Source organism: Ranitomeya variabilis, chromosome 2, assembly GCF_051348905.1.
Source record: "Ranitomeya variabilis isolate aRanVar5 chromosome 2, aRanVar5.hap1, whole genome shotgun sequence".
NCBI classification, from domain to species: domain Eukaryota; kingdom Metazoa; phylum Chordata; class Amphibia; order Anura; family Dendrobatidae; genus Ranitomeya; species Ranitomeya variabilis.
Genome location: NC_135233.1, coordinates 439,440,609 through 439,584,787, shown reverse-complemented (window position 1 = coordinate 439,584,787; position 144,179 = coordinate 439,440,609). Strand labels below are relative to the sequence as shown.

General features: G+C 44.3%; 1 protein-coding gene across 1 annotated transcript; it reads left to right on the top strand.

The window, feature by feature from the left end:
* The first annotated feature begins 26,558 nt into the window (after positions 1-26,558).
* On the top strand, positions 26,559-136,271 carry TSPAN18 (tetraspanin 18). The gene is made up of 8 exons (XM_077287070.1): positions 26,559-26,997; positions 121,864-121,939; positions 122,782-122,976; positions 126,464-126,538; positions 130,251-130,349; positions 130,724-130,894; positions 131,057-131,140; positions 134,389-136,271. The coding sequence occupies exons 2-8, from the start codon at positions 121,877-121,879 to the stop codon at positions 134,434-134,436; spliced, it is 735 nt and encodes a 244-aa protein (XP_077143185.1). The 5' UTR covers positions 26,559-26,997; positions 121,864-121,876; the 3' UTR covers positions 134,437-136,271.
* The last annotated feature ends 7,908 nt before the right edge of the window (positions 136,272-144,179 follow it).

Sequence of the window (144,179 nt, the reverse complement as noted above, 5' to 3'; positions counted from 1 at the left end):
CTCCGTACTGCATCTCTGGAGCTCAGCCACAGTGATCTTGGGGTTCTTCTTTACCTCTCTCACCAAGGCTCTTCTCCAACAATTGCTCAGTTTGGCTGGACTGCCAGGTCTAGGAACAATTGTGGTGGTCCCAAACTTCTTCCATTTAAGGATTATGGAGGCCACTGTGCTCTTAAGAACCTTGAGTACTGCAGAAATTCTGTTGTAACCTTGGCCAGATCTGTGCCTTGCCACAATTCTGTCTCTGAGCTCTTTGGCCAGTTCCTTTGACCTCATGATTCTCATTTGGTCTGACATGCACTGTGAGCTGTGAGATCTTATATAAACAGGTGTGTGTGTCTTTCCAAACCAAGTCCTATCATAAACACAGCTGGACTCCAATGATGGAGTAGAACCATCTCTAGGAGGATCACAAGGAAATGGACAGCATGTAACTTAAATATGACTGTCTGAGCAAAGGGTCTGAATACTTATGACCATGTGATATTTCAGTTTTTCCTTTTTAATAAATTTGTAAATATTTCTACATTTCTGTTTTTTTACAGTCAAGATGGGGTGCGGAGTGTACATTAATGAGAAAAAAATGAACTTTATTGAATTTAACAAATGGCTGCAATGAAACAAAGAGTGAAAATTTTAAAGGGGTCTGAATACTTTCCGTACCCACTGTAGTTCTGGCCCTAAGACAAGATCATGGGGAATGCCCATTTCTAGTATCCCCTGCTGCATCCATCTTTCCCATAGACCTGAATGGCGGTGTTATTTGTGGAAAGTATCTACTCAAGATTTGTTTGTAAAAACACCTGACAACTGAGAGCTTAAGTGGTTGTCACCCAGCTTTCCCAGAATCAGATAACAAGCAGTGATCAGAGTTTTTCCACATCTGATTTTCTTAGGCTTTTTTCGGAGACGGCATTACATAGCAATATAAACACTATGACCCCCATCATCTGCCCAGAGGGGTTATTATTATCCATCTTTCCACAGATCCTGAATGTATCGAAAACTATATAGTAAAAAAAAACCCTCTTCAGTTTTTTTTTTACATTTAATTCCCAACCAGTAAATAGTTACAGGAGCCCCCATATAAGGCCGGCGTCACACTAGGCATATGAAAATACGGTCCGTTATTTACGGCCGTAATACGCAGAAATGTTCCCAAAATAGTGATCCGTATGTCATCCGTAGGCAGGGTGTGGCAGCGTATTTTGCGCATGGCATCCTCCGTATGTAATCCGTATGGCATCCGTACTGCGATATTTTCTCGCAGGCTTGCAAAACCGACGTACAATGGATCCATGGGCTCAAATATTTGTTAAAACATATATACAGTATACATATATATGTCAGTGAGACACACACACACATATATATATATATATATATATATATATATATATATATATTGTAGCATGGCTAAAGGGTGTCTAATCGACGGGAGGTATGTATCACAGAGAAGGCTTGTCGCTGTGATGTGACCCGGAGTGTTTTCTGTAATGCTCATAAAGTAATAAGGAATTGTGTAGTATATTTGGGTCCGGGTTACGGGTAGCTATGAGAGATGGGAAGGTCTGGCTACCCATATACCTCACCCCTGGGTAAGGGGCATAACCATGCCTATCTATGTTTGTGTCAGGACCTGTGGTGATGTCAGAACCACATGTCTAATCACGGGATGGGTTCTGGGTGTGGTTTCAGGCTACTTAAAGGGCCACTGTCACCCCCCTCCAGCCGTTATAAACTAATAGAGCCACCGTGTGCAGCAGTAATGCTGCAGTCTAACAAGGTGGCTCTTTCAGTTTTTGATTCAGTTATTCCCTCAATAAAGCGTTTTAAAATTTGTACAAAATAACCTGTCCTTAGACCTGGAGGCGGTCCGAAGCTTCCTCGGTGAATCTCCCAACGGCCGTCACTCTTCTCTTCTGGGGATGTGGTCGCCACCCCCTGAGCGCTGTTTCTTCTTAAATCCGGCGCCTGCGCTGTGCGTGCCTGCCTGGGGCAGGCGCAGTCTTCATTGTCCGTCATAGGTCAGATGCAGGGTGCCTGACTGCGCCTGTGCGGGCAGTTCGGAAACCCTGTTGCTGAATCCCCGCCCCGCACTGTGTTATTCATTATGCACAGTGCGGGACTGGGGTTCCTGGGCATGCGCACTGTGCTGTTCAGACGCTCCCCCAGCTCAGACGCTCCCCCAGCTCCCTCGCCTTCCAGCGTTGTTATTAGGGGCGGAGCCGACTATTCATGATTGTAAATGAGCGGCCCCATGTGACCGCATACAGTAGAAGGCGCGGGGCAGAGAGGAAGCAGCGACAGCCAATGTGGGAGCGGGTGAGTATTTTCTGAACAGCGAGGGGGGCGCACAGGGGGTGGGGGGGCGGCGGACAGATAGATCTTGGGGTCAGATGTTTTTAGCCAGGGGGGGTCCTATAACCATGGTCCCTTTCTCGGCTATTAATATCTGCCCTCAGTCACTGGCTTTCCCACTCTGGCGGAGAAAATTGCGCGGGAGCCCACGCCAGTTTTTTCGGCGATTTAACCCTTTCATTTAATAGCTAGAGACCCCAAATTTTACACAGAGGCACTTCTTACATTAGTAAAGAGGAATATGTAATAAAAGAAGGGATATGAGATGGTTTACTGTATGTAAACCATGTCTCATATCCTGTCGGATTTGTGAAGGAGAGAGGAAAAGCCGGCAATTGAATTACCGGCTTTTCTGCTATCTAGCACTGAATTAAATATATATATATATATATATATATATATATATATATGTATAGATGAAAAAAAGAAAGACAGCTCAAAAAAATAGAAAAAAGGGGCTTTAATGCCTGAACGGCGTGGCGACGTTTCGGATATCTTTATCCTTTTTCAAGCAGTGTACAGACAAGGTGAGTATATATAAAAAACATTCATTGTATACAATTGAACATATTAAGTCATTTTGGACATCAGATCAGCAATAGTCATCTGACCAAAAAAGTGCAACAGTGCCACTGTGATAAATCTGTACCATATACATTATATATAAAAAAGTGCCATATAGTGCACAGTGGTAAACTTTAAAAATATATTAATAAGCAATTTAATATCCTCAGGTGTCCCATGTTTGTGAAAACAGAAAAAACGCGCACTTACAAAGATAATACAGCAGGTGCTGGAGATTCCGGCGTCCTCCTGTTGTAACTGCACATGTCTATAGCAGCTGCAGTCTGGACCTAGAGCATTATGGTCCGCACCTGTGCAATAGTACTTTGAAGTCATAAGCGCCATCTTGGAAAAGGTATATGGCCATACAGACTTCAGGCAGGCAGAAAAAAAATCTGACACCTTGTATCTGCGCAGCATTATAATATAAGCAATAGCAATATGTAGGAGAGAGTGCATAGTATAACAAACTAAAAAATGATTGAGTTTTTTTGTCACTTATTAAAGGACAAATATCGCTATAAAGCCATGAATGGAGGGTTATACTCATTTATTTCATAGTATTTATAGTGGACATAATTGGTTCAGGCATAAGCTCTATGTATGGTGTGTTAAAGTCCCAAAAACTCCCCATGGGTAAATGAGGGGTCAGGAACCAAGACAGGGAAAGAGAGACACATAGGAGCAGCGTCGGACTGGGGTGTCTGGGGCCCACCAGAGGAATGGACTCTAGGGGCCCACCCTACAGCTATATGTAAATATCTGTCATTATAGTGGAGCATCGGCTGTAAAACACCGGCGGCTGCTGCACATCTACCGTGTGCCCCAATAACTGGGATGTATAATTACGGTAGTTTACATTAATGGGGTTCTTGGTTAAAACAAGTTATCACTGATCCATGGGCTCCACAGGATAGGTGATCGCTTAGATCCGACCATTAGAAATTGCACCGATCGGAAGAATGGGGACGTTTTATCCCTGACAGGACACTTTTATCACTATTTTAAAATGCAGCGGCCGGTGGGATTTCTGACCGCAGCTCCATTCATTCTCTTTGGGGCTTCCAGAAAAAAACAAGTGCAGCCACTGAGTGAATGAATGGATCAGTGATCTAGTCGGACATGCCACTCCAGTCTAATGGGGATAAAAAGTTCCACATTTTGCGGAGTGGGTCCAAGCAGTCAGACCTCCACCAATCAATACGTTATCACTTATCCTGTGGAGAGGTGATTACTTTTTTCCACAGGAAACCCCTGTAAGTGCATCTCCGCCGCTGTGTACAAAGCATTACAACTCTAATGTAAATAAAGAATCTTCTCCTAATTAATATCAGAGAGAACAAATGACCGCCATACACAACACAATCCTCTATACCAAGACCAATAATACCACATACAGGAAGAAATACCACCACACCATGACCAGACCACATAGTGACCGAATAATACTACATACAAGGGACAAATACCACCGCACCATGTCAAGACCACATATTATCACCACTTGGTGACCAAATAGCACATACAAGGGACAAATACCACAACACCATTTCCAGACCACATATTACCACCACTTGGTGACCAAATAGCACATACAAGGGACAAATACCACAACACCATTTCCAGACCACATATTACCACCACATAGTGACTGAATACTACAATACTGATCAGAAATAAAAAAAAACAAACAAAACACAATACTATCATCATAAGGCTGCCGTCACACTAGCAGTATTTGGTCAGTATTTTACATCAGTATTTGTAAGCCAAAACCAGGAGTGGAACAATCAGAGGCAAAGTATAATAGAAACATATGCACCACTTCTGTATTTATCACCCACTCCTGGTTTTGGCTTACAAATACTGATGTAAATTACAGACCAAATACTGAATGTGTGACGGCAGCCTAAGTGACATTATACACAGGAGATCTGTACTTAGTATGCAGTGTCTGTGTAGAGGTAATACAGAGATCACTGGTGACATTATACACAGGAGCTCTGTATATAATGTATAGGTAATACAGTGATCACTGGTGACATTATATACAGGAGCTCTGTATATAGTATACAGTGTATAGTGTCAGTCTATAGGTAACACACTGACTCACCAGTGACGTCTCTAGGTGAAGTCCTTCATCTTTCATCCAGCACAGACCGCCGTCACTTCATCCAGCCAGGACTCGTTTCTGCAGGAAATAACACAGTTATCTCGAGCTCCGCTTGCAGAACACATTACTTAATTTTTCACAACTTCTACATTACACCACATGAAGAAAAAAAGGCGATATACACTCACCGGCCACTTTATTAGGTACACCTGTCCAACTTCTTGTTAACACTTAATTTCTAATCAGCCAATCACATGGCGGCAACTCAGTGCATTTAGGCATGTAGACATGGTCAAGACAATCTCCTGCAGTTCAAACCGAGCATCAGTATGGGGAAGAAAGGTGATTTGAGTGCCTTTGAACGTGGCATGGTTGTTGGTGCCAGAAGGGCTGGTCTGAGTATTTCAGAAACTGCTGATCTACTGGGATTTTCACGCACAACCATCTCTAGGGTTTACAGAGAATGGTCCGAAAAAGAAAAAAAACCCAGTGAGCGGCAGTTCTGTGGGCGGAAATGCCTTGTTGATGCCAGAGGTCAGAGGAGAATGGGCAGACTGGTTCGAGCTGATAGAAAGGCAACAGTGACTCAAATCGCCACCCGTTACAACCAAGGTAGGCCTAAGAGCATCTCTGAACGCACAGTGCGTCGAACTTTGAGGCAGATGGGCTACAGCAGCAGAAGACCACACCGGGTACCACTCCTTTCAGCTAAGAACAGGAAACTGAGGCTACAATTTGTACAAGCTCATCGAAATTGGACAGTAGAAGATTGGAAAAACGTTGCTTGGTCTGATGAGTCTCGATTTCTGCTGCGACATTCGGATGGTAGGGTCAGAATTTGGCGTAAACAACATGAAAGCATGGATCCATCCTGCCTTGTATGGAGCATCTTTGGGATGTGCAGCCGACAAATCTGCGGCAACTGTGTGATGCCATCATGTCAATATGGACCAAAATCTCTGAGGAATGCTTCCAGCACCTTGTTGAATCTATGCCACGAAGAATTGAGGCAGTTCTGAAGGCAAAAGGGGGTCCAACCCGTTACTAGCATGGTGTACCTAATAAAGTGGCCGGTGAGTGTAGTGTCACTGCACACTAACAGGACCGCCCCCCCATTTAAAACAGTGTCCTCAAAAAATAAAATAAATACATCACTGCAGTAATAATATCCCTTAATTAGCCCCTATGGTAATAATATTCCCCACCCTGGCCCCGTTTATCTCATTCCTGGCTCCAGCCATATGTTCTCGCATCCTGCCCTCATGAGTATCCATTCTACCCCATATGATCTCCCCATCCTGCCCCATTCTGTCTCCTTCGTATCCATCCTGCCCCATGATCCAATCCTGCCCCATGTCTTTCATTCTGCCCATGCCTCCAGTCCTGTCCCCAGTGTGTCCAGCAATCTGCCCCAGTATGTCCAGCATTGCCCCCAGACAGTTTCCAGCAATCTTCCCCAGTGTGTCCAGCATATTACCCCAGAATGTCCAGCATTGCCCCCAGACAGTGTGTCCAGCAATCTGCCCCAGTGTGTCCAGCATATTACCCCCAGTGTGTCCAGCAATCTGCCCCAGTGTCCAGCATTGCCCCCAGACAGTGTGTCCTGCAATCTTCCCCAGTATGTCAAGCATATTACCCCCAGGTTGTCCAGCAATCTGCCCCAGTATGTCCAGCAATCTGCCCCAGTGTCCAGCACTGCCCCCAGTGTGTCCAGCAATCTGCCCCAGTGTCCAGCACTGCCCCCAGTGTGTCCAGCAATCTGCCCCAGTGTCCAGCATTGCCCCCAGTGTGTCCAGCAATCTGCCCCAGTGTCCAGCATTGCCCCCAGACAGTGTGTCCAGCAATCTTCCCCAGTATGTCAAGCATATTACCCCCAGGTTGTCCAGCAATCTGCCCCAGTATGTCCAGCAATCTGCCCCAGTGTCCAGCACTGCCCCCAGTGTGTCCAGCAATCTGCCCCAGTGTCCAGCACTGCCCCCAGTGTGTCCAGCAATCTGCCCCAGTGTCCAGCATTGCCCCCAGTGTGACCAGCAATCTGCCCCAGTGTCCAGCAATCTGCCCCAGTGTCCAGCATTGCCCCCAGTGTGAAAAGCAATCTGCCCCAGTGTCCAGCATTGCCCCCAGTGTGAAAAGCAATCTGCCCCAGTGTCCAGCATTGCCCCCAGTGTGTCCAGAAATCTATCTGCCCCATTGTCCAGCAATCTGCGCCAGTGTCCAGCATTGCCCCAGTGTACAGCACTGCCCCCAGTGTGACCAGCAATCTTCCCCAGACTTACCCACACCCACCCCCCCCGCCACCGCCACCGCCACCGCCACCGCCGCCGCACCCGCACCGCGCGCCGGCTTATGTCCTCCTTCAGCCCCCAGTACCCCCGTCCTCATACTCACCTGTCCCACACACTGCACGGCCGTGCCGACATCCCTCGCGCTCTGTCCCGACTCCCGGCGGCGGCGCAGCATCGCATCTGCTTCCTGCTTGTGCGGTCATGTGATACTGTCATTAAGGTCATGAATATGCGCATATTCATGGCCTTAATGAGCGGTACCACGTGACCGCACAAGCAGGACGAGCTGCAGTGCAGACGCCGAGACCATCGCTGGAGCAGGGTCCTGGTGAGTATCGTCTTCAAGGGGGGGCGGGCGGGGGGGGCCCTGGAGCAGTGGGGGCCCTACCAGCAGGTGTCTGTGCCTGGGCCCACCGGAGGATCCTCCGGTTCTCCGGTGGGCCAGTCCGAGCCTGCATAGGAGGCGGAAATCCCCCCATATGTCAATCACATCCTGCATACACACCAAGAAACCAATTGTATACGCCCACAGTTTTTTTAAATATAACAAACAACGAACGATGAGTGTAATCTCAAATATTATTTAATGCATCTCTTCACACAGTATATCAAGTTCTATTAATCAACATCATAAACTTCAAAAAAATATTAATTTCACAAACTGGGACATCTGAAAAGAGAAAAAAAGAGAAAAAGAAGTTAAAATCCATGTAAGATCTCCAGCACCTGCTGTATTATCTTTGTAAGTGCGCGTTTTTTTCTGTTTTCACAAACATGGGACACCTGAGGATATTAAATTGCTTATTAATATATTTTTAAAGTTTACCACTGTGCACTATATGGCACTTTTTTATATATAATGTATATGGTACAGATTTATCACAGTGGCACTGTTGCACTTTTTTGGTCAGATGACTATTGCTGATCTGATGTCCAAAATAACTTAATATGTTTAATTGTATACAATGAATGTTTTTTATATATACCCACCTTGTCTGTACAAACACTGCTTGAAAAAGGATAAAGATATCCGAAACGTCGCCACGCCGTTCAGGCATTAAAGCCCCTTTTTTCTATTTTTTTGTGCTGTCTTTCTTTTTTTCATCTATTACCAAAGACCATTTCAACAGTGGTTGGGAAGACGCTGCACTACAATTTGGTAATATAAGATGCTGTTCCGATTTTGAACTATATATATATATATATATATATATATATATATATATATATATGTGTGTGTGTGTGTCTCACTGACGTACAAGACCGCATAATACGGCAGATAGGCGCTGGGCCATAGAGAATCATTGTAACGTATGCAATCAGAATTTTCTGCGGCTCTCATACGTCCGTAAAACACTCCAGTGTGACGCCAGCCTAAGGCCGGCGTCACACTTGGCGTAAGACAATACGCCACGTATTATACGTCCGTACTACGGCCGTAATACGGAGAAATATTCCCAAAATATTGATCCGTAGTCAGGGTGTGTCAGCGTATTTTGCGCATGGCATCCTCCGTATGTAATCCGTATGGCATCCGTACTGCGAGATTTTCGCGCAGGCTTGCAAAACCGACATCTAATGGATTTATGTGCTCAAATGTTCGGGAAAACATATATACAGTATGTATATATATACAGGTCCTTCTCAAAAAATTAGCATATAGTGTTAAATTTCATTATTTACCATAATGTAATGATTACAATTAAACTTTCATATATTACTAGATGGCAGCCCGATTCTAAAGAATCGGGAGTCTAGAATCCATATATACTTTATTTATTCAAATGTAAGAATAATACAATTAATAAATAATAGTAAGAAAGAACAAAAAATGGCTGCACTCACCAGCTCTTGACAATTCGTGACAGTACCTCACATTTCTGATTGGTCGCTCGCGGCAGGCGGCAACCAATCAGAAAAGTGCCGCGCACCACGAAGGCATATATCTTTGTCCACCCTGAGCGGGTGTAGGACGCTGGTGACGTCACTTATCTCCGGACATTATCTCCGGACAAAGCCACCGAAGTTGGCACAAATTGCCGGAAGTAGTATTCTAGGCAATTATATATTAGATTTTAATGTTATCATGTTTACCTTTGAACGTTTATATTGTATTGTCCTGTCACCAGCTATGTGTACGATTATCGGCCGAAAGCCTCTCTGGAACCAATAATCACCCCATGTAAAGGTATCTTTATAAGTTAAAGATTCAGAATACTATGACTTTTATCATATCCTGAACAGTCAAGTTTTTTATGAACCGTTAAGGTTTTCTGGTTGAAGTAAAAAAAACTCTGAGTGTTTACAGTTTGAAACCATAAAATGTTGAAAAATTATGTCACTCTTGAGTATATCACTCAATGGTGCTCATAAACGTGTCAAATTTGATCTATAATATACTTTAATATACGTTACTTTAATCTTTAATATACTTAAGAACAGGGCCCCAGACATCACACAGGGGGTCTGAAACACCGCACAGTGGTCCAAAATATCGCTGTGCTCTGCCTGGGGCCCCATATGCTGCCTGGGGCCCCTGTGCTCTGCCTGGGGCCCCATATGCTGCCTGGGGCCCCTGTGCTCTGCCTGGGGCCCCTGTGCTCTGCCTGAGGCCCCATGTTCTGCCTGGGGCCCCTGTGCTCTGCCTGGGGCCACTGTGCTCTGCCTGGGGCCCCATATGCTGCCTGGGGCCCCTGTGCTCTGCCTGGGGCCCCATATGCTGCCTGGGGCCCCTGTGCTCTGCCTGGGGCCCCATAGGCTGCCTGGGGCCCCTGTGCTCTACCTGGGACCACTGTGCTCTGCCTGGGGCCCCATATGCTGCCTGGGGCCCCTGTGCTCTGCCTGGGGCCCCTGTGCTCTGCCTGGGGCCCCATGTTCTGCCTGGGGCCACTGTGCTCTGCCTGGGGCCCCATAGGCTGCCTGGGGCCCCTGTGCTCTGCCTGGGACCACTGTGCTCTGCCTGGGGCCCCATATGCTGCCTGGGGCCCCTGTGCTCTGCCTGGGGCCACTGTGCTCTGCCTGGGGCCCCATATGCTGCCTGGGGCCCCTGTGCTCTGCCTGGGGCCCCATATGCTGCCTGGGGCCCCTGTGTTCTGCCTGGGGCCCCATGTTCTGCCTGGGGCCCCTGTGCTCTGCCTGGGGCCACTGTGCTCTGCCTGGGGCCCCATGTTCTGCCTGGGGCCCCTGTGCTCTGCCTGGGACCACTGTGCTCTGCCTGGGGCCCCATATGCTGCCTGGGGCCCCTGTGCTCTGCCTGGGGCCACTGTGCTCTGCCTGGGGCCCCATATGCTGCCTGGGGCCCCTGTGCTCTGCCTGGGGCCCCTGTGCTCTGCCTGGGGCCCCATGTTCTGCCTGGGGCCCCTGTGCTCTGCCTGGGGCCACTGTGCTCTGCCTGGGGCCCCATATGCTGCCTGGGGCCCCTGTGCTTTGCCTGGGGCCCCATATGCTGCCTGGGTCCCCTGTGCTCTGCCTGGGGCCCCTGTGGTCTGCCTGGGGCCCCATATGCTGCCTGGGGCCCCTGTGCTCTGCCTGGGGCCCCTGTGCTCTGCCTGGGGCCCCATGTTCTGCCTGGGGCCCCTGTGCTCTGCCTGGGGCCACTGTGCTCTGCCTGGGGCCCCATATGCTGCCTGGGGCCCCTGTGCTCTGCCTGGGGCCCCATATGCTGCCTGGGGCCCCTGTGCTCTGCCTGGGGCCACTGTGCTCTGCCTGGGGCCCCATAGGCTGCCTGGGGCCCCTGTGCTCTGCCTGGGACCACTGTGCTCTGCCTGGGGCCCCATATGCTGCCTGGGGCCCCTGTGCTCTGCCTGGGGCCACTGTGCTCTGCCTGGGGCCCCATATGCTGCCTGGGGCCCCTGTGCTCTGCCTGGGTGTAGGACACTGGTGACGTCACTTATCTCCGGACATTAGCTCCGGACATTATCTCCGGACATTAGCTCCGGACAAAGCCACGGAAGTTGGCACAAATTGCAGGAAGTAGTATTCTAGGCAATTATATATTAGATAGATTCATTATCCACCAACTGAAATTTGTCAGGTCTTTTATTGTTTTAATACTGATGATTTTGGCATACAACTCCTGAAAACCCAAAAAACCTGTCTCAATAAATTAGCATATCAAGAAAAGGTTCTCTAAACGACCTATTACCCTAATCTTCTGAATCAACTAATTAACTCTAAACACATGCAAAAGATACCTGAGGCTTTTAAAAACTCCCTGCCTGGTTCATTACTCAAAACCCCCATCATGGGTAAGACTAGCGACCTGACAGATGTCAAGAAGGCCATCATTGACACCCTCAAGCAAGAGGGTAAGACCCAGAAAGAAATTTATCAACAAATAGGCTGTTCCCAGAGTGCTGTATCAAGGCACCTCAATGGTAAGTCTGTTGGAAGGAAACAATGTGGCAGAAAACGCTGTACAACGAGAAGAGGTGACCGGACCCTGAGGAAGATTGTGTAGAAGGACCGATTCCAGACCTTGGGGACCCTGAGGAAGATTGTGGACTGAGTCTGGTGTGGAAACATCCAGAGCCACCGTTCACAGGCGTGTGCAGGAAATGGGCTACAGGTGCCGCATTCCCCAGGTAAAGCCACTTTTGAACCATAAACAGCGGCAGAAGCGCCTGACCTGGGCTACAGAGAAGCAGCACTGGACTGTTGCTAAGTGGTCCCAAGTACTTTTTTCTGATGAAAGCAAATTTTGCATGTCATTCGGAAATCAAGGTGCCAGAGTCTGGAGGAAGACTGGGGAGAAGGAAATGCCAAAATGCCTGAAGTCCAGTGTCAAGTACCCACAGTCAGTGATGGTGTGGGGTGCCATGTCAGCTGCTGGTGTTGGTCCACTGTGTTTCATCAAGGGCAGGGTCAATGCAGCTAGCTATCAGGAGATTTTGGAGCACTTCATGCTTCTATCGGCTGAAATGCTTTATGGAGATGAAGATTTCATTTTTCAGCACGACCTGGCACCTACTCACAGTGCCAAAACCACTGGTAAATGGTTTACTGACCATGGTATTACTGTGCTCAATTGGCCTGCCAACTCTCCTGACCTGAACCCCATAGAGAATCTGTGGGATATTGTGAAGAGAAAGTTGAGAGACGCAAGACCCAACACTCTGGATGAGCTTAAGGCCGCTATTGAAGCATCCTGGGCCTCCATAACATCTCAGCAGTGTCACAGGCTGATTGCCTCCATGCCACGCCGCATTGAAGCAGTCATTTCTGCCAAAGGATTCCCGACCAAGTATTGAGTGCATAACTGAACATTATTATTGGATGGTTTTTTTGTTTGTTATTAAAAAACACTTTTATTTGATTGGACGGGTGAAATATGCTAATTTATTGAGACAGGTTTTTTGGGTTTTCAGAAGTTGTATGCCAAAATCATCAGTATTAAAACAATAAAAGACCTGACAAATTTCAGTTGGTGGATAATGAATCTATAATATATGAAAGTTTAATTGTAATCATTACATTATGGTAAATAATGAAATTTAACACTATATGCTAATTTTTGGAGAAGGACCTGTATATATATATATATATATATATATATATATATGTAATTGAGACACATATATATATATTCTGTATTTAGATTTCATTCAGCGCGATATCTGTGAACAGCCGGTAATTCAATTGCCGGCTTTTCATTTCTCCTGCACAAACCCGACAGGATATGAGACATGGATTACATACAGTAAACCATCTCATATCCCATTTTTTTTGCATATTCCACACTACTAATGTTAGTAGTGTGTATGTGCAAAATTTCAGCGCTGTAGCTGCTGAAATAAAGGGTTAAATGGCGGAAAAAATTGGCGTGGGCTCCCGCGCAATTTTCTCCGCCAGAATGGTAAAGCCAGTGACTGACGGCAGATATTAATAGCCAGGAGAGGGTCCATGGTTATTGCCCCCCCCCGTGGCTAAAAACATCTGCCCCCAGCCACCCCAGAAAAGGCACATCTGGAAGATGCGCCTATTCTGGCACTTGGCCACTCTCTTCCCACTCCCTGTAGCGGTGGGATATGGGGTAATGAAGGGTTAATGCCACCTTGCTATTGTAAGGTGACATTAAGCCAGATTAATAATGGAGAGGCGTCAATTATGACACCTATCCATTATTAATCCAATTGTTTGAAAGGGTTAAAAAACACACACACACATGATTTAAAAGTATTTTAATGAAATAACCACAGCGGTTGTTTTAATAATTTATTGCTCTCTCAATCCATCAGGAACACCCTCGCTTGGCAAAATAATAAACGCACAAGATACATACCTTCTGCTGACCCGTCACGTCCAACGAGGTAATCCATCTGAAGGGGTTAACTAATATTACAGGCACAGCTGCGATAAACCACTCGCTCGTGCCTGTAATCCCCGGGTGCTGAAAGGAAAGCAGAGTGATCTGTACTTACATTGAGTCGCGGTGATGCGCCCCTGCTGGATGTTCTCATGAACTGCAGCCTGGGAACTTTTTCCCACGCTCCAGGTCATATGAGGACATCCACCAGGGGGCGCATCACCGCGACTGAAGGAAATGTAGGTCAATGACCTACATTTCATTCATTCGCCGGGGAATTACAAGCACGAGCACAGCTGCATTATAGCAGGGCTCCTGCTTGTAAAATGATTTAACCCCTTCAGATGGATTACCTCGTGGGACGTGACGGTTCAGCTGAGGGTATGTATCTTGTGTGTTTATTATTTTGCCAAGCGAGGGTGTTGCTGATGGATTGAGAGAGCAATAAATTATTAAAACAACCGCTGTGTTTATTTCATTAAAATACTTTTAAATCATGTGTGTGTGTTTTTTAACCCTTTCAAACAATTGGATTAATAATGGATAGGTGTCATAATTGACGCCTCTCCATTATTAATCTGGCTTAATGTCACCTTACAATTGCAAGGTGACTTTAACCCTTCATTATCCCATATCCCACCGCTACACGGGAGTGGGAAGAGAGTGGCCAAGTGCCAGAATAGGCGCATCTTCCAGATGTGCCTTTTCTGGGGTGGCTGGGGGCAGATGTTTTTAGCCATGGGGGGGCCAATAACCATGGACCCTCTCCAGGCTATTAATATCTGCCCTCAGTCACTGGCTTTACCATTCTGGCAGAGAAAATTGCGTGGGAGCCCACGCCAATTTTTTCCGCCATTTAACCCTTTATTTTAGCAGCTACAGCGCTGAAATTTTGCACATACACACTACTAACATTAGTAGTGTGGAATATGTAAAAAAAAAGGGGATATGAGATGGTTTACTGTATGTAAACCATGTCTCATATCCTGTCGGGTTTGTGAAGGAGAAAGAAAAAGCCGGCAATTGAATTACCGACTTTTCACTAACACCGCTGCGTATTTCTCGCAAGTCACACTGCTGGTCCGTGTGGAATCCGTATTTTTCTCGCCCCCATAGATTTTCATTGGCGATTTTTTTGCGCAATACGCTGACAAACGCAGCATGCTGCGATTTTGTATGGCCGTAGAAAGCCGTATAATACTGAACCGTAATATACGGCTAATAGGAGCAGCCCCATTGAGAATAATTGTGCCGTATGTAATGCGAGTTTTACGGACGTAGTTTCTGCGCTCTTACGTCCGTAAAACTCGCCAGTGTGACGCTGGCCTAAAGGTGATTAAATCCACGCTGCAGTGTGCAGCATAGCGGATGAGGAAGACCCCTGAGCTGCTGGGTGGAATAGAACTCTAGTGACAGGTGCATGTTTGCATTTTGCTTTGCATGGAAGAGGTTAATGATTCTCTCCAGCCGAACAATGTGGCATAAAGGAGGCTCCTGGCACCGGCAATGAGCCGAGCTGGTTCCCCGCAGGGTCCTCCGCTCAGACCACCCCGGAGCCCTTGTTTGTGAAGCCCTTCAGAGTGTTTAGTAAATGGCTTTGGGTCGACATTCCAGATGAAAGTTGAGGTCTCCATAGAAACGCGGCAAGAAAAATAAAAGTGTAAGGAGCGAGTTTGGCAGCGCCCGAATAACACTTGCCCTTTCTCGCTGATTCCCGCAGACAGGAGACGTTCTGTGTATTGTGCCGCGCTAAGACGGTGCGGAGTCAGTGCACGGCGTCACTTTTCGCATCAAAGAAGCGTGACGCAAGTGCACGAATGTGGCGGGAAATGACCTGACGGACCACCCCGATAAAGACTACAGAAATGGGGAACAGGATACGGACACTCTGGGTACAGGATAATGACACTGATACTTGGGGTACAGGATAATGGCACTGACACTCGGGGTACAGGATAATGACACTGACACTTGGGGGACAGGATAATGACACTGACACTTGGGGTACAGGATAATGGCACTGACACTCGGGGTACAGGATAATGACACTGACACTTGGGGTACAGGATAATGACACTGACACTTGGGGGACAGGATAATGACACTGACACTTGGGGTGCAGGATAATGACACTGACACTTGGGGTACAGGATAATGACACTGACACTTGGGGTACAGGATAATGACACTGACACTCAGGGTACAGGATAATGACACTGACATTTGGGGTACAGGATAATGGCAGTAACACTGGGGGTACAGGATAATGGCACTAACACTGGGGGTACAGGATAATGGCACTAACACTCGGGGTACAGGATAATGGCACTGACACTTGGGGTACAGGATAATGGCACTGACACTGGGGGTACAGGATAATGACACTGATACTTGGGGTACAGGATAATGTCACTGACACTTGGGGTACAGGATAATGACATTGACACTTGGGGTACAGGATAATGGCACTGACACTTGGGGGACAGGATAATGACACTGACACTTGGGGTATAGGATAATGGCACTGATGCTTGGGGTACAGGATAATGTCACTGACACTTGGGGTACAGGATAATGACATTGACACTTGGGGGACAGGATAATAACACTGACACTTGGGGGACAGGATAATGACACTGATACTTGGGGTACAGGATAATGTCACTGACACTTGGGGTACAGGATAATGACATTGACACTTGGGGGACAGGATAATAACACTGACACTTGGGGTACAGGATAATGGCACTGACACTTGGGGGACAGGACAATGGCACTGACACTTGGGGTACAGGATAATGACACTGACACTTGGGGTACAGGATAATGACACTGACACTCGGGGTACAGGATGATGACACTGACACTTGGGGTACAGGATAATGGCACTGACACTTGGGGTACAGGATAATGGCACTGACACTCGGGGTACAGGATAGTGACACTGACACTTGGGGGACAGGATAATGACACTGATACTTGGGGTACAGGATAATGTCACTGACACTTGGGGTACAGGATAATGACATTGACACTTGGGGGACAGGATAATAACACTGACACTTGGGGTACAGGATAATGGCACTGACACTTGGGGTACAGGATAATGACACTGATACTCGGGGTACAGGATGATGACACTGACACTTGGGGTACAGGATAATGGCACTGACACTTGGGGTACAGGATAATGACACTGACACTCGGGGTACAGGATGATGACACTGACACTTGGGGTACAGGATAATGGCACTGACACTTGGGGTACAGGATAATGACACTGACACTTGGGGACAGGATAATGACACTGACACTTGGGGTACAGGATAGTGACACTGACACTTGGGGGACAGGATAATGACACTGATACTTGGGGTACAGGATAATGTCACTGACACTTGGGGTACAGGATAATGACATTGACACTTGGGGGACAGGATAATAACACTGACACTTGGGGTACAGGATAATGGCACTGACACTTGGGGTACAGGATAATGACACTGACACTCGGGGTACAGGATGATGACACTGACACTTGGGGTACAGGATAATGGCACTGACACTTGGGGTACAGGATAATGACACTGACACTTGGGGTACAGGATAATGACACTGACACTCATAGTTATTAAGGTTGAAGGAAGACTGTAAGTCCATCTAGTTCAACCCACAGCCTAACCTAACATGCCCTAACATGTTGATCCAGAGGAAGGCAAAAAAAAACCCATGTGGCAAAGAGTAACTCCACCATGGGGAAAAAAATTCCTTCCCGACCCCACATACGGCAATCAGACTAGTTCCCTGGATCAACGCCTTATCAAGGAATCTAGTGTATATACCCTGTAACATTATACTTTTCCAGAAAGGTATACAGTCCCCTCTTAAATTTAATTAATGAATCACTCATTACAACATCATACGGCAGAGAGTTCTATAGTCTCACTGCTCTTACAGTAAAGAACCTGCGTCTGTTATTATGCTTAAACCTTCTTTCCTCCAGACGTAGAGGATGCCCCTTGTCCCTGTCTCAGGTCTATGATTAAAAAGATCATCAGAAAGGTCTTTGTACTGTCCCCTCATATATTTATACATTAAAATAAGATCACCCCTTAGTCTTCGTTTTTCCAAACTAAATAGCCCCAAGTGTAATAACCTATCTTGGTATTGCAGACCCCCCAGTCCTCTAATAACCTTGGTCGCTCTTCTCTGCACCCGCTCCAGTTCGGCTATGTCTCTCTTATACACCGGAGACCAGAACTGTGCACAGTATTCTAAGTGTGGTCGCACTAGTGACTTGTATAGAGGTAAAATTATGTTCTCCTCATGAGCATCTATGCCTCTTTTAATACATCCCATTATTTTATTTGCCTTTGTAGCAGCTGCCTGACACTGGCCACTGAATATGAGTTTGTCATCCACCCATACACCCAGGTCTTTTTCATTGACGGTTTTGCCCAGAGTTTTAGAATTAAGCATATAGTTATACATCTTATTACTTCTACCCAAGTGCATGACCTTACATTTATCCCCATTAAAGCTCATTTGCCATTTATCAGCCCAAGCTTCTAGTTTACATAAATCATCCTGTAATATAAAATTGTCCTCCCCTGTATTGATTACCCTGCAGAGTTTAGTGTCATCTGCAAATATTGAAATTCTACTCTGAATGCCCCCTACAAGGTCATTAATAAATATGTTAAAAAGAAGAGGGCCCAATACTGACCCCTGTGGTACCCCACTGCTAACCGCGACCCAGTCCGAGTGTGCTCCATTAATAACCACCCTTTGTTTCCTATCCCTGAGCCAGCTCTCAACCCACTTACACATATTTTCCCCTATCCCCATTACTCTCATTTTATGTATCAACCTTTAGTGTGGCACCGTATCAAAAGCTTTGGAAAAGTCCATATATACTACGTCCACTGGGTTCCCTTGGTCCAGTCCGGAACTTACCTCTTCATAGAAGCTGATCAAATTAGTCTGACATGAACGGTCCCTAGTAAACCCGTGCTGATACTGGGTCATAAGGTTATTCCTCTTCAGATACTCCAGTATAGCATCCCTTAGAATGCCCTCCAGGATTTTACCCACAGTAGAGGTTAAGCTTACTGGCCTATAATTACCGAGTTCAGTTTTTGCCCCTTTTTTGAATATTGGCACCACATTTGCTATACGCCAGTCCTGTGGTACAGACCCTGTTATTATGGAGTCTTTAAAGATTAAAAATAATGGTCTATCAATGACTGTACTTAGTTCCTGCAGTACTCGGGGGTGTATCCCATCCGGGCCCAGAGATTTGTCAATTTTAGTTATTTTTAGACGCCGCTGTACTTCCTGCTGGGTTAAGCAGGTGACATTTAATGGGGAATTTTTATCACTAGTCATATTGGCTGCCATGGGATTTTCTTTTGTAAATACTGATTAAAAAAAGTCATTTAGCATATTGGCTTTTTCCTCATCCTCATCCACCATTTCACCCAGACTATTTTTAAGGGGGCCAACACTGTCATTTTTTAGTTTCTTACTATTTATATACAGGTCCTTCTCAAAAAATTAGCATATAGTGTTAAATTTCATTATTTACCATAATGTAATGATTACAATTAAACTTTCATATACTATAGATTCATTATCCACCAACTGAAATTTGTCAGGTCTTTTATTGTTTTAATACTGATGATTTTGGCATACAACTCCTGATAACCCAAAAAACCTGTCTCAATAAATTAGCATATCAAGAAAAGGTTCTCTAAATGACCTATTACCCTAATCTTCTGAATACACTAATTAACTCTAAACACATGCAAAAGATACCTGAGGCTTTTAAAAACTCCCTGCCTGGTTCATTACTCAAAACCCCCATCATGGGTAAGACTAGCGACCTGACAGATGTCAAGAAGGCCATCATTGACACCCTCAAGCAAGAGGGTAAGACCCAGAAAGAAATTTCTCAACAAATAGGCTGTTCCCAGAGTGCTGTATCAAGGCACCTCAATGGTAAGTCTGGAAGGAAACAATGTGGCAGAAAACGCTGTACAACGAGAAGAGGTGACCGGAACCTGAGGAAGCAGTGGACTGAGTCTGGTGTGGAAACATTCAGAGCCAGCGTGCACAGGCGTGTGCAGGAAATGGGCTACAGGTGCCGCATTCCCCAGGTAAAGCCACTTTTGAACCATAAACAGCGGCAGAAGCGCCTGAACTGGGCTACAGAGAAGCAGCACTGGACTGTTGCTAAGTGGTCCCAAGTACTTTTTTCTGATGAAAGCAAATTTTGCATGTCATTCGGAAATCAAGGTGCCAGAGTCTGGAGGAAGACTGGGGAGAAGGAAATGCCAAAATGCCTGAAGTCCAGTGTCAAGTACCCACAGTCAGTGATGGTGTGGGGTGCCATGTCAGCTGCTGGTGTTGGTCCACTGTGTTTCATCAAGGGCAGGGTCAATGCAGCTAGCTATCAGGAGATTTTGGAGCACTTCATGCTTCCATCGGCTGAAATGCTTTATGGAGATGAAGATTTCATTTTTCAGCACGACCTGGCACCTACTCACAGTGCCAAAACCACTGGTAAATGGTTTACTGACCATGGTATTACTGTGCTCAATTGGCCTGCCAACTCTCCTGACCTGAACCCCATAGAGAATCTGTGGGATATTGTGAAGAGAAAGTTGAGAGACGCAAGACCCAACACTCTGGATGAGCTTAAGGCCGCTATTGAAGCATCCTGGGCCTCCATAACATCTCAGCAGTGTCACAGGCTGATTGCCTCCATGCCACGCCGCATTGAAGCAGTCATTTCTGCCAAAGGATTCCCGACCAAGTATTGAGTGCATAACTGAACATTATTATTTGATGGTTTTTTTGTTTGTTATTAAAAAACACTTTTATTTGATTGGTCGGGTGAAATATGCTAATTTATTGAGACAGGTTTTTTGGGTTATCAGGAGTTGTATGCCAAAATCATCAGTATTAAAACAATAAAAGACCTGACAAATTTCAGTTGGTGGATAATGAATCTATAGTATATGAAAGTTTAATTGTAATCATTACATTATGGTAAATAATGAAATTTAACACTATATGCTAATTTTTTGAGAAGGACCTGTAGTTAAAGAATATTTTGGGATTATTTTTACTCTCTCTAGCAATGAGTCTCTCTGTCTCAATCTTTGCTGCCTTGATTTGCTTTTTACAGAATTTATTTAATTTTTTGTATTTATTTAATGCCTCCTCACTCCCTACATCCTTTAATTCTCTAAATGCTTTCTTTTTGTCCCTTATTGCGCCCCTTACAGCTCTATTTAGCCATATTGGTTTCCTCCTATTTCTAGTATGTTTATTCCCATACGGTATATACTGTGCACAGGTCCTATCCAGGATGCTAATAAACGTCTCCCATTTTCTTTGTGTATTTTTGTGTCTCAGGATATCGTCCCAGTTAATTGCACCAAGATCCTCTCTCATCCGTTGGAAATTTGCCCTCCTGAAGTTTAGTGTCCTTGTCACCCCTCTACTACACATCTTATTAAAGGAGACATGAAAACTTATTATTTTATGATCACTATTCCCCAAGTGACCCCCAACCCTTATATTTGCTATGCGGTCTGGCCTGTTGGTTAATATTAGGTCTAGCAGTGCCCCCCTCCTTGTTGGGTCCTGAACCAGTTGTGAAAGGTAATTGTCTCTCATAGTTGTCAAAAACCGATTACCTTTGCTGGAACTGCAGGTTTCTGTTCCCCAATCTATTTCAGGGTAGTTGAAGTCCCCCATAATAATGACTTCTCCTTGAGTCGCAGCTTCATCTATTTGCTTTCTGAGGATATTCTCCATTGCTTCCATTAGTTTTGGAGATTTATAACAAACCCCTATCAGTAATTTATTATTTTTTCCCCCTCCCCTTATCTCCACCCACAGGGACTCTACATTTTCATTAAATTCACCTATATTATCACGCAGGATGGGTTTTAAGGAAGATTTTACATATAGACACACCCCTCCCCCTCGCTTATCTGTACGGTCATTTCTGAACAGGCTATAGCCCTGTAAGTTAACAGCCCAGTCATGGCTCTCATCCAGCCACGTCTCAGATATCCCCACCATGTCATAATTATGCTCCAACAACATTAGTTCTAATTCATCCATTTTGTTGGCGAGGCTTCTGGCATTAGTACTCGGTACAGGATAATGGCACTGACACTTGGGGTACAGGATAATGATACTGACACTTGGGGTACAGGATAATGGCACTGACACTTGGGGTAGAGGATAATGACACTGACACTGGGGGTACAGGATAATGACACTGACACTTGGGGTACAGGATAATGACATTGACACTTGGGGTACAGGATAATGACACTGACACTTGGGGTACAGGATAATGACACTGACACTTGGGGTACAGGATAATGGCACTGACACTTGGGGTACAGGATAATGGCACTGACACTTGGGGTACAGGATAATGACACTGACACTTGGGGTACAGGATAATGACACTGACACTTGGGGTACAGGATAATGACACTGACACTTGGGGTACAGGATAATGACACTGACACTCGGTGCAGGATAATGACACTGACACTTGGGTACAGGATAATGACACTGATACTTGGGGTACAGGATAATGACACTGGGGGTACAGGATAATGGCACTGACACTTGGGGTACATGGCAATGACACTGACACTTGGGGTACAGGATAATGACACTTGAGGGACAGGGTAGAAAATGAAGCTCAATGGGGCAGTGATTGATGGGGACGGCACAGTGAAAGAAGTTGTAAAACAGGCAGAAATGGAAGGACTTCGGCTCCAGCTGTGAGGAAGAATGAAGTCACCATAAAATATCATGTTCTGGTTCTGCCCCTTTTTACTGCCTGCACTGCCCCAGAAGCTGAGATATGAGGACCTGTTTGCAGGCCAGTAACGCTGTTTTCCTTCCTGCCAGAAAGATGGAGGAAACGCTCTGGTCACCGGTGACTTTTTCTTTGCAGGATTTGCAGAATGGGGTCTCCGAATGGATTTTAGGGTCACCTACAGCAGATCTGCAGAGTGAGGACCACATCAAACAGCCTCTCATATCTCAGCTTCCTGGACTCAATTTATGGGGCTGAATGCATGTGAGTGCTGTTCAACAAGGGGATCCTTCAGAGCTTGTGTAATCTATTGGTGACCCCTTATAAATGACAAAGCTCTAAATTCACTGACTTAGTAACAGATGATAGAAGTTCCCTTTCTTGCAGCCACCACTAGGGGGAGCTCCCCGCATACTGATAACTACATTGAACTCAATAATAACACTGTATGCAGTGAGCTCCCTCTAGTGGCAGCTACTAATAATTCAACCTCTATAAATAATCAAAAATTAATAAATAATATAAATACAATAATGTAGAAGTAAGAGACAAATAAAATATTTCTGATATCATTTAGGATTACTTTATATTTTGCAGGGGTAAGTGCTGTGAGGATGCATGGACAGACCGTGACAGACTACGTAACAGACAGACTAGGTTATGGTGACCACTGGATCCAAACTACTGTAGTGAAGGGCAGGGTAATTGATTGGGGGCTTTATGACAGATGGGGTGGATTATAATAGTGCTGCAATGTTATAACATGTACTGGGGGGAATGTGTCTGTAGATACAAGCGACATATAATAGTGATCATGGGGGGACAATGACTTCCTGTCACTCATCCCATTGAAAACATTGGAGCCAGAGGTTGCGCCCCCTACTGTTTCCTTACTGCATTTTGCAGGCAGCCGTACAATGCTCTTGCAGGGCCACATTCACATAGAGGTTTACCTGGCGCAGGCACTAACAATGGGGGCCTGGATCCCATCCTGGGAGGAAATCCTGTGGATGTCATTACAACAGTTCCCCCCCACAAAAGGTAATGTGCCGCAAAATGTCTGAATCTTCCTGTGTGCAAAAGCCCCCTGGTGCCCCCTGTAAATGACACCGCAAGGAAATGGAAACATTCTTATTTTAGATAAGGGGTTGAAAATTGACCCTGTTCACATTGCTAAGGGTTTGTAACACTGATGGTGGAGGTAGGACCAATCTGCCCCCACAGGCTCTGAGGGCAAATCCACATGGGACGTACACAGTGATTGCACCAGCAGAATAGTGAGTGCAGCTCTGGAGTATAATACAGGATGTAACTCAGGATCAGTAATGTAATGTATGTACACAGTGACTGCACCAGCAGAATAGTGAGTACAGCTCTGGGGTATAATACAGGATGTAACTCAGGATCAGTAATGTAATGTATGTACACAGTGACTGCACCAGCAGAATAGTGAGTGCAGCTCTGGGGTATAATACAGGATGTAACTCAGGATCAGTAATGTAATGTATGTACACAGTGACTGCACCAGCAGAATAGTGAGTGCAGCTCTGGGGTATAATACAGGATGTAACTCAGGATCAGTAATGTAATGTATGTACACAGTGACTGCACCAGCAGAATAGTGAGTGCAGCTCTGGGGTATAATACAGGATGTAACTCAGGATCAGTAATGTAATGTTATGTACACAGTGACTGCACCAGCAGAATAGTGAGTGCAGCTCTGGAGTATAATACAGGAGGTAACTCAGGATCAGTAATGTATGTACACAGTGATTGCACCAGCAGAATAGTGAGTGCAGCTCTGGGGTATAATACAGGATGTAACTCAGGATCAGTAATGTATGTGCACAGTGACTGCACCAGCAGAATAGTGAGTGCAGCTCTGGAGTATAATACAGGATGTAACTCAGGATCAGTAATGTAATGTATGTACACAGTGACTGCACCAGCAGCATAGTGAGTGCAGCTCTGGGGTATAATACAGGATGTAACTCAGGATCAGTAATGTAATGTATGTACACAGTGACTGCACCAGCAGAATAGTGAGTGCAGCTCTGGAGTATAAGGGTATGTTTCCACGGTCAGGAAACGCTGCTTGTTTGACGCTGCGCAGAGCTGCAGCGTCAAACAAGTAGCGTCCAGATGTTCCAGCATAGTGGAGGGGATTTTATGAAATCCCGTCTCCACTATGCGTGGAAACCCGCACGCGGCGGCCCTGCGACTACGGACATGCTGCGCGTCTTTTCAGATCGCAGCATGTCCGTACACCTTGCGGGGACGCAGCGTCCCCGCAAGGCATATACAGGGCGCTATGGGAGAGAGCGATCATCCCGGATGTGAAGAGTTAACACATCCGGCATGATCGCGTCCCAGAAAGGGGGCGGGGCTTAGCGCCGAGCGGCTTCGCCGCTGCGGCGATACCGCCGGCCGTCCTGAACGTGGAAACATACCCTTATACAGTATGTAACTCAGGATCAGTAATGTATGTACACAGTGACTGCACCAGCAGAATAGTGAGTGCAGCTCTGGAGTATAATACAGGAGGTAACTCAGGATCAGTAATGTAATGTATGTACACAGTGACTGCACCAGCAGAATAGTGAGTGCAGCTCTGGAGTATAATACAGGAGGTAACTCAGGATCTGTAATGTATGTACACAGTGACTGCACCAGCAGAATAGTGAGTGCCGCTCTGGAGTATAATACAGGATGTAACTCAGGATCAGTAATGTAATGTGTGTACACAGTGACTGCATCAGCAGAATAGTGAGTGCAGCTCTGGAGTATAATACAGGAGGTAACTCAGGATCAGTAATGTATGTACACAGTGATTGCACCAGCAGAATAGTGAGTGCAGCTCTGGGGTATAATACATGATGTAACTCAGGATCAGTAATGTATGTACACAGTGACTGCACCAGCAGAATAGTGAGTGCAGCTCTGGGGTATAATACAGGATGTAACTCAGGATCAGTAATGTAATGGATGTACACAGTGACTGCACCAGCAGAATAGTGAGTGCAGCTCTGGGGTATAATACAGGATGTAACTCTGGATCAGTAATGTAATGTATGTACACAGTGACTGCACCAGCAGAATAGTGAGTGCAGCTCTGGGGTATAATACAGGATGTAACTCAGGATCAGTAATGTAATGTATGTACACAGTGACTGCACCAGCAGAATAGTGAGTGCAGCTCTGGAGTATAATACAGTATGTAACTCAGGATCAGTAATGTATGTACACAGTGACTGCACCAGCAGAATAGTGAGTGCAGCTCTGGAGTATAATACAGGAGGTAACTCAGGATCAGTAATGTAATGTATGTACACAGTGACTGCACCAGCAGAATAGTGAGTGCAGCTCTGGAGTATAATACAGGAGGTAACTCAGGATCTGTAATGTATGTACACAGTGACTGCACCAGCAGAATAGTGAGTGCCGCTCTGGAGTATAATACAGGATGTAACTCAGGATCAGTAATGTAATGTGTGTACACAGTGACTGCACCAGCAGAATAGTGAGTGCAGCTCTGGAGTATAATACAGGAGGTAACTCAGGATCAGTAATGTATGTACACAGTGATTGCACCAGCAGAATAGTGAGTGCAGCTCTGGGGTATAATACATGATGTAACTCAGGATCAGTAATGTATGTACACAGTGACTGCACCAGCAGAATAGTGAGTGCAGCTCTGGGGTATAATACAGGATGTAACTCAGGATCAGTAATGTAATGGATGTACACAGTGACTGCACCAGCAGAATAGTGAGTGCAGCTCTGGGGTATAATACAGGATGTAACTCTGGATCAGTAATGTAATGTATGTACACAGTGACTGCACCAGCAGAATAGTGAGTGCAGCTCTGGGGTATAATACAGGATGTAACTCAGGATCAGTAATGTAATGTATGTACACAGTGACTGCACCAGCAGAATAGTGAGTGCAGCTCTGGAGCATAATACAGGATCAGTAATCTATAGTGACTTTATGCTTAGATTTATCTCTATGCTGTATACGGAGGGGTTTATGGGCCTCACCTATATTTTAGGCTTGTAGCTTGTGGGGTCTCTGGTGATCATGGAGAGTGGTGTGAGGGGCAGTCGGAGCTGTGTGACATGTGTGAGGCTGAGCTCTGCCCACTCCTCCTCTCCCCTCCTCTTGCTGATGGTGTTACAGCTGGAGAGGACGAGCAGGCTGCTGGTGCAGGAGACACTGGTTGTGTCGGATGAGACAGACGCGGTATATGCGAGCGCTGCACTGCGGACCCTCGTACAGTAGCTGTAGTGGCACTTGTGGGGTCACTGACAACATGTGATCTGCCACCGCCCTGAGCAGAAGACCCCCACACCCCGGGATCCTACAAGCAGACCCTGCACTGAAGCCTGGATACAACTTTCCCCACCAGCCGGACTCCTGCACTGAGCTGAAGCACTACCACTACTACTCCTCCTCCTACTACTCCTAAAGTGGGATTAATTGCTGCAGTTTGCTCCATTGAACCTGACAGCGGTAAGTCCTCTACTAAACGCTGATCTGACTGTATAGAGAAGTAGTGAGTGACTTTACTAGATGCAGCAGAGCTGAGTTTGCCATTACCATTCATTGAGCTCTTAAGTTTTTACATAGGACTGCAAGTAAAATCACTCCTTAACAAATTGCTATTTCTCTAATTTGGAGCATATTTTAATTAAAGCGACTGTAGCAAAACTAAAACTTTCAAGAGTTTCTGCAGCAGCTTCAGCACTTTAGACATCCTGATGATGTCAATCACATAACCTAGAGTCTACTAATGCATCTCAGGGGTTTCCTACAGGTGCACATGGACCAAAGAGCTTGCAATCAGCCCTCCCCCTTTATACAGGTGTTCATTATGTTGTATTTACATTAATTATTTACTCAAACAACAATGTTACATTTCTGTAAATATTTATCTTTGCATATTCTCATATTAGGGGAAAAAAACCTATACGGTTAAATCAAATGTATCAGTGCTGTGCCTTTAAGTTAACTCCCTCCTCACCTCCCCTTTTTGCAACCATAGTAGCTTTGGAGTTAATAATTTGGATTCCTCCCTTTGGTCATGCAGTGTGTACAGCTGTACTTGTAGGTGGCCTGACTCTCCAACTTTCCTGCTATCAGGCAGTGTGTGAAGTTCATTCTGGCTCCTAGTTTTAAAAAGCCCCTTGTATGGTAAAGTTATACATTGCAGGGAGGAGGTGCAGCAGCAGCAGCAGCAGCCAGCACACAGATAGCCCCCAGGGCCAGGCTATTGTTATGATGATAAGCTGATGTAGCAGAGCTGACTTTATCATTTATCTATTTGAGGTTACACCCCTCGAGTTTAGATTTTGTAAAAATAAAACCCTAATTTGCAGTCCCATGTAAAAATAACACTGTACATCTCATGTACAGCACCGTGGAATCAATGGTGCTTTATAAATAAATAACAAATTGACATTTTAATCAGACCCAGATGATGTCATTATACACTGTTTTACATGGGGCTGCATGATGAGATTGTCACTGAGGTTGCTCAATAAATAAATGACAAAGTCATCTCTGCTGCAACTCTAGGTGATATTTCAGTGTGCTATTTACATAGGACTGCAGATTACGATTATTTTTACTATTATATTTCAACTTGGCATGCAGCCCTAATGGCAGTCAGCTTTGCTAGCACTATAGGTGAAATTTCCGTGTGATGTTATTTTACATAGGACTGCAGGTCGCTACTATTACATACTCTGGATACTATTATACACTCAGGGCATGTGGCCCCAAGTAAATTATAACAAATTCCAAAATCATCTCTTTTGCAACTCTAACTGATATCTGAAGTGTGATATTTTACATAGGACTGCAGGTTACTACTATTATATACTCTGGTTATTATTATATACTTGGGATGTGACCACAAATGACAAACGATACCAAATTACAAAGTCATCTTTTACAACTCTAGCTGATATCTCAGTGTGTTACCTTACATAGGACTGCAGTGTAGGGTTACTCCTATCCTATCTTAATTCTGGAAATAGACAAATAGTAAGTTCTGATTAGCTGCTGTGAATATAGATGGTATCTGCATGTGTTATGCTATTTACATGGGACTGCAGATTAGGTTTACTACTCTGGTTACTACTGTGTAGTCACAATGTCAGCTCTGCTACATCTCTGTGATATCTTAATGTGGTTTTACTATACAGACCGGCAGATTAAGGTTTCTATTATTTCATCATAATTTGGGGGGCAAGTGACCCTAAATAAATGACACAATCGGCTCTGCTACGTCTGCAACCTGCCTGTCTGCACTGTGTGCCTCTTGTTCACACAAGTGCTTTTTTTCAGGCTGGTTTGGAGACTCGCCTGGAAAAGTGCTGAGAAAACTCTGAAAAGAGTGAACATATTAGTTTCTATGTATCGATGATTTGCTGTTCACACGTTCAGAACCTTGAGTGTCTTTTAACCGTCTCACGTTTTCGAAAGACGCCAGGCAGTTAAAAGAAGTGACCGAACCATTCTGCGGGCGTTTTCTGCTCCGAAGACGACCAGGTATATTTTTGACAGTTTTTGCTTCAAAAACCACTAGTAATTTCTTAATTGTTGCATTAAGTTAAAAAAAAAAAAAGTGTGGAAACCGCCAATAGAAAAGATGTCCCAAAACATTGGAAAATGCTCAAAGATCCCACCAAAAAGTCTAAAAAAAAAAAAAAAGACTTTGGAATCAACCATAAAACTCTAAAAGGAAGACACTAGAGTTTTACAATATGACAGAGAAAAAGAGCGTCTTCCATGTGAAGAACGTCTGATTTTGGCCCCCACTTGTGCGCGTACCTATATACATGGACTGAAAACCACGATTTGTTCCATTCCATACATAAAAGGTTGTAACATCACTAAAGTGCAAAAAGTTACAAAACTGTCACTCGCCCTGGAGATATTCCTGGAATTATATGCCAATGTACAGGGACTATTTTATGATTTTTTATTTTTTTTTTAATCCCTCCTTTGTGTAGAGTAGAGGGTAAATCATAGCAAAAACTTTAGTTACTCAACAAGTTGCTCAAGGTTCATGTAACAGTCTATAAAAATGGATACACTCATGGGCAAACAATGTATTTATATGACCCCCATATAGCAATATGCACAAATCTGCGCTGTCTTGGAAACCTCCAGCGAGACTCATGTGACAACAGTGGGCTTTTCTCATGATTTTCGATGACCGTGAAAAATAAGGATTCGAATTAAACCACTGTAATAAATGGAGAACTTGGAATGAGCGGAATGTTCAGTTTCCTATATACATTCCTCGCTATTGTCAACATTTCCATATTCTGCAAGAGAATAGAATTTGGTCTCTAATTGTGGCGGCATGATTGGAGTTAGTCGTGCAACTATTGGTGACCACTATATCAGATTGTACATGACCAGCAATGGGGTATACTGGTCTTGGGGCTGAGCGCTGGGACCCTCGCCGATCCAGAGAATGAGTTGCAGATATGGTTTCCAGTTAATCGTTTGCTCAGATTTCCCATTTTCCTGTTTTCGCTGTGCACTTGTCTTGGGTAAATATTTATATAACTGTGTGACAATATCTTTGCTGCAGGGTTCTGTCTTGTCTGCCATTGTGTAAACTTCCATTATTCCTTTCATCTCCACCCAACACTAAAATGTGACATTCTTGATAAAATACAATAACTTGGTATGGCAGAGCCCCTTCATGAGGCAGTAGCGTGACCACGGGGTCTGGTGTCATTATGGGTGTGATCAGAAAAGTGTAGACGAAGAAGGAAAAAACATTCCCCAATGACTGGGATATAAGATCTGGAGGCAGGAACCAGTACAGTTACAACCTAAAAGAATGCATGCCATAGAGACAGGAATCGGGATGGGCACAGACCAAGAGCGTGCCATAGAGACAGGAATCAGGATGGGCACAGACCAACAGCGTGCCATAGAGACAGGAATCGGGATGGGCACAGACCAAGAGCGTGCCATAGAGACAGGAATCGGGATGGGCACAGACCAAGAGCGTGTCATAGAGACAGGAATCGGGATGGGCACAGACCAAGAGCGTGCCATAGAGACAGGAATCGGGATGGGCACAGACCAAGAGCGTGCCATAGAGACAGGAATCGGGATGGGCACAGACCAAGAGCGTGCCATAGAGACAGGAATCGGGATGGGCACAGACCAAGAGCGTGCCATAGAGACAAGAATTGTGATGGGCACAGACCAAGAGCGTGTCATAGAGGCAGGAATCGGGATGGGCACAGATCAAGAGCGTGCCATAGAGACAGGAATCGGGATGGGCACAGACCAAGAGCGTGTCATAGAGGCAGGAATCGGGATGGGAACAGACCAAGAGCCTGCCATAGAGGCAGGAATCGGGATGGGCACAGACCAAGAGCGTGCCATAGAGACAGGAATCGGGATGGGCACAGACCAAGAGCGTGTCATAGAGGCAGGAATCGGGATGGGCACAGACCAAGAGCCTGCCATAGAGGCAGGAATCGGGATGGGCACAGACCAAGAGCGTGCCATAGAGACAGGAATCGGGATGGGCACAGACCAAGAGCGTGTCATAGAGGCAGGAATCGGGATGGGCACAGACCAAGAGCCTGCCATAGAGGCAGGAATCGGGATGGGCACAGACCAAGAGCGTGTCATAGAGGCAGGAATCGGGATGGGCACAGACCAAGAGACTGCCATAGAGACAGGAATAGGGATGGGCACAGACCAAGAGCGTGTCATAGAGGCAGGAATCGGGATGGGCACAGACCAAGAGCATGCCATAGAGGCAGGAATCGGGATGGGCACAGACCAAGAGCATGCCATAGAGACAGGAATCGGGATGGGCACAGACCAAGAGCCTGCCATAGAGGCAGGAATCGGGATGGGCACAGACCAAGAGCCTGCCATAGAGGCAGGAATCGGGATGGGCACAGACCAAGAGCCTGCCATAGAGACAGGAATCGGGATGGGCACAGACCAAGAGCCTGCCATAGAGGCAGGAATCGGGATGGGCACAGACCAAGAGCCTGCCATAGAGACAGGAATCGGGATGGGCACAGACCAAGAGCGTGCCATAGAGACAGGAATCGGGATGGGCACAGACCAAGAGCGTGCCATAGAGACAGGAATCGGGATGGGCACAGACCAAGAGCGTGTCATAGAGGCAGGAATCGGGATGGGCACAGACCAAGAGCCTGCCATAGAGGCAGGAATCGGGATGGGCACAGACCAAGAGCGTGTCATAGAGGCAGGAATCGGGATGGGCACAGACCAAGAGACTGCCATAGAGACAGGAATAGGGATGGGCACAGACCAAGAGCGTGTCATAGAGGCAGGAATCGGGATGGGCACAGACCAAGAGCATGCCATAGAGGCAGGAATCGGGATGGGCACAGACCAAGAGCATGCCATAGAGACAGGAATCGGGATGGGCACAGACCAAGAGCCTGCCATAGAGGCAGGAATCGGGATGGGCACAGACCAAGAGCCTGCCATAGAGGCAGGAATCGGGATGGGCACAGACCAAGAGCCTGCCATAGAGACGGGAATCGGGATGGGCACAGACCAAGAGCCTGCCATAGAGGCAGGAATCGGGATGGGCACAGACCAAGAGCCTGCCATAGAGACAGGAATCGGGATGGGCACAGACCAAGAGCGTGCCATAGAGACAGGAATCGGGATGGGCACAGACCAAGAGCGTGCCATAGAGACAGGAATCGGGATGGTAAAACCCAAAAGTATGCATAATACAGAGTCTGGTTTTGGGATGGGCACAACGAGGGGCTGACATATTATCAGTGCAACCTGTACGTCTGAATGGAGGCTGAAGAGGTTAGGGGGGCACTTTCAACTCCAAAGCAGCTGGAATTGTACATTATCAGTTATTGGACTGCAAAGGGCCCGTATATGGTTCTTGTATATGGGCCTCTTCCCTCTGTGTCTGACAGTGGGCACAATCCAGCAGCATGCATACCATAAAGGCAGGAACTAGGGTGGGCACAACCCGCGAGCATACGTGCCATAAAGGCAGCTCATCCTACTGCAGTCAGACTCCCGGGATGTGACATTCTTCACAAGTGCTACATTATTGACGGACATATCATTGGTGCTACCAGGGGCCCTACAGGTAAGAGGGCCCCATTTCCAAATTCAAAACTGGTGTGAATTTTTGATAAGCTATTGGACTGTAAAGGGCCCAATGTTCTTGCACAAGGGCCCCTTTCTGCCAGCTGTACAGAGCGGATGGTGGAAGTCACTCTTTCGTGTTGGTGCCCAAAATGCCCTTCTGTGTTGTGAATTTGGATTCTGGGCTCCCCCGGTGGCTACTGGTGGAATTGAACTTGTGACATCATCTTCCCTGTTCACCTGTTCTGATTAGATCTGGGTGTCGCTATATAACCTGGCTTCTCTGTTAGATGCTTGCCGGTCAACAATGTTATCAGAAGCCTCTCTGTGCTTGTTCCTGCTCCCAGACATCTACTAGATAAGTTGGACATTCGTCCATGTTTTGTTTTTGTATTTTGGTTCCAGTTCACAGCTGCAGTTTCGTTACTGTGTCTGGAAAGCTCTTGTTGATCAGGAATTGCCACTCTGGTATTATGAGTTAATGCCAGAGTCCTAAAGTAATTTCTGGATGTGTTTTGTTAGGGTTTTCTACTGACCATGAAAGTATGCTTTCTGTCTTCTGCTATCTAGAAAGCGGACCTCAAATTTGCTAAAACTATTTTCCTGCTGCGTTTGTTGTTTCATCTCATATCACCGCCAATATATGTGGGGGGCTTCTGTCTCCTTTTTTTTGGGCATTTCTCTAGAGGTGAGTCAGGTCTTATATTTCCCTCTGCTAGCATTATTTAGTTCTCCGGCCGGCGCTGGGCATATAGGGATAAAAAGTAGGACATGCTACCTGGCTACTTCTAGATGATGCGGTAGGTTTAGTTCATGGTCAGTATAGTTACATCTTCCAAGAGCTTGTTCCTATAGAGGCTTATGCTAGTTCTCTGGCCATGGAGATCATGACAGTTTGACCGGCCCACTAAAGGGTTAAAATCCTTGGCTGAGAAAGGAGAGAAATAAGAAGTCTGCTGAGAGTTTTTTTTTTTTTTTTTTTTTTTTTTTCTGTGCTCTTAATTGGATCACTTGCCAGTCTGTCTATGCTGCAGTCTTTCTTTTTTTTCTCTCTCCTTATAATCTTTGAATGGCTTTGTGTTCACCTGTTAATAATGGATCTTCAGAGTGTAACTGCAGGTTTGAATAATCTCACCACGAAAGTACAAAATTTGCAAGATTTTATTATTCATGCTCCGGTATCTGAGCCGAGAATTCCTTTGCCGGAATTCTTCTCAGGGAATAGATCTAGCTTTCAGAATTTTAGAAATAATTGTAAGCTATTTTTGTCCCTGAAATCTCGTTCTGCTGGAGACCCTGCACAGCAGGTTGGGATTGTGATTTCCTTGCTCCGCGGCGACCCTCAAGACTGGGCTTTTGCATTGGCACCAGGGGATCCTGCGTTGCGCAATGTGGATGCGTTTTTTTTGGCCTTGGGCTTGCTGTATGAGGAACCTCATTTGGAACTTCAGGCAGAAAAAACTTTGATGTCCCTATCGCAGGGGCAAGATGAAGCTGAAATTTACTGCCAAAGATTCCGTAAATGGTCTGTGCTTACTCAGTGGAATGAGTGTGCCTTGGCGGCTACTTTCAGAGAGGGTCTCTCTGATGCCATTAAGGATGTTATGGTGGGGTTCCCTGTGCCTGCGGGTCTGAATGAGTCCATGACAATGGCCATTCAGATCGATAGGCGTCTGCGGGAGCGCAAACCAGTGCACCATCTGGCGGTGTCCACTGAGAAGACGCCAGAAAGCATGCAGTGTGATAGAATTCTGTCCAGAAGCGAGCGGCAGAATTTTAGACGGAAAAATGGGTTGTGTTTCTATTGTGGGGATTCTACTCATGTTATATCAGCATGCTCTAAACGTACTAAAAAGCTTGATAAATCTGTTTCCATTGGCACTTTACAGTCTAAATTTATTTTGTCTGTGACCCTGATTTGCTCTTTGTCATCTATTACTACTGACGCCTATATCGACTCTGGCGCCGCTTTGAGTCTTATGGATTGGTCCTTTGCCAATCGTTGTGGGTATGATTTAGAGCCTTTGGAAACTCTTATTCCTCTGAAGGGGATTGACTCCACCCCATTGGCTAATAATAAACCACAATACTGGACACAAGTGACTATGTGTATTAATCCGGATCACCAGGAGACTATTCGTTTTCTAGTGCTGTATAATCTACATGAGGATTTGGTGCTGGGATTGCCATGGCTGCAGTCTCACAACCCAGTCCTTGACTGGAGAGCTATGTCTGTGTTGAGCTGGGGATGTAAGGGGACTCATGGGGATGTACCTTTGGTGTCCATTTCATCATCTATCCCCTCTGAAATCCCTGAGTTCCTGTCTGACTATCGTGACGTCTTTGAAGAACCCAAGCTTGGTTCACTACCTCCGCACCGTGAGTGCGATTGTGCTATAGATTTAATTCCGGGTAGTAAATACCCAAAGGGTCGTTTATTTAATCTGTCTGTGCCTGAACATACTGCTATGCGAGAATATATAAAGGAGTCCTTGGAAAAGGGACATATTCGTCCATCGTCATCTCCCTTAGGAGCCGGTTTTTTCTTTGTGTCAAAAAAAGACGGCTCTTTGAGACCATGTATTGATTATCGGCTTTTGAATAAAATCACGGTTAAATATCAATACCCATTGCCGTTGCTGACTGATTTGTTTGCTCGCATAAAGGGGGCCAAGTGGTTCTCTAAGATTGATCTCCGTGGGGCGTATAATTTGGTGCGGATCAGGCAGGGGGATGAGTGGAAAACCGCATTTAATACGCCCGAGGGCCACTTTGAGTATTTGGTGATGCCTTTTGGTCTTTCTAATGCCCCTTCAGTCTTCCAGTCCTTTATGCATGATATTTTCCGCGATATTTTGGATAAATTTATGATAGTGTATCTGGATGATATTCTGATTTTTTCGGATGACTGGGACTCTCATGTCCGGCAAGTTAAGAGGGTTTTTCAGGTTTTGCGGTCTAATTCTCTGTGTGTCAAGGGTTCTAAGTGCGTTTTTGGGGTTCAGAGAATTTCCTTTTTGGGATATATTTTTTCTCCCTCTTCCATTGAGATGGATCCTGTCAAGGTTCAAGCTATTTGTGATTGGACGCAGCCCTCTTCTCTTAAAAGTCTTCAGAAATTTTTGGGCTTTGCCAACTTTTATCGTCGATTTATTTCTGGTTTTTCGGATGTCGTTAAGCCATTGACCGATTTGACTAGACAGGGTGCTGATGTTGCTAATTGGTCCCCTGATGCTGTGGAGGCCTTTCAGGAGCTTAAGCGCTGTTTTTCTTCTGCCCCTGTGTTGCGTCAGCCTGATGTGACTCTTCCTTTTCAGGTTGAGGTCGACGCTTCTGAGATCGGAGCTGGGGCAGTGTTGTCGCAGAAAAGTTCTGACTGCGCCGTGATGAGGCCTTGTGCCTTCTTTTCCCGTAAATTTTCGCCCGCTGAGCGGAATTATGATGTTGGGAATCGGGAGCTTTTGGCCATGAAGTGGGCGTTTGAGGAGTGGCGCCATTGGCTCGAGGGGGCCAGACATCAGGTGGTGGTATTGACTGACCACAAAAATTTGATTTATCTTGAGACCGCCAGGCGCCTGAATCCTAGACAGGCGCGCTGGTCATTATTTTTTTCTCGGTTTAATTTTGTGGTATCGTACCTACCAGGTTCTAAGAATGTTAAGGCGGATGCCCTTTCTAGGAGTTTTGAGCCTGATTCACCTGGCAACTCTGACCCCACAGGTATTCTTAAGGAGGGAGTTATCTTGTCAGCCGTTTCTCCAGACCTGCGGCGGGCCTTGCAGGAGTTTCAGGCGGATAGACCGGATCGTTGTCCGCCTGATAGGCTGTTTGTTCCTGATGATTGGACCAGTAAAGTCATCTCTGAGGTGCATTCTTCTGCGTTGGCAGGTCATCCTGGAATTTTTGGTACCAGGGATTTGGTGGCAAGATCCTTCTGGTGGCCTTCCCTGTCACGAGATGTGCGAGGCTTTGTGCAGTCTTGTGACGTTTGTGCTCGGGCCAAGCCTTGTTGTTCTCGGGCTAGTGGATTATTGTTGCCCTTGCCTATTCCTAAGAGGCCTTGGACACACATCTCGATGGATTTTATTTCAGATCTGCCTGTTTCTCAGAAGATGTCTGTCATCTGGGTGGTGTGTGACCGTTTTTCTAAGATGGTTCATTTGGTTCCCCTGCCCAAATTGCCTTCTTCTTCCGAGTTGGTGCCCCTGTTTTTTCAAAATGTTGTTCGTTTGCATGGTATTCCTGAGAATATCGTTTCTGACAGAGGAACCCAATTTGTGTCTAGATTTTGGCGGGCATTTTGTGCTAGGATGGGCATAGATTTGTCTTTTTCGTCTGCTTTTCACCCTCAGACTAATGGCCAGACCGAGCGGACTAATCAGACCCTGGAGACATATCTGAGGTGTTTTGTGTCTGCTGACCAGGATGATTGGGTTGCTTTTTTGCCATTGGCGGAGTTCGCCCTCAATAATCGGGCCAGCTCTGCCACCTTGGTTTCCCCGTTTTTCTGTAATTCGGGGTTCCATCCTCGATTTTCCTCCGGTCAGATGGAATCCTCGGATTGTCCTGGAGTGGATGCGGTGGTGGAGAGATTGCATCATATCTGGGGGCAGGTGATGGACAATTTAAAGTTGTCCCAGGAGAAGACTCAGCTTTTTGCCAACCGTCACCGTCGTGTTGGTCCTCGGCTTTGTGTTGGAGATTTGGTGTGGTTGTCTTCTCGTTTTGTCCCTATGAGGGTCTCATCTCCTAAGTTTAAGCCTCGGTTCATCGGTCCGTATAAAATATTGGAGATTCTTAACCCTGTTTCCTTCCGTTTGGACCTCCCTGCATCCTTTTCTATTCATAACGTTTTTCATCGGTCGTTATTGCGCAGGTATGAGGCACCGGTTGTGCCTTCCGTTGAGCCTCCTGCTCCGGTGTTGGTTGAGGGTGAGTTGGAGTACGTTGTGGAAAAAATCCTAGACTCCCGTGTTTCCAGACGGAGACTCCAGTATCTGGTCAAGTGGAAGGGATATGGCCAGGAGGATAATTCTTGGGTCACTGCATCTGATGTTCATGCCTCTGATCTGGTTCGTGCCTTTCATAGGGCCCATCCTGATCGCCCTGGTGGTTCTGGTGAGGGTTCGGTGCCCCCTCCTTGAGGGGGGGGTACTGTTGTGAATTTGGATTCTGGGCTCCCCCGGTGGCTACTGGTGGAATTGAACTTGTGACATCATCTTCCCTGTTCACCTGTTCTGATTAGATCTGGGTGTCGCTATATAACCTGGCTTCTCTGTTAGATGCTTGCCGGTCAACAATGTTATCAGAAGCCTCTCTGTGCTTGTTCCTGCTCCCAGACATCTACTAGATAAGTTGGACATTCGTCCATGTTTTGTTTTTGTATTTTGGTTCCAGTTCACAGCTGCAGTTTCGTTACTGTGTCTGGAAAGCTCTTGTTGATCAGGAATTGCCACTCTGGTATTATGAGTTAATGCCAGAGTCCTAAAGTAATTTCTGGATGTGTTTTGTTAGGGTTTTCTACTGACCATGAAAGTATGCTTTCTGTCTTCTGCTATCTAGAAAGTGGACCTCAAATTTGCTAAAACTATTTTCCTGCTGCGTTTGTTGTTTCATCTCATATCACCGCCAATATATGTGGGGGGCTTCTGTCTCCTTTTTTTTGGGCATTTCTCTAGAGGTGAGTCAGGTCTTATATTTCCCTCTGCTAGCATTATTTAGTTCTCCGGCCGGCGCTGGGCATATAGGGATAAAAAGTAGGACATGCTACCTGGCTACTTCTAGATGATGCGGTAGGTTTAGTTCATGGTCAGTATAGTTACATCTTCCAAGAGCTTGTTCCTATAGAGGCTTATGCTAGTTCTCTGGCCATGGAGATCATGACACTTCTGCCACTAAGAAGATACCAGTCTTGTTAATGGAACCTGTCATGTAAGGAGCCTTTTAACCCATTTTGCACTGGCTCCTACTCCTTCTTATGCGCCCTTGCTGATCTTGTCACCCTTTGACTTATCGGCTGAGGTTGGTGGGCACCATGCAATGTTTCCTTTCCCTGAATTGACCCATCCACGGTTAGATTCGTCTTCGGATTATCCCTTCTATGATGAACATGAAAATGAGAGTTTGCAACAATGTATCACTTGTGTAACCTGAAGACTAAAATATCTATTAATTAGTATCCATCTCATGTCTGAGCCTGGGGAGTGACTACGATGGGGTTTCTCTGGCCATTTTCCCATGTGGACGCCTCCCGGACCCATTCTTCTCCTGACACCATCTCTTTATACTGACATCTGAAGTTTCCTAAGTCTTCTCCTCCTTTTCCCTGTGGCGCAGGCTTGTTTCCCAGCCGGTGTCATTGAGTCTCCTGTTCCCAGGCTCCTCCGGCTGAGCGTTCCAGACCTGTCTCATTTATTTTTGAGACACAGATTGGTGTAATCTGTGTATTATCCAGTGGGCCGAGGTGCCCGGGCAGCGGGCGTCTAATGCAGCATGAAACTACAAATAATAAGAGAGTATTTGTTTCCTTCTCGCTCCATTACACTGGATTCAGTATGGGGAAATGTAGGGTGAATGCCGTCTGCCCCCACCTCCCCCGCCTGGGCATCTATCGGCACTCTGCCCCCAGAATGTTAATGAACCCTGTGTCTAACCTTGTGCCTCCTTCCCAGCAAATACCACAACCCAGGCCGGTATCCCAGTAACCCACCTAATGCCGAAGCCCCACAGAGAAGGCGAAATGTCACGGTAATCCAAAACTACAAGTTTCAATAACAATTGGCACTGATGGAGAATTTAAAGGGCAGTTCCCCATGGAGTTGATATTGACATCAGTGACACAGCAGATATTCCTAAACTAATTAGTTAACTTTTTCTTTTTTTTTTTAATTATGCAAAACGTTTTTTTTTTTTTTACACTCCGAAAGCTCTTCCCATGATTCCCATGTCTATTTACAGTGGGAGGAGCTTTTTTCAGTGCTCATCGTCTCCCCCTGCTGTACATTATATGAATTGCATGCAGAATAACAGTCACGTCCAGCTCCTGCCCCACTCACAGAGCCCCCTATTACCGGTATGATGACAGCCAAAGCTTTTCCACTGAGCTCACCCCAAGGCAGTATGCCGAGCTCCAGGGTCTCCAACCTTACCCCATTCAGATCTGCTCTTCTGTGCAGGCTACACACAGGTCACCATCTAGAGATCTGCTCTTAATAGCTGTTTACTCCACCTGGAGCTAACGCAGCAAACTGGCAGACAGCCATGAGCCAGACATCAGGGGCCCGCGAGCCACATGTGGCTCTCAAGCTACAGGTTGGGGATTCATGCTGTCAGCTAGGCATTAGGTAGCGTTCACACAGGGAATGCAGTTTGGTCCAAAAGTGCAGTTTTGTTGTTTTTTGTTTTTTTATAAATTTTCAAGGGATTCAAAACCATAACACAGCCCATGGGCACAAAGGTATCACTGCAAAAAAAAAAGGGTTCACCTCCGTACACACTGAACTGACTGCAGTTTCCCCATGTCACTCTGCAGCTCCAACACGCAGACTGCGCAGCTCTCCTAGCTGACCCCTGCAGGCTCCATTCAGACACCAGGGACTCTGTCCCAGCTATAGCTCCCATTTTGGCTGGTCACTCACCAGCAGCACACTTTACTTCAATATCTTTTTACCATTTCATCAGGGAATGAAAACCGCAGCTGTGCTGTTAATATCAATAGTCTTTGGAGTTGCCCTTTAATTTTTCAGCACGTAACTTCACCGCTGCACAGATACAGATTTCTGAATGAGATGTTTCATGCGGCGCAGATCCATATGAGAAGAAGCCCTGTCTGTGTCTAGATCAATAGGATGTGTTGTTCGTGTGTGTCCCCGCTGGATTATAGAACATGGCCCTGGGCTTCTGCATGTTTCTCCTTGATAATGAAGCTGAGGGCCAGATAAGAGAGTGCGGCCTCCATAGCTCCAGACGGATGGCCAATATGTCCTGCTCATGAGCATGGCTTATATTATGGGCCACTACCAATAGGGAATACATATAATAATGGTAAATGGGATGTACATCTTTGACACCTTATTGCTTCAAAGCACAGAGCATAAAAGAGGAAACCATTTTGCAAATAGTTTTGATTAAAAATATTCTACCGTTTTGAGTGCACAGCTCTTATACAGAGCTATGTGTTACAGGCTGCAAAACCCTGCGTGTAGTCTGAACCTGCCGCCAATACACTCTGCTTTTTATTTTTTCCTTTTGTTTTTCCTTCTTCCTTTTTCCTCCTTCCTTTTTTCCCTCTTCCTTTTTTCCTTCTTCCTTCTTCCTCCTTTTTTTTTTCCTCCTTCCTTTTTCCCTCTTCCTTTTTCATCTCTTCCTTTTCCCCCTCTTTTTTCTTATTCCGCCTCCTCCTCAATTGGGGATGTAACGAAAGGGATGCAAAAGTATGCACACCCCACCCAAGACATGCACGCTAATCGTTAATGGCCACCTGACATGAGCCCTGCAAGTTGTCCTACCTGCCTGCATCCCGTTGCTCCTTCCGATTAGTAGGACGGTGCGACATCATAGGACGTCACTCTGGACCTACTAATCAGAAGAGGCTCCTGGGATACCGACCGGAGGGTTCTGGTCTGGCGGCCAGGACCACTGACGTGACTGGTGAGCCAGTATCCTGCCAATTTTCCGGCTGGACCCTAACGTACACTTGTATAGCACTGGATGGGCTTCTGCTGACTTCTAAAATAAGCTGCAGTCACGATAAAGACATAATTTGTAGTTTGTGACTTATGTGGTTGTAATTATAGGATACAGCAAACATGTCGCCGTGTAAACGTGGCCGTCTGCATATCCAGATCCTTCACCTCCCCCGACCTGTGCAGATGAGGGTGAACCCTTGGGAACCTCTTCAGTAATGAGAAGCTGATGCAATAGATCGCTTTATGGCTTCTGTTCTGCATCCAGGTGTCAAAAATGGCGAAACCTCACCTGTGGGATGGGGAGATTGACAATAATACCTGGTGACAGGTGCGCAGGAAGTAAACACGCTCATTACTTGTTACATTGTTGCAGTATTAGCTGTTGATGGAGTGTCATGAAGATATTAGTTATACGTTAGATATTAGTGAGCTGCTTATTGGGGTATAGACAAGGACATGTATGGTAGCCCGGGGGGGACATATCATTGGTTCATCTTGTGTGGTCACATAGGGGTCCTAGAGTTCTGGGGGTCACAACCACCTCTAAACCAGGTGGAATTGTGCATTGTGATGAGATATTGGGCTGCAGAGGGCCCCTATGTTGTTCTCGCACAGGAGCCCTCCCTTCACTGTGTCAGCCTGTTGGGTAAATGGGGAGCCCATGTATCCTGACCACATCCTTAGATCTCTTGCCTGCCAAGAATGTTGAAAATTAAGGCAGATGTCAATCTCTGATACAAAAGAGTTCAGGTCTTAAATAGAAGTGATTATGTCAAGTACCAACACTTGTAGAAAACCGCCATTCCTACATCCCTGTAATAATGGGAAAGTGGGATTATCACGTTTGTGAATTCCTATGGTCACTAGCCGTAATCTGATCAATCCCGGGCTCTTGAGATTACTTGTTGGATAAGGCATGATTACGACCAACTCTTCGTCATAATCACACCTTGCCCCTTAAATAAAAAAAATGGAGAGGAAGTAAGGGAGCAAAAAAAGCGCTCACTATGTATCTATTGGAAATTAAGGACTTAATAAATGGGAAGATAATACATGATTGTTCCAATGGGCACATTACAATGCGTTGGGTCCCCTCCATATCAGCCATTGGTAAAAGTTGGGATTCATTCTAAAAAAAACAGGGTCTCTTGGATTTTTCTTGGGTGCATATGGAGTGGAGCTTAACGTGTCCCAATTTTGGGTAAAAATGTTAATAAGTTTGCAATCAATGGGGGTTTTTAACAGCAGGAGCTCCCACTGATGGCAATGCTCAGAATCCAAGGGTGTTGTCCATACTGGAGAAATGGGGCATGCGGGTGCCAATATGGCGGATTGCACCATAATTACACTGAACCGTGCCCCCCCCCCCTCCATGTAAGCTATTTGCCTTTAGGTGATGGATGCTGCCTGCAGTGTATTACACGGGGTATAAATAATCTACAATTGGCGCCCTCTGTCAGGAATGGGGCACACGCCTTGTAATCATCTGCGCACATGTTGTCTCTAGAGGGTTAATAGCAGGGTTGCCACCCATGGTGATGGGTTTGTGCGCCAAATGTAGCAGTAATCTGTGGTGAGGAGGAGCCCTGTAATAGAAGGCTATGGAGCCGCAGCTGTCAATCAAGCAGCAGCCACTGACTGCAACCTAGATCTACTCACAGACACAATGTAACAAAAAATTGTAACTTTCCAATATACAACATGTATCCATTGCCACTGCAGGAGTCCTGTTTGCTGAATGGGAGTCACTGGGATCTACTGAATTTGATGCCACATCTAAGACTGAGAAGACAAATCGATCTGATACTTCTAACAATTGTGTGATATAAATGTATCCAGTCCTGAATCCGGGCTCAAAGATTTTATTTGTACTAATACAAAGTAGCAAAATATTAGCAAAGAGCAATGTGTTCTGCTGAAGTTTTCAGGTCAGATCATTCTTGTCAAATTGGTTTATTATATAGTATTACAATTAAAGGGATCATGCACTCTTAATATATTGATGGACATTTTAAGGGGTCTGACACCTGGTGCCCGATCCGATACTGATGACCTATTTTTCATGTAGGTCATTAATATATTATGACCAGTAAACGCCTTTCAGTTTTCTTCTTAACACTTTCCTCCAGTCTAACAGATTGTATAATAATCTTTTAATTTAGGAGATTAAGTATCCATCCAATTGGCCGAAATCGTTCTTTGCACTGTTCATATATTAATGTTCCTTTTAGAACTCTAATTTTGTACATAGAGTCAGTATTATACTAGTTATATTCTTGTACATAGGAGCAGTATTATAGTAGTTATATTCTTGTATATAGGGGCAGTATTATAGTAGTTATATTCTTGTACATAGGAGCAGTATTATAGTAGTTATATTCTTGTATATAGGGGGCGGTATTATAGTAGTTATATTCTTGTACATAGGAGCAGTATTATAGTAGTTATATTCTTGTACATAGGAGCGGTATTATAGTAGTTATATTCTTGTACATAGGGGCAGTATTATAGTAGTTATATTCTTGTACATAGGGGCAGTATTATAGTAGTTATATTCTTGTACATAGGGGCAGTATTATAGTAGTTATATTCTTGTACATAGGGGCAGTATTATAGTAGTTATATTCTTGTACATAGGGGCAGTATTATAGTAGTTATACAGGTCCTTCTCAAAAAATTAGCATATAGTGTTAAATTTCATTATTTACCATAATGTAATGATTACAATTAAACTTTCATATATTATAGATTCATTATCCACCCACTGAAATTTGTCAGGTCTTTTATTGTTTTAATACTGATGATTTTGGCCTACAACTCCTGATAACCCAAAAAACCTGTCTCAATAAATTAGCATATTTCACCCGTCCAATCAAATAAAAGTGTTTTTTAATAACAAACAAAAAAACCATCAAATAATAATGTTCAGTTATGCACTCAATACTTGGTCTGGAATCCTTTGGCAGAAATGACTGCTTCAATGCGGCGTGGCATGGAGGCAATCAGCCTGTGACACTGCTGAGATGTTATGGAGGCCCAGGATGCTTCAATAGCGGCCTTAAGCTCATCCAGAGTGTTGGGTCTTGCGTCTCTCAACTTTCTCTTCACAATATCCCACAGATTCTCTATGGGGTTCAGGTCAGGAGAGTTGGCAGGCCAATTGAGCACAGTAATACCATGGTCAGTAAACCATTTACCAGTGGTTTTGGCACTGTGAGCAGGTGCCAGGTCGTGCTGAAAAATGAAATCTTCATCTCCATAAAGCATTTCAGCCGATGGAAGCATGAAGTGCTCCAAAATCTCCTGATAGCTAGCTGCATTGACCCTGCCCTTGATGAAACACAGTGGACCAACACCAGCAGCTGACATGGCACCCCACACCATCACTGACTGTGGGTACTTGACACTGGACTTCAGGCATTTTGGCATTTCCTTCTCCCCAGTCTTCCTCCAGACTCTGGCACCTTGATTTCCAAATGACATGCAAAATTTGCTTTCATCAGAAAAAAGTACTTGGGACCACTTAGCAACAGTCCAGTGCTGCTTCTCTGTAGCCCAGGTCAGGCGCTTCTGCCGCTGTTTATGGTTCAAAAGTGGCTTTACCTGGGGAATGCGGCACCTGTAGCCCATTTCCTGCACACGCCTGTGCACGGTGGCTCTGGATGTTTCCACACCAGACTCAGTCCACTGCTTCCTCAGCAATCTTCCTCAGGGTCCGGTCACCTCTTCTCGTTGTACAGCGTTTTCTGCCACATTGTTTCCTTCCAACAGACTTACCATTGAGGTGCCTTGATACAGCACTCTGGGAACAGCCTATTTGTTGAGAAATTTCTTTCTGGGTCTTACCCTCTTGCTTGAGGGTGTCAATGATGGCCTTCTTGACATCTGTCAGGTCGCTAGTCTTACCCATGATGGGGGTTTTGAGTAATGAACCAGGCAGGGAGTTTTTAAAAGCCTCAGGTATCTTTTGCATGTGTTTAGAGTTAATTAGTTGATTCAGAAGATTAGGGTAATAGGTAATTTAGAGAACCTTTTCTTGATAACCCAAAAAACCTGTCTCAATAAATTAGCTTATCAGGAGTTGTATGCCAAAATCATCAGTATTAAAACAATAAAAGACCTGACAAATTTCAGTTGGTGGATAATGAATCTATAATATATGAAAGTTTAATTGTAATCATTACATTATGGTAAATAATGAAATTTAACACTATATGCTAATTTTTTGAGAAGGACCTGTATTCTTGTACATAGGAGCAGTATTATAGTAGTTATATTCTTGTACACAGGGGTAGTATTATAGTAGTTATATTCTTGTATATAAGGAGCAGTATTATAGTAGTTATATTCTTGTATATAAGGAGCAGTATTATAGTAGTTATATTCTTGTATATAAGGAGCAGTATTATAGTAGTTATATTCTTGTACATAGGAGCAGTATTATAGCAGTTATATTCTTGTACATAGGAGCAGTATTATAGTAGTTATATTCTTGTATATAGGAGCAGTATTATAGTAGTTATATTCTTGTACATAGGAGGCAGTATTATCGTAGTTATATTCTTGTGCATAGGAGCAGTATTATAGTAGTTATATTCTTGTTCATAGGGGGCAGTATTATAGTAGTTATATTCTTGTTCATAGGGGGCAGTATTATAGTAGTTATATTCTTGTACATAGGGGGCAGTATTATAGTAGCCGTATTCTTGTACATAGGGGCCAATATTATACATGTGAGCTCTGTGCAGTTGGAGCAGTCCTTGTTGCACCATGGAGTGCATTACATTATTTTTGTACAGGGATTTGTGTAACATTCCTGGAAGATGTAAGAATCTGCTATTTCTTATCTCTTGTCATTACGACCTAGAACACGGGTCTGGATGATGTCTGAATTTTATGCTCTGAGCTCGCTGGATTAATGGGTATTAGGTTCATTTGAGATTTCACGCCCCACATGTTACCGCGTGATGGGTGCCTCAAATCTCCCGGCTGTCCTGCCCGATTCAGAGCTGCTGACAGATGAAACGTGAGAATGTCCTGCGATTTCTGTAAAATCCATGAAGCAGCATGATACATTAGCCTTTTACTAATAGGAAATATCATTATACGGAGATAACAAGACACACATGTGGAGCTCGGAGGCAGAAACCTACCATTATAATATAGGGCTGAGCTCTCATGTTGTGCTCACCCAGCTTTCCCAGAGCCCTGAGTTGCTATATCTGCGGTGGCTAAGTGAATACATTCTAGCAATTCTTCCCATGTAGTCGCTTTAGGGGCCCTAGGGAAGGGGCCCATCCCTGTTTCTTCATTATTAGATGGGAGGACCTATTGCAGGACTAGAAAGTCACTAGAGAGTTGACCCTGGCACTTCTGTTCTTTCGCTATAATGGAGCCCGGTTGGATCTTTTATTGGGCCCTTCTCTTTTTGGAGAGCCGTAGAGGTGGCCATATTGTTTATCAGACAGTTTTTGGTTTCTCCACCTGACTTTTTTTTTTGTTACAAATTGAAGGATATTAATGAGTCTATAAGGAATCCACCTATGGGGAACCTACACATACACATGCCGCCATTGCCCACGGATTGATTCTCTTATGTCGGAATCTTTTATAAAGTACAAGGATTTGCACAAGTACAAGAATATAACTACTATAATACTGCCCCTGTCTACAAGAATATAACTAGTATAATACTGCTCCTGTGTACAAGAATATAACTACTATAATACTGCCCCTATGTACGTGAATATAACTACTATAATACTGCTCCTATGTACAAGAATATAACTACTATAATACTGCTCCCATGTACAAGAATATAACTACTATAATACTGCCACTATGTACAAGAATATAACTACTATAATACTGCTCCCATGTACAAGAATATAACTACTATAATACTGCCCCTATGTACAAGAATATAACTACTATAATACTGCTCCTATGTATAAGAATATAACTACTATAATACTCCCCCTATGTACAAGAATATAACTACTATAATACTGCCCGTATGTACAAGAATATAACTACTATAATACTGCCCCTATGTACAAGACTATAACTACTATAATACTGCCCCTATGTACAAGAATATAACTACTATAATACTGCTCCTATGTACAAGAATATAACTACTATAATACTGCTCCTATGTACAAGAATATAACTACTACAATACTGCTACTATGTACTATATTACTGCTCCCTAAGGGGATCCTACATATACACATGCCGCCATTGCCCACGGACTGATTCTCTTAATGTCGGGATCTTTATAAAGTACAAGGATCTGCATTCAATAATAAGTGAGGGATTTGTTTCTGTAATGAAGAAGTTTAGAAATCAGTCCCGTTAAGCCTCTTCCAGAAACCTTATCGCCCTCCTGAAACCTTATACCGACCCTGGGACTCCGCCGGCCCCGTCCACTCTGGGAATTGCCAAATGCGAGCAGAGTGCGGCTTATGGCGGGACAGGAGCCTTGTCTGTCAGCAGAGTCTACATGTTATTCGCGGATTTTAACTCCAATTTTACAAAACCCATTTTTTCTTTTGTGAAGCGTTCTGCATTTTCATGCCATTTGCCCTTTAAAGTTTACAATTCTTTTCAGCTTTAATAGTTGGTAGGCCGGCCATGCCAAAGTATCCAATAAGGGCTGAAAATTAGCTTACCCTACTGCTCCTCACTCCCAGCCTATCAGAACTGCTGAGAAGAGTCACATGACTCACAACTGTGAAAAGCACTTTGGTTTAGGAGTCTGGGAGGCGGGGTTGTAATCTTCAGGCCCTTACACTGACATCATGTAAGACCATGTTCACACGTTGCGGTTTTGATGCGTTTTTTTTCTCCAAAGGCAAAATCTGCTTTCTTGGAAGTAAGAAAATTGCCTAAAAATAAAATGTTTTGCTTAGGGTTAGTTTTTTGTTGCGGTTTTTTTTTTTTTTAATTGCAGCGTTTTTGTCAGAGTACATTTGTCTTCTGTGCGTCCTGATAAAGTTTAGTGCAAAAAAAAAAAATCTGATTCTACTTCATCAGGTTTTGGCACAAAAAATGTAGCAAAAACTGATTCCTGCGTTTTTGCAGCGTTTTTTTTTTTTGCACCACCGCAATGGGTAAAAAACTCTGAAAGAAGTGACTCGCTGCTTTCTGCAAAAAAAACGAGATATTGCACAAAGTATGGAGGACAAAAAAACCAAGGTGTGTGCAGGAGGTTTGTGAGATCTCAGACTTTGCTGATACCGAAAAAATGCTTGAAATGAGAACATAGCCTTAGAATGTTTTACCATTACATGTACACCCGCTGGCTTAGTTTTTCTTAAAGTTCCTTCCTCTTAAAGGGGTTGCCCAGTCTTGGGGTCCAAGTCTGCAGTTACTCTGAGCACACAGTCAGGATTCTCCGAGGCCGTCCCCGGACCGGGCGGTCATATGACCACAAGTATCTGATTTGCATACTTCCTGCCACATTCAGACTAGATGTCTGTCCTGGCTCAATTCACTTGTATTGAGCGAGACGACGCACGTCTAGTTGGCATGTGACTGCGTGTATACAAATTGCATGGTTGTGGTCGTGCTCGGTGCTGGCACCGAAGAGTCTTGACAGCGCGCATGCTGCGCATTGTGAGGATTCACGACTCTGCAATCACTTTGTGTCTGCAGACTTAAACCCCAATTCTGGACAACCCCTTTAAGCTACTTATTTGCCAAAGATGGGGTAGAAAATATTTTATCAGATATGCCCCCTCATCCCCCAACTACTCAGACACATTAGAAAAGGATCATATAACCCACTTCTTCAGAGTCTGGCTGGCATGGGCGTCTTTTTGCCATTTAAAGGGCACAATGGCGGCAAATGCAACTGCACTTTCATGTGACTGCTCCAAAGAAGAAGAAGAAGCTGTGATGTGTAAGAACATGAGGAATAACATTACTTCTGGACACATCCTCCATTTCTAGCAATTATTCCCCCGTTCATAGACTCCTCCGCTTTGCATATTCCTGCTGTCTCCCTCCAGCTTCTCCCCCTCCTTCTCCATAGACTTTTATAGGCAGCTGGTGTAATGTGATCCCTCACTGCCATCAGACAGTTTTTGATAATGAATGATTAGACCAGAAGACGAGAAGTGACTGTTAAGTGGAGAAAGAAGCACATTTCTCTAATAAGATGTTACAATAAGTTTTTGGAATGTTGATTTCTGAAAGCAAAATAAATAAATAACTTTTGTTGCTATTTAACCTTTTATCCAGGAGCCCTGATCTGAAGGAAACTTGGTTAGGGCCGTAACTACAAGGCTGCAATTGGTGTGGGGTCCAGGATAGGGGGGCTTTAACAAGCCAGGGTATTGAGAAATTAAGTAATTGCCCCTGTTTTAAAGAAACCTACATAGACTTTGTCCCTGGGTTCTGGGAACTAGCGATTGCCCCTTTTCCCGACTTATGCATTCATATAGTAACACAAAACAGATCGATCTAATATGAGGGGACACTGCGTCTTTTTCTGGCTAATTTAGAGGGGCATTTCATATTAGTTCCTGTGCCCAAATCTGAAGAAACATACTGAAATTCCAGGTTTCATAGGCGTAGTTCTATGAAGTTTCCAACCCCATATCTGGATGCGCTATCCCTTTACATTTTGGTCTCGGGCAGTATAGTAGGGGAGGCAGAGTTTGCAGTCTGATCTGGTGCCCTGTGGCCCCTCGGCCATATAGGAAGGCGCCTGGTTATAATGGCACATGGTGGGTAGAGATTGGGGCTCAGGAGATTAAAGTTCACAGTAAACTTCCCCATCTGTGCCGAGTTTTCAGCCAGGCAGCATCTTCTTCCCTGATTAATATTTATTAATATTGATACTGAAGTGTTCTCTGTATCTCCATCACTCGGGGGAACAGACTTCTATTAGGGCTGCAGACTTTTTTTCCAGATATTTCTTGCAATTAACGTTACTTTCCATTTGTTTTCCATCCTGGCGTTCAAATAAATAGCGATTAAAATATTAAAAGCTGAAGATCCGCCGCCGCCAGCTCTTAATAATGAAATTATGTGCTGCGCCAAGGCTTCAAATTGGATACAGAGTTACTAATCCCTGCCAAGTCGCTCGGTGGTGCAGGTGGCAGGATAAATTGGCTGGCACACCTGGGGGGCCGGGTTCAGACCCCGCCAGGGAGATGCGCCTGTGTGAGCGTGCATCCTGTTTATCTGAGCTGCAGGCTGGATGATGGACAGGTCTGTTGTCTTTCATGTCAGCGTAGGATCCCTACGGCTCGGGTCGGGCACTACAGGATACATCCACCCTCCATAGGGAACGCTGTATAAACATCAAAGTAGAGCTGGAGGTTCGGGGGAGAACTATCCACTGCAATAATGAACTTGGAGGAGGAATCGGACCTGTCTACAGTGGAGGAAGAAGTAGCAGAGCTGAACGTGTTCTGCACATGGACAGAACTGGGAAATAGACTAATGCCGTCGGCTGACCTATACTACAGGGAACAATGTAGCAGTGCTGAGTTTACGTGCCAGTGCTTTACCAGTGCCAACCATTTGGTTGGTGTTATGGCATTTGCCGTTTGCAGTGGTATGGAGAGGAAGGCTGGCGCAAGCGGCTGGACAGATGGCGCCCATTGGACTTGGAGCAAGGGGCTTGTGATCTGAAAAGGTGGCGTGGGTGGGATGGTTGTGGGTAAGGTGGGCGTCTTGATGCCCCCCTCCTTTAACATAGATGAGGTGCTTCTTGTTACCAGTGAGCAGTTGTGCTTCCCTATAACCCACCAGCGGACCCGATGTGTAGAGTTTCATACAGAGATAAAAAAAAAACAACATAGGAGGAATTTATCGTGCCCCAGTCTCGAACAAGGTGTAAACCCATCCATAAACGTGGGTTGTCCATGCGTCAGAAAATGAAATCTGTATCCGATGGAGCAGAGCGAATGTTTTAAAATCTGAATTTGCCAAAATTGACCCAAAATTTGATTAACTGTGAATTGCGAATGTCAAGAAAAGACGTGTGTAACACCCTGAGGACTCCTAGGACTGCATCCCACCCCTTTTAAACTTTTCTAATCTGTCGTAAAACACCTTTTTTGGAAAAATCGCAATCTATTTTGCGCCAGATGAGATTGTGCAAGAATTTTGCAACTTTTGGCATTTTCACCCAGTTTTGACCAGCTTTGTGGTGGGGCTGGACCTGGCGTGGTGATGCCCCCTCGTCAAATTGATGATGATCTGCCTCATACCCTATGCCACAAATCTTACATTTTGTGGGAAGGTGCATGCTACTTTTAAGATGTACCCGATTCATTCATGTCTATTAAGGATTCAGGCGCTTGTGACTCCACTATGAAAGTTCAGCCTTCATTAATCTGGCCCAATGTGTACAGTTTTTTCATTGTTTTATGACTTTCTCTTCTGTTCTCTATGGCAGTTTTCTCACTATCGAGATTGACCACAAAGTGGCTGCTGCATTCCCTGGCTTGGCTTTTATACAGGCTCTGATAGCCAATGTTATATCATGTGATTTGATAGCTGCAAGGCATTATCAGAAACCTCGCTTGGCCAAACCCAAGTTCATGTGATCTCTCTTTGGCTGATGCAAAACTTTAGCAATTTGTAAAATGGCGGTGCACTTTTTTGGAGATTTGCGAAAAGCAAATTGTTCAAATTGGACTTCTAAAAATTGAATTGATTTGCTCATCTGTGGTGTCCGATATGAATGAAATAGAGTTCAGCTATAATATAGTAAATTAGTTGAGGTGTGGTTATTCTTTCCCAATTTTTATAAACTTTTAGAAAAGTGATGACCAAAAGTGCAACCTTTGCAAGTATCAAATTAATTACATAGTCGCCATTTTTGATGAACTCTGAGTCCGCTGCTTGCTTCTGGTGTATGATCAACATACCCCTAATACATTGTGCAGAATCTAGGAGGACACATTGTTATCCGGGAGACCACATTGTTATATCCAGGAGGACACATGGTTATCCGGGAGACCACATTGTTATCCAGGAGGACACATTGTTATATCCAGGAGGACAGATTGTTATATCCAGGAGCAGGGGCGGACACAGACTGCTTGGGGCCCCTGTGCAGGAAATGTGCCTGGGCCCCCCTCCTTTTAAGGCGACAAAGCTAAGGGACTGTGCTATACATAAGTGAGTACACTTTATACTAAGGGACTGTTAGACATAATAATAGATAATAATGTCTTTCTCCACCTCCCCCTGTTCTTAAACCCATTATAAATCCCCCGCATCCCATTATTGCCCTCTCCCCCACCCCCCATGATTGACCTCTTCACCACCTCCATTATTGCTTTCTCCCCCACCACCCCATATCATTGCCCATTCCACCACCTCCATCATTGCCTCCTCCCCACCACCCCCATCATTGTCCTTTCCACTGCCACCATCATTTCTTCCTGCCGCACCACCCCTATCATTGCCCTCTCCATCAACCCAATCATTGCCTTCGGCCCCGTCACCCCCATCATTGCCCTCTCCTCCACCTACACACACACACACACACACAGCACCATTCACCTCTCTGCACACACACACACACCTCACCTCTGCTCACACAGTATCCTGAAGCCGCACCATCGCTGGCAGCTTCCTGTCTCACACAGCCGTGGCGCTAAATGATGATGTCATTCAGCCGCTGCTGTGTGGCAGGAAGCAGGATGGGTCCATTCCCTGCAGCTCCGCTGCCTTTTTCTCTTGCAGGCAGCGGAGCTGCAATCCCATGATGGCAATCTGGCCAGGGGCCCCCCGGAGACGGATAAACTGGCCAGATTGCCCTCATTATTAGCCACCCTGCAGGCAGGGATGGTTTTAGGCAAAGTGGGGCCCTAGGCAAAGTTTAAAATGGGGCCTCAAATCCTAACATATTGCACATCACACAGAATCATTTCTGTTGTATTTACAAGCGCTGAGTTCAGGCCACTAAAGGAATGTGATCGACAATACTGAAGTTGTTCAACGCTTGTTTCCCCGGCCTCTTTACACCGTCTGAGAAAGAATGATGGGAACAGAACAATCACTAACAGATCACCATACAGTATCATGTTACCAGCAGCACACCTACAGTTTACAACGGCGATGTGCTGCTGAGAACAATGATTTCTGTTCCGGCATACCCAATCCAATCAATGGATGAATAGGCAGCATTTTACTTGTTTAGTATAATACACCTCATAGTCCTCAATATATTATAATGTGCACCACAGTCCTCCATATTGTAAAATACACACCGCATAATCCTCCATATAGTATAATACACTCCTCAGTCCTCAGTCCTATAATTCACTTCCCACAGTATAATGCACCCCATAGTTCTTCATATAGTATAATGTATTCCCCATAGTCCTTGATACAGTATAATGCAGCCCACAAATTGTATAATGCAGCCACCCCATAGAGAATAATGCAGCCACCCCACAGAGTATGATGTAACCCCCATGGAATATAATGCAGCCACCCTCATATAGTATAATGTAGCCCCCCCATAAAGTATGATGCAATCACCCCTCATAGAATATAAATATAATACAGCCCCCCATAGAATATAATACAGCCCACCTCCCCATAGAATATAATGTAGCCCCATCAAAGAGTATGATGCAATCCTCCCTCATAAAATCTAATACAGCCCCCATAGAATATAATACAGCCCACCTCCCCATAGAATATAATGTAGCCCCCATAGAATATAATGCAGCCCCCATAGTATATAACACAGCCTTGCCCATAGAATATAATGCACCCCCCATAGTATATAACACAGCCTCCCCCATAGAAGATAACGTATAATGTACCCACCTTAGTATACAACACAGCCCGCATAGTATACAGCACTGCCCGCATAGTATACAGCACTGCCCGCATAGTATACAGAACAGCCTCATAGTATACAGCACAGCCGCATAGTATACAGCGCAGCCTCATAGTATGCAGCGCAGCCTCATAGTATACAGCGCAGCCTCATAGTATACAGCGCAGCCTCATAGTATACAGCGCAGTCTCATGGTATACAGCACACAGCCTCATAGTATACAGCGCAGCCTCATGGTATACAGCACACAGCCTCATAGTATACAGCACACAGCCTCATGGTATACAGCGCAGCCTCATAGTATACAGCACACTGCCTCATAGTATACAGCGCAGCTCTCCCCCCCCAGAATGGCCCCACAGTCCAGTACTCAGTTATAGAGTAAAAAAAAAAACAACAAACAACACAGCACACTCCTCACCTCTCCTCGTGCCCGCGCTGCTTCCAGTTCCTGCTCCTGCCGGCACACAGTGAGTGCGCAGCAGTGTCTGTCAGAGGCAGAGCTGGGAATGATGAGAGAGGGAGCGTCAGCTGACGCTCTCCTCCATCATTGCTTTGAACTGTACCGGCAGACGCCGGTATAGTTAAATGCGGCGGGGGAGTCGGCGCTGGCGGCAGGCGGGCCCCCTGCCTCACAGGGGCCCCATAGCAGCTGCGTGATGTGCCGCTAGCTGGGGGCCCCTGGGGGAGCAAGGACCTAGGCAGCTGCCTGCCCCTAACGCCGGCCCTGCCTGCAGGGGCACCCTGGAGCCTCCGGGCCCCAGTGCAGCTGCACAGGTTGAACAGGCGGTATGTCCGCCCATGTCCAGGAGGACACATTGTTATATCCAGGAGGACACATTGTTATATCCAGGAGGACACATTGTTATATCCAGGAGGACACATTGTTATCGGGGAGGCCACTTTGTTATCCGGGAGGACACTTTGTTATCCGGGAGGCCACATTGTTATATCCAGGAGGTCACATTGTTATATCCAGGAGGACACTTTGTTATCCGGGAGGACACTTTGTTATCCGGGAGGACACTTTGTTATCCGGGAGGACACTTTGTTATCCGGGAGGACACATTGTTATCCAGGAGGACACATTGTTATCCATGAAGTGCATGGTTTTTATTTGGGCACAATTGGGTGAATATTGCTTATTCCACTTTTTTACCTATTCCATTTTGTCTGTTACACGCCATTATTAAATCTTCTGTGTCTCATGATTCACCAGTTTCCTTAGCAAAGTGTCTACTAAGGTGTAAAATTGTCCAAAACAGGTAATACTGGAGGCAAACCATATTTTTGCCTTTTCTTGGTGCAGTAGAAGCCTAAACTGTCATGCTAGCCTTAATAAATTTTCCCCATTGAATTTTACTTTTGGATACAATGTGCAGAAAGTTACTTTGTAACCAAGGGAAGAAGAAGCCAAGGACCAGCTATCAACACAGTAATGGCTGGCCAAGAACAATGCTGATGTTGTCATATAATGGAGGGGGAGCCCTGGGGACTGATCCTAAATCATGTGTGTAACCCTTAAGCTGCCATTGTAATTTCAGTCACTGAAAGCATGTTCTATAGCCTACAGGGCCCATGCAATAAAAGCAGCTGACTTTTAACAGTATCTGTATCTTTAAATTGAACCATAAGAGACTGCTATAAGCTAAGTAAGATACTAGAGAAAATTTTTCCCATAGAAGTTATGATGATGATCTATTTGTTTTTAATGTCTAATGTGGGCGGACTTAGTGCCTGGGCTGTCTGTTCAGCTGCACAAGAGTCCAGAGGGGGGAAAATCCCATATTGGCCCCAGGAGGTTTTAAAACAATCATCCGTACCCTCAAACCATGCAGTATCTATGAGCTACAATAGTTTACAGCAACATCCTTTGAAATTGCCACTAAGCCTTCCACTTAAACAGACCACCAGGGATATTCATAATAACCTCTCAGTACCCTAAATCACCAGGGATGTAACCATAAATCCCCACACTGCTGTAGATTGTCAAGGATGTTCCTAAAAACTCCTTCATCACTAGATCACCTTGGATTTTCCTACTAATTTACCTACGTCACCAGGGATCTTCCTATTAACATCCTCAATACCTTAGATCACCAGGGATGCAACCATAAGCACCCCCATTGTTGTAGATTAGATCACCAGGAATAATCTAAATAACCCTTTCATTGCACAAGATCACCAAGGATGATTCTAATAACTCCTTCATTACTGTAGACTAACAGGGGTGTTACTATTAATACCCTAGATCACCAGGGATGTAAAATATAAGCCCCCCCCATCCGCTAAAATTATAGATCATCAAGGATGATCTTTATAACTCCTTCATTACTCTAGACTAGCAGGAATGTTCATACTAACGTCTTCAGTACCCTAGATCACCGGGGACGTAACCATAAGCCTCTCTACTGCAGTAGATCACCAGAGATGTTCTTATAGTCTCCTTCATTGCCCCGGACCACCAGGGATATGCTTTTTAACTATGTCAATACAATAGTTTCCCCACTTAAGGAGGAAACTTTATAGCCAGAAGAGAAAGATCTGCTGTAAACAACTGCTCTGGGGATGTAAGTTTTCGATATCCTGGGAAAAGGGGGGCAACACGTTTTTCCTTCATAGGTGCCATCTATTATGTGTGCCTAGCTATTATGAATATATTGGTGCTTAGCAAACCATGGGTTTCAAACTAGTGACCTCACTACAACAATTTCGATTATATCACATATAGAGATGAGATCAGAGTTGACAGTGTGAGTCTCCAAAAGTGTTCAATTTAATCAGTTTTAGGGACCGCTATGGGTAATAGTTTAAGCCCCATTGTTTTCATTGGACTCCATAGATTTTCAGCTATCAATCCCATAGGCTTTTGTCAATCACCTACTCGCTCGGTCACCAGTTAGAAAGATTTAACCGTTACTCAGAAAAATAATTTATGAAACAAATTAGGGATTTTTTTTTATTTGGCAGTGACCAAGGAAGGGATGATTCAGAGATTCAGGACGGGGAATATTATTTACCGGTAGATTTGAGTCGTCTTCTAATGAATAATAAAGAAAAATAACAGGATGTGCGGAGAAATCCTAACCTCTCTTCAATTACTCGATTCATTGAATTTCAATATCAATTATGCCTGTGTTCTTGTGTACATGAGATAATATAAAGCAGACGTGATGCCCCCGGCCTGTCCTACCTCTGAAAATCTGCAAAACACCATGTCCTTGGGATACGATCGTGCCAATTAAAGTAGTTTAATGAGGCCTTCATGCAAATCAGGCTGATGCATATGTATGAGTCACACGCTGCTACGTTAAACTTTCTGTTACTGTGATTTAAATAATCCAATTGTAAAACCGTAGTTATGTTTTTAATTGGTTCCGCTGCACATGGAGGGGAAGATCTCACTCTTACCCCAGTGGGAAGACTGGACACCGCCGGAATGCACATTCATATATTAGGATGTAAAGGAGAGGAGGTTAGGACAGATGTTATATGATTAAGACATTGCCTTCTCGTTATCCAGACCTCGATAGTCTGGAAATTCCACTGATCCGAGATATTGATTTAGATCTTAAAGAAAAACTTAATGTCCTTTAATTTGGTTCCGAAATTTGGAGTTCCGAAATTTGGGGTGCAAGTAAGGCCACGTTCTCGGGAGATGATAAATGAAAGCAATTAAATAGGTTTTTAGGACTATGATGTTGATAGGTTAGTCTTGGGATCCTCGGGGGCAGAGGTCTAACTTCTGGCACCTTCATTGATTAGCTAAATAAAGAGCAAGGGTGCTGCAATGAGGGTCACATCGATCACTGATCACACAGTGGAGGGCCACTATACGGACCCCTTGGTTTCTAGGCCTATTATTGAGAACGCACTCCGTTCATGATTCCAGTAAGTGCATTAACTCCATTACTTACGATTTAATAGAAAGTAAGTCGCTGTTAGCTGCTTATTGGGGCGCTCTTACCTACTGAGCCCCAGAGCAGTTGCACGGATTTTGTGTTCGCCCCTCTTAGTGTAGCTCATTTAAGACCCATATTGCTTGCAGAAGTTCACAGTGCATAAGGGGAGTCTGAACATGCATTCATGGTGTTTTCAGTATATGTTCCATTAATGGTGGAGGCAGGCAATGGAGGCAGCTGCCTAGGAGGTCCTAAATGTGAACGGAAATCTCAAGCATTGTTCTTTCTGCCAAAAGTTATGATTTTATTGAGACTATTTCACAATTGGATGTTAGTTTATGCTTATTCGCAATAAAAAAGGTTTTTGTAGGTAAATTTGGGAATGCTTACAGGTTAAGCAGGGGCGGGGCTAAGACATAAAAATTTGATTTTGAGAATTCTGGACCCCGTCAAGGGCTAAAGGACCAGCAGATGGTAAACTGAAGGGTAACAGATCAGAGACTTATTAGTGAGAAAACCCTTTTAGGGAAAAAATCCAGCTCATTGCTTTAGTTAGAGAGGGTTAAGCTATACCTGTCACCCATTTACCGTCATGCAAAATATTAATCATAGGTCCAAAACTTATTGTTGCTGGTCCCGTACTGACGGGACCCCTCATGGATCTCCAGAGCACCTTGATTTTAACCCTTTTTTCTCCAGCCGAAACTAAGCGGATGCCTTGAAAACACGTTATTGAAAACCATTAATTTGGCCACTAGGGGCGCTGTTCCTTAGCGGATTCCTGAGAGCTTTTTCAGATTTTACTCTTGCGAGAAGTTTTTTTTTTTTTTTTTGCTCTGTTCATACCGAGACCGATATCTCCCCAAACATAAGGGGAATTTTGGCAAAATTGGCCATTTGAGAGGCTTTTTATTTTTCTCCTTTCTACTTATGTTCTTCACGAGGAGCAAAATGACAGCTTCAAGCCGTGGGGGGAGTGCCGGTTATTACAATTTCACAATTCACTAAAGCATCAAAGCCGCATTAATTAGTGAAAAATGGAGCTGGTGAATATTTATGACACTTTTCGACGTCTCCTCTCGGTTGCACACAAATAATTACGGCAGCAGATATTGCCGGATGGATTACCTCTGTTGGAGAAGACCGGCCCCGTCCTACATGGGCGGCTTTTCCTAGAAACTAGATCTTGACATGGAGACGTATAAAAACAATTCCCCCGAACTCTGTCATCCCCATAGTTCCTGATCTGTGTTCATTAGTCTTGATCTTTATGGCCATTGTTTCCAATTTCAGATGATGACACCGGTAATGATGGATTCCTTGCGATCCGCACTCTGATTCCATTCATTCGTCACCTTCTGGCTGCCGTCCATCAAGCGTTACCCCCACCATTATTAGATATGTCACCAAGCAATGCCACGACTATTTCTATTTAGTTTGCGAACATGGAAAAAGCTTATTCTCCTTTGAGCGTCCCATTTTCTAGACATACAAACATTATTAGGGGCTGATAACCCCCTGCCCCTTCAGGTCTGCTCCTGCCCCTTCAGGTCTGCTCCTGCCCCTTGGGTTTGTTGCTAAAGACCCTTTTGTTGTGATTAGTCATGTGACTTCCTAAAGGGGCAACAGAATATTTTGGTGCCTCTTTGTGGCCAATCCATAACTTATGACTGTAAATAAAGTTAATTTTCAATAGTTTTGGACCCTTGGGCCCCCCATGAATGAGCTCAAGGAGTCTGTGTGTTTCTGCTATGGAGCCATGTGGCCATTCATGTCTGCTGGCGCAGTTACTGCCTGTTGTTTTCTGTCTCTGCTGAATGCACATTAAGATTGAATTTCTACAAACTTCTAGATTTTGGCATCCAGAGATCGGCGAGTTTCTTTGTGATCCTCCACCCAGCAAAAGATTTTTGAGCCGCATTAAAAGTAATGATAGCAATTTAGGGATGGTTGAAGCGATTCATTGTATCAGGCTCTCATTTAAATCAGTGTCTATTGTGCGCTCGCAGCGGCTCTGTGCTTGGCTTGCGGGATAAACTTTGCAGAACTGAGCTTGTTTTCAACTTATTTACGAGAGAAGCATCGAATATTGAACAAAGAGCCCGTTGTTTCCAATGATTTGTATCGTCTGAGCGGTTTTATCTATCTATCCATCCATCCATGTTTATTTATTTATCTCTGTTCCTTTCTAATATGTATCAACAAAAAATGTAAGCAATGCTCATACTGATGTAGCAAACTAAGGCTACTTTCACACATCAGGTTTTTGCCGTCAGGTACAATCCGTCGAATGTTGGAAAAAACAGATCCGGCGAAGATTGTGAAAAACTGATGCGACGGATCAGTTTTTTCGACGGATCCGGCTAGCATATACAGATAATTGGATAAAAAAAAATTGGAGCATGCTCAGTTTTACCCCTTAATTCCCACCGACGGGATAGTACGTCATATGCGATCGGCTCACGGCCGGGTGTCAGCTGACTATCACAGCTGACATCCGGCACTATGTGCGAGGAGCGGTCACAAACCGCCCCCGGCACATTAACCCCCGGCACACTGCGATCAAACATGATCGCAGTGTTCCGGCGGTATAGGGAAGCATCGCGTAGGGAGGGGGCTCCCTGTGGGCTTCCCTGAGACCCCTGAAGCAACGTGATGTGATCGCGTTGCTCTGAGCGTCTCTTACCTCCTATCCCTGCAGGCCCCGGATCCAAAATGGCCGTGGGGCTGCATCCGGGTACTGCAGGGAGTACTTCCGGGTCCAGAGCAGGCGCTGGTAAGCCTGCAGTGCTGTAAGTCAGATGGCTGATCTGACAGGGTGCTGTGCAAACTGTCAGATCAGCGATCTGTGATGTCCCCCCCTGGGACAAAGTGAAAAAGTAAAAAAAAAAAAAAATTCCTAAATAAAGAAAAAATATATATATATTATTCTCATAAATACATTTCTTTATCTAAATAAAAAAAAAACAATAAAAGTACACATATTTAGTATCGCCGCGTCCATAACAACCCAACCTATAAAACTGTCCTGCTAGTTAACCCCTTCAGTGAACACCGTAAGAAAAAAAAAAAAAACGAGGCAAAAAACAACGCTTTATTATCATACCACCGAACAAAAAGTGGAATAACACGCGATCATAAAGACGGATATAAATAAACATGGTACCGCTGAAAACGTCATCTTGTCCCGCAAAAAACGAGCCACCATACAGCATCATAAGCAAAAAAATAAAAAAGTTATAGTCCTCAGAATAAAGCGATGCCAAAATAATTATTTTTTCTATAAAATAGCTTTTATCGTATAAAAGCGCCAAAACATAAAAAAAGATATAAATGAGATATCGCTGTAATCGTACTGACCCAAAGAATAAAACTGCTTTATCAATTTTACCAAACGTGGAACGGTATAAACGCCCCCCCCCCCCCAAAAGAAATTCATGAATAGCTGGTTTTTGGTCATTCTGCCTCACAAAAATCGGAATAAAAAGCGATCAAAAACTGTCACGTGTCCGAAAATGTTACCAATAAAAACGTCAACTCGTCCCGCAAAAAACAAGACCTCACATGACTCTGTGGACCAAAATATGGAAAAATTATAGGTCTCAAAATGTGGAGACGCAAAAACTTTTTTTGCTATAAAGAGTCTAGTGTGTGTAGTGTGTGACAGCTGCCAATCATAAAAATCCGCTATAAAAGTAAATCAAACCCCCCTTCATCACCCCCTTAGTTAGGGAAAAATAATAAAATTAAAAAAATGTATTTATTTCCATTTTCCCATTAGGGCTAGGGCTAGGGTTAGGGCTAGGGTTGGGGCTAAAGTTAGGGTTAGGGTTTGGATTACATTTATGGTTGGGATTAGGGTTGGGATTAGAGTCAGGGGTGTGTCAGGGTTAGGGGTGTGGTTAGGGTTACCGTTGGGATTAGGGTTAGGGGTGTGTTTGGATTAGGGTTTCAGGTAGAATTGGGGAGTTTCCACTGTTCAGGCACATCAGGGGCTCTCCAAACGCAACATGGCGTCCGATCTCAATTCCAGCCAATTCTGCGTTGAAAAAGTAAAACAGTGCTCCTTCCCTTCCGAGCTCTCCCGTGCACCCAAACAGGGGTTTACCCCAACATATGGGGTATCAGCGTACTCAGGACAAATTGGACAACAACTATTGGGGTCCAAGTTCTCTTGTTATCCTTGGGAAAATAAAAATTTGGGGGGCTAAAAATCATTTTTGTGGGAAAAAAAATATTTTTTATTTTCACGGCTCTGCGTTGTAAACTGTAGTGAAACACTTGGGGGTTCAAAGTTCTCACAACACATCTAGATAAGTTCCTTGGGAGGTCTAGTTTCCAATATGGGGTCACTTGTTGGGGGTTTCTACTGTTTGGGTACATCAGGGGCTCTGCAAATGCAACATGACGCCTGCAGACCTATCCATCTAAGTCTGCATTCCAAATGGCGCTCCTTCCCTTCCGAGCTCTGCCATGCGCCCAAACAGTGGTTCCCCCCCCACGTATGGGGTATCAGCGTACTCAGGACAACAAGTATTGGGGTCCAATTTATCCTGTTACCCTTGTGAAAATACAAAACTGGGGGCTGAAAAATCATTTTTGTGAAAAAATATGATTTTTTATTTTTACGGCTCTGCATTATAAACTTCTGTGAAGCACTTGTTGGGTCAAAGTTCTCACCACACATCTAGATAAGTTCCTTAGGGGGTCTACTTTCCAAAATGGTGTCACTTGTGGGGGGTTTCAATGTTTAGGCACATCAGGGGCTCTCCAAACGTAACATGGCGTCCCATCTTAATTCCAGTCAATTTTGCATTGAAAAGTCAAATGGCGCTCCTTCCCTTCCGAGCTCTGCTATGCGCCCAAACAGTGGTTCCCCCCCACATATGGGGTATTAGCGTACTCAGGACAAATTGCACAACAACTTTTGTGGTCTAATTTCTTCTCTTACCCTTGTGAAAATAAAAAATTGGGGGCGAAAAGATCATTTTTGTGAAAAAATATGATTTTTTTATTTTTACGGCTCTGCATTATAAACTTCTGTGAAGCACTTGGTGGGTCAAAGTGCTCACCACACATCTAGATAAGTTCCTTAGGGGGTCTACTTTCCAAAATGGTGTCACTTGTGGGGGGTTTCAATGTTTAGGCACATCAGGGGCTCTCCAAACGCAACATGGCATCCCATCTCAATTCCAGTCAATTTTGCATTGAAAACTAAAATGGCGCTCCTTCCCTTCCGAGCTCTGCCCTGCGCCCAAACAGTGGTTTACCCTCACATATGGGGTATCAGCGTACTCAGGACAAATTGTACAACAACTTTTGGGGTCCATTTTCTCCTGTTACCCTTGGTAAAATAAAACAAATTGGAGCTGAAATAAATTTTGTGTGAAAAAAAAGTTAAATGTTAATTTTTATTTAAACATTCCAAAAATTCCTATGAAACACCTGAAGGGTTAATAAACTTCTTGAATGTGGTTTTGAGTACCTTGAGGGGTGCAGTTTTTAGAATTGGTGTCAGACTTGGGTATTTTCTATCATATAGACCCCTCAAAATGACTTCAAATGAGATGTGGTCCCTAAAAAAAAACATGGTGTTGTAAAAATGAGAAATTTCTTGTCAACTTTTAACTCTTATAACTCCCTAACAAAAAAAAATTTTGGTTCCAAAATTGTGCTGATGTAAAGTAGACATGTGGGAAATGTTACTAATTAAGTATTTTGCGTGACATATCTCTGTGATTTAAGGGCATAAAAATTCAAAGTTGGAAAATTGCGAAATTTTCAAAATTTCCGCCAAATTTCCGTTTTTTCACAAATAAACGCAAATTATATCGAAGAAATTTTACCACTGTCATGAAGTACAATATGTCACGAGAAAACAATGTCAGAATCGCTAAGATCTGTTGAAGTGTTCCAGAGTTATAATCTCATAAAGGGACAGTGGTCAGAATTGTAAAAATTGGCCCGGTCATTAACATGCAAACCACCCTCGGGGCTTAAGGGGTTAAAAAAACGGAATCCGTCATTTTCCGGCTCCGGCTCCCATAGGCTTCCATTTTAGCAAACGGCCAGATCCAAAAAAAAAAAAATGTTGCTATGGACGTTTTTTCCTGAAACCGAAAGCAACAGATTTGCCAGATCCGGCGAAAACTGGACGAAACGCAATGTCATGGTGAAAACCGGACGAAACAGTCATTCGGCGCAATCTGGCGCTAATACAAGTTTATGGGGGAAAAAACGGATCCGGCGGCAACATTCTCCAGATCCGTTTTCTTAAAAAATTAGCCGGATTGAGCCTGACGGCGAAAACCTGATGTGTGAAAGTAGCCTAAAAGAGTTATTGGTGCAGTTGCTGATTTTCTATCAGATCCATCCATATTTATCTATCTTCCTATCTAATATTTAGCTACAAAGAATTTGAGGAAGGCCCACACTGATACATTGTAGCAAACTTAACAGACAGAATGGTGCAGCAGATGCATTAGTCCTAACCATTCATCCATCAATTTCTACTTTACCTGGAACTCAGATTTCCAATATACAATTTCAGCTGTATATTTACAAATCTGCACATGAGACTTGAGTTTGTGAGATGTAGCAGAGCTGAGTTTAGGCTCCACTTACCAGCTTTGATGACAGGACAAGCTAGCCTTGGGCTGCACTAAGAATAGTCCTGGCACAACAGCTGCAGTCCATGGGAATACATTATGGGACAGCAATGCATTACATACATACAACCTTCCTGAAAATAAAAGTTGGATGATACTAGTTTCATGCTTTTTCCAAATTTTGCAAGTAGCCCCGGCTTTACATAGGACTGCAGGTTAAGGTATTACTTTACCATGGCTACTTCATTTCCTTTCTGCGGACATCCCCACTATCATCATGGGGGACTTCAACATACCCATTGACACTTCCCTCTCAGCTGCCACTAAACTTCTATCTCTCACTTCCTCCTTCGGCCTCACTCAATGGTCTTCTGCAGCCACTCACAAAGATGGTCACACATTGGACCTCATCTTCACCCGCCTCTGCTCCCTATCTAACCTCTCTAACTCACCTCTTCCTCTTTCTGACCACAATCTGCTCACATTCTCTTCCCTCTCCACTCCTTGTCCACAACCCCCAACCCACAAACTTGCAGACCCTCGCCGAAATCTTAAACACCTCGATCTACACTCACTCTCTGAATCCCTCCTCCCTCTCACAGACATAAGTTCCCTACACAATGCGGATGATGCTGCCGCTCTATATAACACCGCAATAGCTGTAGCTTTGGAATCTCTTGCCCCTCTCACACATACCAAAGCTCGCAAAATCAACAGACAGCCCTGGAACACCAGCCTGACCAAAGAACTGAGGCGAGCTTCCAGGGCTGCTGTGCGAAGATGGAAAAGGTCCCACTCGAACGAGCACTTCATCACATTCAAACAGTCCTTCACTACTTTCAAGGCCACACTCACCACAGCTAAACAAACCTACTTCTCGTCTCTCATATCCTCCCTGTCTCACAACCCTAAACAGTTATTTAACACCTTCAACTCTTTCCTCCGTCCCCTAGCACCTCCTCCCTCCCCACTCATCTCAGCTGAAGACTTTGCCTCATTTTTCAAGCAGAAGATTGAGAACATCAGAGACAGTTTTAGTTAACAACCGCCAGAGCCCTTCCTCCCAACTACCCAGCCCTCCACCTCCAAAACCAACTTCTCCACCATTACAGAAGATTGACTCTCCACTCTACTCTCAAGATCGCATCTCACCACCTGTGCACTTGACCCAATCCCTTCCCACTTCATCCCAAACCTCGCCACAGTCTTCATCCCAACCCTAACCCATCTCTTCAACCTATCACTAACAACTGGTGTTTTCCCCTCAATCACACCTATCCTCAAAAAGCCCTCTCTTGACCCATCCTCTGTATCTAGCTATCGCCCTATATCACTTCTCCCCTATGCCTCAAAACTACTGGAACAACACCAGTGAACACATCCTGAACTGTCCTCCCATCTATCTTCCTGCTCCCTCTTCGACCGCTTACAATCAGACTTCCGGTCACACCACTCCACTGAAACTGCCTTAACTAAGGTCACCACTTACCTATTAACCGCCAAAAGCAAGTGACACTACTCTGTCCTCCTCCTCCTCCTCCTCCTGGACCGGTCTTCTGCCTTTGACACAGTGGACCATTCCCTATTATTACAGACCCTCTCATCCCTTGGCATCACAGACTTGGCCCTATCCTGGATCTCGTGATACCTAACAGACCGGACATTCAGCGTCTCCCATTCACATACCACCTCCTCACCTCGCCCCCTATCTGTCGGAGTCCCGCAAGGTTCAGTTTTAGGGCCCCTGCTCTTCTCCATTTTACACTTTTGGTCTGGGACAGCTCATAGAATCTCACGGTTTTCAGTATCACCTCTATGCTGATGACACCGATCTACATCTCTGGACCAGATATCACCTCTCTACTAACCAGAATCCCTCAATGTCTATCTGCTATTTCATCCTTCTTCTCCGCTATATTTCTAAAACTTAACGTGGACAAAACAGAATTCATTGTCTTTCCCCCATCTCACGTGACCCCCCAACGAACCTATCCATTACAGTAAACGGCTGCCCACTCTCCCCAGTCCCACAAGCTCACTGTCTCGGGGTAATACTCGACACTGATCTCTCCTTCAAACCGCATATCCAAGCCCTTTCCACTTCCTGCCATCTTCAACTCAAAAATATTTTACGGATCTGTAAATTCCTAAACCAAGAATCTGCAAAAACCGTAGTCCATGCCCTCATCATCTCCCGCCTTGACTACTGTAACCTCCTGCTCTGTGGCCTCCCCTCTAACACTCTCGCACCCCTCCAATCTATTCTAAACTCAGCTGCCCGACTAATCCACCTGTCCCCCCGCTATTCCCCGGCCTCTCCCCTCTGTCAATCCCTTCACTGGCTCCCCATTATTCAGAGACTCCAGCACAAAAGCCTAACCATGACATACAAGGCCATCCACAACCTGTCTCCTCCATACATCTGTGACCTCGTCTCCTGGTACTTTCCTGCACGCAACCTCCGATCCTTACAAGATCTCCTTCTCTACTCCCCTCTTATCTCCTCTTCCCACAATCGTATACAAGATTTATCTCGCGCACCACCCCTACTCTGGAACCCTCTACCACAACACGTCAGACTCTCGCCTACCATCGAAACCTTCAAAAAGAGCCTGAAGACCTACCTCTTCCGACAAGCCTACAACCTGCAGTAACCACCAATCGACCAGACCACTGCACGACCAGCTCTATCCTACTGTATCCTCATCCATCCCTTGTAGATTGTGAGCCCTCGCGGGCAGAGTCCTCTCTCCTCCTGTACCAGTTGTGACTTGTATTGTTCAAAATTATTGTACTTGTTTTTATTATGTATACCCCTCCTCACATGTAAAGCGGCATGGAATAAATGGAGCTATAATTAATAATAATAATAATAATAATACCATTACAGGTATAAGAAGCGAGGCAGAGTTTATAGAGTGTAGATGACAGAACTATGACACAGGAGTCTTCACAAAGGAAACTTTGTATCTGGTGTTTCATCTTCTTCTGAAGTTCTTCTAAAACCACCCAGCTCTGATCAGGGACTTATCACTCAGACTAAAGTGTCTACACAGGGGAAGTCTGAACAGAGGCAGAGCTGTGATAAGATGCTGGGGGGACAGAGACAAGCAGATGGCAGGTGGGACAATTATCTGAGCAGGCACAGGGGGAAAAAACACGTGCGGTGGGATCTCCTTTCCAAATTCTCTACCACCCACCCCATCCAGTGTATGAGCATTCTCCATCTGTATAACTACAAATACCTTAAGGGGTAGGCTGCTGCATCTTGTGCAATTATTATACTGGCTATTCTATCTGTTATTTCTTTCTCTCTTTTTCCCCGCTCTCTCTTTTTCCCCGCTCTCTCTTTTTCCCCGCTCTCTCTTTTTCCCCGCTCTCTCTTTTTCCCCGCTCGCTCTTTTTCCTCGCTCGCTCTTTTTCCCATTCTCTCTTTTTCCTTCTCTTTTTTCTCTTTTTTTCTCGCTCTTTTTCCTTCGTGCTCTCGCTTTCCTTCTCACTCTCTCGCTTTCCTTCTTGCTCTCTCGCTTTCCTTTTCGCTCTCATGTTGTTTTAGGACCAGAATTTTGTGCTGAGTAATTGCTAATATCTTTACAAATCTCCAAATCTACTGCATAAAATTAAAACACAAATTTCTGTCCACCACTAGGGGGAACTTGAGAGAAATTACTAAATTCAATGTGAGCTGTATGCAGTAAGCGCTAGAGCTCCCTCTAGTGGTCACTTCAGGCAGCCAGAATGTTATCATTCAATTCAATGGCTGAATGCTGGTGATTTTGGAGTTCTGGTCATTATTAAGATATAGAAGAAATGTATTATCATGAATATTTTTAATTTTTGTAGATAAAGTTCAATAATGAACTTTCACTTTAACCAAATCTGCTGCAGCCCTGATGTCATCATTCAACCATGGTCTGAAGACTTTGTGTAGCGCCTCCCACTGCCGCAGGGCCGAGGGGTACCCGGTACCAGGCCTCTGAGTCTCTGCTCTGGGGTTGTCACGGTGGCTAGACCCGGTCCGTGACCCTGCCGAGGGGCGCCCAAGAAGATGGGTGTGGATGGTGGCTCCTAGGAGGTAGTGGTGGTAGTGGTGCGGTGCAGTAAATAACGAGGACACCAGGTTGCAGTCTCTTTACCTCTTTACTGAAGGCTTCTGGGTCCTCAGTCCGGAATACGGATAACCGGGCTGCGCAAGTCCGGCCGGTCCGATGGCACCTCCAGAGTTCCCGTTGCAGGTGGAAATCTGTGCCTTCCTTCTAGCGTTTGTGTGTTGTGGTCCTCCCCTGCTGTGCTTACGGGATAGTACCCCACAACTGTTGTGTCTGTTCCTCGTGTTCCCTCACAACAACTCGATTCTGATGTTCTTCTTCTTCTCGCCCCCCAGATCTTATGGTAGGACGCACCCGTATGACGGGAAGGCTCGGAGCTCTTCCGGGACCCTAGAGTCGCCCCTCTCCACAGGTTGCCCCCTATGTCTGCGTAGGTGATGTAGGTGAGACAGCCCGCCTATAGCTCTCTGCCCTGCCGTTGGTTTGAAGTAATGCTTAGAGCTCTGTACTTCCTCGGCGTTCCGGCCACCGGTTATTTACGTTTCAGTAGGATGTTGCCTCGGTCTAACAGCACGACTCCTACTGGTATTTCTCCCTGATGCATTGATCTCGTTTCTCACTCAGCACAATAAACCTCGCTTCTTGTCCTTTCTTAGGGCACCGCCGCTATGAAGTGCAGGCGCGGTCCCGTAGCTTTCTCTCTGATTGCCAGGCCTCTGTCAGGATCCCACCCCTGACAGGGACCCTACCGAATCTTCCCCTACAACACCCTCTGCCACAAGGTGTTGCCTGGTTCCAACCCAGTCAGCTTTCTCCCTAACTTCCTGCCTGACCCCCAGTTTTACCAGTATGTGAGGAGTGGCCTAATGAATAGTACCCTTAGCTCCCCCTGGAGGCCAGACTGTGAAATGTATTGGTGTCTGTGATACCTGGTCAGATGAACTCCTTCAGTGCCATCAGACGTACCATAGCCCCCCTTAGCGGCGGAGCCACAGTACTGCAACGACCAGGACTCTGGGGCGCTGCATTTGCTTATATCTCTAGTTAAATAAGTTTTCCCTACATGGATAATAATACATATTTGGTAGATCTCGGTTTTGTCTGTGGAAGAATGATGATCCCCGATCCAGGCAGAAAATTAATAAACGTTTATCACCATTCACTTCTATGGGAATTATGGCTGCTGGACTATTTCTGGATCCATATTCTCCATGTAAGTGTGGATCCCAGACATGAGAGGTAGATATTCTATACATTTCCACATTAGGAGTTGCGCTTTAAGTTTCTAACCTCAATGTTACTTCATTTTGCCTGTGAAGGAAAGGATTGGCAGGGCTTGATTAAAGGGAATGTCCAGTGCTGGGCCAAGAACCTTCACTTTCAGTCTGCCTTCGTGATGGGTTTTATCTGACTGGGAATCTATCATGTTATAGAGGAGCTGAGCTGATAAATATATAGTTTTATGGGAAAAGATTCTGTATAAAGTGTAATCCTTGCTATTTCTATACTTAGAAGTCCGGTGGGCAGAGTTACTTAGTGACTGACAGCTGTCATTGTATGCAAGGACCGCCCACTGGACTCCTAATAATAAAGTAGTAAGAGGAATTTTCATCAATCAAATTCACATTATTCTGAATCTTTTTATCTTTTTATATGTATGTATATATATATATATATATATATATATATATATATATATATATATATATATATATATATATATATATATATATATATATATATATTATAATCGATCTATTCAGCTCCTCTATAACCAGACATCTGATCAACGTGAATTTCCCTTTTACATTCGTGCTAAAAAAAAAAAGGAGCACAATGCTCACTGACACATTTGGGCTTTTAATTCCATTTTTGTTTGACTATATAGTAAATGGATGATGATTAAAAAAAAAATTCCATTCAAGCAAAGCAAATTTTTAGCACATTTTTTTCCCAGCTTGTCGGCAGCTGCAGAACAATTGTTTCTGGGATCCCCGATCCAAGTGCTCATGTCCAGCTACTTCAGATGTGCGACGGATAATTCAGGACATCGCGGCCACAATTGGCTCTTTATAGAAGCAGCTGCGCTCCTGACTCCGTCGTCTCTTCATGTCCCAAGTGCAATAAACCCACAATAACCATTCAAGATGTGAGGCCGCTGATGACGAGGATGATGAAGGACTGTAGTCAGAGTCTGATGAAATACATTTACCAGGCAGGCTCTGAAACCAGAGAAATTAAAATATAGATCTAAAATAAGGATCCCCCATACAAAAAAATAAATAAATTCAATACTGATTAATTTTATAAGATCTTAAGATTGGCACATAATTTCTTAAGGAATGAAACGAGTTCCAAATCCTCTCCATAGACAATTATGTGATAAAATTTAGTCTGAAACCGCCACTAGGGGGAGTTTACTGCATACTGATTGATCACTGAAGCGGATCGGTCATCAGAATTCACAATAGACAGCATAAATTATATGTTAGACCTGATGAGGCTGGTATACTTACTCCTAAAATACACGACTGGACAATCCTGTTGTTAAAATGAGCATTTTATGAGTCCAGCTAAACAGTGAGAGCTCATGAGTCCAAATGTATCTTGTCTGCACCTAGCCAGCCTGACAGCTGCAGCTTGTACTGAGCAGGGTAGGCTCTCAGCAGCAGAGAGTAGGGACACTGAGGAGCTGTCAGTCAGGCTAGGTAGGTGGAATTAGTGCAGAAGCAGGGAGGAGGGACACTGAGGAGCTGTCAGTCAGGCTAGGTAGGTGGAATTAGCGCAGCAGCAGGGAGAAGGGACACTGAGGAGCTGTCAGTCAGTCTAGGTAGGTGGAATTAGCGCAGTAGCAGGGAGGAGGGACACTGAGGAGCTGTCAGTCAGGCTAGGTAGGTGGAATTAGTGCAGAAGCAGGGAGGAGGGACACTGAGGAGCTGTCAGTCAGGCTAGGTAGGTGGAATTAGCGCAGTAGCAGGGAGAAGGGACACTGAGAAGCTGTCAGTCAGGCTAAGTAGGTGGAGTTAGTGCAGCAGCAGGGAGGAGGGACACTGAGGAGCTGTCAGTCAGGCTAGGTAGGTGGAGTTAGCACAGCAGCAGGGAGGAGGGACACTGAGGAGCTGTCAGTCAAGCTAGGTAGGTGGAGTTAGTGCAGCAGCAAGGAGGAGGGACACTGAGGAGCTGTCAGGCTAGGTAGGTGGAGTTAGCGCAGCAGGAGGGAGGAGGGACAAGGAGGAGCTGTCAGGCTAGGTAGGTGGAGTTAGCGCAGCAGCAGGGAGGAGGGACACTGAGGAGCTGTCAGTCAGGCTAGGTAGGTGGAGTTAGTGCAGCAGCAGGGAGGAGGGACACTGAGGAGCTGTCAGTCAGGCTAGGTAGGTGGAGTTAGCACAGCAGCAGGGAGGAGGGACAAGGATGAGCTGTGAATCAGGCTAGGTAAGTGGAAATTATGTTCTAATTTCTAAAAGAAGATATGGAGCTCTGTGTCAGGGAAAAAGAAGCCTGGAGCAGTTTATGCTGTAGAACAGATTCTCATTTTATTGTTAAGAGACAGCGTCGTACTGTCTCATATTATATTAGGAGGTGACAGTGGATTTTCCTATAGGAGTCTGTAAGAGCCGGATTGGAGATTTGTTATGATTTTCAGCACCAGGTTGGTTCCTGTGCTGTGCATTGCTTTTAATATATTCTGTGTAGTACTTAACCTCCCCTGTGGGGGTGCTGCAGGGAAATTAAATTCCTACTGCCATTTCCACAGACTGTAGCTGATTGCTGGAGGGTACCTGAATTTAATCCTGAGACCCCTCTAACATCCAGGGACTGACCATAGACAGAAATGATTCCTGATAAATCTCCCATCACGTAACATCACAATGGGCCATGTATCGATTGTACCCCCTCCCCCGCTTCTTACAAAGACATTTCCATGTATCCCCCTATAAATAGCTGATAATGCCGCTCCGCTGGACTAATCTGATGTGAAGTGTTGCGGCTAATTGCCCGATATGTTTAATTAATAACAGACACTTTGTGTCCTTCAGAAGAATCCGCAGCCGGACCCCCGCAGTGATTAAAGAAAATGTACAAAGCGCTAATTATGGCGCTCGCTTTGGGGGGGAGGCAGATCAGGGAGCTTTTATCGTTACATGTGATAATTACAGCTTCTGTCTGTATCCCTGGTTAACCCCATCAGCACCGCAGGGCATCCGTAGCCGCACTCCAGACTGATACATTGTAGCAAACAACCAGAGAGAGCTATCCAAAATGTATCAAAAGTTTCACTGGACTTTAGATAGTTTCAGTGCTATCCATTATCTATCTATCTATCTATCTATCTATCTATCTATCTATCTATCTATCTATCTATCTATCTATCTATTATCTATCATCTATCTATTATCTATCTATCTATCTATCTATCTATCTATCTATCTATCTATCATCTATCTATTATCTATTATCTATCTATTATCTATCATGTATCTATTATCTATTATCTTTCTATCAATTTATCTATCTATTATCTATGCAGACCAGAGAAAGTTATCCTTCCGCTTATTCAGCAGTGATCGTGTTGTGCTCGATATTTCCACGTCTTTTCTATCCGAGGAGGAAATGAGCCCTTTTGTTTTTGGGCCGTCTGTCAGCGGGAGTGCGGAGTCCACTCAGCACTTTCCTTCCTTCCTGTTCTTCCTTCACATTCAGGGTTAAAAAAAAAATGGTGTTTGGTCACACTGAGAACATGGCCTTTTCCTCCTCCAGAAGATTCGCCTGAAACAACATTTCTAGTAGTTAGTGATACATTGTTTTCTTGGCAAATCCAAACATTAAGCCAAACTCTGACCCATTGTTGTCGGTGACTGAGATCCCGTCCAAATAATGTGCAATAGATACAAAGTAAATAATTCCACTGATGTCTGAGCTCGGAGGACAAGTCAGCAATATGGCGTCCAGCAATAACCAGCAGTAACACGGGACACCGCTGTGTTTGTTTAAAATCTAACTAAACTTGGTTGTTGTTTTTTTAACATTGGATCTCCGTAAACGCCCAGTAGATCGGTCGGAGTCTGAAATTCTTTCTGATTGCACAAATTGTGAGCATGCGCTCAGTGGTGTATGGGCTCGGTAGAACGTCTACGGGTCTGTGCTCGATGTGCTACACACTGGTGTCAGTGATTGGTGGGGCTGAGGGTCCAGACCCCAATGATTTACAAGGCATTTAAGGAGCAGCGCAATATCACAATCACATAATCACATTAGCATAACCTGTCCAGCAGTGCACCTTGTAGCTGGGAGGGTAACTTGCCCAGTGCACCTTGTATCTGGGAGGATAACCTGCCCAGTGCATCTTGTAGCTGGGAGGATAATCTGCCCAGTGCACCTTGTAGCTGGGAGGATAACCTGCCTAGTGCACCTTGTAGCTGGGAGGATAACCTGCCCAACGCACCTTGTAGCTGGGAGGATAATCTGCCCAGTGCACCTTGTAGCTGGGAGGATAACCTGCCCAGTGCACCTTGTAGCTGAGAGGATAACCTGCCCAGTTCACCTTGTAGCTGGGAGGATAACCTGCCCAGTGCACCTTGTAGCCGGGAGGATAACCTGCCCAGTGCACCTTGTAGCCGGGAGGATAACCGGCCCAGTGCACCTTGTAGCTGGGAGGATAACCTGCCCAGTGCACCTTGTAGCTGGGAGGATAACCTGCCCAGTGCACCTTGTAGCTGGGAGGATAACCTGCCCAAAGTACCTTGTAGCTGGGAGGATAACCTTCCTAACGCACCTTGTAGCTGGGAGAATAACCTGCCCAACACACCTTGTAGCTGGGAGGATAACCTGCCCAACGCACCTTGTAGCTGGGAGGATAACCTTCCCAACGCACCTTGTAGCTGGGAGGATAACCTGCCCAACGCACCTTGCAGCTGGGACGATAACCTGCCCAAAGTACCTTGTAGCTGGGAGGATAACCTGCCCAACGCACCTTGTAGCTGGGAGGATAACCTTCCCAACGCACCTTGTAGCTGGGAGGATAACCTGCCCAATGCACCTTGTAGCTGGGATGATAATCTGCCCAGCGCACCTTGGACATGATACTTTTGCAGGTGCACTTACTTTCCCCAAAGCGCATGAGCGGCACCAGAACTATGCACATAATGTTGTTGTAATCACAGGGGGAAATGCAGCGTGCGCCCCTCCAATAGAGGAAACGATGCAGCTAAGATCACATATGGCATCGTAAAAATAGGAGATCCTTGTGTCCGTACTCTCAAGCCCCGGACTTTTATGAATGAATAATGCAAAGTTTGTAGATATTTGATCACTTTTTTTTTTTTTTTACGTTTATGTTTATTATTTGCTTTTGCATCTGATTTTGTGTACTTTCGTTTAATACATTTCTATTAAGGTCACTGAATACTTTTAGAGCCCAGAAATTGAGATAATTAGATATTATAGGCAGTTTTCTAACCTGCACCTGATTTCGGGAGTGCCAGAGATGCGCCTGATCCAGGGTTAAAAAAAAAAAAGAAAAGTGACCCTCCAACTCTTTTATATACATAACAATAACAAGACATTGCACATTGCGTGTACTCGACCTCCCCGGGTCCAGTGCCGTCTCTCCGCCACTGCTCCTGCCTCTGTGTTTTGGCTGCAGCATTGACAGCTGACATCACCGCTGCAGCCAATCACTGAGCTCAGCGCCTTTGCAGATGTAGATGGTCCGAGCTGCTGCGCTTAGTGATTGGCTGCAGTGATCATGCACACTGCCAGCACAGGGATCCCCCGCTGGACCCAGGGAGGATGTGTCCCTGATCTGTCTGTTATGTTACATATATAAGAGCTTGGGGTCAATTTTTCCAAAAGTGAAAAACCCCTTGAAGCCCAATCTCTCATTGTGGGTCGGAGGGTCGGGATGCTGCTTCCTTAGGGTTGGCCTGGGGGTCCTTGTAGGATCAGGGTGGAATAACCCTTTATTCTCTCCTCTCGCCTTCACCTCTATCGTTGGGTGGAGATAACGAGCCTTCTCCAGTCTGGGATAGATTGGGCCCATTCTCCACTAGTCGCTAACTTCCATCTGCTCCATCGTTGTAAGGAGAATCTGGCCCCACCAGCCATGGACACCGTCCCACTGCTGGCACCACATCAGACGCCCGCCATTGTCACCGTGCCTGGCATCATATAAAAAGCAAACCATGAGTACAAGCCCGGGCTGGGGAAGTACATGGGAAAGTGCCGGGGAGCATCTGGCAGAGAACATTCCTCCATCTGTTCTAGTAACCTTCCATTCTTTGTAATCTCTAATCATGTTCTTGGACAGTGGAGGTGAAGCACCTTCTGAGCCATTGGTGGCCAATTGGAAGCTGCAGGTTGCCACATGGTCCTTCCTTTTTCGACTCTTTCTGAGGTCCATACTGAATTTCTAGATCTGATTTCCAAGTCGCATCCCATTGATGTGAATAGGAGCAAAGCTGCAGTACCAAGATCGTCCACTACACAGAGAATGGCGCTGTACTGGAAAAGTTGGCTGGAGCAGGGGTCACATCACACGGGCGGCCGAGCTCCCTGATAGTGGTAGGTCCGATTGACGCTAATATAATGTGATCTCATGGATACTATTGACAGCCTGATTATTTCCTTTATACTAGATCATCACTTATGGCCACTTTTTTGCTTATTTCTTAAATCTTAAGTGCTTTGCCAATAACTTTTCTATTGCTTCCATGCATCTAAAGAAAAACACCAAACAGTTTTGATCCTACAATTTTATGTATGCAGCTCCCATGCTGACTTATGCGTTTCCATAGTTCCAGACTACAAACTGCTCCCGTATGTAGTCAGACCCAGCAATTGTTGTTCTTTCCTTCTTCCTTAATCATCTGTAGGTTAAATAGGAGGTGGCGGCATGGGAGCTGCATACACAGAACCGTAAGATGTTTAATGTATCGGTATCTAATTTTTGAGGATTTTTTTCGCTGAGATCCGTGCAGAGATTTCTGGGAGACTGAGAGCCGGCTTCCTTGGCATATGTCGGCCTGATCGCAGTGATTGGCAGAACTCCCTTCGGGGGTCATTATTGCCTTGGCCATGCTGGATCGGGTCTCGCAGTCATTTGCAATTCTCCTAGTTGTGTCTTTCCCTTTGTCGGAGTATTTTACCTATTGTTTCGGGAGGATGATGACCTTTCCCTGCGCTCCTCGGAGCCCCGCCTTGGTTAACATCAGATTTCCTCTCTGTAAAGTCTCCAGGTAAAGCGGTTCCTGGAAGGTTTTTGGAAATCTAATTAGCTGTTCCTTTTCTATTCCAGATTCTGCCATACAGGGTAATGTTCGCTTTTTACTGGCAGAATCTGCTCTGTGCTTTGTCCAAAATCTGAAAAAAAAGCTCCAAATTCTCATCAGAAGGAATGTGCTAGTTAAAGAGACAGTGTAAACTCTTGTCTTCTTTCTGTTTAGCTATTGCTCTCTGTTATCAACCAAGTTAGACTAGCTTTGCAAAATTGAAGTCTTATGAAATATGATGTAACATTTGGCCACTTATGTGTCAACCCATTGATTTTAGTCCAGAAGACTTCTATTCACTGGCTGCAAGCAGAGATCTTGCAATAAGTGGTGAGAAATCAATGCAAAAATGATATGCTAGTGTACGGTTTGCGCTCCGCAGATCTGTGGATGGTTGATGCCATTAATTTGGGGGTTGTTGTGTCTGCAAATGTATTTTGTTTGTGGGTAACGAGTCACGAATTGGGTTCACTGTCCGAGAAGAATACATCTTGAAATAAACATGAGTCCGTATTCTTATATTTTATGGGGAGGACGTCAACAGTACGTATTCGTATGATGCAGATGTAGCAGAGGTGAATGGGGTACTAGTATCTTCTTCTTAAAGGGATTTTCCATTATTAGGAAAGTGGACCCCAAATGCTCTAAAATACCTAAAATAACAAATCTCGCCCCGTCCAGGTCCAGCACACCACCACTACTCGGGTCTTGATGTCTGAGAGCGCGCATCACCACTGCAGCCAATCACTGAGCTCGGTGGCTTGTACTATCTGCCTTGGCACGGCCGCTGACATCAGTGATTGGCTGCAGCTGTGATTTATGTTGGCGATGTGACATCCTAAATGCCAAGAATAAGGAAACCAGAGATGGACCCCAGGGGGATGGGTGAGGATCTGCTCTGTATCGCTACTTTAAGTAATTTAAAGGGTTTGGAGTCCACTTTCCTGAAAATGGAAAACTCCTTTAAATGCGTGCATTTGGAGCTAAAAATGTATTTTTACAATTATGCTTTATTAGGCTTTTACTGGCTCTTTTGTTTCCCTACACATTCAACTTTGATGTGGTCTTTGGTCACAAATCAGCTGAGAGGAGCTCAGAAAAAACAGATACAAACTCCCGCTCTCAGGATAAGTTTGTAAGTTTGGGGAAGAACTCGTGTACCCCCCTCTGAAGACCCCTAAGTTATGCAAAATGTATTTTATTGCATGTTTTATCCTCCTGGAAGCTGCGGTTCCTGTTAGTCAGGGTAAGGGTTAACTGTAGGGCTAGCCTGTGATTGGGGAGACTTAATAGGGACCCCTGTGTTAGTTTCTGGTTTGTAGTTACAGTAGTTGTTAGCGAGCAAGAGAGAAGAAAGGGCAACCTCAGAAGAAGGCTATCCTCATCGTGTGTGTGGGAGAAGAGATGAGAAAAAGGGAACAAGTCTCATCAAGAGCTCTTCAGTGGTGGCAGTTCCCGAGAGCAGACCAGTTTGGGGCACTTAAGCGCAGCAAGGGTGCGGTGGTCACAGCGAAACACACTGACCCGCGTGGCTCTGTACCAGGAAGATGGAGTTACACAATTAGTCCTGTTGTTCATCTGTAATGTTCACCACAAACATTCTGCCGCCGTCCGTGACCAACAAGAATGCGCCTCTGTATTGTGCCGAAAAAACCACTGCTACTCTCCGTACAGAAGTTTTCTCTTTATTTTTACAAACTTGTCTGGTTTCCTCATCGTGGGATTATAGGGGTCCGGCGCCACACAAATTGTGACACAACCACACACACATAGGGACCCCTGTGTAAGGTGTTTAGGGGCGCGGATATAGGAGTAGGTCCTAAATTGGTGCAGTTGGTGGGATTTGGTTTACCTGCAGGAAAAAATTGGGGTAGAGAAGACCCGTGGTGCAGACGAGAGGTTGTTTCTAGTAAAGTTCAATGACTATCAATGCAACGTCCACAGGGAAACCCAACTCCCCCAAGATCCTGTAAGAAACCCCTCCCTCCCTACATGTGAGGTCAACATACCATTTATAAGAAGGACTCCTTGTTAGCCCACCTTTTTATGACCTATTAGGATGGACACCTCCTTTTTAAAGGCAATTTTCACTCGATTTTTGCTTCCCCATCTGAGAGCAGCATGATGTAGGGACAGAGACCCTGATGCCAGCAATGTCTCGCTTTCTGAAGTTTTGATAAAATACCAGTTTTCTTTGCTGTAGATCACTCAGTTCTCTGAATGCTGTGCTCTGTATAGTCCCGCCCACACCACTGATTGGCAGCTTTCTGTGTACACTGTGCATAGGCAGAAAGCTACAAATCTTTGGTGGGGGTGTGTGGTTGGACTACCTGGCAGTAGTCCGCTAGAAAAAATCTCCTGCTGATAAAACAGTGATTTTTATCAAAACTACAACAAGCAGCACAATAAAAGGCACATTGCTGGAATCAGGGTATCTGCCCTTACATAGTGTTACTTTCAGATTAGGCAGCAAAAACCTGGTGACAGATTCCCTTTAAGGAATATCAACTGCTTCATATGCTTCAATGTGGCGCCAGTTGGATCCAGTACGACCAGTCAGATGACTCTTCTGTTCCTCGTTGGTTGTTTGTAGGTTTGTAATTATTTTCAGACTTTTCAGTCTCGAATTCAGAAATGTTTTTGTCTGCTGATCCAAGAATGTAAAATTTGACCATCTGTATTTTTTATTTTATTTTATTAATTTTTTTTTTAATTTTTTCTGCAGCTCTGCTTCTATGCAGGTGGTCGGGGATCACATAAGGGTGCATGGAAATTTAGAATAAAATAAAAAGTCTCTTTTTAAAAAGAACAAATAAAAAAAACAGATCTCCCCCCCCCCCCCCCCCCTTCCCAGCCATGGTGGTGGATTCTTAATCATTCGTTGCTCCCCAACCCTAAAGAAGAAAGGATAATAAATTCCCATGATATTTTGTATAGAAGGAACCATGGACCTGTTTAGGAGAAATTTGTTGATATACCTCCCCAAACTAGCAGGACCCTTCACCAGGATGGGGAAGGCTGGGTCTTTATAAAGCATCACCTGGCCTTTCCTAATAATGATGGTGAACAAGCCATAACCCTAACAGGCTTATTAAGGTCTGAAACCTTGGGCAAAGTTATCTGAGCGCATAAAGTTCCAAAGATAAGTAAAAGTGACTATATATTTATTAATTTTGACCAGGGGTGCCTAAACTGTTACATGTCAAGTTTGCCGTTTTATAGGCTTATACTAGTATGTTTTCAGTCGGTCCCATGTAAAAATAAAAAACATAAAAAAATGCAAAAAACCCTATAATATATAAATATATATACATTTGTGTTTTTGTATTTTTGGTAGGATACCTGTCTTGTTATCATCCGATGTGCCAGTGGGGAAAAATTGAGCTTTGAATTCACATGCAAACTTGCTTAAAAGTGCATTGGGGGCGTGTCAATTAATTTCTGATGCAGGGCCATGCCCCTAATGCACTTGGATTCAGAGCTCCAAATTTTGTGCAAATTTGTAAACTAAGCTAAAAAAAAATGCTGCTATACAAAACCTCTTCCATGTATTTTAAAATAAGCCCCATTACATTTTTCTCGGTTTTTGTCCTGTATGTGTGAATCCTGCCGTTGCTGCAGTCCTGGGATAATTGTGCACAGCTGTCCTGGGATAATGGCGGTGCACCCGGAGTTATCCCGACCCGTCTCTCATTACAACCTTGTCATTGTTACAAGTGAGAGTGAGCGGCGTAGACATGAGCGCACCAGTATGAGGCTGCGCCGCAGCTGTCTGTCCTCCATCACCTGTCATGGCTGTCACACGTGGAGGGCTCCCTGCACAATAAGATCACATTACAGCCCCCCTAATGTTTTTCAGTCCTTGTATAAAGATGTAACCCTCTGCAGGATTCCACCACTACTGGGAATACACTAAATGGTTTTTCTTACCGGAATGGTTAATTCTTACACTAAGAAAACAAATATTAATTAGCTACATTCTAAATGTTTGGCTCCGAAACAGAAACTTTAAGGTTATTAGACTGGTTAAGTATTAAGTTTAAAGCGAATTTCCATCGTAAATAATTCTGTGCTGATTTTTGTTTTGCACTCTGGTAATTACAGATCTCCAAATTCCCTGCATCAAAAACAATTCTTATCTGTAGCCACCACTAGAGGGAGCTTGTGAGCTTAAAGGGAATCTGTCAGCAGGTTGTTTCTTATGTAATCCGAGAGCAGCTTAATGCAGGTACTGACTCCCTGAATTGTGCGGTGTGTCATATACTGGGTTGAGTTGTGATACAATCAGTTTTCTCTGCTGCAGATCTGATAATGCTGAGCCTTGTATTCCCCACCCACACCACTGACTGGAAGCTTTTTGTTTACATTTTATATTGATAGAAAGCTTATAATCAGGGGAAGTTGGACCAGGAGGTACGAGATAACCTAGTCTTGTAGTGGTAATCTCCTGCTGATAAAACACTGATTTAATTGAAACGGCAAAATATAGCCAAGTAAGTGACACATCGCTGGAATCAGGGTCTCTGCTCCTACATCACGCTGCTCTCAGATTACATAGCAAAAACCTGCTGACATGTTTGTTTCCATGCTTAAAGTTTTATGCATTTGATCTCTGTAATAAAACAGTATGCAGTGAGCTCCCCCTAGTGGTGGCTGAAGGCAACCAATATGTTATTATTTGCCATATTTCTGATAACACTTATACAAACATTTTTTCCATTAAGTTAAGGTTGGGGAAAATGTAATGATGAACTAGAACCCAAAATGTCTGGTATTGAATGGTGCAGAACTGCAATACCACATACAACCTTTAGATAGGGGCAGCCCTGATTTTGGAAGAAGGCAGCTATTCTTTTTTAATCTTGGACAATCGCTTTTATTAAGTTTGTTTATATGAAATATAAGTTATTTAGACCAATAAAGCAAGGAACTTGACTGATAGACTTAATACTCTCTTTTTAAAAAAAAAATATTTGGAACCGCTAAGGGTTAATACACACCCCATATTCATCAAGAAAGTTTAGATGGTTATGAGCATGGGTGTAATGAGAACACTGGTGATTTCACAATAGGGAGTGAACATTTGATGGAGATGTATGGGAGAGAACGGGGTTACATCTGATTTTCATTAGTATCTATGTCCAGTGGTATGGGAATGAGTTGCGTTTTCCCAAGACGGCCTGGGAAAGTAAGACTCTCAGATCTGTGCAAGAAAAGAAAACTGATTAAACCCTAAGAATTGTTTTGTTTTGATCATGTTGCGTTCATGTTACTTTAAAATCCCGAAGCTGAAAACCATCATTCTTGTCTTTGCTCCTGAAGCCAAGTACAGATGGGGAGGATTTCACTCTATTATGGATTCTTTTGATAAAAACATCTGGGGATGGGCTGAGTGCGGCATGTCTGCCATGTTTTATATACGTACATAGCAATTATTGTAATTTCTTTTATTGTTTTCTTCTGTTTGATCGGAATTCAGAACTCATAATATCTGTCATCTGTTGCCTCCGGTACAACGATCCTACGTATGGAGCAGAATCGTTAAGTCTGTATGGCGTAGCAGCAAAAATCCCCCCTACTGAGGGTGCTGATAAAAACCGGTGTGCCGCTAGATCTGCTGTAAGTACTAGGGTGCTGAATATCCGGGAATTGATCTACCAGTGCTTCTAGATACATTGGGGATCTGAATGGTGACTTGGTCATCAGGTGGTGGACCTTACAAATATTCTAACCTGAATAGGTGGATGACTCGTGGATGGAACTCATGGGCAGTGGGATTGTACCCAAGGTTTTGATGGCTGATGGGACCTATAGTTGTCCTTTTATCGCATGCAGACAGTAGAAGCAGTGGTGGTCTCTCTGCCTAAAATCGTTGGAATGTCTCATAAGTAGAGTTGAACGAATCAACAAAAATTTCAGTTCTGCAGATATGCTTAAAATTGAACTTGGAAATTCGATTTGCATCAAATTTATTCAATGCAAATCAAAGGAGCCTAATCGGCACTAGAAAAGGCTGGTTATTATGATCTAAGGTCTCCTGATCCCAAAGTATAATATTATGGGCTGATGAAGGTATCCTACTTCTCTCACCCTTCATTCGTCCTGTCCAGTTATCCTCCGGGTTCCTATGGCACCCTCTCTGCATCGGCACTAGCCTCCTCTTTGCCAGAACTTCCAACATTGGTTTGGCCTCAACTTCATGGTGTCAGAAGGTGGTCACGAGGCTGAAGATTTCTTCATCACACAAGAGCGTGAGTTTGAGACCTTGCTGGAAGCAAAAAGTAAAGAGGAGACTAGCGCCAGAGCGGAGAGGACTAGTGATGAGCGAGGGTGCTTGACACTGCTTGATCAAGCATCAGGGTGCTCGAGTGCGATCATTACTTATATAAGACCCGATGACGCGAAGCGGCCGGTCAATCGGAGTAATGTCAGTAGCCAACGTGGCTACAGCACTGCCGTGTATGGCAGGAGATACCCGCATGTTTATTGTCTGTCTAACCGCTGCGATGGCGCCCGCGGTCTAACAGCATAATGTTGGAACACCCGCGATACTCGCTCGAGTATCGATCGTATCCAAGCACCCCGATGCTCGATCGAGTGTTGAGCATGCTCGCTCCTCACTGGAGAAGGATGCTTTAGAACATCTTAGGAAGTCAGTTGAGGACCACCTGGGGGAGGTGAAGTGGCTTAGTGGAATATTTATTTAACAGGTGGACTTGTGCATTATGAGGAGCTATTGGACTGCAAAGGGCCCATATATTGTTCTTGTACAGGGGCCCTCCTCTGTCTGTCTGCCCCTAAGGTTTGACTTTTTAATGTCACCAGGTGTCCAGGGTTCCTCACTCCACCCTTCAGCAGATTCACATTGGCTGTAGTGAAGGAGTCGGGACCATTTCTTGGGTGCCATGTTGCCACGAGCATTCATGATTGAGTACTCACACCTGAGAAGCCGAGATTATCACTGTCATCTTGCAGACACTCGCTCTCGACGAGGTGACGTAGAATGCAGATTCACCCGATTCAGGTTCACGTCAGGAGATGCTTCTAATTGTTCTCATTTGTCTTCAGGTAGAAAATTGGATCTGGCATTCTGCCATCCTTAACAGGGACGTCTCCCCGGGGACAAGTGTGGTCTGCGGATAAGCAGTTAAATAAATGCATTTAAAGGCTTAACACAAAGGAGATTACGGGAAGGTAATAACATTCCTGCAGGCATCTGGATACAATTGTAATATAGAAGATTTAAAAAAAAATATTCCTACTATTAGTTACACGTCGCCTATAGATCAGCGGCTGCAGCCAAAATATGTCTCCGGTAATGTTCATCATATATTGTGGGCCAGAGAGTTTTTCCATAAACATCTCGCCCAGTAAACCACAGACCCTGCATGTACTGGCCTAGACTAGTGGAAGATCAATCTTGGCCACTCTGGGTCATGTTGATAGAAGTCATTGGAAGTGGCCAAAACAAAAAATGTTGCCAATTGTTATCATTTTGGTGATCTACTGACTGGAGGTGACAATGGTCGCTGTCGTTTTAACAAACGTTGCATCAAGTGAATATAAGAAACTTTGGATTGGCAAATTCTGCTTCTTTCTCCACTGATGAGCCACTTCTTATCCTGCCTTTAACTCCTGGAAAAGATCTAAAATCCATCTGGCTCACAATTAGACACCCGGCTCACCTAAGGTGTCTAACGAGAAGTCTACAGAGAGGTAGGAGATGGAAGGAAAGGAGCAAGAAAGTAACATACAGCCTTAAATGTACGTTTTTGTTGTTAACGGTATAAGAACAAATTATATATCTAATTTGTTTCACAATTGATTTTTCGCTATATTAGAATGTTGACGAGACGTCCATGTTCACCCCTTGTCGTCGCGATGTTTGGGAAGCCGCGGCGCTACAGGTGATTGTTCCGTAATGTCACATCATGGAATGCGCTAAACCCAGTGATGGAAGCTTCCGTCTCGGAACGCGACATCCACAATCCATTATTTCCACGCAGGTTGTGATTAGATCTGGAAAAGGTCAGAACTATTTTGGCAGAACTCATTTCAGTATTTGACAGAAACGTCTACAAAACGAGGCGTCCATGAATTTTCTCTGGGGGAGATGACAGTTGATAATACGAGGTCCTGTGATCGAGGCGCCGACGCACCGTCCCCTGGTGGAAATGTGTGGGTTTTTTTTTAGTTTTTTTTTAATAGTAATATAAAAATTGTAATATTCACTGAGCACAAGAAGCAATGAAGTCTTGTAACAAAGAAACTCAACAAACGGACTCTTAAGTGGTAGCGATAATGTCATCTTGATAATAAGACGTAGGGAGGGAGCCATGTCACCTGAGGATTGCTCTAGGTTCTTCCTCAGCTCAGACCTCACAGCAATGTGCTCCCCGATGCTATTATTATTATTATTCATTTGCTTATATAGCGCCATCATTCCACAGCACACAATATCTAATCCTTATACTAGTGGCACTTGTTCTGCTTTACCTTATTTTGTGGAGATTCATGTGACTGTCTGATTTATTCTCCACTGAGAATAGTGAGTGCAGCTCTGGAGAATAATACAGGATGTAACTCAGGATCAGTAATATAATGTATGTACGCAGTGACTGCACCAGCAGAATAGTGAGTGCAGCTCTGGGGTATAATACAGGATGTAACTCAGGATCAGTAATGTAATGTATGTACACAGTGACTGCACCAGCAGAATAGTGAGTGCAGCTCTGGGGTATAATACAGGATGTAACTCAGGATCAGTAATGTAATGTATGTACACAGTGACTGCTCCAGCAGAATAGTGAGTGCAGCTCTGGGGTATAATACAGGATGTAACTCAGGATCAGTAATGTAATGTAATGTACACAGTGACTGCACCAGCAGAATCGTGAGTGCAGCTCTGGAGTATAATACACAATGTAACTCTGGATCAGTAATGTAATGTATGTACACAGTGACTGCACCAGCAGAATAGTGAGTGCAGCTCTGGAGTATAATACAGGATGTAACTCAGGATCAGTAATGTAATGTATGTACACAGTGACAGCACCAGCAGAATAGTGAGTGCGGCTCTGGAGTATAATACACAATGTAACTCTGGATCAGTAATGTAATGTATGTACACAGTGACTGCACCAGCAGAATAGTGAGTGCAGCTCTGGGGTATAATACAGGATGTAACTCAGGATCAGTAATGTAATGCATGTACACAGTGACTGCTCCAGCAGAATAGTGAGTGCAGCTCTGGAGTATAATACAGGAGGTAACTCAGGATCAGTAATGTAATGTATGTACACAGTGACTGCACCAGCAGAATAGTGATGCAGCTCTGGAGAATAATACAGGATGTAACTCAGGATCAGTAATGTAATGTATGTACACAGTGACTGCACCAGCAGAATAGTGAGTGCAGCTCTGGGGTATAATACAGGATGTAACTCAGGATCAGTAATGTAATGTATGTACACAGTGACTGCACCAGCAGAATAGTGATGCAGCTCTGGAGAATAATACAGGATGTAACTCAGGATCAGTAATGTCATGGCCAAAAGTATTCACACCCCTGCAATTCTGTCAGATAATACTCAGTTTCTTCCTGAAAATGATTGCAAACACAAATTCTTTGGTATTATTATCTTCATTTAATTTGTCTTAAATGAAAAAACACAAAAGAGAATGAAGCAAAACATTGATCATTTCACACAAAACTCCAAAAATGGGCCAGACAAAAGTATTGGCACCCTCAGCCTAATACTTGGTTGCACAACCTTTAGCCAAAATAACTGTGACCAACCGCTTCCGTTAACCATCAATGAGATTCTTACAATGCTCTGCTGGAATTTTAGACCATTCTTCTTTGGCAAACTGCTCCAGGTCCCTGATATTTGAAGGGTGCCTTCTCCAAACTGGCATTTTTAGATCTCTCCACAGGTGTTCTATGGGATTCAGGTCTGGACTCATTGATGGCCACCTTAGAAGTCTCCAGTGCTTTCTCTCAAACCATTTTCTAGTGCTTTTTGAAGTGTGTTTTGGGTCATTGTCCTGCTGGAAGACCCATGACCTCTGAGGGAGACCCAGCTTTCTCACACGGGGCCCTACATTATGCTGCAAAATTTGTTGGTAGTCTTCAGACTTCATAATGCCATGCATACGGTCAAGCAGTCCAGTGCCAGAGGCAGCAAAGCAACCCAAAAACATCAGGGAACCTCCACCATGTTTGACTGTAGGGACCGTGTTCTTGTCTTTGAATGCCTCTTTTTTTCTCCTGTAAACTATATGTTTATGCCTTTGACCAAAAAGCTCTACTTTTGTCTCCTCTGACCAGAGAACATTCTTCCAAAACGTTTTGGGCTTTTTCAGGTAAATTTTGGCAAACTCCAGCTTGGCTTTTTTATGTCTCGGGGTAAGAAGTGGGGTCTTCCTGGGTCTCCTACCATGCAGTCCCTTTTCATTCAGACGCCGACGGATAGTACGGGTTGACACTGTTGTACCCTTGGACTGCAGGGCAGCTTGAACTTGTTTGGATGTTAGTCGAGGTCCTTTATCCAACATCCGCACAATCTTGTGTTGAAATCTCTTGTCAATTTTTCTTTTCCGTCCACATCTTTGAAGGTTAGCCACAGTGCCATGGGCTTTACACTTCTTGATGACTCTGCGCACGGTAGACACAGGAACATTCAGGTCTTTGGAGATGGACTTGTAGCCTTGAGATTGCTCATGCTTCCTCACAATTTGGTTTCTCAAGTCCTCAGACAGTTCTTTGGTATTCTTTTCTCCATGCTCAATGTGGTACACACAAGGACACAGGACAGAGGTTGAGTCAACTTTAATCCATGTCAACTGGCTGCAAGTGTGATTTAGTTATTGCCAACACCTGTTAGGTGCCACAGGTAAGTTACAGTGCTGTTAATTACACTAATTAGAGAAGCATCACATGATTTTACTTTTGTCCACCCCCTTTTTTATATTTGGTGTGGAATTATATCCAATTTGGCTTTAGGACAATTCTTTTTGTGTTTTTTCATTTAAGACAAATTAAATGAAGATAATAATACCAGAGAATTTGTGTTTACAATCATTTTCAGGAAGAAACTGAGTATTATCTGACAGAATTGCAGGGGTGTGAATACTTTTGGCCATGACTGTATGTACACAGTGACTGCACCAGCGGAATAGTGAGTGCAGCTCTGGAGTATAATACAGGATGTAACTCAGGATCAGTAATGTACTGTATGCACACAGTGACTGCACCAGCAGAATAGTGAGTGCAGCTCTGGAGTATAATACAGGATGTAATGCAGGATCAGTAATGTACTGTATGTACATAGTGACTGCACCAGCAGAATAGTGAGTGCAGCTCTAGGGTATAATACAGGATGTAACTCAGGATCAGTAATGTAATGTATGTACACAGTGACTGCACCAGCAGAATAGTGAGTGCAGCTCTGGAGTATAATACAGGTTGTAACTCAGGATCAGTACAGGATCAGTAATGCAATGTATGTACACAGTGACTGCACCAGCAGAATAGTGAGTGCAGCTCTGGAGTATAATACAGGAGGTAACTCGGGATCAGTAATGTAATGTATGTACACAGTGACTGCACCAGCAGAATAGTGAATGCAGCTCTGGAGTATAATACAGGAGGTAACTCTGGATCAGTACAGGGTATATGATTTGTTTTTGCATAGTGATTTGGATTTGTGTAAATGCTCCGGATGTCATTAGTGACTGCGCTCTGTTGCGCCCCCTGCTGTTTGCGGTGTACAAGTCCTTTATCCCATCAGCCGTTTGGCCTTGGTGCAGGCCTCGCTCTTCGTGGCTGGTGGTGAAGCTCTGACTCTTTGTCGGATTGCATTTTACAATGTCTGCCTCCAGCCCTTTCATCTCTTCGGTGCTTTCTTCCCTTTCCTTGTTGGCAGTAAATGGCGCCCTGTGCGTATAATCTTCTGGTGCCATCTCCTTCTGCGCTCCACCATTATTTAGCCACACAGGACGATGAAGGGGTTAAAGCCTCCACATGTGAAATCAGATCTCCAAAACTCCTGATGGAAAGTTATTTCTGTGGACTGGTCCCCTAGGATAGTGAGTCCACGAGGGGCTCGTCATCCCCCCGACCTGCAGCAATAAATCATCATTAGGAGGTGGGATAGAAATATACTTGTATTGTAATGGGAGTCAGATGGGCGAGCTGTCATTTTGGATTACGCCCTGTGTTAGCGCTGCCAGCTCTGCGCTCGGGTCGCCCCTCGGAGTCGGGCTCGGCCCTTCCTGTGGAGGTCGTGGTTCCTCTTCACTTCGCAACTTACAAACTCCACAGAAATGTTTTTTTTTTTTGTCTTCTTTTGAGATTTCCCAACATATTTTCCTGCCTTGGAGTCCGAACACCCTAAATATATGGACCGTCGTAGCGTCTGTGCCCACTCTGTCCCATGGTGGGGTTAGGGGACCACTTTAGGGAGTGGTTTTTGGCTCCATTTTGCTTGGGGGAAAAAAAGTGGGGTCTCTGCAGCTTCGGAGCCCCTTATGGTGACGATTGTGGGAAATGTAATCTTTGTTGCTTCTCTTTTACTGTAACCTAAAAAGCAAAGTTTGTTGGGGCCCTTTTGGCCCCATAAGCGGCACATAAAGTCCTGGGTTATGTGCACTTCGCATCTTCCAGGCACTAGAGTTCCTGCATCATTTTCTCTGACCACTCTTTGGAGCAGTTTTGCTGCCAAAGTCATTCGCTGCCAGCACCATTATAGTCTATGGTCCCATAGGCGCATACGCTCAAATCCCATTTTACGAGGGGTTCGGACATAAGCCCCGATGGAACCATCGTACTGGTGCACCCTTACACATGAGATAATTTAGGAAAACCTTAAATCGTTTGTCAAAACTTAGAAAAATATCAGCTACTTTCACATAAAACAGCGCCACCCCTGTACAAAGGCCATGTCTGGTACTGCAACTCGACCCCATTAACATCAATGCAGCTGATTTGTATTACCAGACACGACCCAAGGGCGGTGGTGGCGCCGTTTCTGGAAAAAAAAAAAGCCATATTCCTCTTATTCTGGACAACCTCTACCAAGACGAGCATTCTTTTGTTGGGTTTAATTGAGTCTTTATTTCTGCTTTTATTTTTTTCTGTCATTTGTTGAGTGGATAATTTATAACCGGCGCGTTTCTTCTAGTCGATAATGGCAGCGTCCGGACGGTGTTGTTTAATGTCACGGTGAAATCTGCAATTTTCTCAAGGAATAATATGAAAAACTCTCACGATGTAGGGATATAATTCTTAAAGGTATCATTTAGGTTTACTTTTCCATAGACTCCTCTATGATCAAGACTGGAGCTATAAAAGTGCCTTATGATCAGAGGCAGAACCTGAAGCTTTGGGCTCTGGTAGAAGGGTCTGTTCTGAGACCACCACGTATTGACACATTAGCACTCTTTTCCTGAAATACTCTGTGCTGCTTCTATAATAACCTTTCATTTCAGTTTACCACAACTCCCCTCATCCCTACATCTTACCCATTTGTCATAGATCTATGTCCGTACTAGCAGAAGTAGCCTGGTCACTGCCTACAGCAGGGTCAGCACACTCCTCTCCTGCTGCTGTGACCTTAGTCCTAAATCTGTGAAATTAAGCTTAAATAATAATAAAAAAATAAAAATTTGTAATCCTTACCCCATCAGTCAGGTGATGTTTAGTTTCACAGCAGACTGTAAAGCAACACACTGGACTTGTATGGATTACATTCTGATATACTGACCTCTAGTGGTCAGCATGAAAATAATATAATGCATAATGCAATCCATGTTTTTTTTTTTCACCCAGCAATATTCCAGAAGATCATCCCTTTAAGGAACCTCCTATATCAGGACCATAATTTGTAATAGTTGGTTTCTTGCAGCAGAGACGTCCCGGTCTGCATGTGAATAGGATGTAAATGAAATAATCCAATTGTGTGTCCACGCGGCAGCACTTGAGATACACAATGTTCTTGAGTGCAGACGCATCGGGCGGGAGCTGGCTCGCCATTTACAGAAGTGGCTCGCTGTCTGGGACACGGCTAAAAGGGCAGCGTCTTGTGACATCCGTCGCCTGATGTAAATGGCGCCATTTGCAAACAACATTATTTTGTTCTTATTCTCTTGCAAATTCCGGGAATAGATCACGGACCCCAACATTCCGCTAAAGCATCGTAGCAAAATTCCTCATTTGCAGCAGAGAAGATGACTCCATACAAACCACGATGAAGCTCAGACATTGGGGCAACCGAAATTCAACATCAGCCAGCCCCAATCCTGGTGCATTGATGAGTAGTGGGCTACATAAGACCGTTGTGGGCATCGGCTCTAAGGCTTTATGTCCATCTGAGAAAAGCGGTCCTATTATTTTGATCAGAGCTTGATCCGTTTTTCTCGGAGGTGAAAAAAAGCTTCTCCACCTCCATTCAGTCCATGAAAATCGGATGTCATCCAAGTGCGGTCTGATGCTCCTTACAGATCCATAGACTTGCATTGACGATTTAGATCTGACAATTGGATCAAAATCGGACGTGGTTCCAATTTTATTTCTCCTGGGGCCACTCGGAACAAATCGGACGTTTGCACAGCTCCATAGACTATCATGGGTACGAGAGCTCTCCGTAAAAATCAAGGATAGCACTTACGAAAAAAAATCAGTCGTGTCCATGAGCCATTATGGTCACTGTCGGCGCTGTGGGTGCCCAACATTGGTTATCCCTTACTCATCATTGATCGATCGACGCCAAGTATGAAGACATTTAGGTTCATAGGACGGAGGCTCCTATCCAAAAAGATTAAAGGTTTTTGTTTTGCTACCTTTAGCTAAAAAAACAAAATCAGTGGGAAGATCCAAACATATATAGTAAGTGTAGTATTACAGATGGGTCCCCAAGTCTTGACATATCTCCAGGACGAGCCGTAGTCATGGGTATAATGACCAAGGGTGGACAACAATAAGCTCCACCAATTAGACCTCTGACCTGCTCCTGACCAAGGGTGGACAACAATAAGCTCCACCAAGTAGACCACTGACCCGCTCCTGACCAAGGGTGGACAACAATAAGCTCCACCAAGTAGACCACTGACCCGCTCCTGACCAAGGGTGGAGAACAATGAGCTCCACCAAGTAGACCACTGACCTGCTCCTGACCAAGGGTGGAGAACAATGAGCTCCACCAAGTAGACCACTGACTTGCTCCTGTCCAAGGGTGGAGAACAATGAGCTCCAACAAGTAGACCACTGACCTGCTCCGATAATGGGGATTGTCCATTAGTGTTTGTAAATATCCATCAGTGTTTGTAAATACAAGTAGTCTTACAATTTTCTGTTGTTCCTTAATCCTGACATATTAACGCTTTCTTTTGTTTTACAGCTCATTGCTTTAGAGACCGACCACCACTGCTAGACAGCAGAACATGCCCAGTGCTTACAAGCTCTTTTCTGTTGAGCTTGTAAGCAATGGTTGGGCAGTGGCCAGGATCTTTGGATGGAGCGCGCTGCTACCTCCTAATAATCCAAACCAGGTTCAACACAGTCATTACAGGATAGGCAGCAGTGGTGGTCGGTCTCCTAGGCAACAAGCTGCAAACATAAGTGTTATATACCTAGAATGGCTGCAAACAGTTCAGCAGTTGCTGTCTTGTATGGAGTAATGTAGAGGAACCATTACTGTCCTGCATTGGTAGCTTTCAGGTGGTCTCTTAAGACACGCTGTGGCTGGCACCATAGGGGGCGCTATGGCTTTCTCTCTGAGGGTCCATTTTGTTGCCCGGGGTGCGGTTCTGTCTTTTTGATTATAACAATGTAGGACTGTATGTGAGGCGGCCATATTGGATGTACAGCTGGGTGCTGGAGGACGCCCCTCTGCCAACTTAAAAGGAGAGAATTATTTCTTCCCGCTGTCTAGGAAATTGCAGACGAGGGACGCGCTAATGATTCCCCAAGCTGAAAATTACCAGCGCGCGGCGATCCACCAGAGACTTGTCTCTCAGATGAGGGATTTTCTCCATAAGTTTGTGAGCTCGATGACGGGCAAATTGCTTGCAAGTGTCCACACACTGGTCCTGAGGAGCCCTGCGCTGCTTCTGGCCGCCCCTGACATTGCTGCACCCGGGCACCTGTGCGCTGTCAGTCCTGACACCTTCTGTCTCACTAATGTCTGCAGACAATCTGATTGCTGTATGACATCTCAGTGTGGCAGCTCCACCATGTTCTGCATCAGCAAGCATGATGTCACACACCCCACAGTGACTGCACCAGCAGAACAGTGAGTGCAGCTCTGGAGTATAATACAGGATGTAACTCAGGATCAGTAATGTAATGTATGTACACAATGACTGCACCAGCAGAATAGCGAGTGCAGCTCTGGAGTTTAATACAGGATGTAACTCAGGATCAGTAATGTAATGTATGTACACAGTGACTGCACCAGCAGAATAGTGAGTGCAGCTCTGGGGTATAATACAGGATGTAACTCAGGATCAGTAATGTATGTACACAGTGACTGCACCAGCAGAATAGTGAGTGCAGCTCTGGAGTATAATACAGGATGTAACTCAGGATCAGTAATGTAATGTATGTACACAGTGACTGCACCAGCAGAATAGTGAGTGCAGCTCTGGGGTATAATACAGGATGTAACTCAGGATCAGTAATGTAATGTATGTACACAGTGACTCCACCAGCAGAATAGGGAGTGCAGCTCTGGGGTATAATACAGGATGTAACTCAGGATCAGTAATGTAATGTATGTACACAGTGACTGCACCAGCAGAATAGCGAGTGCAGCTCTGGGGTATAATACAGGATGTAACTCAGGATCAGTAATGTAATGTATGTATACAGTGACTGCACCAGCAGAATAGTGAGTGCAGCTCTGGAGTATAATACAGGATGTAACTCCGGATCTGTAATGTAATGTATGTACACAGTGACTGCACCAGCAGAATAGTGAGTGCAGCTCTGGAGTATAATACAGGATGTAACTCAGGATCAGTAATGTAATGTATGTACACAGTGACTGCACCAGCAGAATAGTGAGTGCAGCTCTGGAGTATAATACAGGATGTAACTCAGGATCAGTAATGTATGTACACAGTGACTGCACCAGCAGAATAGTGAGTGCAGCTCTGGAGTATAATACAGTATGTAACTCAGGATCAGTAATGTAATGTATGTACACAGTGACTGCACCAGCAGAATAGTGAGTGCAGCTCTGGGGTATAATACAAGAGGTAACTCGGGATCAGTACAATGTTTGTACATAGCGACTCAACAACAAATACTCTCTTCACATCCATAGTTAACACCAAAATTATTACTGTTTTTTTTAAATAGAAGCGTCCGCTCACCCTATTAGGCAGGTTTATGTCGTGTATTTTAGTGGTTCTCTCATCCGCTCAGATCCTGAAGGCTTTTCCTGTCCATTACATTAGTGAGGTTTCCATAAACGTCTCCCTCACATTGTACGGCTCCGGCCATTATTGGATTTGGGCCGGTGGCCGTCACACACACGTCAGACTATTCCGAACTGTCACTATTAATAATCAGAGCAGAAAGCATAAAACAAGTGCACTGATAACCGCACAGGTCCGGAGTCATCGGCAAGGACTTCAGCTGCAGGTGACAGGAGTGTGAGCAGTGACGTCTTCCAGCACATTCACTTTTATGATAATCGAAGCCCATAGAACAATGTTCCCAGCGATCCTGGTGTCGCCTAAAATGTCGCTCTTTACTGAAGTCAATGGAGATGATGCTGCCAATCACACAGTGGAGTGTTTGCTACAATTGTATCCAGCCATGACAATGCTCTGTGACTTCAGGCTGACACATTTACTTTGATACATTGTAACAAATTATCCAGGTAAAAAAATGTGTTCTACTCCCAGAGGATTGTCCAGATAGGACGCAATTGTTACAAATCCTCAGCTGTGGGAAGAATTACAATATGTCTCTAGAACATACTAAGAAACGGTTAGTCCGGAAGAAGCACAAATTACATTTTTGATGCTTTTTTTTTCTTTAACGATGCCGCCAGGACTTGCTTTTTTGCAACAGTTTTTGGAGGAACTTTGCATTGGATTTTTCTACAGAAAATGCATAAAGGATTCAATGTGAAGAAAAGGTGGAGTTTACCCCAAAATGATGTGAGATGGCATCCTTAAAGGGATACTAAATCTTGGCATTAAAGGGGTTGTCCCATCTTGGACATTTATGGCATATTCGCAGGATATCACATTGTCTGATTTATGTGGTCTAACTGCTGGATCCCACACATGTCTTGAGAACAGAACAGGGCCCAGTTTTCCCCTGTTGGGAATGGCGTTACCATTAAAGTGATCCTCCCATTTGAGGATATCCGGGTACCTTTTAGCCAGGATAGGTACCTGAGTCTTGAAATAGCCTCTTTTTCTTCCAGAAATGAAAATGACTGCGTTTACGCGTCACAAAGTAGTCATGAGCCATCCATGGATTTTACTTAAAGGGGTTGTCCTATATACACAAGGAATGGGGGATCCCAGAATGTCTTGTACAGGAGAAATGTGTGACCGCCCATAGCTTCCCTGATCAGAGTTTTCAGGTGCCGGCGAGACTGTTAACAGGTCCTCCTCATTTATATGGTCCAGGTTCACGGCCAGATGGTTCTTTTCCTTTCTTCAGCTAAAAATGATGACCTCATGAAAGCCGAGCCCTGAAAACGTAAAGGAATAATGGTCTCATAAATGAGATTTAGAAAGAAGTTAGAAAAGATTGAGAGTCCTGGGTGAGTTATCGGAGACGTCTGAAAATGTCCAGAGCAAAGTGTTCTGCTCCGATGTGACAGATTGCGGAGTCGCGGCCAGCTTCTACGTCTTGGTCACATACATTAGAGGAAGCGCAGCCAGCTGGCCTCATGACAGACATAACAAATCCTCTCGTTTCAGAGGGGAAAATAACTTACTGGTGCAGGGAATTATTATCCTGGACAATTTAATCCACTCCGTGACTCATCTGAAGGATACGTGTTGCCATGAAGGAATTTTTCACCGCTTACGGAGAGAAGCTGCTGCTCGTTTCAAGTATGGTATCAATTTATGTCTCCGGGACAATGGCCGATCCATCACCGTTAGCTGAATATTCTCTTGCAGTAGAGACTTTGGGTTATTGAGATGAGACGGATCAGAGCTCAGCTGGAGAATCAATGAACAAGATGTTATTAAGACCATGCCGCAAGTCGTATCACCAACTCTACCCACTTAGAAGAAGACGAAGAAGAAGACAAAGAAGAGCCTTCAGCTCCAAGCTGTCATTACAAATTAAAAAAAGTCATAGAAATCTAATGCACATTAAGGGGGATTTTTTTGTGGACATCTCCTTATCAGCTTTTCAACAGAGGTTGATGGACCCTCATAGGCTCTTGATGGTGGAGGAATCAGAATTGGCCATTCACGTGGTGGTTACACACAGTATTTGAGGCTCAAGGCTTGGCAGTTGTGCATCATTTTGAGGCACAGAACTTGGCAATTAGTGTAGAGGCGTTGAGCCTGGTGGTTACACAGTATTCACACACAAGTTTTGGCAGTTAAGCACTAGGTTTTGAAGGCACAAAGATTGGTTGCTACATACGGTATTGAGTTACAGGGCTTAGTGGTTAAACACGCAGTATTGAGGCAGAAAACTTGGCAGTTCCACAGTATTGAGGCACATATTATAAAATGACAGATTCTGGTGGGTACACCGTATTGAAACAGAGAACTTGGCTGTTTTGTACCATATTGAGACTGGTACTTACATTATTGAGGCACTGAGCTAGGAGGTTACACTCAGTATTGAGGCACAAGCCATTATTGAGGAAAAGAGCTTAGAAGTTGTACACCCCATGTTGAATCCCAGCCCAGCAGTTATACACAGTGTAAAGTAGCAAAGTCTGTTGGTTATACAAAGTATTGGGATAAAAGATTTGCCAGTTACACACATGATTTTGAAGTACAGTTGTTCACACTGTATAGAAGCACAATGCTTGGTGGTTACACACAGTATAGATGCACAGAGCTTGGTAGTTACAGTATAGATGCACAGAGCTTAGTAGTTACATTATAGTTGCACAGAGCTTGGTGGTTACATTATAGATGCACAGAGCTTCATAGTTGCACACAGTAGAGATGCACATAGTAGAGATGCGCAAAGCTTGGTAGTTGCACACAGTATAGATGCACAGAGCTTGGTGGTTACATTATAGATGCGCAAAGCTTGGTAGTTACACACAGTATAGATGCACAGAGCTTGGTGGTTACATTATAGATGCACAGAGCTTGGTAGTTGCACACAGTAGAGATGCGCAAAGCTTGGCAGTTGCACACAGTATAGATGCACAGAGCTTCATAGTTGCACATAATATAAATGCACAGAGCTTGGTAGTTACAGTATAGATGCACAGAGCTTGGTGATTACACACAGTATAGATGCACAGAGCTTGGTTGTTACAGTATAGATGCAGAGCTTGGTGATTACACACAGTATAGATGCACAGAGCTTGCTGGTTGTACACGGTATAAATGTACAGAGCTTCGTAGTTACACACAGTATAGATGCACAGAACTTGGTCGTTACAGTATAGATGCAGAGCTTGGTAGTTACATTACAGATGCACAGAGCTTGGTGGTTACACACAGTATAGATGCACAGAGCTTGGTGGTTACACACAGTATAGATGCACAGAGCTTAGTAGTTACATGTAATATAGATGCACAGAGCTTGGTAGTTACACACAGAGATGCAAAGAGCTTGGTGATTACACACAGTAGAGATGCACAGAGCTTGGTGATTACACACAGTAGAGATGCACAGAGCTTGGTAATCACACAGTATAGATGCACAGAGCTTGCTGGTTGTACACGGTATAGATGCACAGAGCTTCGTAGTTACAGTATAGATGCACAGAGCTTGGTAGTTACACACAGTATACAGTTATATGAAAAAGTTTGGGCACCCCTATTAATCAAGCTTAATGTTTTATAAAAATTGTTTTTTTGCAACAGCTATTTCAGTTTCATATATCTAATAACTGTTGGACACAGTAATGTTTCTGCCTTGAAATTAGGTTTATTGTACTAACCGAAAATGTGCAATCTGCATTCAAACAAAATTTGACAGGTGCATAAGTATTGGCACCCTTATCATTTTCTTGTTTTAAATACTCCTACCTTTTTACTGACTTACTAAAGCACTTTTTTTTTGGTTTTGTAACCTCATTGAGCTTTGAACTTCATAGTCAGGTGTATGCAATCATGAGAAAAGCTACTTAAAGTGGCCACTTGCAAGTTGTTCTCCTGTTTGAATCTCCTCTGAAGAGTGGCATCATGGGCTCCTCAAAACAACTGTCAAATGATCTGAAAACAAAGATTATTCAACATAGTTGTTCAGGGGAAGGATAAAAAAAGCTGTCTAAGAGATTTAACCTGTTAATTTCCACTATGAGGAACATAGTAAGGAAATGGAAGAACACAGATACAGTTCTTGTTAAGGCCAGAAGTGGCAGACCAAGAAAAACATCAGAAAGGCAGAGAAGAAGAATGGTGAGATCAGTCAGGGACAATCCTCAGACCACCTCCAGAGAGCTGCAGCATCAACTTGCTGCAGATGGTGTCACTGTGCATCGGTCAACTATACAACGTACTTTGCACAAGGAGAAGCTGTATGGGAGAGTGATGCGAAAGAAGCCGTTTCTGCAAGCACGCCACAAACAGAGTCGTCTGAGGTATGCAAAAGCACATTTGGAGAAGCCAATTTATTTTTGGAAGAAGGTCCTGTGGACTGATGAAACCAAGATTGAGTTGTTTGGTCATACAAAAAGGCGTTATGCATGGTGGCAAAAAAACACAGCATTCCAAGAAAAACACTTGCTACCCACAGTAAAATTTGGTGGAGGTTCCATCATGCTTTGGGGCTGTGTGGCCAATGCCGGCACCGGGAATCTTGTTAAAGTTGAGGGAGGCATGGATTCCTCTCAGTATCAGCAGATTCTTGACAATAATGTTCATGAATCAGTGACAAAGTTGAAGTTACGCAGGGGATGGATCTTTCAGCAAGACAATGATCCAAAACACCGCTCCAAATCTACTCAGGCATTCATGCAGAGGAACAATTACACTGTTCTGGAATGGCCATCCCAGTCCCCAGACCTGAATATCATTGAACATCTGTGGGATCATTTGAAGAGGGCTGTCCATGCTCGGAGACCATCAAACTTAACTGAACTGGAATTGTTTTGTAAAGAGAAATGGTCAAAAATACATTCATCCAGGATCCAGGAACTCATTAAAAGCTACAGGAAGCGACTAGAGGCTGTTATTTTTGCAAAAGGAGGATCTACTAAATATTAATGTCACTTTTCTGGTGAGGTGCCCATACTTATGCACCTGTCAAATTTTGTTTGAATGCAGATTGCACATTTTCTGTTAGTACAATAAACCTCATTTCAAGGCAGAAACATTACTGTGTCCAACAGTTATTAGATATATGAAACTGAAATAGCTGTTGCAAAAAAACAATTTTTATAAAACATTAAGCTTAAGATTAATAGGGGTGCCCCCAAACTTTTTCATATAACTGTAGATGCACAGAACTTGGTAGTTACACACAGTATAGATGCACAGAGCTTGGTAGTTACACACAGTATAGATGCACAGAGCTTAGTAGTTACATATAATATAGATGCACAGAGCTTGGTAGTTACACACAGTATAGATGCACAGAGCTTGGTAGTTACACACAGTATAGATGCACAGAGCTTAGTAGTTACATATAATATAGATGCACAGAGCTTGGTAGTTACACACAGTATAGATGCACAGAGCTTAGTAGTTACACACAGTATAGAGGCACAGAGCATAGTAGTTACACACAGTATAGAGGCACAGAGCATAGTAGTTACACACAGTATAGATGCAAAGAGCTTGGTAGTTACAGTATAGATGCACAGAGCTTGGTAGTTACAGTATAGATGCACAGAGCTTAGTAGTTACACAATATAGATGCACAGAGCTTAGTAGTTACACACAGTATAGATGCACAGAGCTTGGTAGTTACACACAGTATTGATGCACAGAGCTTAGTAGTTACACACAGTATAAATGCAAAGAGCTTGGTAGTTACATTATAGATGCACAGAGCTTGGTAGCTACACACACAGTATAGATGCACAGAGCTAGGCGGTTACACACTGTTTAGATGCACAGAGCTTGGTAGTTACACACAGTAGAGGTGCACAGAGCTTGGTAGTTACACACATTAGAGATGCACAGACCTTGGTAGTTACACAGTATAGATGTACAGAGCTTGGTAGTTACACACAGTATAGATGCACAGAGCTTGGTAGTTACAGTATATATGCACAGAGCTTGGTAGTTACACACAGTATAGATGCACAGAGCTTGGTAGTTACAGAGTATAGATGCACAGAGCTTGGTAGTTACACACCGTAGAGATGCACAGAGCTTGGTAGTTACACATAATATAAATGCACAGAGCTTGGTGATTACACACAGTATAGATGCACAGAGCTTGGTAGTTACACACAGTAGAGATGCACAGACCTTGGTAGTTACACAGTATAGATGTACAGAGCTTGGTAGTTACACACAGTATAGATGCACAGAGCTTGGTAGTTACAGTATATATGCACAGAGCTTGGTAGTTACACACAGTATAGATGCACAGAGCTTTGGTAGTTACAGAGTATAGATGCACAGAGCTTGGTAGTTACACACCGTAGAGATGCACAGAGCTTGGTAGTTACACATAATATAAATGCACAGAGCTTAGTGATTACACACAGTATAGATGCACAGAGCTTGGTAGTTACACACAGTAGAGATGCACAGACCTTGGTAGTTACACAGTATAGATGTACAGAGCTTGGTAGTTACACACAGTATAGATGCACAGAGCTTGGTAGTTACAGTATATATGCACAGAGCTTGGTAGTTACACACAGTATAGCTGCACAGAGCTTGGTAGTTACAGAGTATAGATGCACAGAGCTTGGTAGTTACACACCGTAGAGATGCACAGAGCTTGGTAGTTACACATAATATAAATGCACAGAGCTTGGTGATTACACACAGTATAGATGCACAGAGCTTGGTAGTTACACACAGTAGAGATGCACAGACCTTGGTAGTTACACAGTATAGATGTACAGAGCTTGGTAGTTACACACAGTATAGATGCACAGAGCTTGGTAGTTACAGTATATATGCACAGAGCTTGGTAGTTACACACAGTATAGATGCACAGAGCTTGGTAGTTACAGAGTATAGATGCACAGAGCTTGGTAGTTACACACCGTAGAGATGCACAGAGCTTGGTAGTTACACATATTATAAATGCACAGAGCTTGGTGATTACACACAGTATAGATGCACAGAGCTTGGTAGTTACACACAGTATAGATGCACAGAGCTTGGTAGTTACAGAGTATAGCTTGTGGACCATACTGACGCAGCATCTGCATGTGTGACTCCAGACCAAGCCAACCTGCATGCTTTTACTATACATGTCTTGTATGTATTGCACTTGATACTGTCCATGCAAACATATTAAAAGTGCAGGGCCTGCAATAACACATTGTAAACCAGCACATATCCATATGCATAAAATAACATAACATCTCATCATTTACAAGGTAATGGCCACCAGTGACTTTACTGGTGACCCCCAGTTCTGAAATACTTTATGTAGGAAATTTCCAGGGCCCGGACAGTCCCCATGGATCCCCCTTGTACTGGAGCTGTTGGACCCCATAACCTTTATATTATGGTGGTCTCCGCCTCCATTGTTTTTCACTCGCCTCTATATTATCTGCATTGTATTATATTTATTACATTATTATATTGTTATACTTGGAATGATGGTTGTTTTGTGCCGCATCTCTTGCAGCATTACCTTTCCCCAGATAAGACATTTTTTTTTATCTCTAAATGGAGAATATCTTTCTACCAGTCAGACCCGAGGCGAGCGCCTTCCTCTCCAAAATGTGGCGAATGTGTTAAAAGAACAGAGGGCGGCTGGAGAAACCTCAATAAACAGGGATTTCAATGAGCACGCGTTCTTCTGGCCATTACTATAGCAACAAATAAAATCCCTGACATAGAACGGAGAGGAAAATAATAAAAAAGCCACCTATGAATGCTAAGAGCTCTTCAGGAGCACATTCAGTTTATGGCCTGACCCTCCAGCCTCTTGAGACTCTCGTCGTCGTCTTTGTTCCCTACGGAACCTTTCAACTCTTTTTTTTAACTTTTGAGATGGTTCCTGACTCTTATGGGTTTTATGCATGGTGCAATGAGGCAGGGGGTATAGTAGGGACAGGGGTCGTAGCCGCACCTTAACCCTTTGCACTAGGGGGTCTTATATTTAGAGACGTGGGAGCCCTGATACTCATTTTGTCAAGACACCAGTCCATAAAGTTAACCAAGACCCCTTAACTGTTCCTGAAATATGTTTAGACCCCAGAACGGACCCCTCAAATTAATCAGACCCCAGATCAGACTGCAAAATTAATTCAGACCCCAGATCGTATCCTAAAATGAATTGAGACCCCAATTACACCTCTAAATGACTTTAGCAATCTGGTCTGAGATCTCATTAATTTTCACCCTCGGATCAGACCCTTAAAGGCAATCAGACCAGACCCTAAAATTAATCAGACCCCAGATCAGACCCTCAAATGAATCAGACCCAAGACCCTTAAAATAAATTCAGACCCCAAACCATACCCATATAATTAAACAGACCCCAGACCAGATGTCTAAAAATTATTAGGACCTCCAGATCAGACCCTCAAATGAATCAGATCCTAGACCCCTAAAATAAACTCAAGCCCAAGACCAGACCCATACGATTAATCAGACCCCACACCAGCCCCTCAAATTAATCAGGCCCAAGACCCTTAAAATTAATTCAGACCCATACAATTAAAAGGACCCCAGACCAGATGCCTAAAATTAAAAAGACCTCCAGAGCAGACCTTCAAATGAATCTGACCCTAGACCTCTAAACTTAACTGTGTCCAAACACCAGACCCATACTATTAATCAGAACCCAGAGTAGACCCCTCAAATTAATCAGACCCAAGACCGAAGCCATACAATTAAACAGGTCCAAGACCCGATGTCAAAGATTAGACCCCTCAAATTAGTCAGACCCTTTAAATTAATTGACTCTGTCCTCTAAAATTAATCAGACCCCAGAGCAAACCCTTTAAATTACATTGTATGGCAGTATTCAAGTTTCAAAGTTTGGGAAAAAGTAAAAAAAAATATTTCTTTTTTGCTTCTATAAAGACCCCCAAAATGGCAGCTCCCTCTTTGACTAAAAAGCAGATTTTTAGACCTAAACATGAATTTAAAGAGTAACCATAGTTTGTTTGTTTTTTTACATAAATCAATAGTACATGTGAGAATCAGCAACTTTGTAATATATTTTATCTGAGAAATTAAATTTTCTTCTTTCACTTCCTGGACTGATCTTTCACCCTTGTTTCAGGGGTAAAATCTGTAAGATCTGTATTCAATGACTTTCCCATTTTTGAGAGAAGAGATGACAATTGGTGCTTTTAAACTATGCAGGGGAGGAGCTAGAGGCTAATAAAGACATTCTGCTGCAAGTTCCTCTGAAATGACAAGTTCTCCATAGAACTTTATGAGCACCAACTGTCATCTCCTCTCTCAGTAATATCTGTATTCAATGAAAATTGAGAAGTTTGAGACTAAAAGATCAGTCTGGCAGGAAAAGGGAGCAAATTTCTCCGATTTAAAAAAATATTAGATATTTCTTATTTTCACGTGTTTTATTGATTTCTGAAAATAAATAAATAAAACTTTTACTCTTTAAATATTTTTTAAATGAAGTGGAAATATCCCTATTATCCTGCCTGAATGGAGTGAACAAATGGATGTGTGCGGATGATGGAGAACATGGAGGGGGTGTCGGGGGTGCTGTACGGACGTGGGTGAAGGGAGCAGAGACAGTAAAAGCTTAAAATGTTTGTCTGCTTTTGTCATTGTCCAGGCCGCCGTCTGCGAATGTTGATCTGCGGCCAACATGAGAATAAGCCGCCCATTATTCTAATGCTTTCTATCAGGGCCACTAACCCTATTACACTCCCGGGCCGCCGGCTGACCACTTCTGTGCGGTTTAATGGTTTGTGGGTCTCAACGAGGAGAAGAAGATACTTTGTATCTCCCTGTCCCATTGCTAATTACATGGACTGCATGGCTGATGATACAATCCTCTAGAACGGACTTGTTAATTACTATATGACTTCACTTTATGGATTACGGGGAGGACGCTCCGTTTTACGCTTCGCAATGCCAGATGTTTGTATCACGTATTGATCTATTACTCAAAGGTCTTAGAAATCAATAGTTGGATGTTTTTTTCGAGCTAAAAGCTAAAACAGTATTTTGAGAAACTTGTCGCCCTGCACTTTTTTTTTTATCACTATGTGGAGAGCTCCATATTCCCATACCGCCACCATCAAGCATGCTGGTCATTGTCATATTTATCTACATTAGCATTAACCATATTTTTTACTTTTATCCTGCATTTTTCACCCGATTTTTCCCTTTGCAGTCTCGATCTCTGATTTTCAGTTGTCTCTGAGCTGCTGGGTAGACACTTTCTGCTATGATGTCTCCCATACACCGTACACCCAGACGTGAGGGATTCCTGCTCTATCGTCTCTATTTAACACATGTTTAGAAGTAGCAGCATCATGGAAGACATTAAATACTAGTACTGAGCAGTGTAGATGTAGATACAGCCCTGGGGTGAAATAGAATACGAACTAGGAAGGGTGGGTAGAAACAAGCTACTGTGCTGTCTCCCATACACAGCACACACAGGCATGAGGGATTCCTGCTTTCTTGTCTCTATGGAACACATGTTCAGAGGCAGCAGCATCATGGAAGACATTTAAACACAAGTACTGAGCAGTGTAGCTGTAGATCCAGTTCTGGGGCGAAATAGAATACTAACTATGAAGGAAAGGGTGGGTAGAAACCATCTACTATGCAGTCTCCCATACACAGCACACGCAGGCAGAAGGGATTCCTGCTCTCTTGTCTCTATGGAGCACATGTTCAGAGGCAGCAGCATCATAGAGGACATTAAACACTAGTACTGAGCAGTGTAGCTGTAGAACCAGATCTGGGGTGAAATAAAATACTTATGAGAAAGGAAAGGGTGGTTGGAAACAAGCTACTATTCTGTATCTTATATACAACACACACCGATATGAGGTATTCCTTCTGTCTGTCTCTTTATAACATGTTCAGGAGCAACAGCATGGATGACATACAGCTGTACTGAGCAGTGTAGCTGTAGCTTCAGCTCTTGGGTGAAAATAAAAACTTAAAGGTTGTCCACCTTTGGGATATATATTTTTCTTATTTTAAAGCATATATTTGAGGCTAAAAATCAGTTTTGCAATCTGCTGCTTTAAACATTTTGGACTTTGTGGTTCATTTTCTTTTGCTGATTGCAGAATGAGCTAACTAAGAACCTGTCAGTCAGCACCCTATGACGATCCGATAGGGAATTTGTAACTCAGACTTGTTTTTTCTGAACTCTGCTGGTTTAGTCCACCGAACACATCAAAGTTTAACATGCAGGGGAAACAAAAACCCAGTAAATGCCAAACTGTGCAGAATGTTTGATGAAACCTAATTGCAAAAATGATTCTAAGCCCCAAATACAAGCAATTTAAGGAAAAACATTAAAAAAAAAAAAAAAAAATGATTTTTTTTTAGGCTGGTTTCACACTTGCGTTTTGATCTGCAGCGTTTTTTTAAAAAAACGCAGGTGGTGAAAAAACGCATGTAAACGCGGCAAAACGCCACGTTTTTTAGACGCATGCGTTTTTGCATGCAGAAAAAAAAAAACGCGGCGTTTACATGCGTTTTTTCCTGCGTTTGCATTTTTTAAATGCATGCTGAGAAGTGTGTGACAGCTGCCAATCATCAAAATCAACTAGAAAACCCACTATAAACAGAAATAGCTAGGGTTAGGGTTAGGGATAGGATCCCTAGTAACCCTAGGGATCCTAACCCTAACCCTAGGGATCCTAACCCTAACCCTAGGGTTAGGGTTTTCTTGTTTTTTCTTGTGGTTAGGGTTAGGGTTTTCTTGTTTTTTCTTGTGTTTTTTTGTGTTTTTCTATAAAAACGCATGCGTTTTTAACGCAAGCAAACGCATGTGCTTAAAAACGCATGCGTTTACATAGACAGCAATGCATTTTTTTGCGGCAAAAAAACGCAGCTAGAAATTATGCTACGTTCACATTTGCGTTGTGCGCCGCAGCGTCGGCGCCGCAACGCACAACGCAAACAAAAATGCAGCAAAACGCATGCACAACGCTGCGTTTTGCGCCGCATGCGTCCATTTTTTCATTGATTTTGGACGCAGCAAAAATGCAACTTGCTGCGTCCTCTGCGCCCGGACGCGGGCGCCGCAGGGACGCATGCGGCGCAAAACGCAAGTGCGACGCATGTCCATGCGCCCCCATGTTAAATATAGGGGCGCATGACGCATGCGGCGACGCTGCGGCGCCCGATGCTGCGGCGCAGACCGCAAAAGTGAACGTAGCCTTACTACAGGTTGCATTTCTGCAACTAAACGCACGCGTCAAAATGCATGCGTTGACGAAAACGCGTCAAAACGCATGCAAAAAAACGCAGCGGCAAAAAACGCAAGTGTGAAACCAGCCTTAGGCTGCGTGTCCACGCTCAGGATGGCCGGCGGTATCGCCGCAGCGGCGAAGCCGCTCGGCGCTAAGCCCCGCCCCCTTTCTGGGACGCTATCATGCCGGATGTGTACTGTACACATCCGGGATCATCGCACCCCTCGCCATAGGGCCCTGTGATATTACCTGCGGCGACGCAGGTAGCACGGACATGCTGCGATCTGAAAAGACGCGCAGCATGTCCGGAAACGCAGGGCCGACGCGTGCGGGTTTCCACGCATAGTGGACACGGGATTTCACAAAATCCCCTCCACTATGCTGGAACATCTGGACGCTGCGTGTTTGACGCTGCAGCGTCAATCACGCAGCGTTTACTTACCGTGGACACTCACCCTTAGATGTATCCGTGACTGATGAGATTGGAAGGCATGAAAAAGAAAGTGAAGTGGCTCATAAGTGGAGAAAGAAGCTATTTTTATTTTTTTTTTATAAGATTTGTTACAAAGTTTCTTATTTTTGCTTGTAATATTTGCCAGGTTATATCTGTTAGCGGTAGTTTAATGTCTGTAATGTAACACTGTAAGATTGCAACAACTTTCTTCAGAAGAAAATAACTTTATGATGGGCAACCAATATTTTTTTTCTCTATATGGGGGTCAAAAGTTGGGAGAGTCCCTCCAAAAGGATGGTTCCTGGTTTGACGGCACGTTTCCCCGGGTTCAGGATGACCACAGATGGTATCTTTTCTCCAGTTTGGATACTTTGCTGAAACTTGATAATATAATAAGTGAGGTTTTACCAGCGTAATAATCTCATTGACGATGGGGCCCGGCCACTCTAGCAGATGAATTTTGCATATATTAATAGCTGACAGATGGGGCGAGTCAACAAACTGGGAACAAAAAAAAAGACAACTCCAAAAATGGATTAGGTAATTAAAAGTTTATTGAAGCTGCGGCAGATACAGAGCTGTCAGCAGAAGTAAGCTGTAAAACTCCCGGGCATCCTGGGAATCCCACCCCGGCTGTCGCTGCTTCCTGGGATTAACTAATTATTGAAAAACTTAGATCTGTTCATTTTATGCTTGTGGGTGAAAGATGGCGTATGCTGGAGGATATCGAGAGACTGGTGCAGACAGTTGTGTAACCAGAGGTCAATGGGCCCCAGTGCAAAATATGGACCTGGGCCCCCAAATGCACATAATGTCATAGACCCAATGGAAAAGAGAGCAATTATCAGGGTAAAAATATAAAATGAGCAATTGTAAGTTCACAGTGCTGTATAATGTGGTGATTGCAATATAATAAGAGGATAAAAACATTAATAGGAGAAGGAGGAAAAGGAGGCAGAGGGAGGAAAGGAGGAGGAGTGCTTCTTTAATGGTAATCAATTGAAAGGGGCTGTTGCTGTGTATTTTCTTCTGTGGGTTTTCTGGGAAGTTCTTCTTAATCTGTCTGATAACTATATGTTCATTTTAATTCAGCTTTAGTTAGTAGTTATATTCTTGTACATATGAGCAGTATTATAGTAGTTATATTCTTGTACATAGGAGCAGTATTATAGTAGTTATAATCTTGTACATAGGAGCCTTATTATAGTACTTATATTGCTGTCCATAGGGGCAGTATTATAGTAGTTATATTCTTGTACATAGGAGCAGTATTATAGTAGTTATATTCTTGTACATAGGAATAGTATTATAGTAGTAATATTCTTGTACATTGGAGCAGTATTATAGTAGTTATATTCTTGTACATAGGGGCAATATTATAGCAGTTATATTCTTGTACATAGGAGCAGTATTATAGTAGTTATATTCCTGTATATAGAGGGCAGTATTATAGTAGTTATATTCTTGTATATAGGGGCAGTATTATAGTAGTTATATTCCTGTACATAGGGGCAGTATTATAGTAGTTATATTCTTGTACATAGGAGCAGTATTATAGTAGTTGTATTCTTGTACATAGGAGCAGTATTATAGTAGTTGTATTCTTGTACATAGGGGCAGTATTATAGTAGTTATATTCTTGTACATAGGAGCAGTATTATAGTAGTTATATTCTTGTACATAGGGGCAGTATAATAGTAGATATATTCCTCTACATAGGAGCAGTATTATAGTAGATATATTCCTCTACATAGGAGCAGTATTATAGTAGTTATATTCTTGTACATAGGGGCAGTATTATAGTAGTTATATTCTTGTACATAGGAGCAGTATTATAGTAGATATATTCTTGTACATAGGAAGCAGTATTATAGTAGTTATATTCTTGTACATAGGGGCAGTATTATCTAATATATAATTGCCTAGAATACTACTTCCTGCAATTTGTGCCAACGTCCGTGGCTTTGTCCGGAGCTATTGTCCGGAGCTAATGTCCGTAGCTAATGTCCGGAGATAAGTGACGTCACCAGTGTCCTACACCCAGGCAGAGCACAGTGGCCCCAGGCAGAGCACAGGGGCCCCAGGCAGAACATGGGGCCCCAGGCCGAGCACAGGGGCCCCAGGCAGCATATGGGGCCCCAGGCAGAGCACAGGGGCCCCAGGCAGCATATGGGGCCCCAGGCAGAGCACAGTGGCCCCAGGCAGAGCACATACCAAATCGGAGGCCGAGGGGCCCCGCCAACCAAATCGGAGGCCGAGGAGCCCCGCCCACCAAATCGAAGGCCGAGCGGCCCCGCCCACCAAAGCGGAGGCCGAGGGGCCCGGCCACGCCCACCAAAGCGGAGGCCGAGGGGCCCCGACCACCATATCGGAGGCCGAGGGTCCCGGCCCACCAAATCGAAGGCCGAGGGTCCCCGCCCACCAAATCGGAGGCCGAGGGTCCCCGCCCACCAAATCGGAGGCCGAGGGTCCCCGCCCACCAAATCGGAGGCCGAGGGTCCCCGCCCACCAAATCGGAGGCCGAGGGTCCCCGCCCACCAAATCGGAGGCCGAGGGTCCCCGCCCACCAAATCAGAGGCCGAGGGTCCCCGCCAACCAAATCGGAGGCCGAGGGGCTTCGCCAACCAAATCGGAGGCCGAGGAGCCCCGCCCACCAAATCGAAGGCCGAGCGGCCCCGCCCACCAAATCGGAGGCCGAGGGTCCCCGCCCACCAAATCGGAGGCCGAGGGTCCCCGCCCACCAAATCGGAGGCCGAGGGACCCCGCCCACCAAATCGGAGGCCGTGGGGCCCCGCCAACCAAAGCGGAGGCCGAGGGTCCCCGCCCACCAAATCGGAGGCAGAGGGACCCCGCCCACCAAATCGGAGGCCGAGGGGCCCCGCCCACCAAAGCGGAGGCCGAGGGTCCCCGCCCACCAAATCGGAGGTCGAGGGTCCCCGCCCACCAAAAGTAAGTGCGGCCCCAAAAGTAAGTGCGCCCCCGGGTGCAAAAGTAAGTGCGCCCCCGGGTGCAAAAGTAAGTGCGCCCCCGGGTGCAAAAGTAAGTGCGCCCCCGGGTGCAAAAGTAAGTGCGCCCCCGGGTGCAAAAGTAAGTGCGCCCCGGGGTGCAAAAGTAAGTGCGCCCCCGGGTGCAAAAGTAAGTGCGCCTCCGGGTGCAAAAGTAAGTGCGCCCCCGGGTGCAAAAGTAAGCGCGCCCCCGGCCCCGGGTGCAAAAGTAAGCGCGCCCCCCAGTCCCGTGTGTGAAAAGTGCTGCTGTAAAGCTGGTAGCGCTGTTCAAGCACCATGTATTTCCTTCAGGAAATGCCCATCTAATATATAATTGCCTAGAATACTACTTCCTGCAATTTGTGCCAACTTCCGTGGCTTTGTCCGGAGCTAATGTCCGGAGCTAATGTCCGGAGCTAATGTCCGGAGCTAATGTCCGGAGATAAGTGACGTCACCAGTGTCCTACACCCAGGCAGAGCACAGGGGCCCCAGGCAGCATATGGGGCCCCAGGCAGAGCACAGTGGCCCCAGGCAGAGCACAGGGGCCCCAGGCAGCATATGGGGCCCCAGGCAGAGCACAGTGGCCCCAGGCAGAGCACAGGGGCCCCAGGCAGCATATGGGGCCCCAGGCAGAGCACAGTGGTCCCAGGCAGAGCCAGGGGCCCCAGGCAGCCTATGGGGCCCCAGGCAGAGCACAGTGGCCCCAGGCAGAACATGGGGCCCCAGGCAGAGCACAGGGGCCCCAGGCAGCATATGGGGCCCCAGGCAGAGCACAGTGGTCCCAGGTAGAGCACAGGGGCCCCAGGCAGCCTATGGGGCCCCAGGCAGAGCACAGGGGCCCCAGGCAGCATATGGGGCCCCAGGCAGAGCACAGGGGCCCCAGGCAGCATATGGGGCCCCAGGCAGAGCACAGTGGCCCCAGGCAGAGCACAGTGGCCCCAGGCAGAGCACAGGGGCCCCAGGCAGAGCACAGGGGCCCCAGGCAGCATATGGGGCCGCAGGCAGAGCACAGGGACCCCAGGCAGCATATGGGGCCCCAGGCAGAGCACAGCGATATTTTGGACCACTGTGCGGTGTTTCAGACCCCCTGTGTGATGTCTGGGGCCCTGTTCTTAAGTATATTAAAGATTAAAGTAACGTATATTAAAGTATATTATAGATCAAATTTGACACGTTTATGAGCACCATTGAGTGATATACTCAAGAATGACATCATTTTTCAACATTTTATGGTTTCAAACTGTAAACACTCAGAGTTTTTTTACTTCAACCAGAAAACCTTAACGGTTCATAAAAAACTTGACTGTTCAGGATATGATAAAAATCATAGTATTCTGAATCTTTAACTTATAAAGATACCTTTACATGGGGTGATTATTGGTTCCAGAGAGGCTTTCGGCCGATAATCGTACACATGGCTGGTGACAGGACAATACAATATAAACGTTCAAAGGTAAACACTGATAACATTAAAATCTAATATATAATTGCCTAGAATACTACTTCCGGCAATTTGTGCCAACTTCCGTGGCTTTGTCCGGAGATAATGTCCGGAGATAAGTGACGTCACCAGCGTCCTACACCCGCTCAGGGTGGACAAAGATATATGCCTTCGTGGTGCGCGGCACTTTTCTGATTGGTTGCCGCCTGCCGCGAGCGACCAATCAGAAATGTGCCGTACTGTCAAGAATTGTCAAGAGCTGGTGAGTGCAGCCATTTTTTGTTCTTTCTTACTATTATTTATTAATTGTATTATTCTTACATTTGAATAAATAAAGTATATATGGATTCTAGACTCCCGATTCTTTAGAATCGGGCTGCCATCTAGTAGTAGTTATATTCTTGTACATAGGGAGCAGTGTTATAGTAGTTATATTCTTGTACATAGGAGCAGTATTATAGTAGTTATATTCTTGTACATAGGGGGCAGTATTATAGTAGTTATATTCTTGTATATAGGGGCAGTATTATAGTAGTTATATTCTTGTACATAGGGAGCAGTGTTATAGTAGTTATATTCTTGTACATAGGAGCAGTATTATAGTAGTTATATTCTTGTACATAGGAGGCAGTATTATAGTAGTTATATTCTTGTACATAGGGGGCAGTATTATAGTAGTTATATTCTTGTACATAGGAGCAGTATTATAGTAGTTATATTCTTGTACATAGGGGCAGTATTATAGTAGTTATATTCTTGTACATAGGAGCAGTATTATAGTAGTTATATTCTTGTACATAGGGGCAGTATTATGGTAGAATTAGATTTTATTTGGTGGAGTATGAGCCTCCTACGTTGTCACAATCTTCTAGTACATACAATATCAGTGTATGATCCCGGTAATAGAATATGTCAGGGTACTTTGTACTTTCTTCCCTCCTGCTGTTACTTAGGGGCTGATCTTTGACTTGATGTCCTCGGGGTATACCTCTCCCTGTTGTTCCATGTGTTGTGCTGGTGGACCGCTTAGTCCATCTTCCCTCCTGCTATAGGTGATGGGTTACAGTTGGACGGTGACATCTGGCTGACACATGCCGGTCCCAAGACAAACTCTGCATCTGTCATATATATATCCTCCAGACCTCTCCGGTAGATGAGGGCACCATGACCAAGGGGACTTAGAAAAGTCCCATTACTCAAATTATCAATATGTTTAACTATAAAGACATGGTCGGCTTAAAATTCCCATGGCAGAACTAAGCAAAAGGCGAGCTATTAGTATCCTGTGAACACAGGTCCCCAAGATGTCATCTTGTGTGAAGACTTAATATCTTCTTCCATCTTTCAGTTTTCTTAGTCTTCCATAGAATAGATTCATGAGCGCATTCACTTTTCAGCCACTAGAGTGCACCCTTTTCTCAGACTCTGCTCCATTTCTCCCCAGCTGCTTTCCCTGTGTCAGTCTAAACTGCAGATTTTGCATTTTATTCATGACCCAGAATGCACAGGATGGAGAGTGCAAATTACAAATTGTTTATAATCAGTCAGCACAGTGTTTAATTACATTTTATCTATTATTTAGATTTATTTATTTTTTGCTTTTTTGTGCATTTTCCTTTTTTTTCCCCAGACTTTCTCCAGTCCTCTGGTTCATTTGTTATTTTTTGCTCTTTGATTACACAATACCAATTAAGACTTGCTGAGAGGCCAAACAGCCCATGTAATAGATTTGTTTTTTGTGTTACATAAATTGTCATGGAAACAAAGTATATTCTATTTTTGTATCAAAGGCAAAAAGCACCTCCACTTAATTCCCCTCTTGGAGGACAAGTGCTTGAGTTATTGACGATGAGCTTTACCAGTGCTCTGTGTTAACATTATAAATGCCAACCTCGGTGGTCCAAAATCCAACTGATGTAGCAGAGCTGTGCTTGTCACATAGCAAGATGAATATTGCCGCTGCCAAAGAACATGTGTTTTCTCTGGTTTTACATAGGACTGCATACTAACCTATACGAATGGAGTTATTTGGGCCAGATATAATTTTAAATCAATTCTCAGTGCAACCACTAGATAAGAGGAGTCATTACAAAAAATGTCTCTTGCTCTGAAATGTTTAATGCAGTCATATGTGATATCTTACAGAGTTATTAATTGTATACATTTCTAATGCAGTATATACATATATATACACGAGCAATTTTCTGTCCGGTAATAATTCTATTGGCCACCAGATGGCGTATTTAGAATCCTTGTATGCAGTGGAAGTCATAGAATGAATACAGCAAGCGCCATCTAGTGGTGGCAGCAGGATATAAGTTTCCTTACATTTTGCAGAAGTATTTGCATGCAGGACTCGCTGAGAAGTAAACCACCAACAGGGAAATTGTAGTCTCCTAGTGACTTTGACCCCAAAAGACTGCAAAGAAATAATAATTAAAAAAAAAAAGAATGTATATGTCCTCCACAGGTCATTGATGTTCCTAGAGGACTTTTTTATATTGAAAGAATAAATATAAACTTAAATAATAATAAAAAAAACCAATGAAATAGATAAAAAAAAAATTGCTGCTCAGCGTAAAACATAACCATAATCTCCCCATATATAGGACACCGTACACTTTATTTATAAAAACAACTAAACCTGAAAAGAGAATACGTTCTAACACTTTGTTTTACTGAAATAAAATTATTACAAAAGCCTAGTTTTTTTTTACTTTTTGCAGGTATTATGTTTTTAAAACTGGCAAAACAACCCAATGTGTCATAAGAAATAGTAATAAAAAAACCTAAAACTTTAGAACCGAAACATTCAGGGGTTAATAAATTGCACAATATCAATCAAATTGGAAATGACGAATTCAGCTCTGCTACATCTCTATATAATATAATTTCCTTTGGAAGCGGACATTAATCTCTTGGCTGTCTGGTCTGGTTTAGGATTTTTAAATCTTGTCCCTTTTTGCAACAAATTCCGTCTCCTCCGGGACTTGTTGAGGTTTTGTGAGCCCCATGTCTCATAATAGATCAATATGGGCCCTTTACGGGCAGCCGCCTGGGACCGTTTATAAGTCCTGAGTGAGTCCCGTTATTGGACGACTCATTATTTAGACAGTAAAAGCTCAGATGTGGATTAATGGGATACAGTCACTGAGCGCCCGTGATTTCTGGGGACAAATTGGGGTTTACTAAAGTATCCTAAGTGGATTAAAAGGGTTAAAGTCCGTTCCTCACACCGGGGTCTAATGCATTTTATTCTTTGATGTCTATCTTTGTATGGGAACAGTCTGCGAACCTGACGTGTAAAATACTATAGGAATAGATCATTTCCACAGTGCTAATTTATTATTGACAAATATAAAAGATTATTTAATAAATAAATATATATAATGGCCACGCCATTTGGGCAATAAACATCACTTTTTTTCTGGAAGTCTGCTGTGCTGTTTCCCCTTTTTTTTTCTACTATATGACATATGACTTTAGAGACGTAACTTATATAACTATTAATTATTTCACTAGCTCGTGCAACCTGGAAAAATACTTATAAAATATAATAAAAGCATAGTCAGTAAATTTAATGACCAATGTTGTACATCAAGAATCACTATAATTCCCTGTCTCAGGCATTCCCCCCTTAATTTGGCAAATTTATTCTTTATCCATACAGATTAGACCCCTTCACGTGTCCGTGTTACATGTATGTGTAGCATCTGTTTTTTTGTTTTTTTTTTTCATGGCTATAACACGTATCCATTATAATCTATGCTGACGTGCACATGTCCATATTTTCCAGCAACGCGGATGACCAGGGCCAAAGTATAAGAGAAGCTTTGTCATTTATTGCTTTATCAATCCATGAAAAATACTGATGGTAAAAACGGACACAGGGACATCATCCGCTGATGTAGAAGTGGAGGAGTGTACAGAAGATGGATCGTGGCTGACAATAGCTGCACTCCGCACCTGCTCCTGTTGGCGATTATGGGCTGTTACACAGGGGCGACCCCGGGGTCACTGAGGGCATTGGAAGCTGTCGGGGTCAGGGCCCCCCAGGCGGGGTAGTGGCCGTACAGGATTCATCTGTTACAACAGATCAAACATCCCATTGTGTCTGTAGAACAGCCACTCCTGGATACAGATGTAGCAGAGCTGAGGTTGCAATCACGAACACTGTAGTTTACATAGGACTGCAGGTTGAATCTGCAACATTATCTGAGCTATAACAGGACGGAAATACAAACAATGTTGCCTACTGATTCACATGACAAATTCAGCTCTGCTGCGCTTGACTCGCATGACATTTTCTCTTGCAAATCGCATTTGTTTTTTCGAAAACAATGTTTGCAGACAATGTATAATATAAGCAGAAACCTGTGATGGATGGACGGATGGCTGCACACTGGGCCACCAGGGAAGGGACACTTAACGTAGGACTAGTCCCCTCACTGATTCTCACACTGGGCCACCAGGGCCAATAATTACTGAACCATTGCCTATAGAGAAACAAATGTAGACACGTGAATACCGAACCCCGAAGAAATAAACTGAAATCTGGATCACTCGGGAATAGCTGCTATGTTCATGAATGTACACTGGGCCACCAGAGAAATGACTTCCTATTGACATTTTGACCATAAAGACCTGCTTCTCGCAGTCTCCTCTGGACAGTTGATGGAGACATGTTTCTAGTACTTGAGGTCTCTGCATCATTTATGGAGCCTGTTATCTGAGGCGTTGTAAATTTTTGGTTTCTGAAGCTGGGGAGACATGGCATGTCAGTGAGTGCCCAGGTCCACTAGCCGAAACTGCATGGACCAGGGATCGTCCCACCAAACACCCCCTCTCCTTTTAACGTGGGTATAACGCTACTCAGAGAACACAGGGTGAGGATAAAACAGTGTGGCAATGCTTTATTGAACCACAAAACAAGCAGATAACACATAGAACAGTCCCAGCAAAATACCCCAAGATGGTGCACATTAGAGTGTCACCCTTCCGCTAACTCGCCGGGATAATGGCAGCTGTTACTTTAGAGGTCCCAGGGTTGACTACCCCATCTGTGGCACACACACAGAGAGGAGGTAACGACAAGCTTAGGAAGATGACAGTCTATTCAGGTACAAGGCCAGTTGACCGGAGGGTCACAACCTGAATTAATCTTTCAGGGTCGTCTACCCCACCTGTGGAAGGCAAACAGAGATGAGGTAATGACCATCTTAGAAAGATGACAATCCATTGAGGTACCAGGAAAGTTGACCCAAGGGTCACAACCTGGCTTCTCCAAACATCTCCATGGAGCCAGGCGACCAGCGGGTCCCAATCCTGGCTTCTCCAAACATATCCATGGTTCAGCGATGGTCAATGGAGCAGATCTGTATTCTTCCAACTGGGGTCGAGATCGCCTAAGTAGTTTCCTGTAGAATGATAGATCCATGTCCCTCGTGATGGGGCCATGATGTATTGGCAGCAGTCCTGTAGGATCCCCTGGATGTTTTGGCACAATCTCTGGTATTCTCGCTCTCTCTGTCTCTCTTTATAGAGGCATGTAACCTCTTTTTATACTTAACAAGAGTCTTCATTCAGCATTGACTTAAAGGTTAAGAATACAGATGAGATTTAGTAGCATTACTTGATTATTTAATCTATTTGCATAGTTCTTCCTCCTCTGTTTTCGACGTCGCCAAACTATCTGGCCTACACAATGCATAATTAGCATACCAATAAACATCACTAGTCATCAAGAATAAGAGCACAATATGTTATATGAAATGTCAATATTACAGGCTTACACAAGCAAAAGTCTGTTTTCTTGACTAAATCCAAAAGTCAGCATACTGATAAGTCTATTCTTCTTGGTTTGCTAAAAATAGTCATCTGGTTAATACAATGCTGTGTCTCCACAGAGGCTGATAACTCTGATGAACTTATCCTCTGCGGCAGAGGTCATTCTTGATCTTCTTTTCCTGGTGCAGTCTTTGAAAGTCAGTTTCATGAAAGCACTTGATGGTTTTCATGACTTCACATGAGGATACTTTTTAACCCCTTTCTGACCTCGGACGGGATAGTACGTCCGAGGTCAGAAGCCCCTCTTTGATGCGGGCTCCAGCGGTGAGCCCGCATCAAAGCCGGGACATGTCATCTGTTTGGAACAGCTGACATGTGCCCGTAATAGGCGCGGGCAGAATCGCGATCTGCCTGCGCCTATTAACTAGTTAAATGCCGCTGTCAAATGCAGACAGCGGCATTTAACTACCGCTTCCGGGCGGGCGGCCGGCTGGAAATGATCGCATCGCCGACCCCCGTCACATGATCGGAGGTCGGCGATGCTTCAGAATAGTAACCATAGAGGTCCTTGAGACCTCTATGGTTACTGATCCCTGGCAGCTGTGAGCGCCACCCTGTGGTCAGCGCTCACAGCACACCTGCAGTTCTGCTACATAGCAGCGAACATCAGATCGCTGCTATGTAGCAGAGGCGATCATGTTGTGCCTGCTTCTAGCCTCCCATGGAGGCTATTGAAGCATGGCAAAAGTAAAAAAAAAAAAAAAAAAAAAGTAAAAAAAATGTGAAAAAAATAAAAAAAATATAAAAGTTTAAATCACTCCCCTTTCGCCCCAATCAAAATAAATCAATTAAAAAAAATCAAAACTACACATATTTGGTATCGCCGCTTTCAGAATCACCCGATCTATCAATAAAAAAAAGCATTAACCTGATCGCTAAACGGCGTATTGAGAAAAAAATTAGAAATGCCAGAATTACGTTTTTTTTGTCGCCGCGACATTGCATTAAAATGCAATAACGGGCGATCAAAAGAACGTATCTGCACCAAAATGGTATCATTAAAAACACCAGCTCGGCACGCAAAAAATAAGCCCTCAACCGACCCCAGATCATGAAAAATGGAGACGCTACTGGTATCGGAAAATGGCGCATTTTTATTTTTTTTTTTTAGCAAAGTTTGGAATTTTTTTTCACCACTTAGATAAAAAATAACCTAGTCATGTTAGGTGTCTATGAACTCGTAGTGACCTGGAGAATCATAATAGCAGGTCAGTTTTAGCATTTAGTGAACCTAGCAAAAAAGCCAAACAAAAAACAAGTGTGGGATTGCACTTTTTTGCAATTTCACTGCACTTGGAATTTTTTTCCCGTTTTCTAGTACACGACATGCTAAAACCAATGATGTCGTTCAAAAGTACAACTCGTCCCGCAAAAAATAAGCCTTCACATGGCCAAATTGACGGAAAAATAAAAAAGTTATGGCTCTGGGAAGGAGGGGAGCGAAAAACGAACACGGAAAAACGGAAAATCCCACGGTCATGAAGGGGTTAAGGTTGTAGAAACTTCCCGTATTCACTGACTTTCATGTCTTAACAGCTTAGTTCCCACCAATACGACTTCAAACTCACCTGAGATAGAAGTGAATGTGGGGGCTACCTCTATATCCCCATCCGCACCCTGAGATCTTGATCATGTGGTCCTGATGTTTGCCATGGCAAATCACAACAAGTAACTGTCTTAAGGTCTGCTGGCTATAGCGACTTGTTCAGATATTTTCTACCTTTAGGTGGCAAAAAAATAACTTTTTTTCGTTCCTGTCATGCCACTTACTTTATCTTTAATTCCTGAAAAATACTTGAAGGGTTAATAAACTACCTGATAACAGTTGTGTCTATATTGAGGGGTGCTGTTTTTAAAATGGTATCACTTTGGGGGGGGGGTCTTCTAATATATAGGACCCCCTAAGTCTCTCAAAAAAAAAAAAAAAAAGTTTTGTAAATTTCCTTGAAAAAAATTAAAAAAATGCTGCTTCATTTTTAAAGTTTCTAATATCAGTCTGAATCTATAATGTGCACATTCCAAATGTGAATACATCTACAAAATACATTCACCTTCTCAAAGTTATCATCAAGGCAGACCTGGAAATTGGGGAGTAAAATTCTGCTGTGCATCCAAATAATCAGACTGTGACCCACAGTGGACTATGAGGATGTTACACATTTTACTCTAGTCGTAGCAGATGTCCACATGATGGCGCCGGTCAGGGACATTGCTGAAAACGCATGGAATTGGGCAAAAGGGTACTGAGCTGACTTGTGAGAAGAGATGGATGGAGAGAGTAGATGGATTTATGGGTCAATATTTGACGAATGGAAAGATAAGATATTGGATGGATTTACAGGTTGGTATTCGATAGATGGAAAAATTAGATGGATTTATGGATAAAGGATGGGTAGATAAATAGATGGATGGATTTATGGGTAGATATTGGATGGGTGGATGAATGGATAGATAGAAAGATTTTGGATGGATTTATGGCTTGATGATGGGTAGATGATGAATAGATTTATGGGTAGATGTTGGGTGGGTGGATGAATGGATAGACGGATGGATTTATGGACAGATGATGGGTAGATATTGGAAGGATGGATGGATATGAGATGATAGAAATTTGATCCATGGATACATATTAGATTGATATATCTGATATTCGATATTTCCCGCTCTTCACATCGTGCTGTAGACCTAATTGACCCGTTTTTGGTGTCACCAGTAATATATAATCAATCCATGCTTTCCTGTTTGGCCTCAGTACGATGTAGTTACATATAGAATCATTATTACAGGAGTTTTTTATATCTATATTTTGCCCTGTAATTGGGGAGAAAAGTGTCAATCCATCCATTGTGGCCCCCATCTGGTCCCCTCTCCGCCATTTCCCTTTCCATACGACTACTTCATCCCTCCGGTAAAGACATAAACAAGCAGCCGCCGCAGTAACACAATGAAACGTTCCCCGCGACCTCCTGGGCTAAAAGCTTTTCATTACTGATGATGGCAGGCCGGCCGGCAATTACACGGAGTAGTCCGGGCCGCTGCTTTCCTGCATTGTTTGTTTAATGGAGGAGGATTTTATTGAATTCCTCGGTAATTGGATCTACTTTTCTGTCGTATGGGCTTTGCCTTAATGGCGTTCAGCATGGAAGAAGGAAGCAAATGGGAAATATGGGTGTAAGTTTTGGTGTTGGACATAATGGTGGGTTTCTCTACCTTAGGTGGCGCACGTATCTTCCTCATTATGGGACACTTGTGCTGGGCTTATGTTGCAAACCGACTGGGGCAAAGCTTCTCCATACAATAGATCAACCTCAGAGGATCCCGGTGCTTCCATGGATCGCGGCCGCTTTGGTGGCACGAGGGCGACCTACACAGTATTGGGCAGGAGCCTCCTCTCCACTCACTGCTGGTCAGATGCCAACCAGAACGGGATTGTGGACCCCAGCTCTCAGGTTCCAGGAGTGGTCCCCTCATTTATCTCCAAAACAGGGGTCCACAGTCTCGTTCCGGCCAGCCTCTGACCAGCAGTGAGCGCAGACGTGGACATGCACCAGCTCCAAATGTATTTTGAGCACCCCATAGCAATGGATGGGGAGACCCGGCGCTAGTATCAGGGATTCAGCGGTGGAACTCGCATCTATCGCCATTTATCCTATATCCATCCCATAAATGGCACTTGTGAGATCCCTTTAATATTCTGGGCATTTTTCTTGTGCATAGTGTTTTCGAGCGGTCATGCCATATCCCCGTGTATCAGTGCCGTCCTTTCCTAATGCAGGGGGACTGTAGACATCTTAGGGCCGCTGGTATCTCGGCAACATCTGCATCATGGCTGGTACCTGTGCCGCTATTTCTGCTCTTGACCCTGCTGGTTTCCGAGAGGATCTGCCTGGAGAGTGACAACACTAGTCTGTGCCCCCTCAAGTGGCATTAGTGGGGGTCCGTAATTACCAGATAGATCCGTGTGGGCACAGCTCCACTTGCGGTGATTGAAGTGCACGCTTTATCGGATGCCGCTCTCACTGCCCGGCGTACAAGTAGCAATCAGCCGCACTTACAGCGCCGCGTCCTGCTCCAGGTATATTGTGCGGAATAATCAAGAGCCGATTATCGAGCAGCAGAACCGCCAACAAGTCCTGGATTCCTTCTCTCCTCACCCATAAAGCTGGATGATGGACCATGAGACGGCCATAGTCATGGGTTTTCAGAAATGGAGCATTTCCAGCTTAATTGCTATTTTCTATCATCCAAAAACAGCGCCACACCTGTCCACAGATTCTGTATGGTATTGCAGCTCAGCCCCGTTTGCTTCAATGGAGCTGCAATACCAGACATGACCCATAGTTAGTTGTGGCGCTGTTTCTTAAAGGAAGCAGTCCTGCTGCACCCCTTTATGGTGGCCTAGTACGTATGATGAGGCGAGGATTTTACCTTCTGATTGGGCTCGGCCTAGACTTTACCTAACTTTCTTGACCTGTGTGTTTTTAGGAGAAGCGAAAAGATGGAGGGCGACAGTCTGAGCTGCGTCAAGTATCTCATGTTCATCTTCAACTTCTTCATATTTGTAAGTATCGCTTATGACTTGTCCAGTTTTAATCTATGACCATAATTGAATTTGCATTATTTTCCCATTGATGGATTTGCTTTTTCAGGCTGAGCGGTATTATTTATTCATACCATCATGTGACACATCGGGGTAAGGGTGAGGCTACCAAAAAATAACACATTTTGGAGTTTTGATTTCTTTTCCTGGCATTTACATTACAGGATCCAAAATATCATAGCTGATCAGATTTTTTTTATTAACTGGGGAAAAAAAAACCGATGATTCAGAATTTTTATTTAAACTTTTTTTTACATAGGGGATGTGAACCTGCGATCATTTGATCACTCTTACTATGGACGGCATAACTTTATAGGTCATTGATTTGTACTAAAGGCAAAATGTGAAGTGGAATAATTATTGTTTTCTGGTCACTGCACTTTTCCACCATCCAAAAAAAAAAAGGCAATAAAAAGCAATTAAAAAGTTATGTGCTCTAAAATGGTACCAATAAAAACTACAGCGCACATGCAAAAAATAAAACAAAAAAACAACAAACTTTAAACAAGTTCTGGGTCTATGAAAATGGTGACAAAACAAAATGTAAAAAAAAATCCAGAATTTTTATTCAAAGTTTGATATTTCGTTATGAGTTTGGCAGCGCCGGCACTGTGCTGACCTGAAGTATCTCATTATCTGGTCCATTTTACAGCACCAAAAAACAAAAACAAACAGATCCCCCAAAACAATCGCGAAATTGCTTCTTTTTCACCATTTCACCCCAGTTCCAGACAGATGGAGGAAATCTAATGGAATCACATTCGTCTTCTAACTTGTAACTTTTTTCTTTACTTTCCCTCCAGCTCAGTGGATCCTTTTTGCTTGGACTTGGGGTTTGGGTAATCGTTGACCCCACTGATTTTCGGGAGATAATTGCTGCCAATCCCTTGATGTTCATGGGTGCCTATCTCCTCCTTGCCATGGGTGCCATGCTTTTCTTGCTTGGCTTCTTGGGCTGTTGTGGAGCAATCCGTGAAAACAAGTGCCTTCTGCTCTTCGTACGTATAATTCTTCCACTTTCTGTTCCTTATTGCTAGACGCTTTCTTACATCTGTCAAAGAAAATTGTGGCCAAAAATTGTTGGTGACTTCAGCGTGCTCGAAAAATGTTTGAGTCCCTGCGGCTGCATGTCTACCGGCTGTTCAACAGCCACAACATATTCAGGGATTGCCTAACAAACAGGCTCTCCATGCATGTGTTGTGATTGTGACTCAGCTGTGAAGCATGCAGCTGCGGTGCCGATCAGCTAATCAGCTGGAGTGATCCAGAAAGCTGGGATCCCTCTGCAGCTTGCCGAATAAGTGGGAACCTGAGCAAATTGGCTCATCTCTATTTACAAACAACAGTATCACTGTGCTTGATTGGCCAGGAAACTCGCCTGACCTTAAGGCCGGTTTCACACGTCAGTGGCTCCGGTACGTGTGGTGACAGTTTCCTCACGTACCGGAGACACTGACACATGTAGTCACATTAAAATCAATGTGTCTCTGCAGATGTCAGTGATTTTTCGCAGACCGTGTGTCCGTTTGAAAAACACGGAGACATCTCAGTGTTCGTGGGAGCGCACGGATCACATGGACCCATTAAAGTCAATGGGTCCGTGTAAACACGTACCGCACACGGATGCTGTCCGTGTGCCATCCGTGTGCGTTTTTCCTGTCATAGGGTTAAAATTAAAAAAATTGTTGCAATACACGCACACGGACCTTAAAAACGTACTCACGGACATCACACGGATCCCACATGGAGAGTCTATGAGAGCATACGGACACGGATAACTCCGGTACCGATTTTTCCGGTACCGGAATTATCTGGACGTGTGAGACTGGCCCAACCCTGTAGAGAATTTTGTGAGAAGCACCTGTATTTTTTGAGCACACTGAAGTGACTTGCTCAGCACCAAGCATGCTCAGAAACTAGTTCTCCATCAGCCAATACCCAACACTAATGATTCTTTGTAATCATATCATGATAGTCTTCCAGAGGGTAATGGGTTAAATCAATAAAATATTATGATTTGAAAACTTAAACTTCCACTATGACATTTGATCAGAACTTACCCAGGCCCCACGGGAGGTCTAGTGCCAAAAAATATAAAAAAAACCCCAAGGGGCCAAATGACACATTGACTTCCTGCACTCACTAAGGGCTGTCCCACACGTCCAGATAATTCCGGTACCGGAATAAATCGGTACCGGAGTTATCCGTGTCCGTGTGCCTGGGAACTCACGGAGGCCATACGTGCGGCACACGTGTGCCGCCCGTATGGCGAGTGGGTACCACACGGAGCGTGTGGTACCCACTCTGCATGGTGCTGAAGCTGCGATTCATATCATCCCTGCAGCAACGTTTGCTGCAGGGAAAATATGAAGAATAGTGTTTAAAATAAAGATCCATGTGTCCGCCGCCCCCCCACCCCCTGTGCGCCCCCCCCGCTGGTCAGAAAATACTCACCCGGATCCCCCGTCGGCAGTCGCTCCTTCCTGGTCTGGCCGCGGCTTACTGTATGCGGTCACGTGGGGCCGCTCATTTACACTCATGAATAGGCGGCTCCGCCCCTATTGGAGGTGGAGCCACATATTCATGAGTGTAATCGGCCGCATACAGTAGAGAAGCCGCGGCCAGACCAGGAAGGAGCGACTGCCGACGGGGGATCCGGGTGAGTATTTTCTGACCAGCGGGGGGGGCGCACAGGGGGTGGGGGGGCGGCGGACACATGGATCTTTATTTTAAACACTATCATTCATATTTTCTCTGTAGCAAACGCTGCTACAGGGAACATATGAATGGCGGCTTCAGCACCATGTGGGGGGGACAGCGCTTACTGTAGCGCTGTCTCCGGCACGCCACACGGACCCCAGACGGAGAATGTCCGTGTGAGGTCCGTGTTTTACACGGACCCATTGACTCTATTGGGTCCGTGTAATCCGTGCGCTCCCACGAACACTGACATGTCTCCGTGTTTGGCCGGTTTCACACGTCAGTGGCTCCGGTACGTGAGGTGACAGTTTCCTCCCGTACCGGAGACACTGACACACGTAGACCCATAAAAATCAATGCATCTGTTCAGATGTCATTGATTTTGTGCGGACCGTGTGCGGACCGTGTCTCCGTGTGCCAAACACGGAGACATGTCAGTGTTCGTGGGAGCGCACGTATTACACGGACCCAATAGAGTCAATGGGTCCGCGTAAAACACGCACCTCACACGGACATTCTCCGTCTGGGGTCCGTGTGGCGTGCCGGAGACAGCGCTACAGTAAGCGCTGTCCCCCCCACATGGTGCTGAAGCCGCCATTCATATCTTCCCTGTAGCAGCGTTTGCTATAGAGAAAATATGAAGAATAGTGTTAAAAATAAAGATTTAGGTGTCCGCCGCCCTCCCACCCCCTGTGCGCCCCCCCCGCTGGTCAGAAAATACTTACCCGGATCCCCCGTCGGCAGTCGCTCCTTCCTGGTCTGGCCGCGGCTTCTCTACTGTACGCGGCCGATTACACTCATGAATATGTGGCTCCACCTCCAATAGGGGCGGAGCCGCCTATTCATGAGTGTAAATGAGCGGCCCCACGTGACCGCATACAGTAAGCCGCGGCCAGACCAGGAAGGAGGGACTGCCGACGGGGGATCCGGGTGAGTATTTTCTGACCAGCGGGGGGGGCGCACAGGGGGTGGGGGGGCGGCGGACACATGGATCTTTATTTAAAACACTATTCTTCATATTTTCCCTGCAGCAAACGTTGCTGCAGGGATGATATGAATCGCAGCTTCAGCACCATGCAGAGTGGGTACCACACGCTCCGTGTGGTACCCACTCGCCATACGGGCGGCACACGTGTGCCGCAGGTATGGCCTCCGTGAGTTCCCAGGCACACGGACACGGATAACTCCGGTACCGATTTATTCCGGTACCGGAATTATCTGGACGTGTGGGACAGCCCTTTGGCACACGGAGACACGGTCCGCACACGGTCCGCACAAAATCAATGACATCTGAACAGATGCATTGATTTTTATGGGTCTACGTGTGTCAGTGTCTCCGGTACGGGAGGAAACTGTCACCTCACGTACCGGAGCCACTGACGTGTGAAACCGGCCTAAGGGGTAAGTTGTGGCCCCATTCGACCTTTCTTACTGGCATGTGGCCCACTTTATTCTTCTGCTGAAATTTGAGGAGGTCAGGGATACCCAATGGTTTTCCTAATTTTTATTTATTTACGGTATTTATTTATTTATTTTTATTTTTTTTTGGGGGGGGGGGGTGGATGGGCGTTGTTTGTATTTTTCACACTGGTTTAGATTATCTTTTCCTAGCTTTATGATGAGCAACCTGAAAGTGTTTCTGAACATTTTGGAACTTGTTAAAAGTTTGGACGGAAACTTTTTCAATAGTTGAATATTCCAAAAAAAAAAAAAAAATGATGTTTGGTTGAAAAAGCTGCTGCTATTATGTTTCCATTATAAATGTGCCATTTTTTTCCCTTCCAGTTTTTCATGTTTATTTTGGTCATATTCCTCGCGGAGCTCTCAGCTGCTATTTTGGCTTTCCTCTTTCGAGAAAATGTAAGTATCTTCAGGGTGGGTTTTAGGGGTTCAAATAGTAAAGTTATCGAAAAATAAGTGGTACTGGAGACCAGAACTATACAGTGTACTGCCCCGATTTATCCATAACCATGTATTACACTGTTAATATAGATTACACTTATATGGGGGGGGGTTGGAGAGGAAATACAAGCTACTTACAGATACCCTGACAGACATTAAAGAAACGGGATATATTATGGTGTCCTGTTTATTCAGCACCATAGGAAGAAGCCAAGGTAACAATGCTGGCCTTATAGTTAGAGGGGGGTGTAGGGGAGTTTTCTTCCCTAAATTGTACTTTCTTATATTTGCAACCTGGTGCTGATTAAGTGAATGGGAAGGAGCTGCAATACTGCACACATCCTGTGGAGAGATGTGGCGCCAACTTTGGAAGGAATGAGCCCCCCCCCCCCTTTTTTTTTTTTTGTTAATCCAATCAGCTTTATTGTTTGTGCATTAAATCAAATAATTACATACATCATACTATATAGTGCAAACACAAAGTTAATAAACAAGCTAAAGCCTTAAAGTTTATATAGTCCAATACTTGTCAAGGTATTTCATGGCAAAGTTCTCAATTGTGTCCAAATGAGGCTTTTGCCAAAGACTGGTGCCACGTTATTAAATCCAGGGATTATACCCAAACTACTATTGGTTGTATGTTCACTAACAACATGTTTATAAACAGAAAAAAAGTTTGTATGTATATATGTGTCAAACATCTAATATGTTCAAATACAAAATAGCCAACTGGTGTAGTACAGTTATTCTGAGTAGGTTCACAGATGCTACCCCAAGGGTTGCCAGACACTGCTCCCATATTTATTTTGTTAGCTCCTTTTAATGTTAGTAGCTCTTTCCAGGCATATGGTATTAGTTTCAACTTTTTATTTTGCCAATGTTGGGGGATTATGGTCTTGTTCCTGCATGTTTCTCCTTCTAATTAGTTACTGCTAACACATTTGGTGTTCTCTTTCCATGTGGGTGTCACTATCTACTGTTTGCATTTTCCTTTTGTGATTGACAATTTGCATATTTCCCAGAGGAGCATTGCGGCTTTAAGTCTCCTCACCTCGACATGCTTAACATGTCACTCTCCGCAAGGAGAAACGATACTTCTTGGATCCCTTTGTGATTAGCCTCCCTGCCGCCCCTTCCTCCTGAGCACACCTGGCCTGTATTTTGTGTGCACTTAGCTTGGTATAAATTCATTATGCTAGGTCTGTCTCCATAAGCATGTCTCTTAAGTATGCTGCAGAAATATAAACCAGAAATAGGAACACAATAGAACACAAGGTAACAGTAACCTCTTTTAAGTCAAGTAATCCATTTCTTGCACTCTCTACACAATTACTCACAACAAGCTGATAGATGCCCTACCCGTGTGTGCTCCATTCCTCCACTCCCACCTTCCACCACCTGCTCTTCATATATCTCCCAATCCTGGAACTCCACAGGTCATAGCTCCCATTAATACCTCCTCCAACTGCTCACAAACCAATATAGACACCCCAAAAAATCTGAAACTTCAGTTCTGTGCCCTTGATGCCAAACCCCAGCTCCCTCTCTCTGGATCACTCTGGAATGCCCACTCTGTCTGAATCAACTCTCCCTGCAACATCCAAAGGGCTGTCGTATACTGACCTCGAGGCCACACCACTACCTTTAGTAACCAGCTCGCCACCTGGCTCACTCACTCGCTCTGCTGACATTCCAACCATCATCATGGGTGACTTCACCATCCCCATTGACACCCACCAGTTGGCAGCCTCTAAACTCCTGTCCCTTACTTCATCTTTTACACTTACTCACTGATCCTCCTCAGCCACCCTACATTACACCTAGCCTTCACCCGTTTCTGCTCCCTACCTAACTTAACCTCCCCTTTCCCTCACATTCTCATAACTGTCCTCCTCATCTGTCACCCATGTCCAACTTACACATCCCCTCAGAAACATGCACACTCTGACTGATTCTACCACTGGCCTCCAGATCTTCACTCCATCACACAGACCATGCCACTCTTGCCTCAGCAATTAGCTGTTACCCCTGTCATGCACAGCAGAGTGCAACTAAACAATAGACAACCCTGGCACAATAACATCACTCAAAATCTTCAAGTATCCAAAATTGCACAGCGACGTTGGAAGCAAACGCATTCGAAAGATGACCACCACATTCAAATCAGCTCTCACCTACACTAAACAGGCCTACTTTACATCTCTCATATCTTCCTTATCCCACAACTCCAAACAGTTGTTCAACGCATAAGGGTACTGTCACACAGTACCATTTTGATCGCTACGACGGTACGATTCGTGACGTTCTAGCGATATCGTTACGATATCGCAGTGTCTGACACGCAGCAGCGATCAGGGATCCTGCTGAGAATCGTACGTCGTAGCAGATCGTGTGGAACTTTCTTTCGTCGCTTGATCACCCGCTGACATCGCTGGATCGTTGTGTGTGACACCGATCCAACGATGTGTTCGCTTGTAACCAGGGTAAACATCGGGTAACTAAGCGCAGGGCCGCGCTTAGTAACCCGATGTTTACCGTGGTTACCAGCGTAAACGTAAAAAAACAAACAGTACATACTTACATTCCGGTGTCTGTCCCCGGCGTCTCAGCTTCTCTCCACTGTGTGAGCGTCTGCCAGCCGGAAAGCGAGCACAGCGGTGACGTCTGACGTCACCGCTGTGCTTGCCGGCTATGGCGCTTTTACACAGTGGAGAGAAGGAGAACGCCGGGGACAGACACCGGAATGTGAGTATGTACTGTTTGTTTTTTTTACGTTTACGCTGGTAACCACGGTAAACATCGGGTTACTAAGCGCGGCCCTGCGCTTAGTTACCCGATGTTTACCCTGGTTACCGGGGACTTCGGCATCGCTCCAGCGCCGTGATTGCAACGTGTGACCGCAGTCTACGACGCTGGAGCGATATTCATACGATCGCTGCGACGTCACGGATCGTGCCGTCGTAGCGATCAAAATGGTACTGTGTGACAGTACCCTTACCCTCTCCAACTTCCCTAATCTCTGCCAAAGACTTTGCCACACACTTAAAATAAGATAGACCAAACAACCCAAGTCTTTGTTGTACGTTCACCAAAACCCCTTTTTAAACCAGACTAACTTCTCACAATCACACCTCTCCACTTGTGCCCTAGATCCAATCCCATCCCACCACATCACCAACCACACCACCAAACTTATCCCATCCCTAACCCATCTCTTCAAAAAAGCTTACAATGACCACATGGCCAACCCCCAACCTACTGTTTCCTCTTTGCCCATAATCCTGGAGAATGTAATCCTACAAGAGCAGGGTCCTCTCCCCTCTGTATCAGTCTGTCATTGCTAGCTTGTTTCCTGTAAGTTATATTTGTATGTAACCCCTTCTCATGTACAGCACCATAGAATCAATGGTGCTATATAAATAAATAAGAATATTAACCAGTGCAATGTTAACAATTTCCTGGCCAGATACCATATTCTCAGAATGGTGGTAGTCACAGGGGATCTTAAATCTGCCCCCACCCCCAGAAGGCCCAGTATACAAACCCTAGGATCAAGATGTTTGTGTATGCCGAATACTTGTTTAACCAGAGAGGTCACCCAGCCCCTTTTTTAAAATCATTCACAATGGTATTAGTATACTGAATATATTGACTTATGTTTTTCTCATAGTTGACCAGAGACTTTTTTACCAAGGACCTAAAAAGACATTACCAGGGCAATAACAGCACCGATGCCTTTACATCAACTTGGAATACAGTAATGATTACAGTAAGTATTTATCAGTGTAAAAACTAGAAGTAGTGGAACAGCGATGGGGTCTGACACTACCCTCCTGATTAAGGAAACTGATGATCAGGTTAGTAGACAGGATATAATTAACATATCATACTTACTGTAATGTAAAATAAGAAATGTAAAAACTATTGTAATATAGAATAAATAGTTGAGCAGTTATGGGGTCCAACACAACCCTTTATTTTCAGTGAATAGGTTGGATTTCTTTGAATATTACTCTAACCAGGTTTATTAACATAGCAATAATTCTTAATACAAAGCTACAAATCTATTATATAAAAGTAGTCAATGTCTAAAAAACTATGTATATACCATTGGAACATTCTTCTTATAACATTCCTCTCCAGTTTGAATGCTGCGGCGTCAATGGACCAGAGGATTTCAATAGTGCTTTGCAGTTCAAAACGTATGCAATAAATGGAGTTCCTGAAGCTTGCTGCGGAAGAAACATCCTAGAAAAAACTGGAGAGATCATTGGCAGGGCAGAGTGCATGATGGGAAAAGAAATTAACAGACAGGTAAATAACAAAATTTGGCAACTAAACTTAAATCATATATTGTTAGGATATCACTCTTCCATAACGGCCTTAAAATCATCCAACTTTTTTTCCACCATAGTAACTTATGAGGCATATTCCATCTGAAAATCATAAATAACCGTATCTTCTATTTTTCTCTAGGGGTGTTACTCAACCATACTTAACTCCTTGGAGCCCTATGTGTATATTGCTGGAGCATTAGCTATCGGTGTGTTAGCGATTGAGGTAAGAAACATAATAAGAGTGATTTTAGCCTTCTCTGTTGTTGTTGGGGCTTCTAGTGTGGTGTATGCACAAGGGAAAGTTTTGTGCATGCATCGCATATGGTTTCTTTAGTATTGGGCAATGCTTTTCTATGTTTAATTAAACACAGCTGGACTCCAATGAAGGAGTAGAACCATCTCAAGGAGGATCACAAGGAAATGGACAGCATGTGACTTACATACACTGTGTGCAGAATTATTAGGCAAGTTGTTTTTTGGATCACATGAAACTTTTTATACATGTTGTCCTACTCCAAGCTGTTCAGGCTTGAGAGCCAACTACCAATTAAGTAAATCAGGTGATGTGCATCTCTGTAATGAGGAGTGGTGTTGTCTAATAACATCAAAACCCAATATAAGGTGTGCTTAATTATTAGACAACTTCCTTTGCTTTGGCAAAATGGGTCACAAGAGAGATTTGACGGGCTCCGTCTTGCAGAGGGATGCAGCAGTCTTGAAATTGCCCAACTTTTGAAGCGTGATCACCTAACAATCAAGCGTTTCATATCAAATAGCCAACAAAGTCGCAGGAAGCGTGTTGGGCAAAAAAGGCGCAAAATAACTGCCCATGAATTGAGGAAAATCAAGCGTGAAGCTGCCAAGATGCCATTTGCCACCAGTTTTGCCATATTTCAGAGCTGCAACGTTACTGGAGTAACAAAAAGCACAAGGTGTGCGATACTCAGGGACATGGCCAAGGTAAGGAAGGCTGAAAAACAACCACCTTTGTACAGGAAACATAAGATAAAACATCAAGACTGGGCCAAGAAATATCTTGAGACTGACTTTTCAAAGGTTTTCTGGACTGATGAAATGAGAGTGATGATGGATGGGCCAGATGGATGGGCCAGAGGCTGGATCAGTAAAGGGCAGAGAGCTCCACTCCAACTCAGACGCCAGCAAGGTGGAGGTGGGGGACTGGTATGGGCTGGTATCATCAAAGATGAACTTGTGGGACGTTTTCTGGTTGAGGATGGAATGAAGCTCAACTCCCAGACCTACTGCCAGTTTCTAGAAGACAACCTCTTCAAGCAGTGGTACAGGAAGAAGTCGGTATCTGTCAAGAAAAACATGATTTTCCTGCAGGACAATGCTCCATCACATGCCTCCAACTACTCCACAGCGTGGCTGGCCAGTAAAGGTCTCAAAGAAGAAAAAATAATGACTTGGCCCCCCTTGTTCACCTGATCTGAACCTCACAGAGAACCTGTGGTCCCTCATAAAATGTGAGATCTGCAGGGAGGGAAAACAGTCCACCTCTCGGAACAGTGTCTGGTTGGCTGTGGTGGCTGCTGCACACAATGTTGGTCGTAAACAGATCAAGCAACTGACAGAATCTATGGATGGAGGCTGCTGAGTGTCATCATAAAGAAAGGTGGCTATATTGGTCACTCATTTTTGGGGGTTTTGTTTTTCCATGTCAGAAATGTTTATTTCTAAATTTTGTGCAGTGATATTGGTTTACCTGGTGAAAATAAACAGGTGAGATGGGAATATATATTTTTTTTATTAAGTTGCCTAATCTGCACAGTAAGGGTACAAGTCCATGTTCAGGAGCCGCTGCGTGTTTGACGCTGCGCAGAGCCGCAGCGTCAAACACGCAGCGTCCAGATGTTCCAGCATAGTGGAGGTGATTTTATGAAATCCCGTCTCCACTATGCGTGGTAACACGCACGCGGCGGCCCTGCGATTCCGGACATGCTGCGCGTCTTTTTAGATCGCAGCATGTCCGTGTACCTTGCAGGGCCGCTGCACCTCTGCAAGGTAAAACACAGGGTCCTATGTGCGGGGTGCGAGGATGTCGGATGTGTGCAATGAACACATCCGGCATCATTGCGTCACAGAAGGGGGTGGGGCTTAGGGCGGAGCAGGTACCAAATGGCTGCAATAAAACAGTGAAAAATGTAAAGGGGTCTGAATACTTTCCGTACCCACTGGGCAAAAAAACAAACTTTCGGTCACGTCTGTAGAGTTTTCTCCTTCAGTGTTTTTACATCAGATGTTTCTATTGTTACTGCAGAATAAATATCAGAATTTCCTAAGATTTTGCACTTATTGAGTCTTTGCGTAACCTTGATCTATTTGTTAATACTTCCAGCGTCGCCCCTTATTTCTCCAGACTTCTGTCCTTCGCCCCGGGAGCTGGACATCGGCTTGTACTTGTAGTTTATCACAAGTTATGTTTTTCTTATTAGTCGCTTTTTTGAGGATTGATCACCGTGGACCCTAATCTTCATGTTCCGTTCAGAATCACTTTGGCCTTGGTGTCCATCATGTTGGAAAAAGTATCATTACCACATTGGCCCGGATGATGGGAGAACTTGCTCTTTGAAGTCGAGATCCCATTCTTTATTCATGGTCGTGGTCTTAGACAAAAACGGTCAATGACCCCCCCTCCATGGATGGGACACGAATGGGCTCAGGATACTTTAACTTTTGGAAGACACCGGCCTCGTGGTTGCACTTGGCTTTTCTTAGGACCACCATTGTTGCAGATGTCCCAATCCGTCTGAAGGAGCTTCATCAGAGAAAATAACTTTGCAGGGAGTACAGGACGGGGTAAGGTTATTTCTCCGATGATGCCTCCTTCCAACATGGACATCTGGAAGAATGATTGTCTGGAGAAGAAGTAGTGAGTGATCCCATGAGTCCAGTGTCCTGCCAGTAGTAAAGCATCCGGTGACCATTCGTGTGTATGGGGGGCTTCTCATCCATGAAGGGGGCTCACTCACAGTTTTACCTAAAAACATAGTCACTCATAAAGAAGGGGATCTAACTACCCCCCAATAGCGACTTTCTCTATCATCTAGAACAATGTGGGGTTGATGGAGACCAGATCAACAACTAAGTGGCTCGGTGAACAAAACGCTGACATTTTGTCTCCATGGCAAGAAACTCCCCCAGATATCAGTCCTATGAGAATCCGTGGACAATCCCCAAAAAGTGACAAAAACACAGAAATTGTGATAAATTCCGAGCTCGAAGTATCAGATCAGAAGCCTGTATAAATAAGGGGCGACGCTGTAAATCTGGAGTGTTTGTGTAAACTTTATGCATTTGTCAATAAAAGATCTAAAAATCACATAAGTGGCAAAATGCAAAAAAACAAAACTTGGCTCAACTTTTGCCCATGACAATAACATATGTACGTCAGACATTTTTTTTGATGCAACATTCTTAACCTCTTTTTTTTTTTCTCCCTTTTTACAGCTGTTTGCAATGATATTTGCCATGTGCCTGTTCAGGGGCATACAGTAATGAGACCACCGCTCAGGAAAACTGTGCCAAACTGTGAGGGTCTCTTAACTCCCCACCAAATGTAGAAAATCATCTTGTTCCACAGCCTCCATTGCCAGCGGGGGTCTTGCTCTACACCCCACCTGGGACCCTCGAAAGCAAAAAAAAAAAAAAAAAAGTGTTACTGTGAACACAATTTCGAACAAAGGACCCCAATTGCTGTATCAGTATGAACTCTATGGATACCCCCAGCTTGGCGGTCATTGCACTGGAGCCTTGCAAGTATCAGCAGCGTATACAATGATTATCGACCACTATGTATATAACAGACTGGTGAGAACGCGGACGTACGATGGTGAAGCCAGCGGTGACTGCAGGGTAGTACAAGGCACTGAACTTTTCATCGTAGAGAACAGTAAAAGTTTAGGATTCTGTCCTGTGTTTTATAAACTTTTGTTTGTAGATTTCCTTTTCTGATTGTATCGTAGCCCAATGTTAAAACTCTTATTTATAAATACATTGTTGGCTTTGGATAAACAAAAAAAAAAAAGTTGTTGGATGACTCGTTTAAAGCAGGAAATCGGTAGAACATCCTATGAAAAGGGAGACAAGTGCAGCCATTGCTTGCCCAAATCAGACGCCAGTCGTGTTGTGGGTACCGGAAGACACGAGCCCTCTCCCAAAATTCCCCATTGTGTAAAGGGGAATTGCCTGGATTCTTCTTTGCATTTTGTCCACAAATCCCTAAAATATCTGGCTGACAATCAAAACGCCTCTACCTGTCCGCCTTGCTTTACACTGCAGCACGGATCATACAACCACAAGCAACTATGGGAAAAAAAAAAGTAAAGTTAAATTTAGGGAAACACCCAACCCTCCTCGACTATTAAGAAACTCCTACAATAATACTGTGCCTTACCTCCGACCCATCATGCAAACAACAACTACACGCCATAATATTGATCTCGGCCCATCTTGTAAATATGACTTTGGGGGGGGGGGGGGGGGGGGGTCACCGCTAGGACTTAAAGGAGAACAACGAATGGATCTCCATTTAAGCACCTTAAGTTTATTTCATACATAAATATCATTTCTAATTCATGTGCTCAATTAGAACAATAATGTGTGTATGTCCCTATGACAACACTTCCTGGCCCAAAATATGGCAGTTAACCATCCTTCCAACACATAGATCAGGAGAAGAATGTGTTTGTTTGTTTTTTAATTAAAAACCTGGATATTAATTGGCTGCGTACTGTGTTTTCTATAAACCTTACATACGAGGTTCATCAAGACAGGAAGTGTTGTCATAGGGTACAGAAGCAACAACAAAAAAACCACACCGGAATGATGAAACTTCAACCAAGAAACTTTGTGAATGAGAAACTTAAAAGAATAAAATAAAAAAGCAGAAGTTTGTTTCATGTCAGGAGTTTTAGAAAGCAAGAAGCAAATCTGAATCTGCCGCCTGTGAACTTTCTGTATCACTGTGAATATGCTGTAATTCTGTGCTGGCGCCGGGGGTTCCTGCATTTGAGAAGTCTAAGCTTGGAGGTAAAAGAATCCTTCCCTCCTAGCGGAGGCTGCGGGCGATTACAAAGCAGCGGTTGAGCAGCGCCCCCTGCTGGACAACCATGGAAAGACAAAAAAATAAAAAAAAACAAAAAAACATTTTGTACCTGTAACTTGGTTTATAAGAACTAGTTCAAGATGCCTTGTCGTGCACAATCCTGCTTCCTTTCTATGAACAGATTTTTCTTTTTTTTGTTATTGAAATGAGGAATGGGCAGGACATCCAGACAATTCATATTTCTGTAAAAAATGAAGGAAACATTAAAAAAAATTGTGAAAGTACCAAATATGGGGCTGTTCGTGATTTTAAAGTGAAGCTTAGGGATGTCAAAAAGTTGCTAAGCATAAAATATTGGTGCCTACAGTGTTTATATAAATAAGTGCAGAATTATAAATATTTATAAATACAAATAAAAAGAAAACATTGAAAAGTTAATTGAGATTAAAAAGTTATTTCTCATTGGAGTCAGCAAGGTCAGAGCCTGCTGCCATTCTGGTTTGAGGAAAACCTTTCCTGGCTCCTGAATTAATTCAGTTTTACAGATATAAAGAAGTAGAAGATGTATCACTAGACAGAGGGAGGAACCCGGGGACAACATTAGTCGTCATTCTGCCTTCTTAAAACAAAAAAATGACCGTCCGAAGGATTAGGATAGGACTTGTCACTATTGTGGGATCACAAGTCCCAGCATGCCCTCCATAGACTTAGTGTCCATGGTCATTACTATACAGGTTGTCTTGACCGGAGAATCCGCAAACAGAAAATGAATATATATATTTTATTATATTATATATATTCGCTCAGATGGCCACAAATCACCAGTCATGAAACTACAATCCCCAACATTCTTAGGGAAAATAAAATGGAGTGAGAAACCAAACCAATACTGTTGTGGAATCCTGAACGGAACATTTACATAGATACATACCGGACATTGATTCTTTGTTGCCATCAGTGTAACTTTCCAATTAGGAGTCTGGGGAAGTAGAGTTGGGCCGTGTTCACACTTTGTGTTTTTGCTACATTTTTTTTTTTTTGCAAGCAAAACCTGTTCTCTTGGCAGTAAAGAAACTGCTTATAAAGAACAGATATTGCTGCGTTTTTTTGCTATGCATTTGCTGCTAATAAAGTTTAGTGCCCCTCCCCCCCCAAAAAAAAATACATGTTGCAATTTCCTTAGGTTTTTGCTCCAAAAATGCAGCAAAACTTGATACCTGCAACTACTGCACTTGCTCATTGCTTTCTATGGGTAAAAAAAAACAACAAAAAACGCTGAATTCCAGGTACATAAATGACAGTAATCACTGCTGATTGCCGGCTAGTTATTACCCCGACCGCCTGCAATCACTGATATAACGGATCGGCGTCCACTCCACAATCACATTGTTCCGACGGATTTCATGACATCTCTTAGGAGAGGTGCCGCACTGATTAAGTGGATGATGAGCCTCCTGCTCCAACACAAACAAGAACACGTCACATCCAGCGGAGTCACTGCAGAACACAAGGAGGAAGAGGATGGCTGCGCATCGTCTCACCAGTTCCTCAAGGTTTCTGCTTGCTGTCAGTGAATGGAAGATCGTCCTGGCCGAATACGTCCCGCACCGGAGAGTTTGTGACACTTGGGACATAAAATAGAACAATTTGTGCTGCAGATGTACAGGGCGTCCCTGAAGTCTGGACACAATCCAAAATAAATACAGGTGCTCATCGCTAAATTAGAATATCAAAAAGCTGCTGTTATAAAGTATTCTAATTTACTGAGATAATGACTTTTGGGTTTTCATTGGCTGTAAGCCATAATCATCAACATTAACAGAAATAAACACGTGAAATAGATCACTCTGTGTAATGACTCTATAGAATATATATGAGTGTCACTTTTTGATGATATTCTAATTTTGTGAGAAGCATTTGTATTTTAAAGAAATTACCGGTAAATGTCTTAACATTTTATTAAATTGGAATATTAGATAGCTTCAATATTTCCATCATTAATGCTGCACTTTGCAAAATTCTATTAATTAAAACTATAGTTAGAGAATTCCCGTGTCCGGATTTTACCCTGTATTTTATCTACAGAGGATACAATTGTAACAAAGACTGCGCTGTGAGAAGTGTCCGGTCAATACCGGATTTCACCAATCAGTATCTGTAATAGTGATCATCTTTCTATATTAATCATCCTCCAGTAGGATCAGTCATCTGCCATCACTTCAGTAATCATTTATCTTCCAACATCATAATCAATATTCATGATCGGCCATCATTAATTGATAATGAGAATCATCATCCATCGTGATCAGTTATGTATTTCAACTATTATGTTCCCCAATTATCCACCACTATTGATCAGGCATAGTTAGAACTTATCTGCCAAACTCCATCACCATCATACATAACGGCAGAGACGATCATCATTCATCATCCACTATAACCATTAAGAATCAACTTCTAAAATCATCTTTCACATTCCTTTACTAGATCCACTAATTATTCACCATCATCATTCATAGCAGTAACTCAACCAGCCATAAATCAATCTTCCAGCATCATATGTAACATGACAGTGATGATCAACATCATCCACCATGATCAGTCATACACTATCAATAATTATCTTGCATAATCAGTCACCAAATATCACATTTTATTTCATAACCACCATCATTATAATTATCATTCATCATCATCATGTATACCTGGGGCAGCAATCAATTATTTTTTCATAACAATCAATTATCCAACATCATAAATGGTAATCATCCAGAATCAAGTATCCTCCATCATTCATAGTAAAATAGAATAATCAATGAGCATCATCGGCCATAATCTACCATCAATCATCCACCATCAGAAGTGCAATAACCATCAGTGACCACCACCTTCAATGATGACCAGTTCTCCATCACCAACATATTCATCATCACCCTCAGCCATTGCCATCTGCTTTAGTCAGTAATGATTATCAAACGTCTATCATCACTCATCATTAATTGTGCTCATCAGCTACGGCAATCAATAAGAATCTCACTATGATCAGTTATCTGCTATAATCCATCAACATTTTGGGGATTTTCTCACAGTCTGAAAATCGTCATTTAGTTTGACCTTGATAAAGGCACCTGTCCAGCGCCCAAACGCGATGGTACCAATAAACACCTGATCTGAAGCGCCAAGACCCCTAACTTCTAGCAGCGCAGCCCATCTATCGCGATTCCCTCCAATTTGAGATAGTAGTAATCTTGCAGTTTTCACATCGGCCACTGTTTTTTTTTTTTTTTACACTCCAACCTCTTGTTCTTTCAGGAAGTGTTTTCAGAAGGCTCCTTATCAGTCATTGCAATCCTGCCTCTGATGATAACACAGGATCCACCAATCACAATAGGCAGAGTCACCTCCTCCCCTTCCCTTCACAGTGACCTTTGCACATGCTCATTAGAGGCTTTAATACCAAGGATAGTGAGAGTCTGTTCAAATAACCCCAGTGGTCAGAGTAAGAATCGCAAGATTTCTATTTGGTTTTCAATTGTAAATTAAAAAAATAAATAAAAATCTAAGAAATCCAATTTAAAAAAAAAAAAAAAAAATTATATATATATATATATATATATATATATATATATATATATATATATATATATATATATATATACCGGATTACTCACCGGTAATGCTCTTTTAATGAGTCCACGACAGCACCCCACATGAGAGAGAGGGATCCGCCCATAGGAACAGGAAACCTACAGAATAAAAGGAGGCGGTCCCCTCTCCTCCTCAGTTTAGTTTACAGAGTACAAAAAGGGAACCGCAAAAGCTTTAGTATTAATTCTTATTCAGCAAAATATCTTAAACTCTATACAACCATTATTTGTGAATTTAAAAGGAAGAGCTGTGCATAATTTAGGGAGGGTAGTAAATGGGTGCTGTCGTGGACTCATTAAAAGAGCATTACCGGTGAGTAATCCGGCTTTTTACCCTTCGCCACGACAGCACCCCACATGAGAGATTTTCAGAGATTCATTATTTGGGTGGGATTACTGTATTAAGAACAGCTCTACCAAAGGTCAGATCAGAAGATGTAGATAGATCAAGTCTATAATGGTTGTAAAAGGTAGAAGGTGTAGACCAAGTTGCGGCCTTACATATTAAATGGATCGGTACATCCGCTTGTTCCGCCCAGGAGGAAGCCATGGCTCGTGTTGAGTGCGCTTTAATACCCGCTGGAGGAATCTCGCCTTGCTTAGTGAACGGTACCGTGTAAAAGTCTAAGAATTTATTCCATACCCTACTATATATCAGGGTGGTAGATCTTTTCCTGCTCAATAAGAGGGTGTTTACTAGTTCTGCTGAGAACCCTCTTGATCTTAGTAGTTGTCTCTCAAATTCCACGCCGTCAAGTGAAGACCTTTCACTTGCGGGTGGAAAAAGGGGCCTTGGGACAGCAGTTTCTTGTCTGATGGGAGAATCCATGGATCGCATAGGCACATGGTCTGGAGACAAGAGAACCATGGTCTTTTCGGCCAGAATGGTGCAATGAGGATCACTCTTGCTTGTTCCCTCCTGATTTTTCTGATCACTAGTGGAATCAGAGACATCGGAGGAAAGGCGTATGCCAGCTGGAACCTCCAAGGATGGTGGAGAGAGTCCAACATATCTGGGTGATCCATGGCGTTCAGGGAAGCGAACCTTCTTACTTGCCGGTTGTCTCTTGTGGCAAATAGGTCGATTTGTGGTATCCCCCATGAGTCTGTTATCATACTGAATATGGATCTGTTTAAGGTCCATTCCCCTTGACGTAACTCGTTTCGGCTGAGGTAGTCTGCCCTGATGTTCTCTACACCTCTGATGTGCAGGGCTGTTAGGGATGTTAGATGAGTCTCTGCCAGCTGGAAGATGTCTGCAGCTATGGTCATTAGACTTCCTGACCTTGTACCACCCTGACGGTTCACATATGCCACTGTGGTGGAATTGTCCGAGTAAATTCTTACATTTGCTCCTTGAATCTGCGGAAGAAAGTGATTTAAGGCATATTCTACCGCTTTTAACTCCTTCCAATTGGAGGAACATGACAATTCTGCCTGGTCCCAAGTATCTTGGGCCAGACTGTCTTTCATATGTGCTCCCCACCCAATAGGGCTGGCGTCGGTGGTAATTATTTTAGACGGGTCTATTATCCATGGCACACCCTCTGAGAGGTGGTCCATGTCTAGCCACCAGGATAGTGATTCTAAGACATCTTTGGAAAGAGTTATTCTGCTTTCTAGATGTCCGTCTTTTCCCTGAGCCGACAATACCTCATACTGTAATTGACGAGTATGAAATTGTGCCCATGGTACAGCAGGGATACATGATGATAATGACCCCAGCAAAGACATGCCCTTCCTTAGTGTCATGTAGGGGTTGCGTATTGCGTCTGATACCCTTGATTGTATAGTCAGTTTCTTTGCCTGGGGGAGGAAGCATCTCTGACTTACGGAGTCTAGCTGGATTCCTAGAAATGTCTGGACGGTTTCTGGATTCAGCCGGGATTTTTCGAAGTTGACGATCCAACCTAGCTCCTGTAGGGACGAGATCGTATTAGATAAACGTGTTTTACACTGGAGCATAGAGTTTCCCACCACTAGAAAGTCATCTAGGTAGGGTATTATCAAGGTATCTCGTTGACGTAGATGAGCCATCACTTCTAATATCACCTTAGTGAAGATGCGGGGAGCCATAGAAAGCCCAAATGGCATTGCAACATACTGAAAGTGACGAACCTGTCCTTCCAGGATGACTGCTACCCTTAGATACTTTTGATGTTCGGCATGTATGGGAAGATGATAATAGGCATCCTTTAAGTCTATTCCGGCCATGACACACCTAGGAAACAAGAGTTTTATGGTTGAACTAATGGATTCCATTTTGAAGGTATGATTACGCAGGAAGGCGTTTAATCTCTTGAGGTTTATGATGGTTCTAAATGAACCATCAGGCTTATTGATCAAGAATAAAGGGGAATAGAACCCCTTCCCTTCTTGATCCTGGGGAACTTCTATCAGGACTTTTTTAGACAGAAGAGATAGGATCTCTGATTCCAGAGCCCTTTGTTGGTCTTGACCTTTTGGAGATGTTACTATAAAGGAATCCCAAGGGATTCGGTCAAAATCCAATTTTAGGCCGTATTGTACAATGTCCAGAATCCACTGGCTGGATGTTATTTGTTCCCATCTGGGGAGGAAGAATTTTAATCTGCCGCCTACCTCCTGGTTAGCGGTATTTGCGTTTCGGGTTATGGGACCCGCTAAAAAAGGCACCTTTTTGCTTCGGGTCCTTCGACTCCCATCGCTCCCTTTGTTCAAACGGCTTGTTCCTGGTAAAGGGACGTCTTTTGAAGGCTCTCCTGTAGGATGGAAGATACTGGTTAGGGAAGCCTTTTTTACTTTCTCCTGCTTTACTCAGGAGCTCATCCAGCGCTTTTCCGAAAAGAAACTCACCCTGGCAGGGGATCGCACAAAGTTTTGCTTTGGCCTGTGCGTCCCCTTTCCAGTTCTTTAGCCAGAGTGCTCGCCGGGCTGTGTTCACTAGGCCGGCTGACCTGGCTGCTAGGCGTAGCGAATCCACAGAGGCATCAGCCAGGAATGCTACTGCTTCTTTGATTAGAGGGAATTTCGGCAGGATTGACTCTCTCGAAGTTCTACCTCTAATCTGTTCCTCCAGTTGCTCCATCCACACTAGTAGTGACCTCGCAGTGCAGGTGCTAGATATGGCGGGCCTGAATGCCCCCGTGTTGGCTTCCCACAACCTTTTTAGTAAAGCTTCCGCTTTACGGTCCAGCGGGTCTGTCAGGACTCCTGAATCCTCCACCGGTAAGACCGACTGTTTGGTTGTGGAGGCTACAGCGGCATCCACCTTTGGCACCTTCGACCAGGTATTTAGCTCCTCGTCGCTGAAGGGATAGCGTCTTTTAGAGGATGATGGTAGAAAACCTCTATTTTGCTTATCCCACTCTTTTTTTTACTATTTCTTTAATAGTTTTTATGACGGGGAAGGACCTACGTTTCCTCTGTCCTAACCCCGCGAACATGATGTCCTGAGCCGATTTACTTTCTTTCTCATCTGAGCACCCCATCGTGCTTCTGACAGATTTTATTAAATTGTCCACACTGCTGTTGGGAAGACAAAGTCCCCCTTCAGTCTCGGATGAGCTCGGCTGGGATTCCGCTTCGCCTGAGGATATACATACGTCCTCTGACTGTGAACTGACTGGAGATTTGGACCTACTAAGCTGACGGGTACTGGTGGTACTAGTCTGCGCCAACCCCTGCATTTCTTCCCGGATCATAGCTCTGACATCTGATGCAGTCATTATGTTTTCCTGCCGTAAGGTTTGCATGATACACTCCGAACACAGTTTTTTAACAATCATCCGGGAGGGGCTGTGTACATAAAGCACATTCCTTGTGCTTGGATTTGTGTGTCCTTTTCTTAGTCTAGGAAAGATACAGGAGGAACATATATCAGCATATAGGAAGAGACTCTTTCAAAAACTCACCCAGTGAAGCTGACAGGTACCGGTTCTGGAGGCGGATTTCGTTTGGTGGTAGAACCCTTCTCTGGAGGTCGACCACCACTCTTTGTGCTGCTCCTAGCGCTTCTCTCCTTGCTAGGAGAACGCTGTTGCACTGCGGGCAAGTGCGCATCGTCGGCCGGTGAAGCCATCTTACACACACCGGCCCGACGCTAGCGCTGCATTTTTAAATCTGCCGCCCATTCTCCTGCCTCCCCGGACCAACCCGGAAGTGCTCCAGCGACTTCCGGGTTAGACGCGCCGCTCTCCCTCACCATGCGGCGGCTAGGGATATTAAGCCGGCCGCAGCAGCGCGCGCGTCCTCACGGTGCCGGGCGGACCCACGGTGACCGGACCCGGACCGTGGATGCTTGGCCAGACGAGGGGGGAGGCTGCAAGCAGGGGCTCCCCCGCCGCTGCTTCTGGAACCGCAGCCCCTGCCGTTCCCTCAGATACCGACGCAGGCGGGTGCATGGCCCAGGGATCCTCTTCATCTGTAGGTAAGCCGGGTCCCTGTAGGAACAGGAAACCTAAACTGAGGAGAGGGGACCGCCTCCTTTTATTCTGTAGGTTTCCTGTTCCTATGGGGCGGATCCCTCTCTCTCATGTGGGGTGCTGTCGTGGCGAAGGGTAAAATAT

Excerpts from the sequence above, each read along its gene's own strand:
- TSPAN18 (XM_077287070.1), top strand. The coding sequence starts at position 121,877 with ATGGAGGGCGACAGTCTGAGCTGCGTCAAGTATCTCATGTTCATCTTC. Across the intron at positions 122,977-126,463 it reads ACAAGTGCCTTCTGCTCTTC|TTTTTCATGTTTATTTTGGT; the intron begins GTACGTATAATT and ends TTTCCCTTCCAG. Across the intron at positions 130,350-130,723 it reads GGAATACAGTAATGATTACA|TTTGAATGCTGCGGCGTCAA; the intron begins GTAAGTATTTAT and ends ATTCCTCTCCAG.